A 144,179-nucleotide genomic window follows, 5' to 3' on the forward strand; every position below is an offset into this window, starting at 1 on the left:
ACCAACACATCTTCATAAGTGAAGACAATCATTATATAGTATCAACAATATGTAAGATCATCATATACATATTATTTACTATTATAAGCATATACATATATAAGAACATTCTCATAAGATTTTTTTCAAATCTTATTAGTGTAATGTTTAGGTAGAGTCCCATATCCCTACCTAGACTAAGGTAAAACACTTAGGTTATCGTAGTTAGATTTAATTCCTTTAGTTCATTTTATATTTTGGGAACATTTTGCCTTTACCGATGCAGACCATATGAGCTAATGTGGAATATCGTGTCATGGAACCCTACAGCGAATGAAGGTGGGCTATTTGCCAATGTAAGTACCAAAAAATGAACATATTTAATACGTGTATCAACTAGCAAGTATTCGTATGGGGGGAAAATATCTCAAGAACTATTAGATACAGTTGGGACCCTCTTTATGCTACATGCATTATAGTCTCAAATTTCAATCGTACATTAGTGATCCTACCTTCCCTATATGAGAAGGGAAACTTCTCACTCTTGTTAACTCGAAGCTAGAGTCCCTTTTCAAATGTCTTTAATCCCTTTATTACTCATCTTTTCATAGCTCAATAAGAATTAAATGAGTATAGTCCTTTCATTAGAATTGCATGAGTATAGTCCTTACAAGTGGATGACGAATTGACACATGAAATATGATAAGTAGTGATCTAATGTAAATTAATCACTCAATTAAATTCATTAGTAATTTAATTTATTTATTAGTATCAATAATCTTAAATGGAGAATTACATAAGTGTTTAACAGGGATTTTCAAAATATAAATAAAGGAGTTCAATTACTAATTTCTAGTTGAATGACTTGTAATTTATTATGTAAAGAATAATTAAAATTAATTATTTGGAATCATTCCATAATAGAATGAACTATTAGTCAATTAAGTGTTCCTTATAACATTCATATTTTAGTAGAACTCATAATCTTATTTCAAAGGTGAAAAAAGGAGACTAGCGTGAGTTATTTAATTAGAAGGAATATAGTTGTGTATTTTTATGATAGAAGAAAATAGGTTGTGTTTTGTTCTTATTTTTGGATTGGGAAGAAATCTCTATGAGTAGGGATTCTTGATAAGTCCATAAATTGGACTTATTTAGGGATTTATTTTGGTAGAAATAGTGTCCTCAAATGCTTATTTTATTTGAATATTTGATGAAAATACTTAAGTTTCAAGTATTAAGTGTTTTAGTGAATACATGGACACTTACGCTCAAAAAGGGACAAAAATGCTAAAAAGAACGTAAAAGCTGAAGTCTGAGCTTCAGAAATAACACTTGGAGAATCACCAAAGAGAAGCACTTCGACTTTTGTTCCAGTACGCGAAGCCCTGAAAGAAATAGACGAAGAGGTAATGAAAGGAGCAGTTGGTGTGTTGCCGATCATTTCAGAGAAATAGAGAATTACCGCCCAATGATCAAGAACACAAACATGATGAAGGAAAATTACAAAAGGCTATGAACCAGAAAAAGGGCGAATCGTTGAGTCAATCAGTTGTCGCGACTAACCTCACCAATGGTCCGACCAAGAACTTAATCTTTAAGCAATAAATATTAGTTGTAGGTCATATTTTGAGGGTCCGAATATCATTATTAACTTGAGAGGTTTTTGTAGGAAAATTGAAGAAAAAAGGGTTTTATCTTCCACATGTTCGAAGTTATGCTTTTTGTTCTTCTTCCTTTTCTCATATTAAGGTTTAATTTATTATACCCATCTCATTTAATAATCATTTTAGGTGTAATTTGTTATTGCTTTATGTGTAGTTAAAACCCTTATTCTTGGGGTCTGATTTAGCAAATATGTGTTGATATTATTGTTGGGTCTTGCTTCGTGATAGATTTGATGTATTTTACTGGTGATTGAACCAAGTGTTTGTTTTTTAATGGGTTTGTAGTTGCAAATACAAAGTCACCCATGTGTTTTCGGCTTGTCCAAGAGGGAGGTCGCGAAACCAACACCGCTAGAGTGACGGCCTAGGAAGTAGGTTGATATGAGGTTCATCCCAAGAGGGTGAGCACTACTCCTATATTCTAACACTCATCTTGAGAGAGTGAGAAAGGGAACGCATAGGCTATCCTTCATGCCAAAAATGGGTGTCCGAGATGAATACATTTGAAACGGTGTAAGTTGCCTGAAAGGAAACTTATTCTAATCTAAAGATTAGTCTAGTTACTATTATCTCACAAATTTTCTATTGAAATCATGTACCCAACTACCTATATCAACTTTTATTGCGGTAACACCTCAACAAATTTTCCTCATAATTGATTCCTTTTTGCATTTTTATTGTTTTTATTATACTTGTGACAAAACCCCCATTTTTTTATATTTTACACTTTCATGTCTCCCCCATGATTCGACAAGTTTTTATTCATAAATCTCTTTATCTATGAATAATAAGAATGCAATTCTAATTTAGCTACATTTTCTCAAAATCCCTCCATTTGGACATCAACCCAACCCTTGGTTGGGTTAATAAATTATCAACAATTGTACACACTCGTACAATAGGTTTGTGTGTTTTGTTATGACAAGCATCAAAATGGATCCATTACTAGGGATTGGTGTAACATCTCGTAACTTTAATTAACTTATAACAAGCCAAGAAAACAAGAATAATCATTTTTGGAAATAAGTATGGAAATCGGGAAAATATCCAGCTTACCTAAGTGAGTTTTGATCATTTTCAAACGGCCATAACATCTAAATATGGGGAAGTTTGGATTATTGGATTATTTTTTTAAGCCCTTCAAGTGATCTTTCCGACAACGCCAATTTGCAAAAAATCCTATGTCGTATGAGGTAGATATTCCTTTCGGAAGTTGGGTTGTTGAGCATAGGAAAATCCAATCCGGATTTTAGTAAAGGCAAAGTTTTCTTTTAACCCTAGCATTTTATAATTAATTTTAAAGGTTATTTATAGGTAAAAACCAACACCCAATTAATTTTATAATGAATAAGAACACTTAGGGATTGGGAGAAAAAGAGAAAAGGAGAGGATGATCAAGAATAATCCAAGAACGCCATGAGCGTGCATGGATTTTGTCGGAGGTGATCCCTATCAAGGGATGTGATACCTTTTTAGAGTTGGGTTAGTTCACCCACAAACTAATATGTTTAATTTATCAAGTTTTCCGTTGAGTCAATGATAAATATTAAAGTGCTGGCTGAACAATTATTGGATGTTTGTTGGTAAACTTGTGGTTCAAATTTAGTAGCTTTGATTCATGGTTCCAGACAGTTTTTGGGTCTATTCTATTTGGTAATAAGTATAATAATGATTCTAGGTGTTTAGGGGAAGATCCATGGAAGTTTGGGAGGTTTAGGACTAAAAATAGAAGAAGAAAAGTCGAACACCTGTTTGACAGGCCGTGGAGCATTGTGCCTACCAGAGCGCCTCACGACAGACTCTGTCCGTCAGGTCCTGGCACGTAGCGCCAGCAATAGATCCTGATGACAGTGTGTTTGTCACGACCCAAATCCGGGCCGCGACTGGCACCCACACTTACCCTCCTATGTGAGCGAACCAACCAATCTAAACCTTAATATTTCAAGGTAAAATCAACATAAAGTAATGCGGAAGACTTAAACTCATTAATAAAATCAATAACTATTATTATTCCCAAAACCTGGAAGTCATCATCACAAGAACATCTAATTTAAACTACTAATTCTAAGAGTTTCTAAAAAGCTAAAAATACATAAGAAGCTAGTCCATGCCGGAAGTTCAAGGCATCAAGACACGAAGGAGAAGATCCAATCCAAGCTAGAAGCGTTAGCTCACCCTGAAGATCCGGTGTAACGAAGACTGGCTTGAGTTACTGTTGAGTCGAAGATGACGGCACGTTTGCTGCACTCCACAAATAACAAGAAGAAAAACATAAAAGTAGGGGTCAGTACAAAACACGAGTACTGAGTAGATATCATCGGCCAACTCAAAATAGGGAACAGTATATATCAATATTATCGTAAATCAACTATAAAACTCAACATGTAGCAACAACAAGTATTATATCATTAACAATTACTGTCAAGTTCACACATGAGGACTCAAGCCCCAATACCATACTCATTTGGGAATCATGTTCGTTAGATTGAGTATATTAACATCTTTCAAAATTCATTATCTTTAATTCTCTTGTGTCGGTACGTGACACTCCGATCCCTCATATTCATTATTCCTCTTGTGTCGGTACGTGACACTCCGATCCCCTAAATCTACGTGTCGGTTCGTGACGCCCGATCCCCTAAATCTACGTGTCAGTTCGTGACACCCGATCCCCTAATTCTACGTGTCGGTTCGTGACACCCGATCCCCTAATTCTACGTGTCGGTTCGTGACACCCGATCCCCTAATTCTATGTGTCGGTTCGTGACACCCGATCCCCTAATTATACGTGTCAGTTCGTGACACCCGATCCCCTAATTCTACGTGTCGGTTCGTGACACCCGATCCCCTACATGTGTCGGTACGTGACACTCCGATCCACTAATATCATTCTGTAAATCATCAAGCCTTCTCTATACCAAGGCATCATCAATCCCATTACTTTAATTCATCAACCCTTCTTCTATACCAAGGCATCATCAATCCCATTACTTTAATTCATCAAGCCTTCTTCTATACCAAGGCATCATCCTTAATAATGTATATTAAAGTTTCTTTTCAAGATTTGGGATTCAATATTTTCATCATGCTTATCTTATCACAATCACATAATCATATTCATGAAAGCATACAAATAAGCATATAGCAGGGTTTACAATATTATCAATACATATCATTCTCTATTAAGAGTTTACTACGAATATCGTAAGAGAAACCATAACCTACCTCCACCGAAGAATTGGAATCAACAAGCAATTTCCCAAGCTTTGATATTCCCTCTGCCTCTTGATCGATCAATTTCTCTCTGTCCTTGTCCTCTCTATTTTCTTTATTCAAGCCCTCTTTCTTTTACCCTAGTTAACATATAATTAAGTGTAAAAGATGTCAACAATACCCCACTAATTAACTTAGGGTTACCTCTTTTAACCCCCAAGAATTTGAGTTATTAATATAAACCCACGAATTCTATAATTAAGGCAAGAATAGTCGAAAACGTCCCTTAAAACTTAACCAGAAATCCGATTCTGCCTGGGATTTGCGCAACCTGTGACGGGCCGTCGTGCCTGCAACGGTCCATCCTGCAGGTCGTCGCAAGAGTCAGAGAGTCAATTTCCACTGAACAATCTATGACGGTCCGTCACGCCTGTGACGGTCCGTCCTGCCATTCCGTCACGAAGTTCAGAGTGTCGATTTTCAGTACCCAATTTCAGATTTTCTAAGTGTTTTGAAACGAGACCCTGCGACGGTCCGTCGTGCCCATGACGGTCCGTCGTGGGTTCCGTCGCCTCAGCCTATTTTTCCAAAAATAAAATCTACTGCTCAAAACGACTAAACAGGTCGTTACAATAGATACCAATTTACCCATCGTTCATCCCCAAACGATCACAAGAAGGAAAACAAGGGCGAAAAGGAGTACCTGAATCTGTAAACAGGTTTGGGTATTTTTGTCGCATATCCGCCTCCTTCTCCCAAGTGGCTTCTTCAATGGGTCGATTCTTCCATTGCACCTTGATGGATGCAATCTCTCGTGACCTCAACTTGCGAACATCTCTATCTAAGATAGCAACAGGCTCCTCCTCATAAGTAAAGTTCTCATCAAGCAAAACGGAATCCCAACGGATAATGTAGTTTACATCCCCATGGTATCTTTTCAACATCGACACATGGAATACCGGATGTACTCCGGACAGCCCTGGAGGCAAGGCTAACTCATAAGCCACCTCTCCTACTCGCTTAAGTACTTCAAATGGTCCAATGTACCTTGGACTTAGTTTACCCCCTTTTCCAAACCGCATCACCCCTTTCATTGGTGAAACTTTCAACAAGACTTGTTCACCCTCCATGAACTCTAAGTCTCTAACCTTTCGATCTGCATATTCTTTTTGTCTACTTTGCGCCGCTAGAAAATTTTCTTGAATAGACTTCACTTTCTCTATCGAATCCCTCAAAAGGTCAGTACCCCAAGGCCTAACCTCAAATGCATCAAACCAACCAATGGGAGACCTACATCTCCTACCATACAATGCTTCAAATGGAGCCATATCAATGCTTGAGTGATAGCTATTATATGTATGAAAACTCCGCTAAGGGTAGGAAGCTATCCCAATAACCACCAAACTCTATCACACATGCACGAAGCATATCCTCCAACACTTGAATCGTTCGCTCAGACTGACCATCAGTCTGAGGATGGAACGCAGTACTAAGGTCCAACCTAGTACCCAATTCCGCATGCAATGTTTTCCAAAACATAGAAGTAAACTGCGTACCTCTATCTGATATGATGGATAGTGGAACCCCATGTAATCGAACGATTTTTGAGATATAGATCTTGGCTAACTTCTCGGCATTGTAAGTCACCTTAACCGGAATAAAATGAGCAGATTTAGTTAACCTATCAACAATCACCCAAATGGAGTCATACTTACCCATTGTCTTCGGAAGACCAACCACAAAATCCATTGCAATTCTTTCCCACTTGCATTCCGGAATGGGCATTCTCTGAAGTGTTCCTCCGGGCCTTTGGTATTCATACTTTACTTGTTGACAGTTTGGACATTTGGCAATAAAATCCACAATGTCACGCTTCATTCTACTCCACCAAAAGTGTTGCTTTAGGTCACGGTACATCTTGGTTGCACCCGGATGTATCGAATACTTTGAACTATGAGCGTGTGTCAGAATAGTGTTAATCAAATCATCAACTCGGGGTACACATACCCTTCCCTTGATTCTCAAAACACCTTCCTCATCGATTTGTGCTTCCTTAGCCTCTCCTTTCAACACTTTATCTCGGATCCGGATCAATTTTTCATCATTAAACTGTTCTCCCTTAATCTTGTCAAGAAAGGAAGATCTTGCCTCCACAGAAGCCAACAATCCTCCCCTCTCATTTACTTCTAATCTCATCAAGTCATTAGCTAGAGTTTGAACCTCTCTAGCCAGTGGGCGTCTAGAAGCTTGCAAGTGAGCTAGGCTTCCCATGCTTCCCGCCTTCCTACTTAAAGCATCCGCTACAACATTCGCCTTCCCCGGATGATACAAGATAGTGATATCGTAGTCCTTTAGTAACTCCATCCATCTCCTTTGTCTTAAGTTCAAATCTTTCTGAGTAAAGACATACTGAAGGCTACGATGATCCGTATAGATCTCACACTTAACCCCATATAAATAGTGTCTCCACTGTTTTAATGCAAACACTACCACGGCCAATTCCAAATCGTGGGTCGGATAGATACGTTCATGCACCTTTAGTTGCCTTGAAGCATAAGCAATCACACTCTTCTCTTGCATTAGTACTGCACCCAAACCAGAATAGGATGCATCACAATAAACAATGAAGTTCTTACCCTCTACTGGCAAGGTAAGGATAGGTGCGGTAGTCAACAAAGTCTTGAGCTTCTGAAAGCTTTCCTCACACTCATCCGACCATACAAATGGAACATTTTGCTTAGTCAAGTTCATCAGTTGGGAAGCAATAGAAGAGAATCCCTTGACAAATCGACGGTAGTAGCTATCTAATCCAACAAAGCTCCTTATTTCTGACACATTAGTAGTTCTTACCCAATTCTTCACTGTCTCAATCTTAGAAGGATCCACCATCACTCCATCCTTAGAAACCACATGCCCCAAGAAGGACACTGCATCTAGCCAAAACTCACACTTAGAGAACTTGGCATAAAGCTTTTTCTCCCTCAACATTTCCAATACCATTCTTAAATTCTCTTCATGTTCCTTCTTGCTCTTTGAGTATACCAATATATCATCGATAAATACGATCACGAAGAGGTCCAAATATGGCTTTAAAATCCCGTTCATCAAGCTCATGAACGCAGCAGGGGCATTCGTAAGACCAAAGGTCATCACTACAAATTCGTAATGCCCATACCTCGTTCGAAAAGCAGTCTTTGGCACATCCGTTGCCCGTATTTTCAATTGATGATAACCGGATCTCAAGTCAATCTTAGAGAAGACACAAGCACCTTGTAACTGATCAAACAAGTCATCAATGCGGGGAAGAGGATACTTGTTCTTTATGGTTACCTTGTTTAGTTGTCTGTACTCTATACACATTCGAAAACTCCCATCCTTCTTCTTCACAAACAAAACCGGACCACCCCAAGGAGATGCACTTGGTCTAATAAAGCCTTTGTTCAATAACTCTTGAAGTTGTGCCTTTAACTCTCTTAACTCCACGGGAGCCATTCTATAAGGGGGTATAGAAATGGGGCGTGTGCCCGGTTCGAGATCAATACAGAAGTCAATATCCCTATCCGGTGGCATACCAGGAAGATCTGCAGGGAACACATCCAGAAACTCACGAACTACTGAAACTGACTCAATCGAAGGTACTTGGGTAGTGTCATCCTTGAGATGTGCCAAGAAAGCTAAGCATCCTTTACTAACCATTTTCTTAGCACGAAGAAAGGAGATGATACGTACCGGATTGGAAGTGTAGTCACCCTCCCACACTAACGGGTCTGTCCCAGGCTTGGCTAACGTCACCGTTTTAGCATTACAATCCAAGATTGCAAATTGCGGAGAAAGCTAAGTCATACCCAGAATCACATCAAAATCATCCATTTCCAAGATAACCAAATCTACATAGGTGTTGCTCCCCACAAAGTTCACCAAACAAGACCTATACACCTTTTCAACTACCACAGACTCACCCACCGGAGTAGAAACACGAATAGGCATATCAAGTAATTCACAATGTAAATTTAGACCATTAGCAAATGAGGAAGATACGTAAGAAAATGTGGATCCTGGATCAAACAATACAGAAGCCATGCAATCACAAACCAGAAGATTACCTGTGATGACAGCATCAGATGCCTCCGCCTCAGACCGCCCAGGGAAAGCGTAACAATGGGCCCTATCGTTCGTCTGTCCGTTGCCCTTACCATGTTGTGATGTAGTGGCCCCAGTTTGCCCATTACCTCTGCCGTTTTGGTGACCACCATTACCTCGACCACCACGTCCTCCAGAATAACGGCCTCTACCATGACCACCTCTACCTCTAGCTATTGGGGGTCTATAACTTTGTCTGGGACAATTTTTCCTAATATGTCCAATCTCCCCACATCCATAACATTCTCTGGAGTCAATCCTAGGCCCCTCGGAGAAGTGTTGACCGGTCTGAGGTGGTCCCCCAACCACAGTCTGTAGTGAAGACTGAATTGGTCGGACTGAGTAACTTCCTGAACCCTGTTCTCTAGTGTAAGAACCATTAAACTCACCTCCCTTTCGAAGCCTTTTTGATGTCGATGTTGGGGTGAAGTCGTTTGGCTTCACTCCTTCCACTTCTATCACAAAGTCTACCACTTCTTGGAAAGATTTTGCCGTTGCCTCTATCTGTAAGGCCGAAATCCGCAATTCTGACCTCAACCCCTTCACAAACCGGCGAATCCACTCTTGAGGACTGAAACAAAGTTGGGTGGCATACCGGGATAATGCACGAAACTTATCCTCATAAGCATTAACCGACATCCTACCTTGCTCTAGGCTCAGGAACTCATCCCTTTTCCTATCCCTCAAAGTCCGGGGGATATACTTCTCCATAAATAAACCAGAGAATGAGGCCCAAGTCATAGGTGGTGCCTCTATTGGTTGACACTCGATATGTGACCGCCACCACATTTTGGCGTTCCCTTGAAACTGATAAGTCACAAACTCTACACCAAACCGTTCTACTATACCCATCTTGTGTAGTAGCTCCTGACAGTCAACCAGAAAATCATAAGCATCCTCCGATTCAGCACCCTTGAAGACCGGAGGTTTCAATTTCAAGAACTTACTGAAAAGTTCATGCTGATCACTTGTCATTATAGGCCCAGTAGTCAAACGTGTAAATGTGCCTATGTCCAATGGAACATCCATGCGGGGAGCCATAGTAGCCGCATGTTGTACTTCTGAAACCAGAGGTGTTGGCGCAGAAAACACTGGAGGTTCTTGACCTTGATCAGATAACCCGCTAAGATAAGCCAGAACCTGATTGATCATCTCTGGGGTAGGTTGGGGTGGCATTTCCTCATTTTGCACTTGTTCAGTTTCCCCATCCTCCCCTTCTCTTATTACTTCCTCAGTCGGTGGAGGTGTCACTGCCCTAGTATCAGATGGGCTAGGTGTTCGTCCTCTTCCCCTAGAGGACGTCCTCCCATGACCTCTTCCACGGCCCCTCGCCGTTGTTCTTCCTCGAGCCACAGCCCCAGTGGCTGGCTCAATTGTTTCTTGTCTGGCCGGTGTTGGTGTTGACGTAGTCGTTGCTCTAGTTCTAACCATCTGCGAAAGAGAGTGAAGATGGTCAGATACCAATTCGTATCGCCTAGATACCAATTGGACTCAAGTAGTAGCACGAAAGAAAGAATGAAAGAGTGAAATTTTCCTAAGGTCTTATAGCCTCTCAAGGAAAAGTAAAGGCGTCCCCCTACCATTCCTTAAGACTCTACTAGACCTGTTCTTGTGTGATGAGACCAACGAACCTAATACTCTGATACCAAGTTTTGTCACGACCCAAATCCGGGCCGCGACTGGCATTCACACTTACCCTCCTATGTGAGCGAACCAACCAATCTAAACCTTAATATTTCAAGGTAATATCAACATAAAGTAATGCGGAAGACTTAAACTCATTAATAAAATCAATAACTATTATTATTCCCAAAACCTGGAAGTCATCATCACAAGAACATCTACTTTAAACTACTAATTCTAAGAGTTTCTAAAAAGCTAAAAATACATAAGAAGCTAGTCCATGCCGGAAGTTCAAGGCATCAAGACACGAAGGAGAAGATCCAGTCCAAGCTAGAAGCGTTAGCTCACCCTGAAGATCCGGTGTAACGAAGACTGGTTTGAGTTACTGTTGAGTCGAAGATGACGGCACATTTGCTGCACTCCACAAATAACAAGAAGAAAAACATAAAAGTAGGGGTCAGTACAAAACACGGGTACTGAGTAGATATCATCGGCCAACTCAAAATAGGGAACAATATATATCGATATTATCGTAAATCAACTATAAAACTCAACATGTAGCAACAACAAGTATTATATCATTAACAATTACTGTCAAGTTCACACATGAGGACTCAAGCCCCAATACCATACTCATTTGGGAATCATGTTCGTTAGATTGAGTATATTAACATCTTTCAAGATTCATTATCTTTAATTCTCTTGTGTCGGTACGTGACACTCCGATCCCTCATATTCATTATTCCTCTTGTGTCGGTACGTGACACTCCGATCCCCTAAATCTACGTGTCGGTTCGTGACGCCCGATCCCCTAAATCTACGTGTCGGTTCGTGACACCTGATCCCCTAATTCTACGTGTCGGTTTGTGACACCCGATCCCCTAATTCTACGTGTCGGTTCGTGACACCCGATCCCCTAATTCTACGTGTCGGTTCGTGACACCCGATCCCCTAATTCTACGTGTCGGTTCGTGATACCCGATCCCCTAATTCTACGTGTCGGTTCGTGACACCCGATCCCCTACATGTGTCGTTACGTGACACTCCGATCCACTAATATCATTTTGTAAATCATCAAGCCTTCTCTATTCCAAGGCATCATCAATCCCATTACTTTAATTCATCAAGCCTTCTTCTATACCAAGGCATCATCAATCCCATTTCTTTAATTCATCAAGCCTTCTTCTATACCAAGGCATCATCCTTAATAATGTATATTAAAGTTTCTTTTCAAGATTTGGGATTCAATATTTTCGTCATGCTTATCTTATCACAATCACATAATCATATTCATGCAAGCATATAAATAAGCATATAGTAGGGTTTACAATATTATCAATACATATCATTCTCTATTAAGAGTTTACTACGAATATCGTAAGAGAAACCATAACCTACCTCCACCGAAGAATTGGAATCAACAAGCAATTTCCCAAGCTTTGATATTCCCTCTGCCTCTTGATCGATCAATTTCTCTCTCCTTGTCCTCTCTATTTTCTTTATTCAAGCCCTCTTTCTTTTACCCTAGTTAACATATAATTAAGTGTAAAAGATGTCAACAATACCCCACTAATTAACTTAGGGTTACCTCTTTTAACCCCCAAGAATTTTAGTTATTAATATAAACCCACGAATTCTATAATTAAGGCAAGAATAGTAAAAAACGTCACTTAAAACTTAACCAGAAATCCGATTCTGCCTGGGATTTGCGCAACCTGTGACGGGCCGTCGTGCCTGCGATGGTCCGTCCTGCAGGTCGTCGCAAGAGTCAGAGAGTCAATATCCACTGAACAATCTATGACGGTCTGTCACGCCTGTGACGGTCCATCCTGCCATTCCGTCACGAAGTTCAGAGAGTCGATTTTCAGTACCCAATTTCAGATTTTCTAAGTGTTTTGAAACGAGACCCTGCGACGGTCCGTCGTTCCCATGACGGTCCGTCATGGGGTCCGTCGCCTCAGCCTGTTTTTCCAGAAATAAAATCTGCTGCTCAAAACGACTAAACAGGTCGTTACAGTGTTCCATCAGGCTCTGGCATTCCGCGCCGCTCAAAGTGCCACGACTCCCTAGACACCCCCCTCTTTCACTATCTCTTTGTACTAATTCCTAAGTGATGTACCTTTCATTACTAGGTTATTTTATCACTCTAAAATACATATACACATCATCAAATAATTCATAAAACATGAGACATGATCCTTTAATCCATTATCAAATTCAAGAAAAATTAAGATCAAAGTCTAAGATGTTAGGATTCAAGTTTAGATGTTAAGAAGCAAGTCAAAGTTATTTCTCAATGTTTTCAAAGTGTCTTAAACAATCATTTTAACTTTGACTTACAGCTCAAGTTAGAATTCGAGCTATGAGAAAAGAGTTGAGTTAAAATTTCAAAAAGTATAAGGGAACTAATTACTCATAAAGAGTTAATGTTTAAAGTTATGTAAAGAGCAAGAGTTGAGTTCATTTTTCTAAATTTATATGGGAGACTAAATACTCCCTGATATTGATAATGTTTTATATTTAAGGTAAAAGTGGACTAAGAATTTGCGAAAAGGTTTTGAACTAATAAGTGGAATATTTATTTCAAGAGAAACTTTGAAATCTAGAGGGTTCAGTAAATTATCTCATGCCAAAGGAAGGAAGTTTTATTAAAAGTATAAGCTAAAGTAAGTCTTGAGAGTAGTATTGAACACCGATGTTGGTATGAGAGTTCAAATAACTCAAGTCCCCATGTAAACCATGTATCCATCATGGGAATTAACGTGTTATAGTTTTTAGACGACAACATGAGTTTAATAAGTGGATCCACTAGGTTGAGCATGTTCCATGCGATGACAAAATGTAGGATAGTTCTAGTACCGTGGATGAAACATTGTATCACCATTTAGGCTCATAGTGGTGGTTGTCATTTACAGAAATTCGCACATAAACTAAAAGACATTCATATATATGTAAAGTTGTGTTTTTTATAGTTCTATATTTGATGATTTAAGAGCTTACACTGTTTTATCCTATTATATATATATATATATATATATATATATATTTATATAGACTGTTCTTATTGCTTTATATTGAGTTGTTTTCTTATGAGTTGAGCAGAGCCAAGGTAAGATAATCCTTATTCCGTTTTAAGCTTTATAAATGTTTTTAGCATTCCAAATTATACCCATATGTTCAATGTACTGATTCCAGTTGGCCCGTATCATTTTGTAATGATGACGCAGTTAACTAAGATCAGCACACATCGCTTGGGTTATCCAGATCGAGCTACAGAGTCAATGGTGAATCTCCTTGCATTCTGGAGGACATACTTCTAATTTGCTTTACTATTTTAGTTATTTTTAGGATGTGGTGGGGTCTATCCAAACAGCCATCATAATCAATTTGGTGGCTTCGTAGACATTCAATAGTTAGTTTGGAGTTTATTTTCATGTTGAAACATAAGTTTCATTTTGTCTAGATTGTTATATAAAGGGTTTGCTTGGGGCCAGAAAATGGTCTTCGAGTGCTAGCAAAGCCCAAGGTGTAGGCTTCGGGCGTGATAAACTTTGTACTACATCTATAACTGTGTTGGAACAAAATTTAGGAATGTTTCACTCCTTTTATATTCTCTTTGTGCATGGAGTATATCTCTTAAAGTATCTCTCTAATTTGTGCTTACACATATTTCAAACCATCACGCCACCAAGAAGATAAGCAAGAGGTCGACCAGCCCAAGAAATGTTGATGAACAAGGGGTTCTTAATGCACTGGATGTGCAACCCCAAGGAGAGGTTACCACTGTCGAGTTCCGGGAAGCTATCTGGATATTAAGTCAAGTGGTTACCCACAATGTCAGGAAACAAAGAGAAGCTCGACAATAAGGGGATTATATCTCGAGGGCTCATGAGTTTCTAAGAATGAATCCTCCTAGTTTCACCGGATCAAGCACTACTAAGGTTCCGGAAATCATTGTAGAAGATTTGAAGAAAGTGTTTGATAAAATGCATGTCATTGATGTTTAGAGTGTTGAATTAGTTGCATATCAACTCAATAGTGTGGCTAGAACATGGTTTAATCAATGGAAGGATGGTAGATCTTTTGTTGCACTGCATCCAAGTTGGGCTTTTTTTAAAGAAGCCTTATTTGGGAGGTTCTTTCCTCGAGAACTAAAGGAATTAAAGGTTCATGAGTTCCTCACTTTGAAACATGACTGCATGAGTGTTCATGAGTATGGGTTGAACTTTACCAAGTTGTCTCCCTATGCTCCGAAAATGGTGAAGAATATGAGGAGCCAAATGAGCTTGTTTGTTGCTGGCTTAGGTTGTCCTTCAAGCATAAAAGGTAGGGCTGCAATATTGATTGGTGACATAGACATATCAAGGCTTATGGTCTATGTCAAACAAGATGAAGAGAAGAAGCTGAGGGACAGATAGGAATATAGAAGAAGGTATACGAATATCGGGAATGATTCTGAGCATCACAAAGGTGGTTTGAATCGGTCACAATTTCAGAAACAAATGGGCATCACAATCATCTGCTAGTGAACCTGTGCCCAAAAATCGAGGTGAGTATAATGGCCAGGATTCACAGAACTTCAAGCCAAGACCAGCTCAGTCTCAAGGCAGTGTGGCACAAAAAGGAAGCGGGGCTCCTACATGTAATAAATTGGTGGAAACAAACCAAGAGATGGTATTACTGGCTAGACAATCTATTTGAAGTGTGGTCAAGAGAGTCTTTTCATAAGGGAGTTCCCTAAGAATAACAAAGGTGGTGGAAATCCAGGATATGGAGCTCAATCTTCATCAGTTGTGCCACTAAACAAGGATGAACCTACAGGAGCCACTTCTGGTATAGGCGGAAGAGCAAACTTCCTCTATGCAATCACTAGCCACCAAGAACAAAAGAACTTTCCATATGTTGTCACGGGTATGATCGAAGTCTTTACTTATGATGTTTTTTGATTTATCACACCTAGGAAAAACTTTATCCTTTCTGACTTCTTATGTAGCAAATCAGTTCGAGATCCTTCCTTGAAAGCTTTATGAAGCCTTCTGTGTTTTTACACCTATTATGGATTCTATTCTAGTGAAAAAATTCTATCGTGCTTTTCCTTTTTCTATCAATCACAAGAGCACTACAACTAATCTTGTAGATTTAGAAATGGTATTTTTGATGTCAATCTAGGTATGCACTGGCTCCATTCCTTTTATGAATCAATACAATTCAGAATTTGAGTTGTCAAGTTTCAAATTCCTAATTATTAAATCATAGTGTGGGCTAGTAGTTCAGCATGGCAAAGGATTGTTTGATTTCGTTCATTAAGGCGAGGAAGTTAGTTTCTAAGGGGTATATCTATCACTTAGTTCTAGCTTATGACTAAAGTGTTAAGGTACCTTCCTCTCATTCAGTCCTATAGTCAACGAGTTTTCAGAAGTCCTTTCTAATGATCTACTCACTGTCCCTCCCTAAAGAGAGATATACTTTTGCATAGACATCATCCCAGATACTCGTCCTATCTCTATTAGGCCATAGAGAATGGCACCAGTAGAGTTAAAAGAGCTAAAAGAGAAATTGAAAGATATATTAGATAAAGGTTTCATTCAACAAAGTGTTTCACCTTGAGACTCTCTAGTCTTGTTTGTAAGGAAGAAGGATAGGTCCCTTAGGATTTGTATAGACTACCACCAATTAAATAAGGTTACCATCAAGAATTAATATCCTCTTCAAAGGACAGATGATTTTTTATTAACTTTAGGGTGCCTCATGCTTTTCCAATATTGACCTCAAATTAGGGAATAATCAGTTGGAAGTAAGGGAATGTGATATTCAACAAACAGCTTTTAGAACAATGTATGTGCATTATGAATTTTTGGTTATGTCCTTTGGTTTGACGAATGCACATGCAACTTTCATGGATGTTATTAACATAGTCTTCAAACATTTTTCAATCTTTTTTTGTCATCGTCCTCATTTAGGACATACCGGTTTATTCAAGGAATGAAGAAGATCATGATAGTCACCTCAAGATTGTTCTCCAGACATTGGAATATAAGGATCTAGGTATATTTAAAGTTATCCAAGTGTGAGTTTTGTCTTAAGTCTATGGCATTCATTGGAAATATTGTTTCTGGTGAAGCGATTAGAGTGTAAACTCAGAAGATTGAAGAGGTTCTGAGTTTGCCTAGACCTATATCTCCAAGAGATATAACGATTTTCTCGGGCTTGGTTGGAAAATATGGGAGATTTGTTGAAGGACTCTTATGTATCTCTTCTCCTTTAACCAAGCTAACTCAGAAGACTTTCAAGTTTCAATGGTATGAAGCTATTAAGAAAATCATTCAAGAGTTGAAAAAATGACTACAACTCTGATTTTTACCTTACCATAGGTATTCAAGGTTTAGTGGTGCATTGTGATGCATCAAGAGTTGGATTGGAATGCGTGTTAATGAAGAATGAAATTGATACAGCTTATGCCTTCAAAAAGTTGAAGTTTAATGAGAAGAGTTATAAAAAGCATGACTTAGAATTAGCTGATGTGGTTTCTGCTTTATAGATATGGCGTCACTACTTGTATATTGTTCATGTAGATATAGTCATTGATAAAATATGCCTCCAATATGTATTAACTCAGAACGAGTTAAATATTAGACAAAGCAGGTGGTTAGAATTACTCAAGGATTATGTCATGAGTATTCTTCACAACCCAGGTAAGGCTAATGTGGTTTATGATGACATAAGCAGGTTGTCTATCGGTAGATCACCCATGTTGAAGAAGAAAAGAGGGAGTTAGCTTAAGATATGCACATACACGCATATTTGGGAGTTAAATTTATGGATTCCACATTAGTAGGAATAGTGGAGACAAATGGGTATGAGTCATCCTTAGTGTCAGAGGTGAAAGAGTAGCAAGACCAACACCCTATTTTGCTTTATTTGAATGCAAGTATCGATAACCAAAGAGTATTGAGTTTTGAACTGGGGAGATGGGGTGCCTAAGTAGCAAGGCAGATTGTGTGTACCTATGGTGGATGGACTCCAGGAGAGGATCTTTGCATAGACGTCATCCTAGATACTTGTGCAATATCTATTCAGCCATACCGAATGGAACAAGCAGAGTTAAAAAGGCTAATATAGAAATTGAAAGATATGTTAAAATAAAGGCTTAATTCGACGAAGTGTCTCACCTTGGGGCTCTCCGGTCTTGTTTGTAAAGAAGAAAGATAGTTTCATATGATGTGTATAGACTACCACCAATTAAATAAGGTTATCATTAAGAATAAATATCCTCTTCAAGGATAGATTATCATTTTGATCAACTTCAGGGAGCTTCTTCCTTTTCCCAAATTAACCTCCACTAAGGCTATCATCATTTGAATGTAAGGGAATGTGATATTCCAAAAACAATTTCAGAACAATATATGGGCATCATGAATTTTTATTATGTCCTTTGGTTTGACAAATACACATGAAGCGTTCATGGATCTTATGAACATAGTCTTCAAACATTATTTAGAGTTTTTTGTTATCGTCTTCATTGATAACATACTGGTTTATTCAAGGAATGAAGAAGATCATGATAGTCATCACATGATTATTCTCTAGACATTAAGAGATAAGAAGCTAGATATATATCAAGTGTCCATGTTTGAGTTTTGGATTATGTCTATGGGATTCATATGCGGTATTATTTCTGTTCAAGCGATTAAAGTGTACACAAAATAGATTGAAGAGGTTCAGAGTTGGACTAGACCCACATCTCCAAAAGATATAACGAGTTTCTTGGGCATGGACGTCCATTATAAGAGATTTGTTGAAGGATTCTTATATATCTCTTCTCCTTTGACCAAGCTTACTCAGAAGTCTATCAAGTTTCAATGGTCTGAAATTTGTAAGAAAAGGTTTCAAGAGTTGGAAAAGAGAATGACTACCGGTGTGGTTTTGACATTACCATAGGGTATTCAAGGATTCATGGTGTATTCTGATTAATCAAGAGTTTTCTTGGGATGCGTGTTAATATAGAATGACAACGTTATAGCTTATGCCTCCAGAAAGTTGAACGTTCATGAGAATAATTATCAAAAGCATGATAATTGGCTGATATAGTTTTTGGTTGAATATATGGCGTCACTAGTTGTACGGTGTTATTGTGGATATATTCATTGATAGCAAGAGTCTCCAATATGTATTCACCTTGAAAGAGTTAAATCTCATACAGAGAAGGTGGCTAGAATTACTCAAGGATTATGTCATAAGTATTCTTTACCACCGAGATAAGGCTAATGTGGTTGATGAAGTGTTAAGCAGGCTGTCTAACGGTAGTATGAGTCATGTTGAAGAAGAAAAGATGGAGTTCGCTAAAGATATGCATACTTTTACATTTGGGAGTTGGACTTTGGATTCCAAGTAAGGAGGAATAGTTGTGACAAATGGGGCTGAGTCATAATTAGTGTCAGAGAAAGAGAAGCAAGACCAAGACCCTATTTTCCTTGATTTGAAGGAAAATGTCCATAAACAAAGAGTATTGACTTTTGAACAAGGGGGAGATGGGGTGTTGAAGTACCAAGGCAGATTGTGTGTTCCTAAGGTGGATGGACTCCAAGAGAGGATCTTGGAGGAGGCTTATAGATACATATATTCCATTCATTTGGGTTTTACAAAGATATACCACAATTTGAGAGAGGTATATTTGTTGGAAGGCATGAAGAAAGATATTGCTGAGTCTGTTGTCAAGTGTTAAATTGTCAGCAAGTTAAAGTGGATCACCAAAGTCCTGGAGGTTTGTCTCAGAATATAGAACATCAGAAATGGAAGTGTGAGGTGATTAATCTGGACTTCGTCACGAGATTGCCAATATCTCTAAGGCAACATGATTTTTTTTGGGTGATTGTTGACAGAATGTCAAAATCAGCCCATTTCTTACAGGTAAACACTACTTATTTGGCCGAGAATTTTGCTAAGTTGTAACTTCAAGAAGTGGTAAGACTTCATGGAGTTCCAGTATCCATTATTTCATATAGAGGTGCTCATTTATACACAGTTCTGGAAATTTTTCAAGAAAGAATTAGGTTCAAAGGTTAACGTAAGTAATCATTTTCATCCTCATACAGATGGACAAGAAGAGCATACTATGAAGACCTTAGAAAGATATGTTGAGATCTTCTGTGATCATCTTCAAAGGGAATTGGGATGATAACATACATCTCACTGAGTTCGCTTACATATACAGTTACCAGTCAAGCATCCGAATAGATCATTTTGAATATCTTCATAGAAGAAGATTCAGATTTCTTATTGGATGGTCAAAGTTTGTGAAGCAGGGTTTATAGAACAAGATCTAGTTCATCAAGCTCTAGAGAAGGTCAAAGTAAATCAAGAAATATCGAATAAGGCAAAAAGCCGCAAAAAGTCCTACACATATATTAGGAGAAAACCATTACAGTTTGATGTGGATGATTGGGTGTATCTATAATTTTCACCCCTGAAAAGAGATATGAGGTTTGGTAAAAAAAGGAAACTTACTTCCCGGTTCATCTGGTATTACAAATTTATATGTTGAAGAATTGCTTGTGTGATACTTCACTAATAGTTACAATAGAGAATGTTTGGATTAAAAAAACCTATTCTACGAAGAAGTTCTGGTTCATATTTTTTATCGTCAAGTTCAGAAGTTGAGTACAAAAGATGTTGCTTCAGTCAATGTCGTTTAGAGGAACCATCTTGTTAAAGAAGAGACCTGGTAAGCTGAGGAGGATATGAAAAAGAGATATCCAAATCTATTTGAATCCGGAGAAAATGAGGATCAAGGTACTAAGTTTTCTTCTTACCACTTTATAAGGCTAAGTATTTTATTACTTGCTTTTGTTTGTTGATTATTGAAATGATGTTACTACCATTAGCTTAGTTAAACAATCCTCATTCGAGGATGATTTTTCCATTTTTAACGGGGAGATATTGCAACATGTCGTAACTTGAATTAACTAATAATAAGAACCAAGAATAATCATTTTTTGTAATAAGTAAGGAAATCTAGAAAATTTCCAGCTTACAAAAGTGAGTTTTGGTCATTTTCAAATGACCATATTTCCAGCCTTTGAGGAGTTTGGATAAATTCTTTATATGTTTGGGAGTCCCTGGAGAAACCCTTTCCAACGAAGAAAAGTTTGGGAAAATCGAATGTCGTATGAGGGATATATGCCTTACAGAACTTGGGTTGTTGAGCTGAGGAAAATCTATTCTGGATTTTAGTAAGGGCAAAGTTGTATTTTCACCATAGTATTTCCTAATTCATTTTAAGGTTTGTTAGGGGTAAAAATAAAGTCCAAGTTAAGTTTAACAAGGGTAAGAATGCTTTGGGCTTGGGAGAAATAGCGAAAGGGAGAGGAAGATCAAGAATCGTCCAAAAACACCAAGATCTGCATGGATTTTGTCGGGGGTCATCCCTATCGAGGTATGTGAGACTTTTTTTTGTAGGTTAGTTCGCCCACATAAATCTTAAAGTTCTTGATGAACAATTTATGGATCTTTGTTGGTAAAGTTATGATTCATATCTAGTAGTTTAGATTCATGGTTCTAGACTGTTTTTGGGTCTAATATATTGGGTATTGAATATGTTAATCATTACAAGTATTTGGGGAAAGATCCATGGATGTTTGGGAGGTTTTGAATTGTAAATCGGAGAAGAAAAGTCTAAAAACCCATCAGATAGGCCCTGGGGTGCCGCACCTACCAAAGCGCCTCAGAACAGAATCGGTCTATCAGGCCCTGGTGCGCAGCGCCAGCAAGAATGCATGAGGACATGGTGTCTCCATCAGGCTCTGGCGCTCCTTTCCTTTAAGAGCAACATGAACTCCTAGAGACCTCGTTATTTCCCTATCTCTTGATACTAGTTTCTAAGTGATGTACCTATCATTCCTAGTTTATTCCATCACATTAAATTACATATAAACATCATGAAATAATCCATAAAAATTAGATCATGATCCTTCAATCAATAATCCAATTCAAGGAAAGTTAAGATCAGAGTCAATGAAGTTAAGAGTCGAGTTTAAAAATTAAAAAACAAGTCAAAGTGAGGTCTTAAAGTTTTAAACGAATATTAACAACCATTTTAACCTTTATTTAAGGCTCAAGTCAGAAGTCGAGCAAAGAGAAAAAAGTTGAGTTAAATTATTAAAATTTATAATGAAACTAAGTATTCCCTAAGAGTTAATGTTTCAAGTTAAGTCAAGAGAAAGAGTTGAATTCATTTATCTATAGTTAAAATGGTTACTAACTATTCACTAAAGATTGATAATTGTTTCAAATTTAAGGTTAAAGGAAACTAAGAATTTGCAAAAAATGTTTTGAACTAAAGAGGGAAGCATTGATTCCAAGAAGAGCTTTTAAATATAAAAGGTTCAGTAAATTATCTCATGCCAAAAGAAGGACGTTTTATTAAAGGTATAAGCAAAAGTAAGTTTTGAGAGTAGTACTGAGAGCTGATGTGGGGATGAGGCAGTCATTAGTTTAGTTTGTAGTTTATTTTCTTGTTGGAACATAATAGTCGTCTTGGCTAGACTCTTATATAAAGGGTTTCGTTGAATATAATTTACCTCTCGATTAATTTGAGTTGAGTCTTCCGGTTATTTAAATAACTCAGGCTAAGGGTTCCTTGGGGGCCATAAATGGTCTTCAAGTACCGTCCACGTCCAAAGTGTAGGCTCCGCGGGTGACAAGTGTTGTCACGTGATAATGTAGTTTAGTAGTATTTTTTTGTTAGTTGTTTTCTACTTACTTAATTCATTTATTTTGAAGTGTAGCAATCGTAAGCAGGAATTATGAGTATAAATGAAAATAATAGTAGCCAGGTGGGCCACTAAGATGTCATCGGTAATCTCAACGATGTGGAAGAGCCAAATGGGAGGTAGTTGGGCCATCCGCTCTTATAGGAGGTGTTTGGGCCATCTCTCACCCCAAGGCGAGGGGAAAGCAATGTTGCATATAACGAGCACTATGTTGCAGCTCTTGCAACTAAAATGGCTCTTTCGTAGATTGGCTCATCATGATACCCATGAGCATATATGAAAATTCTTAGATGTTTGTGGCCCATTCCACTCGCAAAAACATCTCTATTGAGTGAGTTACAATGCAATTACTCCATTTTTCCCCGGTGGGTGAAGCTTGCGAGTGGTTAAACTAATTACTAGAAAATTCAATAAGTTCATCAGAAGAACTCGTTACTATGTTCAATATGCTATTTTTCCCTTCATAGAAGATGATGACTATTCGAGATAACATTTAATGCTTAAGCACATAAATTGAGAGCCTCTACACGAAACTTCGCTATGGCTCAAAAATTTGTGCTACAATGACCAACCCTTCATTTGCCTGATAATGTGCTCCTTCCGTACTTTTACATAAGTTTGGACTTAGTAAAGAAAGGTGTCACTGACAAAGAGTTACTAGGAGGAGTAATGTATAAACAATAGGCATTAGCAACTCAACTTCTTCATGGAATGACAACCATCAATAGGGTGTGGTACACTCAGGAGGACCAGGTCTCTCCTATTACATTTAAACTATTGAAAGAGTAGATTGGAAAGGAATATGAGACAGAAAAAAAACATGACAAAAATTATTTAAAAACTTGATATTCTATCAAAGAACGTCATGGGGCCTGGTGGAGGTAGTGTGAATGTTGTGGGGGTCGTGAGCAGCCATTTTGAGGAAATTTCGTTTGAAGCTCTGTATAACGAGGAGGCGAACCCTCTAGCCAATGAAGGTGTTGTCTATTTTTCAATATGCCTGGTATATTAGATGATAATAATATATATTTGTGAAATAATAAGCTAGTTTATAGAATATATGGCTCGTTAAAAAGATCGATAGATAGGACTTTTTTGGAAGATTATAAGTTTTTATCTTGTGAAACTTTGCAATTTATGAAGCAGACATATGACTTTTCAAGTGTATTTATGAAGCAAACACATGAAATAAACTAGGTAATACCCCAAAGAAATTCAGCATTGAATCAAATTTATTAGTAATTTAATTTATTGATTAGTATATCAAATCTTAACATGAAGAATTACATAAATGTTTAGTAGAGAATTTCAAAATACCATAGAGGAATGCAATTAGTAATTTCTAGTGGAAAGATTTATAAATTATTATTTGATTATTTAAAATAATTCCCATAATAGGAACCCTCAATAGTAAATTTTGCGGTTTCAAGAGTTCCAATATTTAACTAGAACTCAATATAATTAAGAGGAGACTAGCGTGAGTTTTTCTTTTAAAAAGAAAAAAATTTTGTTTTTTTTTGTTGTAGATGTAAATAGAGTGCATTTTGTTCTCCTTTTTGGATTGGGAGAAATCACTATAAATAGAAATTTTCCTAACATATAAAAAGATTGTAGGTTTATATGAATACTTGCCCACCCAAATATTGATACAGTTTGAATGTGAATTTGGCATCATTGTATAAGATTATACAGCTGCTATCTATCTTGTGGATTAACTTGAAGATATGTGTAATTTCGAAACTAACTTGGAAGAAGATTTGTCACCTTATGGGTTTGCTTGAAGGTATATACTCCCGCATTAAGCGGTAATACTTGAATTAAATTTCAATAAGTTTAACTGTTCTAGCATAATTGTATATGTTCTGGTAGAAATTATTTGATTATATATTTTTCATGTAAGTATTAAGATTTTTGCATGCTTACCGTGTGCATATAATTTTCTAACAGTAGTAACATTAGAGCTTGTAAATTTTTTTCTTCCTGTTTGGTTGCATTTTTAGTTACATAATTTTTAACGAAATTTTATCAAAGGCATATATTGCATATGTTCTATAGGTCCAATTCAACCCAAGATCTTCAATGTGCTACACTAATATATACGTGAAAAACAGCTAAAACTATTAAAAGTGCAAACATAATATCTAATTGTGAACACAAATTTTCAAATGTACAATGAAATTAGCATCAAGAATCTTATGACTAATAACCAAATTGAAATAGAAATCAACTCCTAAATACTAGGTGTTTAACTTAATAGAGTTATTGCAACATGAATATTTGTAGTTCTAAATCAAAGGTTTAAAATATATACTAAGAATTCAAAAAGCCTTAAATCTTGAACCTCACATGTAAATCTTTTAAGCTTCTACATTATTATCTTGAACACACATCAAGAAATCTTAAAAAGTGTTCATATCAGCTTTCTGATTCTTTTGGGTAAACTCAAGATGAGCAGGACATCGTAAGTCAGGATATAGTCGAAGGATGTTTCCGGCAATTCAGTTGGTGGACTCACCACCTTATCTTTGTCTAGACAAAGAATGAAAGAAAGCGATTTTCTAGGAGTCTTGTTGTCAACCAGTACTCTATGTAAGATACTTTTGTATCTACCACTCGATAGGACCTGCAAAAGGAAAAACACCAAATATGTTATATTTAAGTCGACAGTCTAAGAACTCATGTTGTATATCATTGCCCACCGTATGGAAATATCTAATAATGTTTTACATCAAAAAATATATTATTTGTTTAATCGATTATGTTTGTATAATTTTATGTAATACATAATATATTAGCTTATTATATAGTATTAGTTATAAATTTTCATGCCATAAATGTGTCATTTGGACAAACGGAGTAGTAATTTTTGTCCACAAAAACCTGAAGTCATGAATTGAGTCATAACACAAAAAACATTTAATTCAATAAAATAGGATACATAATTTAATAAGATACAATATTTTGATATATTCATTTTTCTTTATCTATTGTAAATTATTATTTTTGTGCAAATTAAATAAATATTACACATAAATTATTACCATACAATAATTTTGATGTAATAAAAGTTAACATTTCTTTAATCTCAAGTCTCTTTAAATTAATAAATATTATTATATCTATTAAATTATACATCCACAAATTAATAATATTTTGTTGTCTCACTTACATAAATTTAGTGAGTTATACTATAGTTTCATTTTAAGAATAAACGTTATTAGTAGTTGTATAAGGAAATCATCTAAGGAAAATCAACGGGATAAATTCTTTAAATATCTCTACCTATACTTATGCTATATTATATGTTGATATGTTACTAAAAATATTATACCCCAAATTATAGCATAGTTAAACCAATGTTAGCAAATTGTTTGGACCCATTTTTGATATTTCAAAACTTTTTAAGAAAAATATTCCAACTCTGATTTCACATCGATGGTGAAACATAACTTTAACAATATTTCCTCTTTCAAAATTTGCTTCAAAATATATGAAATTAAAGCATTATTACGCCTTTCTCTACATACTGTTAGGACCCAATTTTGATACTTGTGAACCTTTTAAGGAAAATTTTTAAAAATCTATGGTCAAATATATCATTAAAAGTATTTCCTTTTAAAATATGATTCATACAACATGTGAACTTCTATAAAAAATATTAAGCATACTAAAACTTGAAGGGAAATCATGTTAAAGTGGGAAAACTTCGTCTGTTGTTTCATCGGAAGACGATGAAGAATGGAAATTTGTTGTCCCAATAATTCAACTATTTCTAGTTTTCCATTTTATGTTGAAGATCTTACACCTGAAGCGGTTTGGTTATGGAAGCTATGGAAGTACAAAATTACATAAACATATCCGTTTTCCTCTTGAACTAGTGATACGCCCTGAACTAGAAAAATGCACATGTTTATGCAATTTGGTACTTCCATAACATCAATAGAAAAACCTCTACAGGTGTAAAATGATCATCTTAGGAAGTATACTTATTTTGATAGATTTCCGACTAGTAGCCACTCCAACCATTCCTTTGGTAGTTATATTAAACTCAAGTGTCTTAGGGGTAGAAAATAGGTGGAGAACATCATAATTTTTTTTTAAAAATTCGTGTCGAATATGAAGAGGGAAAACCAAAAATTGTTGAACTATCACTCTGTCTTTATTTCGTCTATCTTTTAAAAATCTCTTCAACTTACCCCAGCGATGGCACTCAAGTTTGAAGGAACAAAGTCTTGAGTTCTTGTAACTTCAGACTTGCTCTTTGGCCTAAAAATTTCCCATTCTTCTCATCTTCAAAAGAAAAATTAAATGAAATTTTCCCACTTACACCTTATTGCCCTTAAAGCTTTAGTATGTTAAAAATTTGGATACAAGTTCATATCTTGTTTTGATCAGATTTTAAATAAAGGAAATACTTTCAAATATATGTTTGACCATAGGTTTTGAAAAAAATTCCTTAAAATGTTCTCGAGTATCAAAAATGAGTCTTAATAGTTTCATGAGAAGGGATTTATAGTGCTTAATTTTGTGGCCAAATAGTTTGAATATATTTTGAAGCAAATTTTAAAAAAGGAAATATTTTTAAAGATATATTTGACCATAGATTTTTGAAATAAGAGTTTGAATTTTTCCTTAATAAGCTTTGAAATATAAAAAATGTGTCTAAACAGTCTAAAATTGGGGTATAATTTTATTATATAATGTACACAGAAATATCTACACTTAATATAGCATAATCATAGGTAGAGATATTTAATGATTTTTTCCGATTGATTTTATTCTTAAATGAATTTCCTTATATAGCTACAAACACATTTTATTCTCAAAATAATAGTATACTAAAAATCACTAAAATTAACATAGGTGACACTACAAAATCTTATTAATTTGTAGTTGTATAATTTAATAGATAAATTAATTTGTATTAATTAAAGAGAAATTTTGAGATTTCGGAAATGTTAATTTTTAATATATCAAAATTATGATACATAAAGTAAAACAAATACATCAAACATTGTGCCTTATTAAAGAATGTAGCCTGTTTATTGAATTCAATGTTGTATGTATTATGCCTCAATACAAGTACAAATTTCAAGTTTTTGTGGACAGTGTATGGTATTCCATTCGCCAAAATTTTAATGCTTTTGTTGTTAACATATGTGACACATTTATGATAAGAATATTTACAAAAAAGTATGGTAAAATAAGCTAACGTATTATGTATTACATACAAATAATATAAACATAATCAATTAAACAAATAATACATTTTTTTTGTGAAATTTATAAGATCATTCCACATTAGGTGCAATACTCTAAATTTTTAGTTCTTAGACTTATAATAGATAAAAAAAATTTGGTGTTTGTCATTTTGAAGGCCCTAAGAATGGTAGATACAAAAGTTGCTTTAATAGAGCAGTGGTTAAAAACAAAACTCCTAGAAAATAACTTGCTTTCTTTCTTTGTCAAGATAATGATATGGAGATGAATCCACCAACTGAATTGGTGGGATATAACAAACTTCGATTGTATCCTAAATTCACATGACCCGCTCTCCTCGAATTTACTAAAAAGCATCGCAGAGCTTATACAAACACTCTTCAAGCTTACTCTATGTGTCTTCAAGACAATAATGTAGAATCTTAATAGCTATACAAATATGATTCAAGATTTAAGGCCTTTGAATCTTTTAAATATATTTTTGATCTTTGATTTAGAACTACAAATATTCATGTTGCAATAATTCTATTAAGTTTGACACCTAGTATTTTGGAGTTGATTTCTATTTAAGTTTGATTTTTGTTTTGTAAATACTTCTCTTTTGTTAGTCAATAATATGAATTTTTATAGAGTTATACATGATTTATCCTTCAACATTTCTTTCTCTATTATTTTCCTGCATTTCCTTACTTTCAAATACATATAGGTGGATTTAGTACTAATTTTTAAGGGACCTTTGAGTGAAGAAATGGATTTTAAAAGTTATTTATCATGAATAACACATGTTGTTTTATGTAATGAATTGTCAATTATGAGTTGTGAGAACATATAATTTCTTGAAGGTCCTTGATCTTTAGAATGATGAAGTGGAAGAGGATTATGAAATTAATTCGTTACAAAATAATATCACCAAAATGTAAATAACGAGTCACAATGAAAAGAAAATCCTGAAGTACACGACGAAAGCAACTTTGTTTCTTGTTGTCTCAAAAACTAATTTAAAGAGAATTATACTGCTCCAATCACCAAAAAAAATTGAAATTACCTTAAGAAAAAATATGTTGGAGGCAAAGGAATTCAAATTGCAAAGAATAAAATTCTTTAACAAAGTCAAACAATTCATCGATAGGTTGCTTGGTATTGATAGGAAACAACCAAATGTTGGTTCATCGAATAGTTTCACTTTAGAAAATAATCAATAATTTCATTATTCAGATGTGATATTAAAGACTCCCTTTATTTAGAAGAAATGGAGTGAATGTCAAAATCCTATGAAACAACCTCCCCAAAATATTATTGAAAAGATAAATAAGATATAGGTTGCACTATGTCTCAACATAGTGTGGATGTTGAAGATTTTGGAGCAACCTTTCTCCTTCTCTATATATGTTAGCTAGTCATTTGCCATTGAGACATCTTGTTGTGTTTAGGCTAATTGGACTTGCATTTGTTCACACTAGACATCGTTGTACTCATAACTTCAAGGTTATGGAATTGGTTCACATGTACATAATTCGAATTAGCAACGAATTTCATCATTAACCTTTCTTTAATCGTTTATAGGTACACTTTATTGTATTCTGTGACCATTAGGATTAGAAATGGATTTTTTTAGTTAGCTATAAAATGTATTAATTGGTTATTTCCATTTTTAGTCGGTTTTTATATGAACAAGACAGTGTATAAGAGTTTGAAGTGGCTGCAACAAAAGGTTGCCAAATAGACAACTACCTTTTTGAGGAATCTTGATGAGCATCTGCACTCTGATGAAACACAATGTAATTAAGAACATGTCAAACTCGTTCTCCCTTTTCCCATCAGTCCCTTTTCTAGATCTACTTTAGCTTAACTCTTTTTCCACATACATGGAGACCTTGCTTTCTTTTATTTCTTACAGTGTTATATATAAAATATCTCTTCTATGATATCGAGGGGAAGGTTGTGTATTAGGATTTAAGCATTAACTCTATTTCCTTTTTAAGGATTCTTTATTTTCACTTCGAAAGCATGGGTTTCTGAACCATTTGCTCAAGTCAAATATTTCAATAAATGATTCTCTTGTTGCTTCTTTTAATATATATCACTAACCTTTTCTTATCCCACAGTTTCATAAAACAATGGCCCAATTGGATTGTCATTATAACTTACATAATCTCTCCTACACATTTTAATTGTAGAACTATCCAATTCTATCTCACTTAAGTTCCTCATCTTGAAATTTTCTATACGTAAAAAATATGTCACATAGAGTTAAGAGGAATCCAAGGGTTTTATAAAGTTCAAATTATGATAGCTTGAGATATACCCCAATCATGATGTTTTTCAAGTGATTTTATCTTCTAATTTTTCTTACATATTTTCTTTTCTAAATTTGAGGTAATTGGCAGGCCCAACATTTGATGCCCATTTTTGTTAGTAGGAGAATTAGTAGTGTTTGGGATATATACTATTACTTATATTTTTAAATATATAATTAGTAATAGAATAAATATGCATTTATTTTTAATAGATCATATATTTGTTTATTGTTTGTGTTTAGTTATATAGTATATGATTTTGTTTGTAGAGTTTTAGCCTATACAGTGGATTATACAATTGGTTCTTTGAACCTTATGTTTATTGTTCACAATCTAGGATAGAATATAGTTCCATCTTCTTGTGGTAGCACATTTTATATATATTGATCGGCACCGAGTTAATCCTGATATATATTAATTGTCGTTTTTATTTATTAAAAAGTGAGATTCTGAGATAAGTAATTATGTCTGATAGATTGGATGATAATAATATATTTTTGTGAAATAATAAGTTTGTCCATGAAATTCATGGCTCTATATAGAGATTGATTGATATGTCTTTTTGAAAAGAGTGTATGTTTTCATTATGTCAAACATTGCATGTAGATTAATGAATCAGACACATGGAATAAGTTAAGTCGTGTTTTAAAGGAAATTGATGTTTTAATTATATTTGTCAGTAATTTAGTTTATTGATTAGTATATGCAATTTTAACGTGGAGAATTACATATATAGTTAATGGGGAATTTCAAAAGATGAATAGAAAATAACAATTACCAATTTCTAGTTGAATTCTTTGAATTTATTATTGAAGAATAATTCAAATTAATTATTTGGAATTTTTTCTAATATAGGAAGCCTCAAAAATCAATAATTTCCTACAGTCATCGTATTTAACTAGAACTCATAATCCAATTTGTTAGGAGAAAAAGGAGACTAGTGTGACTTTTTCTTTTAAAAAGAAAACAATCGTGTATTTTTATAGTTGAAGAAAATCGACTGTATTTTATTCTCCTTTTTATATCGGGAAGATACCTCTATAAGTAGGGATTCTCTTAACATTGAAAAAGATATAATCTTTTTTATATATATTTGCTCAACCAAGTATTGAGAGATTAAGAATATAAATTTGGGAACATTGTAAAAGACTATATAGCCATTGTATATCTTTTGCATTCAGTTGATGATCTATTTAACATTGGAATTTATTTGATGGATGATCTGTCAAACTTGTGGATTCACATGAATGGATATGGGTCATGCTTCTAGAGGTAATTCTTGAATGAAATTTCAATAAGTTTATGTGTTCTAGCATAATTTTATACAATGTAGCATAAACGATTTGTTTATCTATTAATCCTTTAGGCAGTGTCATTTTGTTAGGCTTAAACTGTGCATATAATTTCTCACAATTAGCATCAAGAACTAAGCTTGCGTCTAATTATATAGCCTATTTTCATAAGCCCACCAATTCATAATTTTAATGTGGTATAAAATAAGTGGTAAGGATCTAATTCTAGTGAGAGGTAACTCGAAGACTCTATAATCTCCTATATTTTTCCTCTGAAGCCCCTAGAATGCCTTGGAATTCTCAATACTAGAAGAATTTTTTAGAATAGGGACTAGACATTTTCTTAGAAATCCTTAGAATTATCTAGACTACTAAATAATCCTAGAACATGGACCATAGTCTAAATAAGTCGGGACTTCTAAAGTAAATACTATTAACTCTTAAGCCTTTAGTAAGTAGTTTAAATAGAAGGGACTCTCATTTGTAAATAAACACTCATCTTGTGAAGCCTACTTCCAAGCAATATAAAAATTTCTTCCAAACTTCTCAAATCTTTCTAATTCTTTCTTTGTATTATCTTAGCGATCTTCGTCTCAAAGACTTGCTTGAGCTTACAAGATTCTGTAAGAAGAGTAAGTTTTCAAGCGTTAAATAGAGCTTTAGTGAATACTCTAAGTCTGTGTCGACGTGTTATTAGAGAGAATGTTGTACTAAGGTAATGGCTACTAAACGTGATGTAATTGTCGCTAGCACCACTAATGTTAGGATGGATAATGGAAAGAAGGATCGTAAGGGATAAAAGCACTAAAAGTGCAATGAGGAAATACTACTCGACCCCACACCATGTGAGGCACTAACATTTCATCCACTTTCGACCATCGAAGCAAATGATGATAAATTTGTCCATCGATGTCACCGCTGGAGAGGAAAGGGTTACATGGATTGAAGTGGTGAGGCAGGCCCTGGAGATATTAAGCCGGCACATGAATGTGCCGAGGGAAAGTTCATGACTCTTAAATATTGTACCCATGAGGAGACCAAAAACATCCATTAGGAGTTGGAGTGACTCTAGCAGGCTGAGTTTGAGATGGAGGCCATCACTTCCTTTACGTGTTGTCTCAATGAGGTTGAGAACGATTGATACCTTGTAAGACGACATGAAAACACTCAAAGAGGGTGTAGAAGTTGGAGGATCGTCATTGTTCAATCGAGAAAGAGAGGCTACGGTTGAGGCTCCAAAACCACCTATGTTCAATGTCATTTGTGACGCACAAGAGTTGTAAAACTTCTTATGGCACTTTGAGAGTTATACCAATTGTAACTAAATGAAGAGAAATGAAAAAATTATCAACACCACTGTGGTGTATCATCAAAAAATTTCTATGTAGTCGAAAATAGGGAATTGAAGCATCAACACTTGTGAACGGTTCCGAGTGCAGTTAAAGAAGGCTTTATGGCCGAACAATGTCATCTATGAGGGAACTAAAGCAAACATTCAACATACACATATACACATACTTGAAGTAGTTTACCACCTTCACGCTTGAAAATCGTAACCTCAAAGATAAAGATATGTTGTTCCACATCATTGATGGGCTTCCAAATTCGGCCATACTGGAGTGAGAACGCTAAAATATAAGGACTCTCAATGAAACCATAACGCATGTTAAAGCTTTGAAAGAATTCATACATAAGAAGCCCGATAGAGAGAAAAGAGAAGAACGGAGAGGTAGTCATGACCATGGTGAGGGAGATCGCAGAAAAGTCATGAAGCAGCGACCACATCCCAAGAATTATAATTCCTATTAGTCAACAGAAAAGATGTTTAGACGTTAAAGTGATATAAAGAGGAAGACAAAACCTCTAAAGAAATATAGTTGCTACATATGAGGTGGGTCGCAAGACTACACCAGCTGCCCTGTTTTAAAATCATTGATGCTATCATGTGGTAAAAAAGGATAAGGATGCATAAGAGAAAGGAAAAGGTATCGAGATGATGCATTTGGGATTGATAGGACTACGCGGAGCTATAACGAAGAAATGAGGGAAGCTAGGGACCTCAAAATACAAGGCTCCTCCTCAAGGTCTTTTGTTTGTCCTTACAGAGTTGTGCCCGGATGTTTCGACTACGAATCAACTCTAATACGTGCTAAACACCCTTCCATCAATTTTCATCATTTTTCGACTCCTAAAAGCTAGTCAAATAGGCTAAGTTATGCTAGTACCTCATTGAACTAGTTTCCAGACGTAATGGATGTTGTTTGACATTTTGATTTCTAGGATTCCTAAATGACATATATTCATCGTATAGACCTTAATACAATGTTTAAACCTTTTGACACTTATGTTAGGATCTAGAACACGTCTTAGACATTTTAATTGTTATATTATCACCCCACCCCCAAGGAACATTTGTCCCCGAATGATACTAAAATCTTTTGAAAAGAAGGAATATACTCTAGACTAGTAGCCCTACCGATCAACAATGCATAACAACATGAGCTACAACATTAATAATGACATTTACACTTAGTAATTCAAATATTCACTTACCACTTATAAGGCTTAAAATCACATTATGAGGGATTTCCTTCTCACAACAACATTTGCTTAACATTGACAACTTTCAAGTCAAATAGGCATATTTTACTGTAACTTAACTATAATGACACCAAAAATTCACAATTTTTGCAAAACATCACGAAAAATCAAGAAACTGTTACTTTATTCATTACTTTTATTATTCAGAGGAATAAAAAACCTTAGATATCAAAATATATCAACGTAATGATATTTCGTGAAGGCTTTGGCCTCTTATGATAGGTGTTTTTTTCATAACACCTTTACGGAAACCACCACATTGTTCCTCAACTTCTTTACTTTACTATCAAGGATTTGAATCAGAACATCCTCATAGGAGAGGTTAATCTTCACAACAAGACGCTAAATAGGAATATTAGACTCGGGATAAGCAAAGAAACATGGAAAATAGGATGAACAACAACCAATTAAGTAGGAAACTTTAACTCATAGGCAACCTTACCAACCCTAAGCATGTTTATATAAGGACCCACATATCAAGGACTCAACTTTCCTTTCTTGGAAAATCTAACCACCCCTTTCATAGGAGAATGTTTTAAGTACACCTTATTACCTTCTTCAAACTCTAATTCCCTTCTCCTATGGTTGGCATAACACTTTTACCTACAATAGACTATTTACAATCGGTTCCATATGATATGAACCTTTTCCAAAGCCTTATAAATCAAATTGGAACCAAAAAGTTATGACTCACCAACTCTAAATCATCCAATAGGTAACCTACACTTCCTACCATACAAGGCTTCATACGGATCCATGGATATGGATTGTGAAATTATTATTCTAAGAGAACTCCACCTAAGGGAAATGTTTGTCCTAATTCCCCTTGTAATTGATGATACAATCTCTAAGCATATCCTCAAGGGTTTTAATAGTATTCTCTAGTTGACCATCCGTTAAGGGATGAAAAACGTTGGTTAACTTCACCTTGGTACCCAACCCTTTTTGGAATTACCTCGAAAATCTAGATTGGATTGTTCACCCAATCTGACATGATGGATAAAAAAATACGTTGAGACATACAATATCGTCTATGAAGTTCCTTGCATAATCCTCCTCCGAATAGGTAGACTTGATAGGAATAATAAGACCGTATTCGGTCAACCTATGCAAAATCACCCATATGGTGGCATATTGTTTTTGTGTCCGAGGAAAACCTACCACAAAATCCATATTGATGTTTTACCATTTCCAAGTAGAAACATGGATTTCTTGACGTAAACCACCCGCATTTTGATGTTCGGCCTTCACTTGATGGTAATTTGAATTTTTTTTACAAATTCCATTGTGTCCTTCTTCAAACCTTCTGTAACGACCTGTTTAGTCGTTTTGAGCAACAAACTTCTATTCTGGAAAAACAGGCTGAGGCGACGGACCAAAGGACGATCCGTCATGGGCACGACGGACCGTCTCAGGGTCTCGTTTCAAAACACTTAGAAAATATGAAATTGGGTACTGAAAATCGACTCTCTGAACTTCGTGACGGAATGGCAGGACGGATCGTCACAGGCGTGACGGACCGTCACAGAGACTTCAGTGAAAATCCATTCTCTGAACTTCGCGACGACCTGCAGGACGGACCGTCGTAGGCACGACGACCCATCACAAGTTGCGCAAATCCCAGGCAGAGTCGGATTTCTGGTGAAGTTTTAAGGGACGTTTTTGGACTATTCTTTCCTTAATTATAGATTTCGTGGAGTTATATTAATAACTAAAATTCTTGAGGGGTTAAAAGAGGTAACCCTAAGTTAATTAGTGGGGTATTATTGCCATCTTTTATTCTTAATTATATACTAATTAGGGTAAAAGAAAGAGGGTTGAATAAAGAAAATAGAAAGAACAAAAGAGAGAGAGAGAATCAAACGAGAAGGGAGAAACAAAGCTTTGGGAAAATTCTTGCTTGATTCAACTCTTCAGTGGAGGTAGGTTATGGTTTTCATGCTATTCGTAGTAAACTCTTAATAGCGAATGATATGTGTTAGTAGTATTGTAAACCTTCTATATGCTTAATTGTATGCTTGCATGAATGATGTGATTATGTAATTGTGAATAAATAAGCATGATGAAGCTATTGAATCCCAAATCTTGAAAAGAAACCCTAATCTACTTTGTTTATAATGATGCCTTGGTATAAAAGAAGGCTTGATGAACGAAAGCGGTGAGATTAGGGGATCGGGTGCCACGTTCCGGTACCAGGATAGAATATGGATTGGGTGTCACATTCCAACACCAGGATAGAATATGGATCGGGTGTCACGTTCCGACACAAGGATAGAATATGGATCGGGTGCCACGTTCCGATACCAGCATAGAATATGGATCGGGTGTCACGTTCCGACACCAGGATAGAATATGGATCGGGAGCCACGTTCCGGTACCAGGATAGTATATGAGGATCGGAGTGTCACGTTCCGACACCAGGATAGTATATTGAGGAGCGGAGTGTCACGTACCGACATGAGGGGAATAAAGATAATGAATCTTGAAATATGTTAATATATCCAATCTAATGAACTAAATTCCCAAATGAGTATGATGAGGAGGTGTGAGTCCTCATTGATGTGCTTGGTGTTGTAACCAAGGGTTATGGTAACTGTAAATGCTGCATGCTAAGGATATTAGTTGATTTTATGATATTGCTTAATACATACTGTTTTCTATTTTGAGTTGGCCGATGATATCTACTCAGTACCCGTGTTTTGTACTGACCCCTACTTTTATTATTTCTTCTTGTTTATTTGTGGAGTGCAGCAAACGTGCCGTCATCTTCGACTCAACAGTAACTCAAGCCAGTCTTACTACATCGGAAATTCAGGGTGAGCTAATGCTTCTAGCTTGGACTGGATCTTCTTCTTCGAGTCTCGATGCCTTGAACTTCCGGCATGGACTAGCTTCTTATGTATTTTTAGCTTCTTAGAATACTCTTAGTTTAATAATTTTATTATAGATGTTCTTGTGATGATGACTTCCAGATTTTGGGAACAATAATAGTTATTGATTTTATTAATGAGTTTAAGTCTTCCGCATCACTTTATGTTGATATTACCTTGAAATGTTAAGGTTTAGATTGGTTGGTTCGCTCAGATATGAGGGTAAGTGTGGGTGCCAGTCGCGGCCCGGATTTGGGTCGTGACAAACTTGGTATCAGAGCATTAGGTTCGTTGGTCTCATCCCACAAGAACAGGTCTAGTAGAGTCTTAAGGAACGGTAGTGGGACGCCTTCACTTTTCCTTGAGAGGCTATAAGACTTTAGGAAAAAAATTTCACTCTTTCATTCTTTCTTTCGTGCTACTACTTGAGTCCAATTGGTATCTAGGCGATACGAATTGGTATCTGACCATCTTCACTCTCTTTCGCAGATGGTTAGAACTAGCGCAACGACTACGTCAACACCAACACCGGCAAGACAAGAAACAACTGAGCCAGCCACTGGGGCTGTGGCTCGAGGAAGAACAGCGGCAAGGGGCCGTGGTAGAGGTCGTGGGAGGATGTCCTCTAGGGGAAGAGGACGAGCACCTAGCCAATCTGATACTAGGCAGTGACTCCTCCACCGACTGAGGAAGTAATAAGAGAAGGGGAGGATGGGGAAACCGAACAAGTGCAGAATGAGGGATTGCCACCCCAACCTACCCCAGAGATGATCAATCAGGTTCTGGCTTATCTTAGCGGGTTATCTGATCAAGGTCAGGCACCTCCAGTGTTTTCTGCGCCAACACCTCCGGTTTCAGAAGTACAACATGCGGCTACTATGGCTCCCCGCATGGATGTTCCATTGGACATAGGCACATTTCCACGTCTGACTACTGGGCCTATAATGACAAATGATCAGCATGAACTTTTCAGTAAGTTCTTGAAATTGAAACCTCCGGTCTTCAAGGGAGCTGAATCGGAGGATGCTTATGATTTTCTGGTTGACTGTCACGAGCTACTACACAAGATGGGTATAGTAGAACGGTTTGGTGTGAAGTTTGTGACATATCAGTTTCAAGGGAACGCCAAAATGTGGTGGCGGTCACATATCGAGTGTCAACAAATAGAGGCACCACCTATGACTTGGGCCTCATTCTCTAATTTGTTTATGGAGAAGTATATCCCCCGGACTTTGAGGGATAGGAAAAGGGATGACTTCTTGAGCCTAGAGCAAGGTAGGATGTCAGTTAATGCTTATGAGTCTAAGTTTCGTGCACTATCCAGATATGCCACTCAACTCTGTTTCAGTCCTCAAGAGCGGATTCGCCGGTTTGTGAAGGGGTTGAGGTCAGAATTGCGGATTTCGGCCTTACAGATAGCGGCAACGGCAAAATCCTTCCAAGAAGTGGTAGACTTTGTGATAGAAGTGGAACGAGTGAAGCCAGACGACTTCACCACAACATCGACATCAAATAGGTTTCGAAAGGGAGGTGATTTTAATGGTTCTTACACTAAAGGACAGGGTTCAGGAAGTTACGCAGTTCGACCCATTCAGTCTTCACTACAGACTGTAGTTGGGGGTCCACCTCCGACCGATCAACACTTCTCTGAGAGACCTATGCATGAACCCAGAGAGTGCTATGGATGTGGGGAGATTGGACATATTAAGAGATATTGTCCAAAAAAGAGTTACAGACCTCAAAATGTTAGAGGTAGAGGGGGTCATGGCAGAGGCCGTTATTCTGGAGGACGTGGTGGTCGAGGAAATTGTGGTCACCAAAACGGCCGAGGTGATGGGCAAACTGGAGCCACTAAATCACCACAAGGTAGGGGTAACGGACAGATGAACGATAGGGCCCATTGTTACGCTTTCCCTTGGCAGTCTGAAGCGGAGGCATGTGATGCTGTCATCACAGGTAATCTTTTGGTTTGTGATTGCATGGCTTCTGTATTGTTTGATCCTGGATCCACATTTTCTTATGTATCTTCCTCATTTGCTAATGGTCTAAATTTACATTGTGAATTACTTGATATGCCTACTCGTGTCTCTACTCCGGTGGGTGAGTCTGTGGTAGTTGAAAAGGTATATAGGTCTTGTTTGGTAAACTTTGTGGGGAGCAACACTTACGTAGATTTGGTTATCTTAGAAATGGATGATTTTGATGTGATTCTGGGTATAACTTGGCTTTCTCCGCAATTTGAAATCTTGGATTGTAATGCTAAAACGGTGACATTAGCCAAGCCTGGGACAGACCCGTTAGTGTGGGAGGGTGACTACACTTCCAATCCGGTACGTATCATCTCCTTTCTTCATGCTAAGAAAATGGTTAGTAAAGGGTGTTTAGCTTTCTCGGCACATCTCAAGGATGACACTACCCAAGTACCTTCGATTGAGTCGGTTTCAGTAGTTCGTGAGTTTCTGGATGTGTTCCCTGCAGATCTTCCTGGTATGCCACCAGATAGGGATATTGACTTCTGTATTGATCTTGAACCCGGTACTCGCCCCATTTCTATACCCCCTTATAGAATGGCTCCCGCGGAGTTAAGAGAGTTAAAGGCACAACTTCAAGAGTTATTGAACAAAGGCTTCATTAGACCAAGTGCATCCCCTTGGGGTGCTCCGGTTTTTTTTGTAAAGAAGAAGGATGGGAGTTTTCGAATGTGTATAGACTACAGACAACTAAACAAGGTAACCATAAAGAACAAGTATCCTCTTCCCCGCATTGATGACTTGTTCGATAAGTTACAAGGTGCTTGTGTCTTCTCTAAGATTGACTTGAGATCCGGTTATCATCAATTGAAAATACGGGCAACGGATGTGCCAAAGACTGCTTTTCGAATGAGGTATGGGCATTACGAATTTGTAGTGATGTCCTTTGTTCTTACGAATGCCCCTGCTGTGTTCATGAGCTTGATGAACGGGATTTTTAAGCCATATTTGGACCTCTTCGTGATTGTATTTATTGATGATATATTGGTATACTCAAATAGTAAGAAGGAACATGATGAGCATTTGAGAATGGTATTGGAAATGTTAAGGGAGAAAAAGATTTATGCCAAGTTCTCTTAGTGTGAGTTTTGGCTAGATGCAGTGTCCTTCTTGGGACACGTGGTTTCTAAGGATGGAGTGATGGTGGATCCTTCTAAGATTGAGACAGTGAAGAATTGGGTAAGACCTACTAATGTGTCAGAAATAAGGAGCTTTGTTGGGTTAGCTAGCTACTACCGCCGATTCGTCAAGGGATTCTCTTCTATCGCTTCCCAATTGACGAACTTGACTAAGCAGAATGTCCCATTTGTATGATCGGATGAATGTGAGGAAATCTTTCAGAAGCTCAAGACTTTGTTGACTACCGCACCTATCCTTACCTTGCCAGTAGAGGGTAAAAACTTCATTGTTTATTGTGATGCATCCTATTCTGGTTTGGGTGCAGTACTAATGCAAGAGAAGAGTGTGATTGCTTATGCTTCAAGGCAATTAAAGGTGCATGAACGTAACTATCTGACCCACGAATTGGAATTGGCTGCGGTAGTGTTTGCATTAAAGCAATGGAGACACTATTTATATGGGGTTAAGTGTGAGGTCTACACGGATCACCGTAGCCTTCAGTATGTCTTTACTCAGAAGGATTTGAACTTGAGACAGAGGAGATGGATGGAACTACTGAAGGACTACGACATCACTATTTTGTATCATCCGAGGAAGGCGAATGTTGTGGCGGATGCTTTAAGTAGAAAAGTGGGAAGCATGGGAAGTCTAGCTCACTTGCAAGTTTCTAGACGTCCATTGGCTAGAGAGGTTCAGACTCTGGCTAACGGCTTGATGAGGCTAGAAGTAAATGAGAAGGGAGGATTGTTGGCTAGTGTGGAGTCAAGATCTTCTTTTCTTGACAAAATTAAGGGAAAACAGTTTGATGATGAGAAACTAAGGCGAATCCAAGATAAGGTATTGCGAGGAGAGGCTAAGGAAGCACAAATTGATGAGGAAGGTGTTTTGAGGATCAAGGGAAGGGTATGTGTACCCCGCGTCGATGGTTTGATCAACACTATTCTGACAAAGGCTCATAGTTCAAGGTATTCTATACATCCGGGCGCAACCAAGATGTATCGTGACCTAAAGCAACACTTTTGGTGGAGTAGAATGAAGCGTGACATTGTGGATTTTATTGCCAAATGTCCAAATAGTCAACAAGTAAAGTATGAACACCAAAGGCCCGGAGGAACACTTCAGAGAATGCCCATTTCGGAATGGAAGTGGGAAAGAATTGCAATGGATTTTGTGGTTGGTCTTCCGAAGAAAATGGGTAAGTATGACTCCATTTGGGTGATTGTTGATAGGTTAACTAAATCTGCTCATTTCATTCCGGTCAAGGTGACTTACAATGCAGAAAAGTTAGCCAAACTTTACATCTCGGAAGTGGTGCGATTGCATGGGGTTCCATTATCCATCTTATCAGATAGAGGTACGCAGTTTACTTCTAAGTTTTGGAAAACATTGCAGGCGGAATTGGGTACTAGGTTGGACCTTAGTACTGCGTTCCATCCTCAGAACGATGGTCAGTCCGAGAGAACGATTCAAGTGTTGGAGGATATGCTTCGTGCGTGTGTGATAGAGTTTGGTGGTCATTGGGATAGCTTCCTACCCTTAGTGGAGTTTTCATACAATAATAGCTAGCACTCAAGCATTGATATGGCTCCATTCAAAGCATTGTATGGTAGGAGATGTAGGTCTCCCATTGGTTGGTTTGACGCATTTGAGGTTATGCCTTGGGGTACTGACCTTTTGAGGGATTCGATAGAGAAAGTGAAGTCTATTCAAGAAAAGCTTCTAGCGGCGCAAAGTAGATAAAAAGAATATGCAGATCGAAAGGTTAGAGACTTAGAGTTCACGGAGGGTGAACAAGTCTTGTTGAAAGTTTCACCACTGAAAGGGGTGATGCGGTTTGGTAAAAGGAGTAAACTAAGTCCAAGGTACATTGGACCATTTGAAGTACTTAAGCGAGTAGGAGAGGTGGCTTATGTGTTAGCCTTGCCTCCAGGGCTGTCCGGAGTGCATCCGGAATTCCATGTGTCGATGTTGAAAAGATACCATGGGGATGGAAACTACATCATCCGTTGGGATTCAATTTTGCTTGATGAGAACTTGTCTTATGAGGAGGAGCCTGTTGCTATTTTAGATAGAGAAGTTCGCAAGTTGAGGTCAAGAGAGATTGCATCCATCAAGATGCAATGGAAGAATCGACCCATTGAAGAAGCCACTTGGGAGAAGGAGGCGGATATGCGAGAAAAATACCCACATCTGTTTACAGATTCAGGTACTCCTTTTCGCCCTTGTTTTCCTTCTTTTGATCGTTCGGGGACGAACGATGGGTAAATTGGTATCTATTGTAACGACCTATTTAGTCGTTTTGAGCAACAAACTTCAATTCTGGAAAAACAGGCTGAGGCGACGGACCAAACGACGATCCGTCATGGGCACGACGTACCGTCGCAGGGTCTCGTTTCAAAACACTTAGAAAATCTGAAATTGGGTACTGAAAATCGACTCTCTGAACTTCGTGACGGAATGGCAGGACGGACCGTCACAGGCGTGATGGACCGTCACGGAGACTTCAGTGAAAATCCATTCTCTGAACTTTGCGACGACCTGCAGGACGGACCATCGCAGGCACGACGGCCCGTCAAAAGTTGCGCAAATCCCAGGCAGAGTCGGATTTCTGGTGAAGTTTTAAGGGACGTTTTTGGACTATTCTTTCCTTAATTATAGATTTCGTGGGGTTATATTAATAACTAAAATTCTTGAGGGGTTAAAAGAGGTAACCCTAAGTTAATTAGTGGGGTATTATTGCCATCTTTTATTCTTAATTATATACTAATTAGGGTAAAAGAAAGAGGGTTGAATAAAGAAAATAGAAAGAACAAGAGAGAGAGAGAGAATCGAACGAGAAGGGAGAAACAAAGCTTTGGGAAAATTCTTGCTTGATTCAACTCTTCGGTGGAGGTAGGTTATGGTTTTCATGCTATTCGTAGTAAACTCTTAATAGCGAATGATATGTGTTAGTAGTATTGAAAACCTTCTATATGCTTAATTGTATGCTTGCATGAATGATGTGAATATGTAATTGTGAATAAATAAGCATGATGAAGCTATTGAATCCCAAATCTTGAAAAGAAACCCTAATCTACTTTGTTAATAATGATGCCTTGGTATAAAAGAAGGCTTGATGAACGAAAGCGGTGAGATTAGGGGATCGGGTGCCACGTTCCGGTACGAGGATAGAATATGGATCGGGTGTCACGTTCCGACACCAGGATAGAATATGGATCGGGTGTCACGTTCCGACACCAGGATAGAATATGGATCGGGTGCCACGTTCCGGTACTAGCATAGAATATGGATCGGGTGTCACGTTTCGACACAAGGATAGAATATGGATCGGGTGCCACGTTTCGGTACCAGGATAGTATATGAGGATCGGAGTGTCACATTCCGACACCAGGATAGTATATTGAGGAGTGGAGTGTCACGTACCGACACGAGGGGAATAAAGATAATGAATCTTGAGATATGTTAATATATCCAATCTAATGAACTAAATTCCCAAATGAGTATGATGAGGAGGTGTGAGTCCTCATTGATGTGCTTGGTGTTGTAACCAAGGGTTATGGTAACTGTAAATGCTGCATGCTAAGGATATTAGTTGATTTTATGATATTTCTTAATACATACTGTTTTCTATTTTGAGTTGGCCGATGATATCTACTCAGTACCCGTGTTTTGTACTGACCCCTACTTTTATTGTTTCTTCTTGTTTATTTGTGGAGTGCAGCAAACGTGCCGTCATCTTCGACTCAACAGTAACTCAAGCCAGTCTTACTACATCAGAAATTCAGGGTGAGCTAATGCTTCTAGCTTGGACTGGATCTTCTTCTTCGAGTCTCGATGCCTTGAACTTCCGGCATGGACTAGCTTCTTATGTATTTTTAGCTTCTTAGAATACTCTTAGTTTAATAATTTGATTATAGATGTTCTTGTGATGATGACTTCCAGATTTTGGGAACAATAATAGTTATTGATTTTATTAATGAGTTTAAGTCTTCCGCATTACTTTATGTTGATATTACCTTGAAATGTTATGGTTTAGATTGGTTGGTTCGCTCACATAGGAGGGTAAGTGTGGGTGCCAGTCGCGGCCCGGATTTGGGTCGTGACACCTTCCCACAAAAACACTTCCCTAAGGTCATGTTAAATCTTTGTCGAACCCGAATGAATAGTGTAACGCGACCCATGAGCTTCCTCAAGGATAAATTTCCTTAAGCCATCTACATTAGGGATACACAACCTTTCTTGATAACTAAAGACACCATTCCTCCATATGTAGAGTGACCCATTAAGCTTGTTAAGAACAGATTCCTTAATCTCTATCAATGGTTGATAGAGGTTTTGTTTGGAATTCCCCTAAACAACCGATGATGAATCATAGTTATGGTGGACCATAAAATCACAATCCGGGGAATCATTAAACCTGACATCCAATCTAGCCAATCTATGAAAAGTTTTCACTAGGTCTTTCTTGTCTTCGTCTACATGAGACACACTACCCATGGTCATACGGATTAGAGCATTCCAAGCAACATTGGCCTTGCTGGGGTGATAGAGAACACTCATGTCGTAATTTTTCAACAATTCTAACTACCTTCTTTTTCGGAGATTCAACTCCTTTTGAGAAACACATATTGGAGTCTCTTTGGGTCGGTATACACATCAACATGAACACCATATAAGTAATCCCTCCATATTTTTCATGGAAAATACCACGGCCGCTAATTCAAGATCATGTGTTGGATAGTTCTTCTCATGCACCTTAAGTGTTGTAGAAGCATAAGATACTGGCTTTCCATATTGCATAAGAACACACCCTAATACCACTCCTCGGTATGCATCACAATACACAATGAACCGTTCGTACCCTTGGGTAAAGTCAACATTGGACTGGAAGTAACCCTATCTTTCATGATTTGGAAGCTTCTCTCACATGCCTCTGGCCACTCAATTTCTTACTCTTTTGGGACAAAGTACTGAAGGGAGATGCAATGGACACAAATCTATCCACAAACTTCCGATAATAACTCGCTAGACCCAAGAAACTCCTAATGTTGGTTTAGTAAATGCTCTAGGCCAATTTTTCACCCCCTCCGTTTCCCTTGGATTAACCTCAACTCCCTCACTGGAGATAAAATGACCAAGAAATGCCACCGAACTCAACCAAAACTCATAGTTCCTATACTTGGAAAATAATTGGTTCTCCTTAAGCACATGTAACACCACCCTTAAAAGGTCCATATGTTCACCGTCATTTTTCGAATATACCGATATTTCATCAATGAAGACAACGACAAATAAATCTAGGTGACTTTAAAACACCCTATTAATAAATCCATAAATGTCTTGGGGGCATTAGTAGGACTAAAGGACATTACTAAGAAATCATAGTTACCATATGTAGTCCGAAATGCCATTTTTGTAATATCCTCGCCTCTCACCCTAAGTTGGTGATACCCTAATCTCAAGTCAATCTTAGAAAAGTAGCTTGCCTGTTGGAATTTATAAAACAAGTCATCAATCTGAGGGAAAGGATAGTTGTTTTTAATAGTGGCTTTATTGAGTTGGCGATAATCGATGCAAATTCTTGCAGACCGATTGTTTTTCTCCCAAACAAAACTAAAGCACGCCATGGGAAATACTAGGTCTAATGAAGCCTTTTTCTAATAGATATTTATGTTGAGCCTTCAACTCTTTTAATTCGACAGAATCCATCCGAAAAGGAGGAATTGAAATGGGATTTGTATCCAAAACAAGTCGATTCCAATATCAAAATCCTGTTAGGGAGGAAAAATGGGAAGATCATAAGGAAAGACCTTTGGAAATTCAATCATTATGGGGCCGACTCAATGGGAGAAATTTCGGAGTTAATCTTGGACTCTTAGTATGTGGTATAAACACCTTTAAAAGATCATCCTACAATATTTAAAACTAGAAATGATACGACCTCTAGGAATAGAATTTTCCCCCTTCAACTCTTAAATAAGCTCATTTGGAAAATTAAACTTCACCACCCTCGTTCTACAATCTAGAGATACAAAACAAGCATGCAACCAATCCATATACAATATAACACCAAAATCAAGCATATAAAGTTCTACTATTTCAGCACAAGTAACTGGGCAACATTATAGGACAATTTCTATATACATTTTTTGCAACCACAGACTCACTCACCGGGGTAAACACCATAAAAGCTTTATTTAAGGTACCAGGTAAAATGTCAAACTTTTTAGCCAAAGATTAACAAAAGAAAAGGTAGCATCGCGTTCAAGTAAAACAAATACATCAATGGATAATACAATAAATATATCGTTCACCATATCAGGGGAAGTCTATTGCTTACCTCTAGAGCGGAGTGCACAAAAGTGATTCTTCTTTAGAGAATCATTAGAACCACTTGCTTGACCAATCTCCTTGTCTTGCTCTTTAATATTTGGGAAATCTCGAACTTTGTACTTACTTTTACCACAACAAAAACAATTATCCATTCTCTTAAGACAATCACAATAATGCTTCTAGGTATGCTCTGGCTCCATTCCTTTTATGAATCAATACATTGCAGAATTTGAGTTGTCAAGTTTCAAATTCCTAATGATTAAGTCATAGTGCGGGCTAGTAGTTCAGCATTTGCAAAGGATCATTTGATTTCGTTCATTCAGGCGAGGAAGTTAGTTTCTAAGGCGTATATCTATCACTTCGTTCTAGGTTATGACTAGAGTGTTAAGGTACCTTCCTTTCATTAAGTCCTATATTCAACGAGTTTTCAGAAATCCTTCCTAATGATCTACTCAGTGTCCCTCCCGAAAGAGAGATATACTTTTGCATAGACATCATCCCAGATACTCGTCCTATCTCTATTAAGCCATAGAGAATGGCACCAACAGAGTTAAAAGAGCTAAAAGAGAAATTGAAAGATATATTAGATAAAGTTTTCATTCAACCAAGTGTCTCACCTTGAGGCTCTCTAGTCTTGTTTGTAAGGAAGAAGGATAGGACCCTTAGGATTTGTATAGACTACCACCAATTAAATAAGGTTACCATCAAGAATTATTATCCTCTTCAAAGGACAGATAATTTTTGATTAACTTCAGGGTGCCTCATGTTTTTCCAATATTGACCTCAAATCAGGGAATCATCAGTTTGAAGTGAGGGAATGTAATATTCAAAAAACTGCTTTTAGAACAATGTGTGCATTATGAATTTTTGGTTATGTCCTTTGGTTTGACAAATGCACATGCAACTTTCATGGATGTTATTAACATAGTCTTCAAACGTTATTCAAGCTTTTTTGTCATCGTCTTCATTTAGGACATACCGGTTTATTCAAGGAATGAAGAAGATCATGCTAGTCACCTCAAGATTGTTCTCCAACATTATGATGTAAGGATCTAGGTATATTTAAAGTTATCCAAGTGTGACTTTTGTTTTAAGTCTATGGCATTCATTGGAAATATTGTTTCTAGTGAAGCGATTAGAGTGTACACTCAGAAGATTGAAGAGGTTCTGAGTTTTCCTAGACCTACATCTCCAAGAGATATAACGAGTTTCTTGGGCTTGGTTGGAAAATATTGGAGAGTTGTTGAAGGACTCTTATGTATCTCTTTTCTTTTAACCAAGCTAACTCAGAAGAGTTTCAAGTTTCAATGCTATGAAGCTATAAAGAAAATCATTCAAGAGTTGAAAAAAATGACTACAAATCTGATTTTACCTTACCATAGGGTATTCAAGTTTTTGTGGTACATTTTGATGCATCAAATGTCGGATTGGGATGCGTGTTAATGCAGAATGAAATTGATATAGCTTATGCCTTCAGAAAGTTGAAGTTTAATGAGAAGAGTTATAAAAAGCATGACTTAGAATTAGCTGATGTGGTTATTGCTTTATAAATATGGCGTCACGACTTGTATATTGTTCATTTAGATATAGTTATTGATAAAAAATGCCTCCAATATGTATTCACTCAGAATGAGTTAAATATCAGACAAAGTAGGTGGTTAGAATTACTCAAGGATTATGTCATGAGTATTCTTCACAACCCAGGTAAGGCTAATGTGGTTTATGATGACATAAGTATGTTGTCTATCGGTAGTATCACCCATGATGAAGAAGAAAAGAGGGAGTTAGCTAAAGATATGCACATACATGCATATTTGGGAGTAAGATTTATGGATTCCACATTAGTAGGAATAGTGGAGACAAATGGGTATGAGTCATCCTTAGTGTTAGAGGTGAAAGAGTAGCAAGACCAAGACCCTATTTTGCTTTATTTGAATGCAAGTGTCCATAACCAAAGAGTATTGAGTTTTGAGCAAGGGGGAGATGGGGTGCTGAATTAGCAAGGCAGATTGTGTGTACCTATGGTGGATGGACTCCAGGAGAGGATCTTTGCATAGACATCATCCTAGATACTTGTGCTATATCTATTCAGCCATACCGAATGGAACAAGTAGAGTTAACAGGGCTAATATAGAAATTGAAAGATATATTAGATAAAGGATTAATTCGACAAAGTGTCTCACCTTGTGGCTCTCCGGTCGTGTTTGTAAAGAAGAAAGATAGTTTCTTATGATATGTTTAGACTACCACCAATTAAATAAGGTTATCATTAAGAATAAATATCCTCTTCAAGGATAGATTGTCATTTTGATCAACTTCAGGGAGCTTCTTGCTTTTCCCATATTAACCTCCACTAAGGCTATCATCATTTGAAAGTAAGGGAATGTGATATTCCAAAAACAAATTTTACAACAATATATGGGCATCATGAATTTTTATTTATGTCCTTTGGTTTGACAAATACACATGCAGCGTTCATGGATATTATGAACATAGTCTTCAAACATTATTTAGACTTTTTTGTGATCGTCTTCATTGATAACATACTGGTTTATTCAAGGAATGAAGAAGATCATGATAGTCATCACATGATTATACTCCAAACATTAATAGATAAGAAGCTAGATATATATCAAGTGTCCAAGTTTGAGTTTTGGATTATGTCTATGGGATTCATATGCGGTATTATTTCTGTTCAAGCGATTGAAGTTTACACAAAAAAGATGAAGAGTTTCAGAGTTGGACTAGACCCACATCTCCAAAAGATATAAGGAGTTTCTTGGGCATGGACGTCCATTATAAGAGATTTGTTGAAGGATTCTTATATATCTCTTCTCCTTTGACCAAGCTTACTCAGAAGTCTATCAAGTTTCAATGGTCTGAAATTTGTAAGAAAAGCTTTCAAGAGTTGGAAAAGAGAATGACTACCGGTGTGGTTTTGACCTTACCATAGGGCATTCAAGGATTCATGGTGTTTTCTTATGAATCAAGAGTTGTCTTGGGATGCTTGTTAATATAGAATAACAACTTTAGAGCTTATGCCTCCAGAAAGTTGAAGGTTCATGAGAATAATTATCAAAGGCATGATAATTGGCTGATATAGTTTTTGCTTGAAGATATGGCGTCACTAGTTGTACGGTGTTATTGTGGATATATTCATTGATAGAAAGGGTCTCCAATATGTATTCACTTAGAAAGAGTTAAATCTCAGACAGAGAATTTGGCTAGAATTAATCAAGGATTATGTCATAAGTATTCTTTACCACCGAGATAAGGCTAATGTGGTTGATGAAGTCTTAAGCAGGCTGTCTAACGGTAGTATCAGCCATGTTGAAGAAGAAAAGATGGAGTTAGCTAAAGATATGCATATACTTTCACATTTGGGAGTCAGACTTATGGATTCCAAGTAAGGAGGAATAGTTGTGACAAATGGTGCTGAGTCATTATTAGTGTCAGAGAAAGAGAAGCAAGACCAAGACCCTATTTTCCTTGATTTGAAGGAAAATGTCCATAAACAATGAGTATTGACTTTTGAACAAGGGGAGATGGGGTGTTGAAGTACCAAGGCAGATTGTGTGTTCCTAAGGTGGATGGACTCAAAGAGAGGATCTTGGAGGAGGCTTATAGATACAGATATTCCATTCATTTGGGTTTTACAAAGATATACCATAATTTGAGAGAGGTATATTTGTGGGAAGGCATGAAGAACGATATTGCTGGGTTTGTTTTCAAGTGTTAAATTGTCAGCAAGTGAAAGTGGAGCACCAAAGTCCTGGAGGTTTGCCTCAGAATATAGAACTTCAGAAATGGAAGTGGGAGGTGATTAATGTGGACTTCATGACGAGATTGCAAATATCTCTAAGGCAACATGATTTTTTTTGGGTTATTGTTGACAGAATGTCAAAATCAGCACATTTCTTACAGGTAAACACTACTTATTTGGCCGAGAATTTTGTTAAGTTGTACCTTCAAGAAGTGGTAAGACATCATGGAGTTCCAGTATCCATTATTTCTTATAGAGGTGCTCATATATACACAATTCTAGAAATTTTTCAAGAAAGGATTGGGTTCAAAGGTTAACGTAAGTACTCATTTTCATCCTCATACAGATGGACAAGAAGAGCGTACTATGAAGACCTTAGAAAGATATGTTGAGATCTTCTATGATAATCTTCAAAGGGAATTGGGATGATAACTTACATCTCACTGAGTTCGCTTAAAACAACAATTACCAGTCAAGCATCCGAATGGATCCTTTTGAATATCTTTACAGAAGAAGATTCAGATTTCTTATTGGGTGGTCAAAGTTTGTGAAGCAGCGTTTATAGAACAAGATCTAGTTCATCAAGCTCTAGAGAAGGTCAAAGTAAATCAAGAAATACAGAATAAGGTAAAAAGCCACAAAAAGTCCTACACATATATTAGGAGAAAACCATTACAGTTTCATGTGGATGATTGGGTGTATCTATAGTTTTCACCCCTGAAAGGAGATATGAGGTTTGGTAAAAAAAGGAAACTTACTTCCAAGAGAGTGGGCAATGTGGCTTATGAGTTAGAGCTACCCCAAAATTTATCAGCGGCTCATCTGGTATTACAAATTTATAAATTGAAGAATTGCTTGGGTGATACTTCATTAATATTTCCAATAGAGAAGGTTGAGATTAAAAATAACCTATTCTACGAAGAATTTCTGGTTCATATTTTTTATCGTCAAGTTTAGAAGTTGAGTACAAAAGATGTTGCTTCCGTCAATGTCGTTTAGAGGAACCATCTTGTTAAAGAAGCGACCTGGTAAGCTGAGGAGGATATGAAAAAGAGATATCCAAATCTATTTGAATCCGGAGAAAATGAGGATCAAGGTTCTTACCACTTTATAAGGCTAAGTATTTTATTACTTTCTTTTGTTTGTTGATTATTGAAATGATGTTACTACCATTAGCTTAGTTAAACAATTCTTATTCGAGGATGATTTTTCCATTTTTAACGGGGAGATATTGCAGCATGTCGTAACTTGAATTAACTAATAATAAGAACCAAGAATAATCATTTTTGGTTATAGTTAAAGGAAATCTAGAAAATTTACAACTTATAAAAGTGAGTTTTGGTCATTTTCAAATGACCATAATTCCAGCTCTAGAGGAGTTTGGATGAATTCTTTATATGTTTGGGAGTCCCTGGAGAAACCCTTTCCAATGAAGAAAAGTTTGGGAAAATCGAATGTCGTATGAGGGATATATGCCTTACAAAACTTGGGTTGTTGAGCTGAGGAAAATATATTCCGGATTTTAGTAAGGGCAAAGTTGTATTTTCACCCTAGTATTTCCTAATTAATTTTAAGGTTTGTTACGGTAAAAAGAAAGTCCAAATTAAGTTTTACAAGGGTAAGAACGCTTTGGTCTTGGGAGAAATAGCGAAAGGGAGAGGAAGATCAAGAATCGTCCAAAAACACCAAGATCTGCATGGATTTTGTCACGGGTCATCCCTATCGAGGTATGTGAGAATTTTTTGTGTTAGGTTAGTTCGCCCACATAAATCTTAAAGTTCTTGATGAACAATTTATGGATCTTTGTAGTTAAAGTTATGATTCATAACTAGTAGTTTAGATTCATGGTTCCAGAATGTTTTTGGGTCTAATATATTGGGTATTGAATATGTTAATCATTACAAGTGTTTGGGGAAAGATCCATGGAATTTTGGGAGGTTTTGAATTGTAAATCGGAGAAGAAAAGTCTAAAAACCCATTAGATAGGCCCTGGGGTGCCGCACCTACTAGAGCGCCTCAGAACAAAATCGGTCTATCAGGCCCTGGGGCGCAGCGCCAGCAAGAATGCATGAGGACATGTTGTCTCCATCAGGCTCTGGCGCTCCTTGACTTTAAGAGCGGCATGAACCCCTAGAGACCTCGTTCTTTCCCTATCTCTTGCTACTAGTTTCTAAGTGATCTACCTATCATTCCTAGTTTATTCCATCACTTTAAATTACATATAACCATCATGAAATAATCCATAAAAATTAGATCATGATCCTTCAATCAAAAATCCAATTCAAGGAAAGTTAAGATCAGAGTCGATGAAGTTAAGAGTCGAGTTTAAAAATAAAGAAACAAGTCAAAGTGAGGTCTTAAAGTTTTAAACGAATATTAACAATCATTTTAACCTTTATTTAAGGCTCAAGTTAGAAGTCGAGCAAAGAGAAAAAAACTGAGTTAAATTATTAAAATTTATAATGGAACTAAGTATTCCCTAAGAGTTAATGTTTCAAGTTAAGTAAAGAGAAAGAGTTGAATTCATTTATCTATAGTTAAAAGGGTTTCTAACTATCCACTAAAGATTGATAATTGTTTCACATTTAAGGTTAAAGGAAACTAAGAATTTGCAAAAAAAGTTTTGAACTAAAGAGGGAAGCATTGATTCCAAGAAGAGCTTTAAAATATAAAAGGTTCAGTAAATTATCTCATGCCAAAGGAAGGACGTTTTATTAAAAGTATGAGCTAAAGTAAGTTTGAGAGTAATACTGAGCACTGATGTGGAGATGAGACAGTCATTAGTTTAGTTTGTAGTTTATTTTCTTGTTGGAACATAATAGTCGTCTTGGCTAGACTCTTATATAAAGGGTTTCGTTGAATTTAATTTACCTCTCGATTAATTTGAGTTGAGTCTTCCGGTTATTTAAGTAAGTCAGGCTAAGGGTTCGCTAGGGGCCCATAAATAGTCTTCAAGTACCGGCCACGTACAAGGTGTAGGATCCGTGGGTGACAAGTGTTGTCACATGATAATGTAGTTTAGTAGTATTTTTTTGTTAGTTGCAGTCTACTTACTTAATTTTCATTTTTTTTGAAGTATATCTATCGTAAGAAGGAATTATGAGTATAAATGAAAATAATAGTAGCAAGGTGGGCCACTGAGATGACATCGGTAATCTCAACGATGTGGAAGAGCCAAATGGGAGGTAGTTGGGCCATCCGCTCTTATAAGAGGTGTTTGGGACATCACTCACCCCAAGGCGAGGGGAAAGCAATGTTCCATATAACGAGCACTATGTTGCAGCTCTTGCAACTAAAATGGCTCTTTCGTAGATTGGCTCATCATGATACCCATGAGCATATACGAAAATTCTTAGATGTTTGTGGGCCATTCCACTCGCAAAAACATCTCTATTGAGTGAGTTACAATGCAATTACTCCCTTTTTCCCCGGTGGGTGAAGCTTGCGAGTGGTTAAACTAATTACCAGAAAATTCAATAAAGTTCATCAGAAGAACTAGTTACTATGTTCAATATGCTATTTTTTCCTTCATAGAAGATGATGACTATTCGCGATAACATTTAATGCTTAAGCACATAAATTGAGAGCCTCTACACGAAACTTCGCTATGGCTCAAAAATTTGTGCTACAATGACCAACCCTTCATTTGCCTGATAATGTGCTCCTTCCGTACTTTTACATAAGTTTGGACTTAGTAAAGAAAGGTGTCACTGACAAAGTGTTACTAGGAGGACTAATGTATAAACAATAGGCATTAGCAGCTCAATTTCTTCATGGCATGACAACCATCAATAGGGTGTGGCACACTCAGGAGGACCAGGTCTCTCCTATTACATTTCAACTATTGAAAGAGTAGATTGGAAAGGAATATGAGACAGAAAAAAAACATGACAAAAATTATGAAAAAACTTGATATTCTATCAAAGAACGTCATGGGGCCTGGTGGAGGTAGTGTGAATGTAGTGGGGTCGGGAGCAGCCATTTTGAGAAAATTTAGTTTGAAGCTCTGTATAACGAGAAGGCGAACCCTCTAGCCAATGAAGGTGGTGTCTATTTTTCAATATGCATGGCATATTAGATGATAATAATATATATTTGTGAAATAATAAGCTAGTTTATAGAATATATGGCTCGTTAAAAAGATCGATAGATAGGACTTTTTTGGAAGATTATAAGTTTTTATCTTGTGAAACATTGCAATTTATGAAGCAGACACATGACTTTTCAAGTGTATTTATGAAGCAGACACATGAAATAAACTAGGTAATGCCCCAAAGAAATTCAGTATTGAATCAAATTTATTAGTAATTTAATTTATTGATTAGTATATCAAATCTTAACATGAAGAATTACATAAATATTTAGTAGAGAATTTCAAAATACCATAGAGGATTTCAATTACTAATTTCTAGTGGAAAGATTCATAAATTATTATTTGATTGTTTCAAATAATTCCCATAATAGGAATCCTCAATAGTAAATTTTGTGGTTTCTAGAGTGCCAAAATTTAACTAGAACTCAATATAATTAGGAGGAGACTAGCGTAAGTTTTTCTTTTAAAAAGAAAAAAATTATGTTTTTTTGTGGTAGATGTAAATAGAGTGCATTTTGTTCTCCTTTTTGGATTGGGAGAAATCTCTATAAGTAGAAATTTTCCTAACATATAAAAAGATTGTAGGTTTATATGAATACTTGCCCACCCAAATATTGATACAGTTTGAATGTGAATTTGGCATCATTGTATAAGATTATACCGTTGCTATCTATCTTGTGGATTAACTTGAAGATATGTGTAATTTCGAAACTCACTTGAAAGAAGACTTGTCACCTTATTGGTTTGCTTGAAGGTATATACTCACGCTTTAAGAGGTAATACTTGAATTAAATTTCAATAAGTTTAACTGTTCTAGCATAATTGTATATGTTCTGGTAGAAATGATTTGATTATATATTTTTCATGTAAGTATTAAGATTTTAGCATGCTTACAGCGTGCATATAATTTTCTAACAATAGTAACATTAGAGCTTGTACATTTTTTTCTTCCTGTTTGGTTGCATTTTTAGATACATAATTTTTAACGACATTTTATCAAAGGCATATAGTGCATATGTTCTATAGGTCCAATTCAACCGATGATTTTCAATGTGCTACACTAATATATACGTGAAAAACAGCAAAAACTATTATAAGTGCAAACAGAATATCTAATTGTGAACACAAATTTTCAAATGTACAATGAAATTAGCATCAAGAATCTTATGACTAATAACCAAATTGAAATAGAAATCAACTCCTAAATACTAGGTGTCTAACTTAATAGAATTATTGCAACATGAATATTTGTAGTTCTAAATCATAGATTTAAAATATATACTAAGAATTCAAAAAGCCTTAAATCTTGAACCTCACATGTAAATCTTTTAAGCTTATACATTATTATCTTGAACACACATCAAGAAATCTTAAAAAGTGTTCATATCAGCTTTCTGATGCTTTTGAGTAAACTCAAGATGAGCAGGACATCTTAAGTCAAGATATAGTCGAAGGATGTTTCCAGCAATTCAGTTGGTGGACTCACCACCTTATCTTTGTCTAGACAAAGAATGAAAGAATGTAATTTTCTAGGAGTCTTGTTGTCAATCACTACTCTATGAAAGATACTTTTGTATCTACCACTCGATAGGACCTGCAAAAGGAAAAACACCAAATATGTTATACTTAAGTCGATAGTCTAAGAACTCATGTTGAATATCATTGCCCACCATATAGAAATATGTAATAATGTTTTACATCAAAAAATATGTTATTTCTTTAATCGATTAAGTTTGTATAAATTACATAATACATTAGCTTATTATATAGTATTAGTTATAAATTTTCATGTCATAAATGTGTCATTTGAACAAACGGAGTAGTAATTTTGTCACGACCCATATCGAGCCATGAGTGGCACCCACATTTATCCTCCTATGTGAGCGAACCAACCAATCTAAACCCCAACATTTCAATATAGTAGCAGAATGTAATGCGGAAGACTTAAACTCATTAATGAAAATCAATTAAATAATTTCAAAAAACTCAACAACTATTAGTATCCCTAAAATCTGGAAGTCATCATCACAAGAAAATCTATCCTCAAATTACTAATCTAAGAGTATCTAAGAAGCTAAAATAAGTAAAAAGCTAGTCCATGCTTGGAGTTTCAAGGCATCAAGACATGAAGAAGAAGATCCAGTCCAATCTAGAAGCGTTAGCTCACCCTGATATCCGGTGTAATGAAGACTGGCTAGAGTTGCAGTTGAGTTGAAGACGACGGCACATTTGCTGCACTCCACAAATAAATCAAGAAAACAAATTCAAGTAGGGGTCAGTACAAGGCACAAGTACTGAGTAGGTATCATAGGACAACTCAAAATAGAAAACAGTATATATCAGATAATAGCATAAAATCAACCATATTACTCAACAGGTGAAAGCAACAAGTTCACAAATCATGTGTAACCACATCAAACACACCTATGAGAACTCAAGTCTCCACGCCATACTCATTTGGGGATTAGGTTCATTAAATTGAGTATATCAACATAATTTCAAGATTCATTATCTTTATTCCTCTTGTATCGGTACGTGACACTCCGCTCCCCTACTACTATGTGTCAGAACCTGACACTCCGATCCCCTAATTCTACGTGTCGGTTCGTGACACCCGATCCCCTAATTCTATATGTCGGTTCGTGACACCCGATCCCCTAATTCTACGTGTCGGTTCGTGACACCTGATTCGCTAATTCTACGTGTCGGTTCGTGACACCCGATCCCTTAATTCTACGTGTCGGTTCGTGACACCCGCTCCACTAATCTCATTCTGTTAATTCATTAATCCTTCTTTTATACCAAGGCATCATCAATCTCATTAACTTAGTTCATCAAGCCTTCTCTTATACCAAGGCATCATCAACATCATTACTTTAGTTCATCAAGCCTTCTTTTATACCAAGGCATCATCATTAACAAGGTAAATTTAGGATTAGAGATTCAATAGCCTCATCATGCTTATTCATCACAATTATATAATCACATCATGTAAGCACACAATTAAGCATATAGAAGGTTTTATAATACTACCCAACACATATCATTCGCTATTGAGAGTCTATTACGAATAGCATAAAAACCATAACCTACCTCCACCGAAGATTAGTGATCAAGCAAGCAAATTCCCCAAAGCTTTGTTTTCCTCTACGTTTCTCCTCTCTCTCGATTATTCTTCTCCCTCTCTATGTTCTTTCTATTTTTCTTATTCAACCCTCTTTCTTTTACCCTAATTAGCATATAATTAAGTATAAAAGATGATAGAAATAACCCACTAATTATTCCAAGGTTACCTCCTTTAACCCCCAAGTAATTAAATTATTATCATTAACCCACTAAATTTATAATTATAGCAGGAATAGTCCAAAACGCCCCTTAAAACAATTAATAGAAATCCGACCCTGCCTGGGATTACGCAGTCTGTGAATGCCCGTCGTGCCTGCGACGGTCCGTCCTGCTGCTTCCGTCACAGAGTTCAGAGACTCAATTCCCTGAAGAGTCTGTGACGGTCCGTCGTACCCACGACGGTCCATCCTGCCATGTCGTCACAAAGTTCAGAGAGTCGATTTCAGTACCCAAATTTCAGAATTCTAAGTATTTTGGAACAAGACCCCCTCGACGGTCCGTCGTGCCCATGACGGTCTGTCATGGGATCCATCGACTCAGCAAGTTTTTCCAGAAATAAAATTTACTGCTTAAAACGACTAAATAGGTCATTACAATAGATACAAATTACCCATCGTTAGTCCTCGAACGATCACAAGAAAAGAAACAAGGGCGAAAAGGAGTACCTGAATCTGTAAACAGGTGTGGGTATCTTTCTTGCATATCAGCCTCTTTCTCCAACGTGGATTCTTCAACTGGCCGATTCTTCCATTGAACCTTATGGATGCAATCTCCCTCGACCTCAACTTGTGGACTTCTCTATCTAAAATAGCAACAGGCTCCTCCTCAGAAGACAAATTCTCATCAAGCAGAACCGAATCCCTACTAATAATGTAGTTTCCATCCCCATGGTTTCTTTTCAACATGGACACATGAAATACCGGATGCACTCCTGACAGTCCTGGGGGCAACGCTAATTCATAAGCTACCTCCCCCACGCACTTCAGAACTTCAAATGGACCAATATACCTCGTACTAAGCTTACCTCTTTTACCAAACCGCATCACCCCTTTCATGGGCGAAACCTTCAATAAAACTTGCTTACCCTCCATAAACTTCATGTCCCTAACCTTCCGATCCGCATATTCTTTCTGCCTACTTTGAGCCGCTAAAAGCTTTTCTTGAATGCATTTCACTTTGTCTAATGATTCCCTCAAAAGGTCAGTACCCCAAGGTCTAACCTCAAATGCATCAAACCAACCAATAGGAGACCTACATCTCCTCCCATACAGTGCCTCAAATGGGTCCATACCAATACTTGAGTGATAGCTATTGTTGTATGAGAACTCGTCTAAGGGTAAGAAGCTATCCCAATGACTACCAAATTCTATCACACATGCGCGAAGCATATCCTCCAACACTTGAATAGTTCGCTCAGACTGACCATCGGTCTGATGATGGAACGCAGTACTAAGGTCCAACCTAGTACCCAATTCTGCATGTAATGTTTTCCAAAACATAGAAGTAAATTGCGTACCTCTATCTGATATGATGGAGAGTGGAACCCCATGCAACCGAACAACTTCCGAAATGTAAAGTTTGGCTAACTTCTCTGCGTTGTAAGTCACCTTGACCGGAATGAAGTGAGCAGACTTAGTTAACTTATCAACAATTACCCAAATGGAGTCATACTTACTCATTGTCTTGGGAAGACCAACCACGAAGTCCATTGCAATTCTCTCCCACTTCCATTCCGGAATGGGCATTCTCTGAAGTGTTCCTCCGGGCCTCTGGTGTTCATATTTTACTTGTTGACAATTTAAACATTTGGCAACAAACTCCACAATGTCACGCTTCATTCTACTCCACCAAAAATGTTGCTTTAGGTCACGATACATCTTGGTTGCACCAGGATGTATAGAGTACCTTGAACTATGAGCCTCTGTCAGAATAATGTTGATAAAATCATCAACGCGGGGTACACATACCCTTCCCTTGATTCTCAAAACACCTTCCTCATCGATCGTTGCTTCCTTAGCCTCTCCTCGCAACACCTTATCTCGGATCCGGATCACTTTCTCATCAGTAAACTGTTTTCCTTTAATCTTGTCAAGAAAAGAAGATCTTGCCTCCACACTGGACAAAAATCCTTCCTTCTCATTTACTTCTAGCCTCATAAAGTTATTATCCAGAGTCTGAACTTCTCTAGCCAATGGGCGTCTAGAAACTTTCAAGTGAGCTAGACTTCCCATGCTCCCTGCCTTTCTATTTAAAGCATCTGCCACAACATTAGCTTTTCCCGGATGATACAAGATAGTGATGTCATAATCCTTCAGTAGTTCCATCCACCTCCTTTGTCTCAAGTTCAAATCTTTTTGGGTAAAAACATTCTGTAGGCTACGATGATCGGTGTATACTTCACACTTAACCCCATAGAGATAGTGCCTCCATTGCTTTAATGCAAACACTACCACAGCCAACTCCAAATCATGGGTCGGATAATAACGTTCGTGCACCTTTAATTGCCTAGAAGCATAAGCAATTACATTCTTCTCTTGCATTAGCACTGCACCCAAACCCGAATAGGATGCATCACAATAGACAATGAAATTCTTACCTTCCACTGACAGGGTAAGGATTGGTGCGGTAGTCAACAAAGTCTTGAGCTTCTGAAAGCTTTCTTCACACTCGTCCGACCATACAAATGGAACATTCGGTTTAGTCAAGATTGTCAATTGGGAAGCAATAGAAGAGAATCCCCTGACAAATCGACGGCAATAGCTAGCTAAACCAACAAAGCTCCTTATTTCTGACACATTAGTAGGTCTTACCCAATTCTTCACTGTCTCAATCTTAGAAGGATCCACCATCACCCCATCCTTAGAAACTACGTGCCCTAAGAAGGACACTGAATCTAGCCAAAACTCATACTTGGAGAATTTGGCATTAAGCTTTTTCTCCCTTAACATTTCTAATACAATTCTCAAGTGTTCCTCATGTTCTTTCTTGCTCTTTGAGTATACCAGTATATCATCAACGAATACAATGACAAAGAGATCCAAATATGGCTTAAAAATCCCATTCATCAAGCTCATGAAAGCAGCAGGGGCATTCGTAAGCCCAAAAGACATTACTAAGAACTCATAATGCACATACCTGGTCCGAAAAGCAGTCTTGGGCACATCTATTGCTCGTATTTTCAATTGATGATAACCAGATCTCAAATCGATTTTTGAGAAGGTAAAAGCACCTTGTAACTGATAGAACAAATCATCGATGCGAGGAAGAGGATACTTGTTCTTAACAGTTACCTTACTCAGTTGTATGTAGTCTATGCACATCCGAAAGCTTCCATCCTTCTTCTTCACAAACAACACCGGAGCACCCCAAGGAGATGCACTTGGTCTAATGAAGCCTTTGCTCAACAACTCTTGAAGTTGGGCCTTTAACTTTCTTAACTCCGCGGGAGCCATTCTATAAGGGGGTATAGAAATGGGGCGAGTACCCGGTTCCAGATCGATGCAAAAATCAATATCTCTATCCGGTGGCATACCAACAAGATTTGCAGGGAACACATCCAGAAACTCACAGACTACCGAAACTGACTCAATTGAAGGTACTTGGGTAGTGTCATCCCTGAGATGTGCCAAGAAAGCTAAACACCCCTAACTAACCATTCTCTTAGCACGAAGAAAGGAGATGATACGAACCAGAGTGGAAGTGTACTCGCCCTCCCACACTAACGGATCTGTCCCAGGCTTGGTAACGTCACAGTTTTAGCATTACAATCCAAGATCGCAATATTTGGAGAAAGCCAAGTCATACCCAGAATTACATCGAAGTCAACTATTTCTAATATAACACAGTCTACATGAGTATTGCTCCCCACAAAAGTCACAAGACAAGACCTATACACCTTTTCAACTATCACAGACTCACTCACCGGTGTAGAAACACGAATAGGCATGTCAAGCAATTCACAATGTAAATTAAGACCATTAGCAAATGAGGAAGATACATATAAAAATGTGGAGCCAGGATCAAATAATACAGAAGCCATGCAATCACAAACCAAAAGATTACCTGTGATAACAACATCAGATGTCTCTGCTTCAGATCTCCACGGGAAAGCATAACAATGGGCCCTATCTCCTGTCTGCCCGTTGCCCCTACCATGTTGTGCTGTAGTGGTCCCAGTTTTCCCGTTACCCCAGCCGTTTTGGTTACCACCATTACCTCGGCCGCCACGTTCTCCAGAATAACAGCCTCTACCACGACAACCTCTACCTCTAGCTATTGGGGGTCTATAACTCTGTTTTGGACAATTCCTCCTAATATGTCCAGTCTCCCCACATCCGTAACACTCCCTGGAGTCAAGCATAGGTCTCTAAGAGAAGTGTTGACCGGTCTGAGGTGGACCCCCAACTATAGTCTGTAGTGAAGACTGAATTGGTCGGATTGAGTAACCTCCTGAACCCTGTCCTCTAGAGTAAGAACAATTAAACTCACCTCCCTTTCGAAACCTTTTTGATGTCGATGCCATGCTGAAGTCATCTGGCTTCACTCCCTCTACCTCTATGACGAAGTGTACAACTTCTTGAAAGGATTTCGCTTTAGCCACTACCTGGAAGGTTGAAATCCGCATTTCTGACCTGAACCCCTTCACAAAACGGTGAATCCGCTCTTGTGGAATGAAACAAAGTTGGGTGGCATACCTGGATAATGCACGAAACTTAGCCTCATATGCAGTAACCGACATCCTACCTTGCTTTAGGCTTAGAAACTCATCTCTTTTCCTATCCGTCAAAGTTCGGGGGATATACTTCTCCATAAACAAGATAGAGAATGATATCCAAGTCATAGGTGGTGCCTCTGTTGGTTGACACTCAACATGTGACCGCCACCACATTTTGGCGTTCCCTTGAAACTGATAACTCACAAACTCAACACCAAACCGTTCTACTATACCCATCTTGTGTAGTAGCTCATGACAGTCAACCAGAAAATCGTAGGCATCCTCAGATTCAGCACCCTTGAAGACTGGAGGTTTCAATTTCAAGAACTTACTGAAAAGTTCATGCTGATCATTTGCCATTATAGGCCCTGTAGTCAGATGAGGAAACGTGCCTATTTCCAATGAGGCATCCATGCGGGGAGCCACAGTAGCTGCATGTTGTACCTCCGGATCCTGAGGTGCTGGTGAAGAAAACACTGGAGGTGTCCGGCCTTGATCAGATAACCCGCTAAGATAAGCAAGAACCTGACTGATCATCTCTGGGGTAGGTTGGGGTGGCAATTCCTCATTCTACACTTGTTCATTCTCCCCATCCTCACCCTCTCTTACCACTTCCTCAGTTGGTGGAGGAGTCACCGCCCTAGTACCAGATGGGCTAGGTGCTCATCCTCTTCCTCTAGAGGACGTCCTCCCACGACCTCTTCCACGGCCTCTTGTCACTACTCCTCTTTGAGCTACAGCCCAGTGGCTGGCTTAGACGCTTCTTGTCTTGCCGATGTTGGTGTTGGCGCAGTCGTTGCTCTAGTTCTAAACATCTGAGAAATAAAGTGAAGATGGTCAGATACCAATTTTTATCACCTAGATACCAATTGGATCCATGTAATAGCACGAAAGAAGGAAAGAAAGAATGGAATTTTCTTAAAGTCTTATAGCCTCCCAAAGAAAAGTAAAGGCGTCCCCCTACCGTTCCTTAAGACTCTACTAGACTCGTTCTTGTGTGATGAGACCAACGAACCTAAGGCTCTGATACAAAGTTTGTCACGACACATATCGAGCCGTGAGTGGCACCCACATTTATCCTTTTATGTGAGCGAACCAACCAATCTAAACCCCAATATTTCAATATAATAACAGAATATAATGCGGAAGACTTAAACTCATTAATGAAAATCAATTAAATAACTTCTAAAAACTCAACAACTATTATTATCCCCAAACTGTGGAAGTCATCATTACCAGAACACTATCCTCAAATTACTAATCTAAGTGTATCTAAGAAGCTAAAATAAGTAAAAAGCTAGTCAATGCCGGGAGTTTCAAGGCATCAAGACATGAAGAAGAAGATCCACTCCAAGCTAGAAGCCTTAGCTCACCCTGAAATCCGGTGTAATGAAGACTGGCTAGAGTTGCAGTTGAGTTGAAGACGACGGCACATTTGCTGCACTCCACAAATAAATCAAGAAAACAAATACAAGTAGGGGTCAGTACAATGCACAAGTACTAAGTAGGTAACATCGGCCAACTCAAAATAAAAAACAGTATATATCCGATAATAACATAAAATCAACCATATTACTCAAAAGGTGAAAGCAACAAGTTCACAAATCATGTGTAACCACATCAAACACACCTATGAGAACTCAAGTCTCCACACCATACTCATTTGGGGATTAGGTTCATTAAATTGATTTTATTAACATAGTTTCAAGATTCATAATCTTTATTCCTCTTGTGTCGGTACGTGACACTCCGCTCCCCTACTACTATGTGTCGGAACGTGACACTCCGATTCCCTAATTCTACGTGTTGGTTCGTGAAACCCAATCCCCTAATTCTACGTGTCGGTTCGTGACACCCGATTCCCTAATTCTCATTCTGTTAATTCATCAATCCTTCTTTTATACCAAGGCATCATCAATCTCATTAACTTAGTTCATCAAGCCTTCTCTTATACCAAGGCATCATCAACCTCATTACTTAAGTTCATCAAGCCTTCTTTTATACCAAGGCATCATCATTAACAAGGTAAATTTAGGATTAGAGATTCAATAGCCTCATCATGCTTATTCATCACAATTATATAATCACATCATGTAAGCACACAATCAAGCATATAGAAGGTTTTATAATACTACCTAACACACATCATTCGCTATTAAGAGTCTACTACAAATAGCATAAAAACCATAACCTACCTCCACCGAAGATTAGTGATCAAGCAAGCAAATTCCCCAAAGCTTTGTTTTCCTCTTCGTTTCTCCTCTCTCTCGATCGTTCTTCTCCCTCTCTCTGTTCTTTCTATTTTTCTTATTCAACCCTCTTTCTTTTACCCTAATTAGCATATAATGAAGTATAAAAGATGATAGAAATAACCCACTAATTATTCCAAGGTTACCTCCTTTAACCCCCAAGTAATTAAATTATTATCATTAACCCACTAAATTTATAATTATAGCAAGAATAGTCCAAAACGCCCCTTAAAACATTTAACAGAAATTCGACCCATCCTGGGATTACGCAGTCTGTGACGGCCCGTCGTGCCTGCGACGGTCCGTCCTGTTGTTTCCGTCACAGAGTTCAGAGACTCAATTCCCTGAAGAGTCTGTGACGGTCCGTCGTACCCACGACGGTCCGTCCTGCCATGTCGTCACGAAGTTCAGAGAGTCGATTTCAGTACCCAAATTTCAGAATTATAAGTATTTTGGAACAAGACCCCCTCGACGGTCCGTCGTGCCCATGACGGTCCTTCGTGGGATTCGTCGACTCAGCCAGTTTTTCCAGAAATAAAATCTGCTGCTCAAAACGACTAAACAGGTCATTACAAATTTTTGTCCAAAAAAACCTTAAGTCAGGAATTGAGGCATAACACAAAAAACATTTAATTCAATAAAATAGGATACAAAATTTAATAAGATACAATTTTTTGATATATGCATTTTTCTTTATCTATTGTAAATTATTATTTTTGTGCTAATTAAATAAATATTACACATAAATTATTACGATACAATAATTTTGATGTTATAAAAGTTAACATTTCTTTAATCTCAAGACTCTTTAAATTAATAAATATTAATATATCTATTAAATTATACATCCACAAATTAATGATATTTTGTTGTCTCACTTACATAAATTTAGTGAGTTTAGTATAGTTTCATATTAAGAATAAACGTTATTAGTAGTTATATAAGGAAATCATCTAAGGAAAATCAACCGGATAAATTCTTTAAATATCTCTACCTATACATATGCTATATTATATGTTGATATGTTACTAAAAATATTATACCCCAAATTAAAGCATAGTTAAGCCAATGTTAGCAAATTGTTTGGAGCCATTTTTGATATTTCAAAACTTCTTTAAGAAAATATTCAAACTCTGATTTCACATCGATGGTGAAACATAACTTTAACAATATTTCCTCTTTCAAAATTTACTCCAAAATATATGAAATTTAAGCATTATTGCGCCTTTCTCTTCATAATATTAGGACCCAATTTTGATACTTGAGAACCTTTTAAGGAAAAGTTTTAAAAATCTATGGTAAAATATATCATTAAAATAATTTCCTTTTAAAATATGATTCAAACAACATGTGAACTTCTATAAAAACATTTAAGCATACTAAAGCTTGAAGGGAAATCATGTTAAAGTGGGAAAACTTCGTCTGTTGTTTCATCGGAAGACGATGAAGAATGGAAATTTGTTGGCCCAATAATTCAACTATTTCTAGTTTTCCATGTTATGTTGAAGATCTTACACCTGAAGCGGTTTGGTTGTGGAAGCTATGGAAGTACAAAATTGCATAAACATATCCATTTTCCTCTTGAACTAGTGATAAGCCCTGAACTAGGAAAATGCACATGTTTATGCAATTTGGTACTTCCATAACTTCAATAGAAAAACCTCTATAGGTGTAAAATCATCATCTTAGGAGGTATATTTATTTTGATAGATTTCCGAGTAGTAGCCACTCCAACCATTCCTTTGGTAGTTATATAGAACTCGAGTGTCTTAGGGGTAAAAAATAGGTGGAGAACATCATAAATTTTTTTAACAAAATCGTGTCGAGTATGAAGAGGGAAAACCAAAAATTGTTGAACTATAACTATGTCTTTGTTCCGTCTATCTTTTAAAAATCTCTTCAACTTACCCCAGCGATGGCACTCAAGTTTGAAGGAACAAAGTCTTGAGTTCTTGTAACTTCAGACTTGTTCTTTGGCCTAAAAATTTCCCATTATTCTCATCTTCAAAAGAAAAAATAAACAAAATTTTCCCACTTACACCTTTTTGCCCTTCAAGCTTTCGTATGTTAAAAATTTGGATACAAGTTCATATCTTGTTTTGATCAGATTTTAAATAAAGAAAATATTTTCAAATATGTGTGTGACCTTAGGTTTTGAAAAAATTTCCATAAAATGTTCTCGAGTATCAAAAACGAGTCTTAATAGTTTAATGAGAAGGGATTTATAGTGCTTAATTTTGTGGCCAAATAGTTTGAATATATTTTGAAGCAAATTTTAAAAAAAGGAAATATTTTTAAGGATATATTTGACCATAGATTTTTGAAATAAGAGTTTGAATTTTTCCTAAATAAGCTTTGAAATATAAAAAATGGGTCTAAACAGTGTAAAATTACGGTATAATTTTATTATATAATGTACACAGAAATATCTACACTCAATATAGCATAATCATAGGTAGAGATATTTAAAGATTTTTTCCGATTGATTTTATTCTTAAATGAATTTCCTTATATATCTACAAACAAATTTTATTCTCAAAATAATAGTATACTAAAAATCACTAGAATTAATATAGGTGAAACTACAAAATCTAATTAATTTGTAGTTGTATAATTTAATAGATAAATTAATCTGTATTAATTAAAGAGAAATTTTGAGATTTCGGAAATGTTAATTTTTAATATATAAAAATTATGATACATAAAGTACAATAAATACATCAAACATTGTGCCTTATTAAATAATGTAGCATGTTTATTGAATTCAATGTTGTATGTATTATGCCTCAATACAAGTACAGATTTCACGTTTTTGTGGACAGTGTATGGTATTCCATTCGCCAAAATTTTAATGCTTTTGTTGTTAACATATGTAACACATTTATGGTAACAATATTTACAAAGAAGTATGGTAAAATAAGCTAACGTATTATGTATTACATACAAATGATATAAACATAATCAATTAAACAAATAATATAATTTTTTGTGAAATTTATAAGATCATTCCACATTAGGTGCAATACTCTAAATTCTGAGTTCTTAGACTTATAATTGATATAAAAAATTTGGTGTTTGTCATTTTGCAGGCCCTAAGAATTGTAGATACAAAAGTTGCTTTAATAGAGCAGTGGTTAAAAACAAAACTCCTAGAAAATAACTTGCTTTCTTTCTTTGTCAAGACACTGATATGGAGATGAATCCACCAACTGAATTGGTGGGATACAACAAACTTCGACTGTATCCTAAATTCACATGACCTGCTCTCCTCGAATTTACTCAAAAGCATCGCAGAGCTTATACAAACACTCTTCATGCTTTCTCTATGTGGCCTCAAGACAATAATGTAGAAGCTTAATAGCTATACAAATATGATTCAAGATTTAAGGCCTTTGAATCTTTTAAATATATTTTTGATCTTTGATTTAGAACTACAAATATTCATGTTTCAATAATTCTATTAAGTTTGACACCTAGTATTTTTGAGTGGATTTCTATTTAAGTTTAATTTTTGTTTTGTAAATACTTCTCTTTTGTTAGTCAATAATATGAATTTTTATAGAGCTATACATGATTTATCCTTCAACTTTTCTTTCTCTATTATTTTCCTGCATTTCTTTCCTTTCAAATACATATAGGTGGATTTAGTACTATTTTTTAAGGGACCTTTGAGTGAAGAAATCGATTTTAAATGTTTTTTTTCATGAATAACACATGTTGTTTTTTGTAATGAATTTGTCAATTATGAGTTGTGAGAACATATAATTTCTTGAAGGCCCTTGATCTTTGGAATGATGCAGTGGAAGAGGATTATGAAATTAATTTGTTAAAAAATTATCTCACCAAAATGTAAATAACGCGTCACAATGAAAAGAAAATCCTGAAGTACACGACGAAGGCAACTTTGTTTCTTGTTGTCTCAACAACTAATTTAAAGTGAATTATACTGCTCTAATCACCAAAAGAAATTTGAAATTACCTTAAGAAAAAATATGTTGGAGGCGAAGGAATTTAAATTGCAAAGAATAAAATTCTTTATCAAAGTCAAACAATTCATGGATAGGTTGCTTGGTATTGATAGGAAACAGCCAAATGTTGGTTCATCGAATAGTTTCAATTTAGAAAATAATCAATAAAGTCATTATTCAGATGTGATATTAAAGACTCCTTTTATTTAGAAGAAATGGAGTGAATGTCAAAATCCTATGAAACAACCTCTCCAAAATATTATTGAAAAATACATGTGATAAACATTATATTAAAGAGAGAAGACAAATGTTTCCAATTCCATCGGTAAAGACATTAGTACAAGAAGAACTAGTAAAAGGACTAATGGAAACGGTACATGTAAGAAGAGAGAATGAGATAAATAAGATATAGATTGCACTGTGTCTCAGCATAGTGTAGATGTTGAAGATTTTGGAGCAACCTTTCTCCTTCTCTATATATGTTAGCGAGTCATTTGCCATTGAGACGACTTGTTGTATTTAGGCTAATTGGACTTGCATTTGTTGACACTAGACATCGTTGTACTCATAACTTCCAGGTTATGGAATTGGTTCACTTGTACATAATTAGAATTAGCAACGAATTTCATCATTAACCTTTCTTTTATCGTTTAAAGGTACACTTTATTGTATTTTGTGACCATTAGGATTAGAAATGGATTTTGTTAGTTAGCTATAAAATGTATTAATCGTTTATTTCCATTTTTAGTCGGTTTTTATGTGAACACGACATTGTAGATGAGTTTGAAGTGGCTGCAACAAAAGGTTGCCAAATAGACAACTACCTTTTTGAGGAATCTTGATGAGCATCTGCACTATGATGAAACACAATGTAATTAAGAACATGTCAAACTAGTTCTCCCTTTTCCCATCACTTGCTTTTCTAGATATACTTTAGCTAAACTCTTTTTCCACATACATGGAGACCTTGCTTTCTTTTATTTATTACAGTGTTATATATAACATATCTCTTCTATAATATCGAGGGGAAGGTTGTGTATTAGGATTTAGGCATTAACTCTATTTCCTCTTTAAGGATTCTTTATTTTCTCTTCGAAAGAATGGGTTTCTGAACCATTTGCTCAAGTCAAATATTTCAATAAATGAATATCTTGGTGTTTCTATTAATATATATCACTAACCTTTTCTTATCCCACAGTTTCATAATACAGTGGCCAAATGGGATTGTCATCATAACTAACATAATCTCATCTACACATTTTAATTGTAGAACTATCCAATTCTATCTCACTTAAATTCCTCATCTTGGAATTTTCTATACGTAAAAAATATTTCACATAGAGTTAAGAGGAATCCAAGGGTTTTATAAAGTTCAAATCATGATAGCTTTAGATATACCCCAATCATGATGTTTTTCAAGTGATTTTATCTTCTAATTTTTCTTACACATTTTCTTCTCTAAATTTGAGGTACTTGGCAGGCCCAACATTTGATGCCCATTTTTGTTAGTAGGAGAATTAGTAGTGTTTGGGATATATACTATTAATTATATCTTTAAATATATAATTAGTAATAGAATAAATATGCATTCATTTTTATTATATCATATATTCATTTATTGTTTGTGTTTACTTATATAGTATATGATTTTGTGTGTAGAATTTTAGCCTATAAAGAGGATCAAACAATTGGTTCTTTGAACCGTATGTTTATTGTTCACAATCTAGGATAGAAATATAGATCCATCATCTTCTGCTAGCACATTTTAAATATATTGATCGGCACCGAGTTAATCCTGATATATATTAATTGTCGTTTTTATTTATTATGAAGTGAGATTCTGAGATAAGTAATTATGTCTGATGAAATTCATGGCTCGATTTAGAGATTGATTGATATGTCTTTTTGAGAAGAGTGTATGTTTTCATCATGTCAAACATTACATTTAGATTAATGAATCGGACACATGAAATAAGTTAAGTCGTGTTATAAAGGAAATTGATGTTTGAATTATATTTGTCAATAATTTAGTTTATTGATTAGTATATGCAATTTTAACGTGGAGAATTACATATGTAGTTAATGGGGAATTTCGAAAGATAAATAGAAAATAACAATTACCTATTTCTAGTTGAATTCTTTGAATTTATTATGGAAGAATAATTCAAATTAATTGTTTGGAATTTTTTCTAATATAGGAAGCCTCAAAAATCAATATTTCATATAGTCATCGTATTTAACTAGAACTCATAATCCAATTTATTAGGACAAAAGAGGAGACTAGTGTGACTTTTTCTTTTAAAAAGAAAACAATCGTGTATTTTTATGGTTGAAGAAAATTGACTATATTTTATTCTCCTTTTTGTATCGGGAAGATACCTCTATAAGTAGGGATTTTCTTAACCTTGAAAAACATATAATCTTTTTTAAATATATTTGCTCAACCAAGTATTGAGAGATTACGAAAATAAATTTGGGAACAGTGTAGAAGACTATATAGCCATAGTATATCTTTTGCATTCAGTTGATGATCAATTTAACATTGGAATTAAATTGATGGAAGATCTGTAAAACTTGTGGATTCACATAAATGGATATGGGTCATGCTTCTAGAGGTAATTCTTGAATGAAATTTCAAAAAGTTTATGTGTTCTAGCATAATTTTATACAATGTAGCATAAACGATTTGTTTATCTATTATTCCTTTAGGCAGTATGATTTTGTTAGGCTTCAACTGTGCATATAATTTCTCACAATTAGCATCAAGAACTAAGCTTGCATCTAAATATATAGCCTAATTGCATAAGCCAACCAATTCATAATTTTAATGCGGTATAAAATAAGTGGCAAGGATCTAATGCTAGTGAGAGGTTACTCGGAGACTCTATAATTTCCTATATCTTTCCTCTGAAGCCCCTAGAATGCCTTGGAATTCTCAATACTAGAAGAATTTTTTCGAATAGGGACTAGACATTTTCTTTGAAATCCTTAGAATTATCTAGACTACTAAATAATCCTAGAACATGGACCAAAGTCTAAATAACTGGGGACTTCTAAAGTATATACTATTAACTCTTAAGCCTTGATTAAGTAGTTTAAATAGAAGGGACTCTCATTTGTAAATAAACACTCATCTTGTAAAGCCTACTTTCAAGCAATATAAAGATTTCTTCCAAACTTCTCAAATCTTTCTAAGTCTTCCTTTGTATTAACTTAGCGATCTTTGTCTCAAAGACTTGCTTGAGCTTAAAAGATTCTGTAAGAAGAGTAAGTTTTCAAGCGTTGAATGGAGCTTTAGTGAATACTCTAAGTCTGTGTCGACGTGTTATTAGAGAGAATGTTTGTACTAAGGTAATGGCTACTAAACGAGATGTAATCGCCGCTAGCACCACTAATGTGAGGATGGATAATGGAAAGAAGGATCGTAAGGGAAAAAAGCACCAAAAGTGCAATGAGGTAATACTACTCGACCCCACACCATGTGAGGCACTAACATTTCATCCACTTTTGACCATCGAAGCAAATGATGATAAATTTGGCCATCGATGTCACCGACGGAGAGGAAAGGGTTACATGGATTGAAGTGGTGAGGCAGGCCCTGGAGATATTAAGCCGACACATGAATGTGCCGAGGGAAAGTTCAGGACTCTTAAATATTGTACCCATGAGGAGACCAAAAACATCCATTAGGAGTTGGAGTGACTCTAGCAGGCCGAGTTTGAGATGGAGGACATCACTTTTTTTTAGTGTTGTCTCAATGAGGTTGAGAACGATTGATACCATGTAAGATGACATGAAAACACTAAAAGAGGGTGTAGAAGTTGGAGGATCGTCGTTGTTCAATCGAGAAAGAGAGGCTACGGTTGAGGCTCCAAAACCACCTATGTGTAAATTCATTCGTGACACACAAGAGTTGTAAAACTTCTTATGGTACTTTGAGAGTTATACAAATCGTAACCAAATGAAGATAAATGAAAAAATTATCAACACCACTGTGGTGTATCATCCGAAAATTTCCATTTAGTCGAAAATAGGGAAATGCCTTTGAAACATCAATACTTGTGAGCGATTCCGAGTGCAGTTAAAGAAGGTTTTATGGCCGAACAACGTCATCTATGAGGGCACTAAAGCAAACATTCAACATACACACATACACATACTTGAAGTAGCTTACCACCTTCACGCTTCAAAATCGTAACCTCAATGATAAAGATATATTGTTCCACATCATTGATGGGCTTCCAAATTCGGCCATACTGGAGTGAGAACGCTAAAATATCAGGACTCTCAATGAAACCATAACGCATGTTAAAGCTTTGAAAGAATTCCAACATAAGAAGCCCGATAGAAAGAAAAGAGAAAAGCGGAGAGGTAGTCGTGACCATGGTGAGGGAGATCGCGGAAAAGTCATGAAGCAACGACCACATCCCAAGAATTTTAATGCCTATTAGTCAACATATAATATGTTTAGACGTTAAAGTAATGTAAAGAGGAAGACAAAACCTATAAAGAAATATAGTTGCTACATATGAGGTGGGTCGCAAGACTACACCATCTGCCCTGTTTTAAGATCATTGATGCTATCATGTGGGAAAAAAGGATAAGGATGCATAATAGAAAGGAAAAGGTATCGAGATGATGCATTTGGGATTGATAGGACTACGCGGAGCTATAACAAAGAAAGGAGGGAAGCTAGGGACCTCAAAATACAAGGGTCCTCCTCAAGGTCTTTTGTTGGTCCTTAGAGAGTTGTGCCCGGACGTTTCGACTACGAATCAACTCTAATACGTGCTAGACACCCTTCCATCAATTTTCATCATTTTCCGACTCCTAAAATCTAGTCAAATAGGCTAAGTTTTGCGAGTACCTCATTGAACTAGTTTCTAGACGTAATGGATGTTCTTTGATATTTTAATTTCTAGGCTTCTAAATGACATATATTCATCGTATAGACCTTAATACAATGTTTAAAACTTTTGACACTTATTTTACGATCTAGAACACGTCTTACACATTTGAATTGTTACATTATCACCCCACCCCCTAAGGAACATTCGTCCCCAAATGATACTAAAATCTTTTGAAAAGAAGGAATAGACTCTAGACTAGAAGCCCTACCGATCAACAATGCGTAACAACATGAGTTACAACATTAATAATAACATTTACACTTAGTAATTCAAATATTCACTTACCACTTATAAGGCTTAAAATCACATTATGAGGGATTTCCTTCTCACAACAACATTTGCTTAACATACCATATATGAGTAAATTACGGCAAAACTCAACTTTCAAACATGCTCGATATCATTTCATAATGACTCTACATATAAAAATTCACAAGATAACTCAAAACAAGCAAAATAGAAACATTGACAACTTTCAAGTCAAATAGGCATATTTTAATGTAACTTAACTGTAATGACACCAAAAATTCACAATTTTTGCAAAGCTTCACGAAAAATCAAGAAACTGTTATTTTATTCATTACTAAATGAATAACAAACCTTAGATATCAAAATAGATCAAGGTAATGATATTTCGTGTCGTCTTTGGCCTCCTATGATAGGTGTTTTTTTCATAACACCTTTACGGAAACCACCACTTTGTTCCTCAACTTCTTTACTTTACTATCATGGATTTGAATCGGAACATCCTCATAGGGGAGGTTAATATTAACAACAAGACGCTCAATAGGAATAATAGACTCGGGATAAGCAAAGAAACATGGAAAATAGGATGAACAACAACCAATTAACTAGGAAACTTTAACTCATAGGCAACCTTACAAACCCTAAGATGTTTATATAGGGACCCACATATCAAGGACTCAACTTTCCTTTCTTTGCAAATCTAACCACCCATTTCATAGGAGAAATTTTTAAGTACACCTTATTACCTTCTTCAAACTCTAATTCCCTTCTCCTATGGTTGGCATAAGACTTTTGCCTAGTATAGACTATTTACAATCGTTTCCATATGATATGAACCTTTTCCAAAGCCTTATAAATCAAATTGGAACCAAAAAGTTATGACTCACCAACTCTAAATAACCCAATAGGAGACCTACACTCCTACCATACAAGGCTTCATACGGAGCCATGGATATGGATTGTGAAATTATTATTCTAAGAGAACTCCACCAAAGGGAAATGTTTGTCCTAATTCCCCTTGTAATTGATGATACAATCTCTAAGCATATCCTCAAGGGTTTTAATAATATTCTCCACTTGACCATCCGTTAAGGGATAAAAAACAGTGGTTAACTTTACCTTGGTACCCAACCCATTTTTGAATTACCTCGAAAATCTATATTGGATTGTTCACCCAATCTTATATGATGGATAACAAAATACGCTGTGACATACAATATCATCTATGAAGATCCTTACATAATCCTCCTCGGAATAGGTAGACTTGATAGGAATAATATGACCGTATTCGGTCAACCTATGCAAAATCACCCATATAGTGTCATATTGTTTTTGTGTCCGAGGAAAACCTACCACAAAATCCATATTGATGTTTTACCATTTCCAAGTAGGAACATGAATTTCTTGACGTAAACCACCCGCCTTTTGATGTTCGGCCTTCACTTGAGTGTAATTTGAAAATTTTTCTACAAATTCCATTGTGTCCTTCTTCAAACATTCCCACAAAAGTACTTCCCTAAGGTCATGTTAAATCTTTGTTGAACCCGAATGAATAGTGTAACGGGACCCATGAGCTTCCTCAAGGATAAATTTCCTTTAACCATCTACATTAGGGATACACAACCTTTCTTGATACCTAAAGACACCATTCCCCCTTAAGTAGAATGACCCATTAAGCTTGTTAAGAACAGATTCCTTAATCTCTATCAATGGTTGATAGAGGTGTTGTTTGGAATTCCCCTAAACAACTGAGGATGAATCATAGTTATGGTGGACCATAAAATCACAATCCGGGGAATCTTTAAACCTAACATCCAGTCTAGACAACCAATGAAAAGCTTTAACTAGGTCTTTCATGTCTTCATCTACATGAGACACACTACCCATGGTCATACGGATTAGAGCATCCCGAACTACATTCGCCTTGTTGGGGTGATAGAGAACACTCATGTCGTAAGTTTTCAACAATTCTAACCACGTTCTTTGTCGGAGTTTGAACTCCTTTTGAGAAACACATATTGGAGTCTCTTTTGGTCGGTATACACATCAACATGAACACCATATAAGTAATCCCTCCATATTTTTCATGGAAAATACCACGGTCGCTAATTCAAGATCATGTATTGGATAGTTCTTCTCATGCACCTTAAGTGTTGTAGAAGCATAAGCTACTGGCTTTCCATATTCCATAAGAACACACCCTAATCCCACTCCTCAGTATGCATTACAATACACAATGAATCGTTCGTTCCATTGGGTAAAGTCAACATTGGACTGGAAGTAACCCTATCTTTCATTATTTGGAAGCTTCTCTCACATGCCCCTGGCTGCTCAAATTTCTTACTCTTTTGGGACAAAGTAGAAGGGAGATGCAATGGACACAAAACTATCCACAAACTTTCGATAATAACTCGCTAGACCCAAGAAACTCCTAATGATGGTTTAGTAAATGGTCTAGGCAAATTTTTCACCCCCTCCGTGTTCCTTGGATTAACCTCAACTCCCTCACTTGAGATAAAATGACCAAGAAATGCCACCAAACTCAACCAAAACTCATAGTTCCTATACTTGGAAAATAATTGTTTCTCCTTAAGCACATGTAACACCACCCTCAAATGGTCCATATGTTCACCATCATTTTTTGAATATACCAATATTTCATCAATGAAGGCAATGACAAATGAATCTAGGTGACTTTAAAACACCCTATTAATAAATCCATAAATGTCTTCGGGGAATTAGTAAGACTAAAGGACATTACTAAGAAATCATAGTTTCCATATCTAGTCCGAAATGCCATTTTTGTAATATCCTCTCCTCTCACCTTTAGTTGGTGATACCCTAATATCAAGTAAATCTTAGAAAAGTAGCTTGCCTGTTGGAGTTTATAAAACAAGTCATGAATCTGAGGGAAAGGATAGTTTTTCTTAATAGTGACTTTATTGAGTTGGCAATAATCGATGCAAATTCTTACAGACCGATTGTTTTTCTTCCAAACAAAACTAAAGCACGCCTTGGGAAATACTAGGTCTAATGAAGCCTTTTTCTAAAAGATATTTGTGTTAAGCCTTCAACTCTTTTAATTCGATAGAATCAATCCGAAAAGGAGGAATTGAAATGGGATTTGTATCAAAAACAAGTCGATTCCAATATCAAAATCCTGCTAGGGAGGATTAATGGGAAGATCAAAAGGAAAGATCTTTGGAAATTCAATCATTATGGGGGCCGACTCAATGGGAGGAATTTCGGAGTCAATCTTGGACTCTTAGTATGTGGTATAAACACCCTTAAAAGATCATCATACAATATTTGAAACAAGAAATGATACGACCTCTAGGAATATAATTTTCCCCCTTCCACTCTTAAATTTGCTCATTCGGAAAATTAAACTTCACCACCCTCGTTCTACAATATAAAGAGACAAAACAAGCATGCAACCAATCCATATACAATATAACACCAAAATCAAGCATATAACGTTCTACTATTTCAACAGAAGTAACAGGGCAACATTATAGGACAATTTCTATATACATTCTTTGCAACCACGGACTCACTCACCGGGGTAAACACCATAAAAGCTTCATTCAAGGTACCAGGTAAAATGTCAAACTTTTTAGCCAAAGATTAACAAAATAAAAGGTAGCATCGCGTTCAAGTAAAACATATACATCAATGGATAATACGATAAATATACCGTTCACCATATCGGGGAAAGTCTGTTGCTCACCTCTAGAGCGGAGTGCATAAAAGTGATTCTTCTTCGGAGAATCATTAGAACCACTTGCTTGACCAATCTCCTTGTATTGCTCTTTAATATTTGGGCAATATCGAACTTTGTACCCACTTTTACCACAACCAAAACAATTATCCATTCTCTTAAGACAATCACAATAATGCTTGTTTCTACACATACCACAAGTTGGCTTCTTGGTTGGTGAATAGTTTCCCTTAAATTTTTAGGTTTAAATACCCTATAATCCCTATCCTTTGGGAAATTGGGAGGAAAATGATTGGAAAACCTCTTTTTTAACTTAGGCTTGTCTAGGATATCAAGCCTACTCTTTGACGAACAACCGTCAAAAGACCGTTCCCTTTGGCATCTCTACCTTTACTCTTAGCCCTATCCTCTTCCACTTGTTGAGCATGAACTATGAGACAAGAAATGTTCATATTTTCATGTAGAATATATGAATGACATTCCTCTTGTAAGTCATCCGACACTCCCATCACAAAGCGGTTCATTTCATCCCTTGGATCGGAAACAAAAGATGGAGCATACTTTGACAATTTAGTAAATTTCAAGGAGTATTCAAGCACACTAATACCTCATTGATGAAGTTTGATGAACTCCACCTGTTTAGCTTCCCTCTTCTCCCTAGGAAAGAATTTATCAATAAAAGCCTTCATAAAAATCTCCAAAGTCAACCGTCCACCCCATAAAGGCCTATTGTCTCTCCATTGGACGTACCAAGTTTTGGCCACATCCTTGAGTTTGTAAGTTGCTAACTCGGCCTACTCACTAGTAATCAACCCCATAGCATAGAGGAACTTATATATTTCATCAATTAACTCTTCGGGGTCTTCGTCAACTTTGGACCCGTAGAAATTAGGGGGACTCATCAAAGTTAAATCCCTCAAACGGGAGGCCATAGTACCAACATGTTGGTTGGCTTGGGGTACAACCTCCCGATTAGCATGGCCCGTCATGGCTTTATCTTAGTATTGACGTTTTGTGCTTGAGTAGTAATGACTTGGTCCATGAGGAGAAGAGAATCTCTTATGTCACCATCCGTCAAAGGAGAAGGATTGAGTGGAGCTTTGTAATCATTAACATCTTCTTCAAGAAGAGGGACTTTATTTCCTAGGGGAGGAGATCCCAAATCGGCAATCTCTTATTCAAATATCCGTACCACGTTCCTTAGAGTATTTATTGCTGATAATCAAAATAAATGGATTAGATTCTAAATGCACGTAGAATAAAAACTCTAGAGGCACGATACTGGACTTCCAAGAAAGTGAGAGTTTCCAAAGCATCATATAGATTCCTTTCTATAGGTGTGGCGAACTTCACAATTATGAGTAAGAATCTATATAGACGTGGTGGAGAGAGACATCGACTTAAAGACATTTAACCTCATGATCTAATACCATGTTTGTCACATTCGGATAGCACCCTTTGTACATAACTTGCAAAAGCGTCCTCTTTGAAAACTAAGACTAGTCTCTTAGCTCACATCATTACATTCATAGGTAAAAACTATAGAAAAATTTAAAATTTTTCATTACTTCTACATTGACTTTTACATAGATCTCTCCATATATATAATATTAATCGAGTATAGATAGACCCTTCGTAGAGAAAGATTACACAGTGTTCTACTTTTATTGCATATACACATATAAAATATAACATAATCTCAAATGGATGTCTCATCTCATTATCATATAACATGAGTATACAAAATTGGTCCTAGCCTATACACCAGTGATATAGATTAATATATAGGCTTTACAATCTTTAGTATCCAAATGAAAAGAAAAGAGCATAATAGTCTTAAAACTAGAACAACTTCATAAACTAGATTGTGTCATTGCCCTCGGAAAGTGGGGAGCTACACAACATGGATAATTGCGTATTCCAAGTCTTCTTCAAAGTCGTCTCAAAGCACTTCGATTTCTGCAACCTAAAATGTAGGAGAAAAGGGAGAAAATGTAGTTTGTACACCACTTGTACTAAGTATGAGACCATATGCACACATATCATAATATCATGCTAAAAATGATATTTAATTAAAACATGCTATTTTACCTTCAGAAATTCTTAGGCACATTCAAGAAGACCATTGCAATTAATAAGAAATATTCATGAAGTCTAAATCATCTACATCGCAAGACCATCAATACTAAGTTTACTCAAGCCAACATGCAATCACATAATTGGACACATAGTAAAAGCAACTCTATCATAAAGTTATAATAACCACAAGCATGAATAAGAGTTCATTACAACATAACAAAAGTAAGACAATTACCCATGAACCACTATTGAGTCAACTAGTGCAATGACAAATAAAAGCCCCATAACCTTATTGAATAAAATAACCCAACAAGAATCATAACCAATATCCAACTTCTCAAAACATATAATTAAGGGTATATATCATCATACTCTAACAATGAATACCAACACATATTCATAAGTGAAACCAATCATCAAATAATATCAACAATATGAAAGTTCATCATATACATAACATTTACCACTATTAGCATATACATATATAAGAACATACTCTTAAGACTTTCTTCAAGTTTTATTAGTGCAGTGTTTAGGTAGAGTCCCATATCCCTACCCAGACTAAGCTAAACGCCTTAGGTTATCCTAGTGAGAGTTTATTCATATAGTTTATTTTATCTTTTGGGAACATCTTTCTTTAACCGATGTAGACCATATAAGCTAATGTGGAATAAATGTCATGGAACTCTACACCGAACGAAGGCGGACTACTTGCCAATGTAAGTACCAAAATATAAACATAGTAAATACGTGGATCCACAAGCTAGAATTCCTTTTGGGGTAACATAGTTTAAGAACTAGGACATATAGGTGGGACCCTCTTTATACTACATGCATTAATGTCTCAAATCTCAATAGTACATTAGAGAGCCTACCTTCCCTATGTGGGAAGGGACACTCCTCACTCTAGTTAAATCGAAGCTTGAGTCCCTTTTTAAATGTCTTTAATGTCTTTATTAATCATCATATTTCAATAAGAATTACATGAGTATAGAATTTTAATTAAAATTCATAGAAGTGAGGTAAGCATATTTACATGATCACATCATGATAAGCCATATTGGTAAGTTATCACTATCCTTACAACATTTACATCTTAGATAAAACCTCAGAAACCATAATCAAGACATTTCAATTCAACATCATACCAAACTAGTCAATCCTAATACAATGTATATTTCAATGCAATATCACCACTTAAATCACAATTAACCACAATTGGAGTAAAGAATAGGATCACAAGACCTACGAAATCTTATTCATGATGCATTATTAAGTCCTTACCATCAACCCTTAACTCAACCTAATAAGTATGTAATATCATCATACACAATAACCCATCATGATAACAAAACCAATCAAACCACTACATCATAATCCATTACTAGTTCATAGCTTAAGACAAGAGACTTAAGTCAAAGTCATAACTAGGTCAATGACTCAAGAACTATCATGATATGACTATAATTCATTCTAATCAATAAATAATTGATACAGTAACATAATCCAGTAGTAATTTACCCAATAACCAATTTAATTGAACCAACATTACATAATTCACATCAAGATCACAACTTAGGATTCAGGGGAATATGTCATCTTCTACAAACTAGAAGAATCCATACAGGAAAACCATCATTGAGTTATTTTACATGTAAATCTATCCGTACTTTCAAAAATAAATCATAAATAAAGCAATTGACAAGAACAATTTCGAGATTGGAAAAGACCCATTTGAATTTCATACTTTTGAAATCAATATGATAGAACTCTTTGGGGAAAGAAGTCCCAAAGGTGAATGGAATCCCATAACTTAATGTTTGATTTAACATTGATGGAGAAATTTTCATATTTTTCCGTCTCCTAAAAGCTAGTCAAATAGTATAAGGCATGTCAGTACCTCATTGAACTAGTTTCCAGACATCATGGACCTTCTTTTGACGTTTTGATATCAAGACTTCCTAAATGACTTATATTCATTAGAATAGACCTTAAAACAATGTCTAAACTCTTGAAACTTATGTTATGCTCTAGAACACGTCTAAGACTTATCAAACCGTTACATGAGGTTAGTGGAAGACTCTAAATTACCTATATCTTTCCTTAGAAGAACCAATAATGCTTTCGAATTCTCTAGACTAGAAGAGTGTTATAGAAGAGGGACTAGATATTTTCTTAGAAAGCCTTAGAATTATCTAGAGTAGTAGAGAATTCTAGAACGTGGGCCAATGTATAAATAAGTAGGGACTTCTAAAGTAGATAATATTTACTGTTATTCATTTAGGAAGTAGAATAAAAAGAAAGGCCTCTCATTTTTAAATCATCACTAGAGTTATAAAGCTTTCTTCCACGTAATATAAAGCCTTATTCAAAACTTCTCAAATATTTCTAACTCTTTCTTTGTATTCTCTTAGTGATATTAGTCTTAAAAGGCTTATTTAATCTTACAAGATCTTGAAAGAATATTGAGTAATTTGTCAAGCGCCGCACAAATCATTAGCGTATACTTTAAGTCCGTGAAGGTAATCAAGATATAAATATTTGTGATCAGGTATATGTGTACGTTCTTTTTGTGTCGGCGGCAGGTATGTTCAGACCAATTGTAATAATTTTTGGCAAAGTTAATATATAATGTGTTTCAAATATTTGATACAGTTGACCAACATTGGATTGTTCCTTTTCATTAGCCAAGAAAAAGTTATTTTTATATGAAAAATTATTTGTTTTGACGACAAAATTGGACGTTGAAAAATAGTTTTGACCAAATTATTCCTTCTTTTTTTAGTGCAAATTTTTGTACTATTTTGTTCACTTTGCAAAAATATCAAAAGAAAAGGAAAAATAAATATAATTCATGAAAAGATAGTAACAAAGACTTTTTCAATCTTTGTATTACGATATTTATCCTTTTTCTATTTTCTTCCTTTCTTTTTTTGATTATATGATCTTTGATTCCTGACATATGTATGAACAATTTAAGAAATAATGATTGATAAACAATTCTTATGAAATTAATTATTCATTTGATATCTGAAAAAATTACACACACACACACACACACGCACACGCACACGCACACGCACGTGCACGCACATGCACGCACACACACTTATTCTCCTGTGACAAAAATAGCGACTATTAGAACTCTTATTGATTTGGCTTGTATTCACGACATATTGTTATATATAATGGACGTCAAAACAGCATTTCGAAGTAGTGATTTAGAGGAAGAGATCTATATGACTCAACCTAAGGGTTTTGTGGTTGAAGGACAATAGGATAAAGTATGTAAACTGAGAAACTCCTTGTATGGACTAAAACAAGCACCTAAGAAATGGTCATAAAAATTTTATATTACATTAGTGGATAATGATTTTGTTAATAAATTCATATGATACACGTGTTTATTCTAAGATCAAAGGTTCGGATTGTGTCAATATACGTTTATATGTAGATGACATGTTAATCTTGTGTCCTAATGTGAATGTTACTTATGAGACCAAAAAATTTTTGTCATCTAAATTTTAAATGAATGACCTTGGTGAAGCCTATGTGATTTTGGGAGTTCAAATCAAAAGAGCTGCTAATGGTTTCTCTTTGTTTCAGTATTATTACATTGAAACGATGTTGAAAAAGCTTAATACTTTTGATGTAGTTCCTGTGAGAACTCCTTATGATCCTAGCATACCCTTTAGGAAGAACAATGAATCTAGTGTTTCATAAACTTAATATGCTAAAATAATTAGGAGTTTAATGTTTCTAATGAATTATACTTGGCCTTATATAGCTTATGCGGTTAGTAAATTTAGTATATATACGCATAATCCCTGTAGTGAACACTGGAATTCTCTTTTTCAATTGCAAAGGTATTTGACGGTTACTATGAATTGGTGTTTGAATTTTATCAAACTTCTTGCTGTTTTAGAACGTTATTGTGATGCAAATTGGGTAACTCGCAATGATGAAGTTAGTTCAACTAGTTGCTATGTGTTTACTTTTGATCCAGGTATTATTTCATTGAAGTCTTCCAAACAAACCTCTATAGAACGTTCTACCATGGAATCTAAATTAATTTTTGTTGAGTTGGCAGGGAAAGAAGCTAAGTGGCTGAGAAATCTTTTGACGAATATGACATTGAAGGGAAGAGAAGCATCACCAGTATATCTACACTCTACATTGTGATTGAAAAACACCAATTGGAATTGCCAAAAAACATGTGTAAAATGGAAAAAAGGGACATATTTGCATCGAATACAGTGAAGTTAAACAATTGTTGAAAAAGAGTGTTATTTCCTTAGAATATGTAAGGTCGGAAAGAAATTTAGCGGATCCTATGACATACGAACTAACAAGGAAATATTCCTTGAAACATCGAGAGGGATGGGGCTAAACTCCATTGACTGAGGTAATGTGGTGGACCTGTTTGTCCTTAATATAAAACACATTTTTCTATCCTATAGCGTGAGGAAGTATTTTATAAGGTTGAGCTTATATTGAGGTTAATTATTGTATATCCATAAGTTTGTCTATTTTATATAGACTTGATGTAGTAACATAGAGTATAAAGGTGTGATCTCCTTTTACTAAAGACATTGGTCGTCTTTCTAGAGCACCAATATGACAAAAGGTGTGTGTGCATGACCATAAATGCACTTAGTTTGTATTGCGGAGGTTGTTAATTTACAGGATATAGTATGTCATATGTGGGTTTCTGTTTATATCCATTAAGTTTAAGAGTAATTCACTTTGTGGATATTGTATCGTTGCCCCATTTTACTACGTGTTAATTCGAATCCAAAGATATTGACACTTAAGTACATGTTCCTCCCTTTTGCCCAAAATTTTATAATTCTCTTTATCTTTGCATTAGTGGGGGATTGTAATATTAATTTTACAATATAAATTAAGAGTAATTCAAAGTATATAAACATTACGTTACAAAAGGGTTAAATTACCTATCCGTTCCAAATTACATTTTTATTGAAGTGTCATGTAAGGACTTTTAATGTCAGTAAGATTTAACATACGTTTTAAGAATGTCACTTCTTCTATTTGAAGAACTTATTTGCAACTCCTATATAAAGATTTCTTTTGAGTGGGCTTAAGACAACACTCCAAAAACAAACGAAAAAGAAGAGAAAAACATTTCCCTCTTTTATTCTTAACTTATTCTTAGAATATTTTTTGGGAAATTGGTTTTAGGCTACCTCCAAACATTCAGCTACGAGTGCACGTGTTTGAGAATAACTGAGGATCCTTTGGAATACCAGCTACAACGATTTACAGCGGAGACGATCCAAAATGTAATTCAAGGCAGTTGCTTGCTACGACACACTGTTTGTGATAAGTTATTTACTAGTATTTTCCCTAAAAATGATTTGTTAATTTTCTTCAATATTTGTCGTTCAAGATAAATGAATATCTATGAGGTGTATTTTGAATTTTAATATTTAATGTATTCATAAATATGTTGATTTTTAGAAAATAATACTAAGATACTGTAAATAGTTTTTAAATTTTTTTTGTTTGATCAGTATATATATTTCACAAATGATAATATGTGATAGGAATAAGTGAATGAAAAATCTTACATTCTATTTTGGACAAATAATAATCTTCCAACAAATTGATTATAGTTTTGGAGTTTTAAAAAAGTGCACTCTGATTTATCTAAGTATTAAGAAATATTACTTCTTTGGATTCTTCTATGAGTTTTTAGTCATATTTTGTTATTTGGGCCCCTCCATTGATTACCATGATTGATAGCACTGAAGAATTAATTTTAAGTGGTGGCTTAGACTGTCTTCCCTGTCCGATGAAATTAATGCACGTCATATGTGCTTAGCCATCTTATTTTAATAATATCTATTAAATTTCCTAAAACGAATAATATATGTTTGGGTAAATTGAACTAGAGGATTTTTTTCACGATCCAAAAGTACCCCCTAGGAGTTAGAAGGAACCCTTGTTTCAGGAGAGGGCATAGTTGACTCTTTGGTGACTTGTACAAGCCCTTCAACTATCATTTATTACGTAATACATGAAAAGTAGTGCGAACTAGAACTTTTAACGAACAATTTAAATAAAAAAGGTAGTCTTTCATAAATATTTAAGACATCTCATCGTCACAAGCAAAACATAAAGACACGACATAAATAAATTAGGGACACGACCCTATACATTTGGAAGAAATACATAATAATTCTTTAGCAAAGAAATTAAGAAACGGACGATGCCCACGAATATGTGAGGACAATACTTTGTCTTGAGAGGAACTTTTCCAAGCTTCACCTTCTAGACATCAACCTTCAAAATGCTTCCAACCTACACACCTATTGTATATAAAAGTATGGGGTTGGTACAAAGAATGTACTATGTATGACATATGCAAAAACATGTGAAAAAAGGACATTGTAGTAAAATAACATTTCATGCCAAATTAAGTAAAACATTAATGAATTTAGAAGCAAATCAACTTGAGAACCATTATTTAACACGAAGACAAAAACTCAATAAATTTCAACCAAAAAGAGTCATTTATAGTAACTTCTCAAAATATACAGTGAATTAAAAATTCCATTACAGTTAACTATTATGAACCACCACAATGAATCATTTAAAGCATTTGCAATGAATTCCTATTCTAAATGAGTAGACTTCGAAGGCCAAGAGAAAGAGAAAGTGAACTTATTTTCCGTAAGAGTTTTCCTACCTCGGGATTATCCTAAGACTCACTAAGGTAAGCTATGAAGGAAGTATGCATATGCCTCCTTCGATACACACCAAAGCAATCCTCAAGACTACCCCTTACGGCTTACCCTACTCGGAAGAAACAATCCCCTCAATTAATCACATGGAATTAAAAGACACCTAACAAACCACCAAAGTCTTCCCTTTCAGACTGACAACTAAGTGCATGAGTAGATCTCATCCCATACCACCACCTACCCTATGTAGTGCACTGTATTAGAAGGTTTGGCACCAAGTCTTCCCTTTCGGAAGGTCCTACCTTATGAAATGAGTAAATAGGGTCCTATACCACCACCTACTAAGTAGTACGTTCCTTTAGAAGTCTTAGTTCAATCAATTCTTTTGTGGAGGGTTAGCTTAACCGACATATAACATGAGATCTAGAAATGGAATCTCGACATTAACACATGTCGGATGTGGGATCCTCACTTTACTAGAGCAAGGTCATTATTTTTAGCATTTACATGGATTTACCAATAGCTACACCTATGCGAACGCATAGTTAAGGGATAAGGAGATTGCTACTAAGTACTCATTGTCTACTCACGTGGAGTACTCATCTCAAGAGCTACATTGGAATACAACATCTCAACTCACGAAGTGTAACAACCTCTTCTTCATATAATCTTGGTACTAGACATAACCCCCACGGATTCTAAACATCTTAAACTATAGGTTAACGATGATTAGTGAACACAACATTTCAATTTACGAAGGGCATTCATCCTCTAGTCTCTCTTGGAAAGCTCATGGTATGTAGTGGGGTGTCTACTAAACACTTTATCTCAACTCACAAAGAGTGTTCACCCCATAACTCCCCTTTAGGATTTAACTTAGCTTCATTCATTCGTTGAAGTTTGAGTGTGTGTACATGTGAGCACACCTTGCACATAAGCTTCACTTCATTTACATTTAACTCCTATGCATGCTTAGACCTTCATTCATCACATCATACATCTTTAATTGTTCACATAATCATATAAGTCCTTTATACATAATTCATAACTACTTCTCATAACAAGTTTCATAAAACACTAAAGAAGAATAACATCATTCAAGCATACGCCCTAGTCTGCTTTACTTAATTACTTCATAAGGAAAATTTAAAAAGAATAGAATATTTTTCATCTTACATTACATAACAAGCCTTAATAACCTCATTCACAATAAACTAGTAACTTTACATTCATACATTTCGTATATACACCGACACCAAGAAGGTGGACCATACCATTCAAAAACATTTCGAAATTGAAACAAAACCACATAACAAACTTAGCGTTTATTCAAAGATTTCATCACCTACAACCTTTTTATCAATATTTCACCATAATAAATCCCTTTGGGCAGTAGCTAAACAACAATACCAACAATATGAAACCGAACCTCAAGACTACCAATTCATGCTCATTTAACCCATATCTTAAACAAACATTAGATTACAAGATTTAACATGATTTCATTGAAATTTTGAACTTAGAATCATAAACCAACATTATTAATACCATCATTGAGTCATTAGAAATGTTTTCATGCAAGATCCATACTTAGATTTGAACATAGAGAAACTGGGGTTGAAAACTCGTATTGAAAATTCATTAGAACAAACTCCTTCAATGGAAGAGAGTTCAATGATGGATGCCATACCTCACATTTAAAAAATACCAGTGATTTGTTTTATGAAGAAACAACCATCAACAGCACTCCTAGCATTTCTTGACTTCTAGCTTCCATGGAGACTTGAGAGAGTCTTCTTAGACAGAGGGGTTTTGGGTTTCAGGAAGAGGGGTCTAAACTGAGGTCTTAGGGTTTAGAATAATTTAATATATACATAAATTACCCTAAAATAAATGTCCAAGGTCCTTAAAAGACTTGGGTGAATTTACCAAACACCCCAAGCCAAAGCAGCCACTTAACAGCTTTTGCAGGCAGCCTTCACGAACCTCAAACGAATGGCCGTTTGTCAACCAACGCTCCGTCGATGGGGTGTCTTTGGTTGGTAATTAATATATAAAATTTAAAGGTTTTAATGCCCCAATCGACGGACCAGGTTGACGGGTTGTATCCTTGTCTACAGGCCGTCAATTGGCTCGACGAAGGGCACTGCTTTTTTGCAGTTTTGTCCAAGTCTTAGGCTCACAATGCAGGGCCTCTTGGGGGTCATATATGGGTTTAAACACGGACGTTAAACCCCCAAACTAATTCTTCTAGGTCTTAGACACATCTCATGCAAGTTTCAAGCAAAACGAACACCTAAAACTCACTCAAACACATCAACACAAACAAGCACTGTCTAAGGCACACCTTTCAATCGTTATGGACGTTCTCGGACGTTAGACCTCTAAACTTAACCAAACATCACACAAGAGTTCACCTTAGTTCGTTATGGGGCGTTACAATTTTCACTTGACTTAAGCAAACAGTAGACCCTCCATAAGAGTTATGTGTGTGTAACTGTATGAAGTGAATAATTGCTCTTGTACATCTCTATTGCATGAGTACTTCTCCAACCATACCGATTGACAATTCAACATGCATGAATGTATATGCATAACAAGTCAAAAATTTCATTATTTAGGATTTTTTAAATATTCTGATCTATTTAATGTATTATATCATAAACGACCCAACTCGTCGTGATTGATATCCACCCTAACCTTCTTGTCGAAGAACCACTACTACCATCAAATTAAATCGAATAATCTAAAAATGAATTCAAATTATGAAAGCAAGTTAAATAAGCTACAACATGCGTAAAATAAATTCAAATTCTGAAAGTCAATGTACCAAAACGAGAAAGTAGAACAAAATCTAACAATAATTCTATTGAACTATCTAACTAACTAAAACAAGGTCTAGATCCAAGAATTGTGGCAATAGTCTAAAGAGAATTTCATGGCAGCACGAACAATGTGTCTTATCCTTCAACTTGTAGCGATCACCGATCTCCTAAGGGAGTTCTTTGAATTGTCTTTTGAAAATGCAGTGCACTAAAAAAAATAAAGCCAAGTACAAAATCAGTACAGAACTATTGTGTACTAGTATGATCACGAGGCTATCCAATTTGTATAACATTAGCAAGCAATTCCAACATTATAACATATGTAGAAACATCAACATATTCAACACTATTATAGGAATCAACATCACAATTCACATGCTTCATAACATAGTTGGTAATCTCATTAAAACCAAAGTCAAACTGTAAGCATGCTGGAACGGGATAATCGAATCTAATTTTAATTTCTGATAGTGGCAACCGATCACATTTAGCATGTCGGAACACAACAATCCAATCCATGTTAGTGTGCAAGAAAGTGGCAACCGATCCCAATCACACATCACAATAACACTTCAACATCACCCATTCAATCACGATTTCATGCTTTTGATATTTCTATATTTTATTTAAACATCAAACAATCAATATTGTAACATTCATACATATACAAGTATTATAACGAAGCAAAATTAGTGTACATGACAATCATAGAATCACAACCTTCACCTACCTCAAAATATGATTGAAAACCAATACAACTTTATCCTTCCCTTTTCGAATTTGTTTCACATGTTTGTCGTCCAGAAACAACAATTTATCTACAAGAGTCCATAGAGAAACACTAAATTCCCTAAATACTAAAAACTATGAACCCTAGTTCAGCCTCATGACCCCAACTAGTCTATTTAAGGTTAATTCCACGACAGAATTCTTTAAGAAATCATTCCCCATTAATATTGACTCGTTCTATAACGTTCTATAGATCGAAAAACGAATTCGGTGGGTGAAAAACTTATCTCTAGCTTCAAGAATGGTGGAATACGAGTCGGAATATCCCAAAGGTTTTCTGTTAACTCAAAAAGTCAAGAAAAAAAATTAAGATCGTCTAACGGTTTTATTTACGATTTAAAAACCTGTCATCTCGCTATAGAAGCGCCTTTACCGCTCTAGAGGCATCACTGCAGCAGCACAAATCCCCTTTCAACGACACTTTTTGAACCAGTGAGCTCTATCGTGAAAATTCTAAAAAAACGTATAGTTTAATCTCGGCATCGTCCACTGCAGCTGTACCCATCCCGTTGTAGCGGCGTGACTGTTGCAGCAAGAGTAGTGATGCAAGAGCGAGGCATTGACCTTCTAAGGATTTTCAATTTCTTCCTTTCACAACATAATCTTAACCCACAATGCCTACCCTTCATGCTACGGTCGAATTCCGAAGGTCTAGTTATCAAAATTTATTTATTTAAAGTCATGTGGATCCTATATCGAGTATCCTAACAAAAATATGTAATGAAATTCCTATTTACTGACCTGATTGCTACAATATTTTCCTACACCTTGATGACTGATGTTTTCTCCAAATCTAGAAAAGGTTGAGAATATCCAAGTAGTACAAAATGTTTTTCCAGCCCCAATTTTTCCCCATTGACATTTCTATAGCCACGAAACCAAGTCGTTAAAATATCTCATATTCTCAATACACATTATGCACCCACTTACTAGCACTTTATTTTTTTTGGGTATAATACATATATGAATTGAAAGAATGCATTATAAATTTACCTTATGTTGTAAGGAATTTTTTCAATATCTAACTAGAGAAACGATGAGTATTTAATATATTCTCTTGTAACTCTTAAATCATTTAGTTTGATGAATATTTAATTTCTTGTTGTCTATTGATGAGTCTTTCTTAATTCTTTTTATATCTAATGAATTGAATTATAATAATTTGTCTAATAAGATAAAATAACTTTTAAATTAACGAAAACTTATATGTATATTAGCATCTAAATCATTTATGATTAATAAAATATTGAGGGTTGTTAATTGATGAAAATAAAGGTTAATTTAAAGTAAATTCACTACTAACATGCGATTTTATTTATAAGGAAAATGACAAAGAGACCTTTTCTCTTAAAAAGGAAAAAGAGGTAGCAATACGTTATAATTAATCTACTAGAATTTGTGCAATAAATGACCATTTGAGCAAGAGGTGAATTTGAGTATCATGAATATTCAAAATGATTGCTCATTAAATGATTTTTTTTTATGTTTTTTATGTCCTAATGCCTTTATAAACTCAAAATATTCAAGATACATGAAAATAACATCATGTTAATTATATAAAGTCACTGCAATCTTATTGTAGTTACGTAACCTATCTGTAAAGCTCATGAGTCACTTACCTTATAGAATAATTGTATTTTAATTGTCCGGATCAGACACTCTATAATAGATTGGTGTAGAAGATAAATGAAGCAGACTCTTATAAAATGAAAACATTAATTATTGACTTATTATTAGTTTTTTTGTTACATGTTCTAATAACTACATATCGCATCTTCAAATAAATTTATTTCAAATTAGTATCTTTATCAACTAAAGATTTGACACAAGTCTAATATGTGACTTGTTGAATAATCAGATTGTCCAACACGTGTGTTGAGTGGGAGATTAAGAGAATTTGAATTAAGAACAGAATGAGTATGCTAATTGGATATCCTAATGAATAAAAGAGGGTTTATTATAGTATCATAAAGTATAAGGCAATTGTTAATAGAACAATCAGAATTCTCGAAATGAATCATTTTATAAACAATATTCCTAGAAGTAAAGTAGTTTGATAAAAATTGAACAATGAAATAACAAATAAGTGAATATTAAATTACAACACTCAAGAACATCTAATTAGTATGTCATAACTCATGTTCCAGTGCATTTAAGTAGGGGTAGAAGCCTTGCATAACATAAGAAAACAACTACCTCAAATAGTGGGAGTGATGTTGGGCAAATGATAACTACATTAAAATTTGTTAATATTTCAATATCGAAAGATATAGAAGAAAATACTAAGACTCAATAACTTCAAAGAGTGAAAATGTAGTAGTACTTACTCGTAGTAGGAGGATTATAAAGAAGATTGATTTGTTTTTATGCTTGAGATAACTTTGATAATAGCACTCCTGAAATGACGTACACTCTTGGAGGGTTTCATCAAAAGGTCTCTCAACATTTAGTGAAAATAAATTTTAACAACGAAGAACTACTAGAAAAAATGCATGAGAAAATTGCTTGATAAATTTATTTCGATAAGACCTAGATGAATGCGTGTAAAAGTTGTAAATATATATTTTAGAGTCTAAGTGAGAGTTTTTTTGGGTACATACTATCAATAATGTATTTACACATAGTATACTAATAATTTTAAGCAGGAAATATCTTAGTGGAGATAGAAAGGGTATATTCTAATAAACATTATAATAGTTTGATGGTTAAAAGTCTAAGTGAGAGATTATTGGGATATATACTCTTACCCATATCTTAACTTATATATTCATTATATAATAAATATATATTCGATTTTAATAGATCATATAATTGTTAATGTTACTTGGTTACTTATAAAGTAGATGATTTAGTGTGTAGAGTTTTAGCTTTTATATAGATGATTAAATGACGGTTCTTAATTACAATATTTTTTGGTAACAATTACGATAGAAATTGAACATCAGTACGATCGTAGCACATGATCTATTGTAATTTATCTTGATTATCGGAACTATATAGTTGCAACTTCATGTTCTAGTGCATTTTATATATATTGCCTAAGACTGAATAGAAATTCTTCTTTTAGATTGAATGCGAAAAATCATATTCTCTAAACTATCAAATGTACCTATATTCTTAAACTTGTTATCACTATTATGACTTGTATTTATTAATTATCTTCTGATATAGTAAAATCGTAGATCGCGAGATTGGTCAACATGCTTGCTTGATTGGATTATAATAATATATATTGGTGAAATAATAAGTTAGTTGATGGAATCTATGTCTCTTCATAGAGATCGATTGATATGTCATTTTGAGAAGCTTTTATGTTTTCATCGTGTCAAATCTTGAAAGTGGATTTATGAAAGCGACACAATAAATAAGTTAAGTACTGCTCTAAAGGAAATTAATCACTAAACTAAATTTGTTAGTAATTTAATTTATTGATAAGTATCAATAATATTTACCTGGAGAAGTATAAAAGTGTTTAATAGGGAATTTTAAATATAAATAGAGGAGTTCAATTACGAATTTTTAGTGGAATAATTTTTAATTAATTATGGTAAGGAGTATTATAATAAATTCTTTGGAATCATTCCACAATAGGAAGCACCTAGTCAATTATGTGGTCCCTATAGTGTTCATATTTAAGCAGAACTCAAAATCTTATTTCAAAGGAGAAAAGAGGAGAGTAGTATGAGTTTTCTTTTCAAAAGAAAACAATTGTATATTTTTATGGTAGAAGAAAATAAATTGCGCTTTGTTCTTCTTTTTGGATTGTTAACAAATCTCTATAATTAGGTATTCTTAATCAGTCCAAATATTGCTCATTTTGGGCTTTATTTCAATGAAAATAGTGTCCACAAATGCTTATTTTGTTTGAATGTATCATGAAAACTCTTTAATTTTGAGATATTTGATGTTTTAGAAAAAGCATGGACACTTACATGCAAAAAGCAACAAAAAGGATGAAAAGAAGGTAAAAGCTGAACCTGAGCTTCCCTAGTGACACTTGGCGAATCGCTGAAGGGAAGTACTACGCCTTTTGTTCAAGTATGTTAATCCCTAAAGAAAGTGGATCAAGAGGTGATGAAAGGAGCAGTCAGCGTTATCCAGATCATTTACGAGAAGCAAATATTTACGAACCAATGATAAACAATATACACATGCTGAAGGCAAAGTATAAAAGGTAATGAACTAGAAGAAGGGCGAATCGCAGAATCACTCAGCAATCGCGACTTACCTCGCCGTATGGTCCGCCCCAGCACTTAATCTAAAAGATATAAATACAAGTTGTAGGTGTTATTTTTAGAGTCCAAACATTCCTATTATTTTTAACATTTAAGAACTTAAGTTTTTGTATTTTCTCTCAAGTTTGGAGAGGGTTTTGTTGGAGACTTGAAGAAAGAAGGCTTTCGTTTTCCTTAAGTATGAACTGGGTGTTATTTTTTTTCTTTGCTCATATTAAGGTTTAATTTCTTATAATTATCTGATTTCATTATCATTTAAGGTATATTTTGTTTATTGCTTGATGTGTGGCTAAGAATCCTCATTCTTGCAGTGTGATTTTGCAAATATGTGTTGAAATTATTGGTTGTTATTGCTTGAGGATAGGCTATATGTATTTTATTGGTGTTTCCATGTCACGCCCCGAGCTACGCCAGAGATGCGGATACGGAACCTAGAATAACAAGTGATCCCAAGCTAACCCTGCTGGCATGATCATCGGCATATAAAAGATAATAAATTGATGCAGAATCAAAATAATAATTAATAATGAATAGATGGGGAATAGCTATATGCTAAAATAATATAATATGAAGACTGATGAGTTAAATACAATGAAGATACCAACTCAACACAAAACTAAAACTAACTATGTCTTAAAATAGCCTCCAAAATGCACTAGAATTACTGGGACAAGCCCAGCTAAATCTAGCAAAAACTGAAACTAAATGACTAAAAGACAAAAATCAAACTCATGACAGTTCTCCTCGGATAATGAGGACTCACCACTGAATCTGATGAACTTGAGATCGAGAAATCGATCGATGCGTGATCTAGATGCTGAGAACCTGAAGCTACATCACGAGAAGATATAGCACACGTATATGTCAGTACTTGAAAGGTACTGAGCATGTAGGATATAATAATGTTGAAATAAAACATAACTCAACAAGAACAAAAACAAGTATAACAATTCGAAAATGATATACTTAATTATGAGCTGACTAGATGCAATGACCAATTTATAACATATTGAAACTGAATACTGAATATACTGATAAATGGTCAATGCAACGAATAACAGATACTAAAACCACATGAGCTAACTGTGATGTCCGATGTATACGCCATATCGAGAGGACCCAATACACCTTGCCATAGGTATAAAGACACGCTAGCATGATCACTAAACTGATGACCACATAGGGGACGTACAATCTACTTGGCTAGTAGTTCTGGGACTAATTACGTAGGCTGAACCCTAGTCCTACTCGGTATTATCCTACACCCATTGAGTTATGTATAAATTTCTGTAAATACTGGATAGCTTAAAACTGACGTACGAACTGAGAATGCAACATTTAATTTGATAATGATGCATTAAAAACTGAAGCATATATAACTGCATAACCAAAATATCAAACCTAGAATGTGTAATTCAAGAACTAAAGTAATACAAAGCTAGGGTTCTGAAATTCATGCGATAATCTGAGTAATAACATTATAATCTTATTTAGAACATATACTTAATAAATTCTATCAATGTTCTAGTAACCATAGGTTTAATCATTACAAGAGAATCAAGAACTGGAGGTAAACTAGGGACCCAATGGGTGAAAGGAACCCATTAGTAAAATCTCATATACATGGTGATGAAATTCACGGAAAGTCACTTATGTTTTGTGTTGGGATTGCTTGAAACTTGTTGTGTTATTAAAATAGGGTTCTTGAGCTTTTTCTACTCTCTTGCTTCTGTTTTTCTAACTTTTGATTTATGATTTTGACATCGGTAAGCTCTTATTATGTCTAAAGGCTTAAACTTACTAAAATATGATGATTTAGGGTCAAAGTGACGTATCTTAGGGTTTATAAAAAGTGTAAAAGGACCAAAAGACCCCTGGGTTAGTTGCTGTTGGACCAAACAATGACCAGACCGGCGGTCCGTTATTCAATCGACGATCCGTCATTTGGTCCGTAGGTTGGGTCTGTTCGACAGGCCTTTACTAATCCAAGAATAATATTTTACTCGGAGGTCTTATTTTAACACGGTAAATGGCTATGGAAAGATAATTCATTTAACTATCTGTGGGTAACTAATGAGACAACTAATTCATTTTGTGCTAAGAGTTATGACCATTTGAAGATGACCCAACTGCATTTCTGCCTTAATTGTCTGCTAATTCACAACTACGGACAAAACTATGGACCGAGCTGGTCATCCGAAGCTCTTGTCAGAAGGTGGTTGAATTGGGTGTCAATCGACAACCATGAACTACGGACCGTAGTCTGACCTACGTACCGTAGATCTGTCCGTCGATCATGACTTAACCAAATTTCCTTGGCTGAGATTTTTGGGGTTTTTGACCCCATTGACGGATGGAAGGACTTACCGTGGTGTCAGTTAACGATCTGTCGATGGCCTTGTTGGTTGCACCTCCAGATTTTTATGAAAAGTTGGTTTTTTGTCTGTTTTCTATTCAGGTGTTACATTATGTCCTCCATGGGAACATTCATCCTCGAATGAAGACTAAACTAGATGGAATAGAGGGAGAAAGATACAAACCCTACTACTAAACACTTAGAACTTAGTTTCTGACTAAATTGAGTTCCTAGAAGATGCAAAAACACTGAAAATGCAAGTATAAAATGAGAGAACATGCTTCTAAGACTGAATTCACCATGAATGACTTGAAAACTGAATAGAAACACCTTAACCTATAGTAGAATCGGAATGAAAGAGGTCAGGATACTTGGTTTTCCTTGCAACTTTTTCTTCCCAAGTAGCTCCCTCTACGGACTGAATCCTCCACAAAACCTTGAATTCTCAACCTTCTAATATGACAGTCAAGAATCTCAACTTGTACATCCTTATAAGAAATATTATCATTCACTGCCATACTCTTTAATAGCACTATAGAGGCTGGATCACCCACACATTTTTTCAAGTGTTAGATGTGGAAGACTGGATGGACTGCTGCTAATTCTTCTTGCTACTCTAACTCATATGCCACATTGCCAACCCTTTTCAAGATATTGTAAGGGCATACATGTCTATTACTGAGCATCGCTTTATTTCAAAATCTCATTACCCCTTCCATAAGTGAGAGTTTTAGAAAAACCCAATCATCAACTTGGAACTTTAGTTCCCTTCTCCTTACATCTGCATAAGATTTCTGACGACCTTTGGTTGTCTTAAGTCTATATCTAATGAGTTGCACTTTCTCCATAGCATAAAGGACTTATTATGGCCTTATCAGAGTTGTTTCACCTACGTTAAACCTACAAACAGGAGATAGACATCTACGCCAATATAAAGCTTGATAAGGGGACATCTTAATTTTCTAATGGTAGCTATTATTGTAGTTGAACTCAATAAGAGGAATGTGATCATCTCAAGTACCTTTGAAATCGATCACACAAGACCTTAACATATTCTCAAGGGTCTTAATGGTATGCTCTTCCTATCTATTTGTCTGCGGATGAAATGTTTTCCTAAGATTAACTTGGGTACCAAGACCCTTCTTAAAAGACTTCCACAAATGAGAGGTACACTGAGGACCTCTATATGAAATAATAGACAAATGAAACCCATGTAACCTCAGAATCTCATTAATGTAAAACATGTCATATTCTTCTGCCAAATCTGTAGTTTTGACCTCCAAAACGTGAGCAGATTTAGTCATCCTATCAACTATCACCCAAATGGAGTCATGGTGTCTGTGAGTACGCGGTAACCCTGTGATGAATTCCATATTGATCACTTCCCACTTCCAAGTAGGAATGTCGATCTCTTGAGTCATACCTCCTTGTTTCTGATGTTCTACCTTGACTTGCTGGCAATTAGGGCACTTACTAACAAAGTCTGATATATCCATTTTCATTCAATTCCACCAATAGACTTCTCGCACATCGCGGTACATCTTAGTGACATATGGATGAATAGAATACCCAGAGTTATGGGATTATGCAAGGATATGCTGTCTAAACTCTCCCACATCAGGAACACACAATCTACCCCGGTAGCGAAGTACACCATCACCCCCTTGGGAGAAAAACTTCACTTTCTGATTTTAGACTGCACCCTTAAGTTCAAGCAAGATTGGATCAGTGTCCTTCTTTTCCATAACCTCACTAACAAAGATGATTTTGTCTAATTCTGAACTGTTACACAACTGTCTGATATGCTCATAAGGTGATCTCCCAAGCGAGCAAGCCTGTGAACATCCTTCACTAGCTCCTTCCTTTTTTCCTCAACGTGGGATACACTACCCATAGATAAACTACAAAGATCATATGCAATTAAATTCGATTTACCAGGATTGTAATGCACACTCATATCATAATCCTAAAGGAACTCAAGTAATCTCCTCGGGCGAAGATTTAACTCCTTCTGGGTGAAGACATATTGAAGACACTTATGGTCAGTGAACACATCTACAGGAACAACATACAAGTAGTGTCTCAAGATTTTTAATGCAAACACCACTGTTGGAAGTTAGAGGTCTTGAATTGAATATTTCTTCTCAAGCACCTTAATTTGTCTAGAAGCATAACATATAACATTATCTCATTGCATCAACATACAACCAAGGCCATCTCTGGATACATCATAATTGATCACATAACAATTTGATCCCTCTGGTATAGTCAAGACAGAAGATGTAGTCAATCTAGTTTTCAATTCTGCGAAGCTTTTCTCACAATCATCTGAGTGTTGGAGAGGTAGGTCCGGGCCATTGTTTCATTCCTTTGTCTTCTGCGAATCCACTCGGATCCCTTTGCTAGATACAATATGACAAAGAAAAGAAAAAAATCGCAAGCAGAGCTCATGTTTATTAATCTTAGCGAATAACTGGCAATTTTTGAGAGTATTCATAACAACTCTCAAATGACTTGCATGTTCATCCTCACTTGTAGAGCAAATGTGGATATCATCAATAATGACGATAACAAACAAGTCCAAGTACTTTTTGAACAGTCCGTTTGTCAAATCAATAAAAGTTGCAGGAGCATTTGTTAGTCCAAATGACATATATCTACAAATTCATAATGACCATACCAAGTTCTGAAGGTTGTTTTCAAAATATTATTATTTGTGACTCTGAGTAGATGATAACCCGATCTAAGGTCTATATTTCAAAAATGGCTAGCACACTAAAGTTGGTCAAACAAGTCATCAATCCTGGGGATGGGATACTTATTGTTGACTGTGACCTTATTCAACTGTCTATAGTCAATGCACATTGTAAGAGAACCATCTTTCTTTTTTACGAACAACACTGGTGCACCCCATGGTGAAATACTGGGTTTTATGAAGCCCTTATATAGAAGGTCTTTCAACTGCTCTTTCAATTGATCAAGCTCTGTGGATCGACTCTATAAGGAGAAATAGAAATAGTCTAGGTATCTGGAAGGATATCAATTCCAAAGTAAATTTCCCTTTTGGGAGGGACTCTAGGAAGATCTTCTGGAAACACTTCTCGAGACTCACAAACTACTATTGCTGATTGAAGAGTCCTGTCTTCAGTGCTAGAATCCTTAACCCAAACAAGATGATATAGATAACCCTTAGAGATCATCTTTAAATCCTTAAGGTAAGAAATAAATTGACCCATAGGATATAAGATACTACCCTCCTATTCTAAGATTGGTTCGTCTGAAAACTGAAAATGAACAATCCTAGTTCTAAAATTGACTGAGGAATTACATGATTGTAACCAATCAATATCTATAATGAAATCAAAGTCTACCATTTTCTAACTCTACAAGATCTGTTGAGGTGACTTTCTAACAGACTACGACAGGGCAAATTTTGTATACCCATCTATCTATAACTGGGTCACCGACTGGAGTAGAGTCTGAGAAAGGTTCATAGAGAGCTTCTAAACTGACATTTAATTGAACAGCTACGTAAGGAGTTATTAAAGAAATAGTAGCCCCTAGATCTAACAATGCATAAACATCAATGTCAAATACTCGTAACGTACCAATGACTATATAAAGAGAACCTTCTTGATCATGGCGATCCTGAAGAACATACAACCTATTCTGGAGATGACCGTCACCTGTACCAAATGAGTTGCCCTGCTAAGTTGGGCGACTTGATGGTGTTGCTGACTTTGTAAACTGAGCATTTCCATTGTCACCTCCTTGACCCTGTCTAGAAGAAAAATCCCTCAAGTTGTGACCAGACTGACCATACCCAAAACACCCTTCCTTTCTTGCAAGGCACCCCCCTGGGTGGTTGTTACCACACTTAGGGTAAGTGAGGTAACTCATGGTGTCTGAAAGACTTCCTGAGACTAAGAGACTAGTGCTCTACCCTCCTCGTTGTAGCTATTCTTGGAGGACGGAACACTAGCTTATCAATAGGTTGGAGCTGAAAACTTCGGCCAACTCTACATGCAATTTCTACCACCCTTTTTTTGTTAAGAATAGTCATGCTTCCGAGTCCTAGCTTTTTTATTCTCCTTATCATGTTCCCTAAGATTATCACCCTCAACTGCTGAGCATGAGTCATAATCCTAGAGATATTCATATCTCAAAGTAACAAAGTATTTTTGCATTAAGTTTTCACCAAATCCGATACAACATACAAGAACTTATTCATCTGAACCCTGGATTTAGCAACCATGTAAGGAGCATACCTGGAGAGTTGGTTAAACTTCGGACCATACTCTACGACTGTCATGTTACCCTGACTCATGTTTATGAATTCGTGAGTATTTGCTTCTCTTAACTTTATTGGGAAAAACCTTGGAGAAAACTCTCACTAAAACAATCCCAAGTGATAAGAGCTGCATTTGCATCCCCATTCTCCTTCTACCGAGTGTACAAGATATGAGCCATATCTTTAAACTGGCATGATGCTAATTCAACCCGATCATTCCCATTGACATTGATTACCTCAAAGATCTTCTTGATAACATCTAAAAATTTCGAGGATCGTCATTAGTCTATAATCCTAAGAACTCAGGCAGATTAATCCTAACAGAGTCACGTACCCTTGCTGCTGCTGATCCTCAACTTTCATTCATATGAGTGTAAATGACACTAATAGTAGAAAGGCGGTCCACCAAGATGACATCAGTATCATCAAAATTCAATAACTTCACCGGAAGAGCTTGTTACTTTGTTCAATATGCTATTTCCCCCCCCCCCCCGGTGATGATGACTATTTGGGATATCATTCAATGCTTTAAACGCCTAAATGGAGAGCCTTTACAAGAAAATAGGCTAAGGTTAAAAAAGCTAGTGCTACAATGCCCAACCCATTGTTTTTGCCTGATTATGTGCTCATTCACTACATTTTTAGGAGTTTGTATTTTGTAAATAAATAAGTCACTGATAAATTCTTAGCTGGGGGATGAATGTAGTAGAAACTCATTATCTTGAGGACATGACAACCATCAGTAAGGTGTGGTATACTCACGAGGAATAGGTCCCTCCTGTAACATTTAAGGTATTGAAGGAGCACACTGAAAAAGAAAATGAGAGACCTAATCATGGTAAAAATTATGACACAAACTAATATTCTATCAAAGAACATCATAGGGGCTGGTGGTCGTAGTGTCAAACTTTTTGGGATGCAAACCACAACCCTTTAATTTTTTTTTATATCTTGATAAAATAATAGTTTGTTCTTTATACACATTTAATAAGGAGAGTATATGAAAAGATGTATGGTGGTAAGCAACATTTTTGCCCCATTTTTTGTTACTACTTCCCAAATGATGTACACACACTTCCTAGTTGTTCCAACACTTTAAAGTACATCTAACCGTTATGAAATCATCCACAAACATTAGATTATAGTCAAAGTCAAGGAAGTAAAGAAGTCAAGTCTAAAGCTATGAAGTAAGTGAAAATAAATTTTCCGAGAGTCTTATTTAAGTTTTTTAAGTTTGTTTTAAGGCTAATGTTTCAAGTTAGAGAGAGAGTGAAAAGTGAAGTCTTTCCTTCAAAGAGTTTTTGAATAAGAAAAAGGAACATTGATTCCTAGAGAGCTTTGAAAGCTTATTGTTGAGCAAATTATCTCAACCTAAAGAAAGGAAGCTATTTTAAAAGCATGAGATAAAGTATATTTTGGGCGTAGTATTGAGCCCCAACGTGGGAATAAGAGTTCATATTTACTAAAGTCATCATAAAAACTATCTAGATCTAATGGGTATTAACGTGTCATACCTTATAGATGATCACGTAACTTACGCTAGTGAATCCACTAAATTAAGAAATCCTATGCAACGACAAAGAATATAATAGTTCTGGCAGTGTGGGCAAGACGTTGTATCACCATTTAGGCTCATCGTGGTAGTTGTCGGTTACAGAATCTCCCTAAGAAACTATATTACTTTCATTCAAAGTAAAGTTGAGTTTGTTATTTTAATATCTTTAACGAAACTAAGTTGTTTCAATATATATATATATATATATATATATATATATATATATATATATATATATATATGGCATGTTCTTTACTACTTTATATTTAGTTAGTATTTTATGAATTAAACAGAGCGAAGGTAGGTTCTTAACTCTCAAACTTTAAAATTTATTAGCATACCAATACTCATACTCGTGCATTTAATGTACTGATGCTAGTTGGCCTGGATCGTCTTAGGATTAAGACCTTTGAGAATCCCTTTATATGTTTTTCAGTATTTTTCTTTATTAAATTGTTGTGGTGTCTGTCCCAACATTCATCATAGTGTTATAGAGTCTTCATCGATAGATAGTCAGTCAGATAGTCAGATTTTAGTCTCTCGTTATTTTGCATTTAGATAATCTATTTTGAGACTTAAGTGTCATTTCGGCCAAGACCTTAATGTAATTTATTTATGATAAAGACTACTTGTTTTACTGTTGAGTTAACTCATCCACTGAGTGAATTAAGGCATGTCAAGGCTTCGCTCAAGCCAACAATGGTCATTGGGTGCCGGACACATTCAGGGTGTAGGCTCGGGGCATGACAATTGAGCTTATGGCTACTTTATGTTTTTTATTGCAAAAAATATTGACTCTTCAGAATTTTTATTTTTTTGAAAAATTCATTCCACCTGTTGTTTTGAATGTAGCTATTCTCATTAAATTTATGTCTCTATTTCGATCAATACTGACGACTTGAATAGTTCTTTCAACTGAACAAAGACAAATGTACGACACAATGAGACCAAATGAATTTACATAGGCAATATGTGAACTCTTTGCATCTTGTTCTGATAAATCATGTATCAAGTGGATTTCTCATGTGATGATCATTGCACACTAGTGAATGTCTGTTGTCTTGTTTGGATTTAGTATTGATGTCTTGTGTGATGACTTTATTTTTATCCTTGCATGAATACACCTATAATTTTCCAAGTTAGTCTGATTGATTTAGAAAGGTGTCCTCTTTGAAATGATCGTATGCAATTTTAATGAGACCTTTATTCAATCACCACCTATAATTCTCATGGCATGTTTTTATTCGCAAATCTCTTCAGCTCCGGCTAATTGGAATAAAATGTTTGATTAACTATATTTTCTCAAAACAGCTCACTTCGGACATGACCCCGATCTTTGGTTGAGTTACTAACAATACACAATCGTAGACATTTATACTGTAGGTTAGTGTCAATGGTCAAGATGAGCATCAATTCTACTAACCTAGAAAATTTTTCAAAGTTTCTGTTCATACTTGCGCACCTAAATACTGATAGACTTTAGATGTGAATTTGGGATTATCGTACACTATATATATAGTTGTTATCTATCTTGTGGAGCATATCTTTCTGACATGGAAGCTGGTTGGACGGAAGATTAGTCTAACTTATAGATTTACTTGGATGTATCTGCTCGGGCCTCAATAGTTAATTTCTGAATTAAATTTCAGCAAGCTTTTCTGTAATTACATAATTGTATGTGTTCTAGCATAAACAATATACTTATCTATTAGTCGTGTTAGAATTAATATTCGGGCATGCATGCGTTGTGCATATAATTTTTGACAACAGTAACATTAGATGTTCTACTGATTTGCCTTTCCTGATGTTGGCATTGTTTGATGAGACTAGCTAAATCTTCTTGCTTTGTTGCAGTTTAAGATAAATAATTTTCAACGACATTTTATTAGAGGCATATAGTGCATATGTTTTATAGGTCCAGCTAAACCCTATATTTTTTATATGAAACATACATAAATGCGTGAAAATAAACTAAAACTATGAAAACTGTAAAAATAATATCTAATTATGAACACATAATTTCAAATATACAATGAAATTAGCATTAAGAATTTAAGATTTAACATATCTAGTTTAAATGTTAAATGTTAAATCTATCTCCACATGATGTCCTTATGCAAAATTTAAATATCTACAAAGCAATCATGAACAAATTATAATAAAAACTTCTATATCCCAATATAACACTACATTCAAAATTTTTAAAGACAACAAATTGATAACTTTCTATATATTTTGTATGATAAAATAACTTAGACGGATACAAGATTTTTATAAAAAAAATATCATTCTAATATCATAATCCACTAAATTTGCCTAACATGTAAGCTTATTTTGTGGAATAAGAGAGACTTATACATCATTATCAGATATTGTGCCTTTTAATGATTAACATGCACATGTTTATCTAAAGTTATCTGGTTTCAGACATAGGTATGCATATTGGTGTATTCACATAGAAAGCACACAAGTTTGAAAACCATATATTTATATAAAAAAAACCTTCTGCCCGCCTACGTGGTGCAACCACAAACCATAATTCTCGTTTAATATAATTATTTACATAATTATCATTCCCTTTTCATAAGAAGTTGTGAAATTTATGAAATTTGCAACTTATATGAAGAGTTGCGACTTTTATAAAATAAGAATTGTGACTTTTTTACAAAATTTAGGACTTTGTTGAAGAATTGCGACATTTATGAAAAGTTGTGACATTTGTGAAAGGTAGTAACCTCTTCGAAGCGTTGAAACCTTTCAAATAGTTGTAACCTTTCCGATGAGACATAATAAATATTTTTTCACATTTTCCTATGTTGACTATAAATAGAAGGATTTCCTCTCTTTTAAAAAAAAAATTTAACCTCTTGTTATTCACAATTAAATATTTGTTCATTTTTCTCCTTTGATTTACTCACTCACACCATTTCTTATATCATAGATCCTCGTATGTATTTTTATAGTCATTAATTTTTCTTATTTTATTAAGGATAAATGATAAGATGTTATAATTTCCATCTTCCTTTACATTATTAATGTTTATTACTACGTAATTTTATAATTAAGATAATATAATATTTTACTTTTAATGACAAATAGGTTTTTACGTATTATTTTATAAATTCAATGATACAAAATTCCTGCTCGAAGCACGTGTAATTTTACTAGTTAAAAAAAACAAATTTGAAACTTTATTACATCATAAATGAAGCATAATAAAAATTTCAGTGCATGTTGGTATGTTTTATTTTTTTGAGTACATATACAATTATGCTTTATTAATAGTACATGTATGGGCAAACTATCTAGTGCACAAATCATAGGAAATTGGGCTATATAGATCAGTAATTATGAAATAAATAATGAAGCTACAGTAAGAAGGGATTCAAAATCAAAACTAAATATCAATAAAAATCAAATATGTCATATATCATCAGATAAAACCATATGACATAAGTACTTTGTTATTTTTAGCTTTGAAAAAGTAAGAAAAACATGCAACTTACTCAATTGAAAAAACTAAAAGACTATTGTTTTACGATTTATAAAAATTTCTACTTTTTATTGTTTTTACAAAAATCAAGGAATGCCAGAATAATAATGTAAAATACAAAACAACAACCAATTTCCTCTTGTAGATGGGGAAGTGTTATGGATCTTGTATCACTCTTTAGGGAAATCAATCTGGTACATATGCCCACAACAGTTTCTTGCAAGGTCTTCCATATCAAAATGGACCCCTTAAGTCATAAAAACATAAAGTTAGGTATAAATTTCATTAATAATTGTTTTGAACTTATTATCTATAATAATTTGTTACTGGCTTTGTATATATTTATGGCTGTTCCCAAGAACATGGACACCTGTGATTTCCTTTCTTTCTTGAACTAGTTATCACATGTAACATAGAATAATATATCGGTAAGGTAGTTTTAGTCTCATTACAAGGCCGGCTCTACACTTTAAAAAATAGTGCATTTGCCTTTGGAGGCTTCAAATTCTTGATAACAATAAATTGTGTTAAAATTTTTATAGAAAAATTAATTATTTATAATAAAAGTATATTTTTTTAAGAAAATAAATTATTTTTTCCCATTTAATATCTTTTGTAGTTTGTTAAAAATAAGAATTAACAGTTTAACGTGTTGAACAAAGTGAATTACAAATTCTTTTTTTTTCTTTTAAATTTTAGTTTCAAGCATTACGCTAAGAATATTAAAATTAGGTATATCAAGTCATCAACTATTTAACTCAAATTCTATGGTTCTAACTCTTGTCTTTATTTAATATTTATCGACTTATTACATCTATCATTATGTTAACAAAACTTATAATAACTATCTCACTTAAATGATGTTTTTCAACGTTGAGTTTATAAAATCTTATGTAAAACTATTAACTGATAAAACAATATTAATCTAATATTTTTCATCCAAATAGTGTAATTCTTTTTTAAAAAGAAATATGTATATGAAGTTTATTTATATTTTAGACGGTAAATTAAAATTTCTCTTTAGACCCCCAATTACTTTTAACCGCCCTCGAGTCTAAAGATTTTTGCATTAACACATTCCACGTAAGGAAACCTTTAATATCACTTCCACAGAATGGTTTTCTGGATATTTTACTAAACCCAACTTTTCGATGAATTCAACATTTAGTTGCTTGTATTATAAATGTATGATCTACTGTTCGATAAATCATTTCCCAAATGAGATCATCATCATAATGTACATCATCTCTCTTGAAAATTTTATCTGTGGATCCATCCAAATCTCTCTCACTTATGTTCCTCATATTGAAGAATCTTGAGCATCTTCACTATGTTGTGAAACAGACCAATCTAGATCTTGTCCGACTCGCTCTCTCTTCTTACCTCTACCTTTTCCATCAGTACCTTTACTAGCTCCGCTTCTACTGATGTCTTTTCCTATGGAATTAAAAAACTTTACCTTCGTTTCCTCAATACGGTTGTTATCACATGTCTCTTCTATAATATCAAAGGGGGAGGTTGATTCTTCGGATCACATCCAAAGAATGAGTTTCTAGAGTTTTTGATAAAGTCAATTTATTTAATGAATCATCCTTTGGCAAATTGCGTTTAAATTTATTTCTTAACTTTTTTTTTATTTAGTGCATTGAAATCTTACTTTCTCATCAATACCAAAAAATCAATCCAAACATTCTTTGATATTCTTGGAATATTTTTTATTCTTTGAAACTTGAATTCATCACCTCCAATATATTCTTTTTAAAGATAATTTCAAATATATTTTAGTGATGGGAGAAATATAATTCTCTTTAAAAAATTTGTTAAGACTACAATAAACAGAGTTGCATTTGTTGTGGACTTCATGATTTTATTTTCTATGTTACTCTTGATTTGTGTTATGGTTGGATTATTTTGTAACAGATTAATTTCATAATCCTATTCAATGTCTTTCTTCCTAACGATCAAGGGACTCCAAGTGATTTTCCATTTTCACTACTCTATAAATGGTAATATTAGTTGCTAAAAACTGCATAAGTAATACATGAAAAACTATTTGTGAAATCCATATTTTCCCTAAAAGTTTCTTTAGAAAAATAGCTCTAGATCCCATCCATCAGTTTTTTAAAGAAAATAAATTTGGGAACATAACAGTGGAAGAAAATTTTAGGATAAATAATGTATTGCATTCCACAACTTTATATTATTAAGTATTAAAAGACATGTATTTGCAGACTAGAACGAAACTGAAATAGAAATTAAAATACATGGTGTCTAACTTAATAGAACTATTGCAACAGGAAATTTTGTAATTCTCAATCAAGGATTTCACATTTCTACAAAAGATTACCAAGCCTTCAATATTGGACCTAACAAACATAGCTCTTATGCTCCTATATTATTTTCTTGAAGCAACATCGAGAAAGCTTGAAGAGTGTTTGTATCACCTCTGGGATGCTTTTGAGTAAACTCAAGCTGAGTCATACATGTGATAAAATATAGTCAACGGTTGTTGTAGTCTACCAATTGAGTTTGTGGACTCACCACATTATCTTTGTTTTGGACAAAGAAATAAAGCAAGTGTTTTTCTAGTAGTCTCGTTGTTATCAACTACTCTATGCAAGGAACTTTATATCTACCATTTGATGAGCCCTGCAAAATGAAAAACACCAAAATATGTTATATTTAAGTTGTAAGTCTAAAAATACATGATTTATATCATTGTGCGTCATGTGGAAAGATCATATAATATTTTTCACTAAAAAATGCATTATTTCTTTAATTGCTTTTTTATATTGTTTGTATGTAATACATATGCATAATACATTAACTTATTATATATTTGTAGTATGTAAATTTGCTTACCATAAATATCTCACCTAGGTTAACTACAAAAGCATTAAAATATTACTGGAGGAGTACCATTCGTTTTCAGCAAAAACCTAAAGTCCGCTAACATAATCTTGATGGAGAATGGTTAATGATGTTGAATGATAGTGAGGACCTATTTATAAGGTGATCTCGAGTTTATGGTACTGGACATAATTGAGTCTCATTATGAATTCATTATCTTAAAAAAAACACTTTCAAGTGGCTCTTCGGTACACATAGGCTCATCCCAAGAAGTTTCATGATCCTAAGTGAAAGTTTTCTCATTGAATTTAAATAGTCTTGATAATCATTCATCTGTAATTAAAGGGAAAAAAAGGTCAATTCATTTACATAATAGAAAAATAGATATTCCTTTTTTTCAATTTTTTTTGTTAAATTTTGATTTGTCATAAAATTAAAGAAATTAAAGAAAGACTTTTGAATTAAATAATCTTAGGCATAATATATATATATACTTATGTATGTATGTATGTATGTACAAGAATATCATGCAATTTAGTGGTCTTAAACATGTCATGCTAAAAAAGGGGAAAAAATACATTTTTATGAAACATACCAAAAAGAAAAGTACAAGAAAAAATAGAAAAAGATAAGACAAAGATAGTCGCTTGTGCTTACCTGATTTTTAAAATATCCACCCAATGTCCTTTGGAATACTCCTGAACTATGTGAGATGAGATTTCTTTATCAGAGTAACGTAAAGAGTGTCTTTTTCCAAGGAAGTTTTAAAGAAAACCTTCTAGTGAAGCTCCTGGCATAACAAAAATGTTCACCGATTTTGTTTTGAGCATTTTTCTTTCATAGAAAGGGATGTTAAATAACTTGTCCATATTACGATGGGCACTAGAGAGGAGATTAGCATCAACTCCGTGGTTCATTACAAGAAATAAACCATGACTGCTGCACGCCTGACCAGCAAGCCTCGATGCTTGTTGGTCGGCGGTAGGGTCACTACAAAGAAACCACTTTAGTAAATCAGGAGAACATTAAATTATTGTGAAACATGTGACGCCCCAAGCTACTCTAGAGATGTGGACACGGAACGCAGGACAAAAAGTGATCCCAAGCTAACCCTGCTGGCACGATCATGAGCATACTAAAGATAATAAACTGTTGCAAAAGCTTATTCAAACTTAAAATGAAATGAGTTGAAAACAATGAGTTTAATACAAAAGAAATATAAACGCAATACTGAATCTAACTATTTCTGAAAATAGCTTCTAAACTAGACAAGAAATACTGGGACAAGCCCCTGCTGAATCTAGCATAAACTAAAACGAAATGACTGAAGACTGAAATGAAACTCATGACTGTTGTCCATGGAGAATGAGGACTCACCACTGAATCTGCTGAACTAGAGATCGAGAGATTGATCTATGCGTGATCTGGATGCTGAGAAACTGAACCTACATTACTCGAAGTTGTAGAGAACGTATGCGTCGGTACTTGAAAGGTACTAAGCATGTAGGATAGAGTACAACTGAAATAAAACATAACTGAACAACCACAAAAACAAGTATAATAATCTGAACATGATGTGCTGAGTTTTGAGCTAATTGGATGCAATGACAAATTTATAACATGCTCAAACTGAATACTGAATATACTGTTAAATGGTCAATGCAGAGAGTCTGACTAAACTGTGGGAGCTACTAGTAACCGATAATGAAACGACATGAGCTAAATGTGGAGTCCGATGTAAACTCTCCATCGAGAGGACCCAATATACCCTGTCAAAGGTATTAAAGGCATGCTGGAGTGATCACTAAATTGATTGCCCATAGAGGGGACTTACAACCTACTCGGCTAGTATTTCTGGGACTATTGGGTACGCTAAACCCTAGTCCAACTCGGTATTATGCTACTCCGAATGAATTTTGTAAATTAACTGATTATATCTGAATTTCTGTAAATACTTGATAGCTCAAAACTGAACATGCAAACAGAAAATGCACCAATTAATCAGGTAATTATCCATTTATAACTGAGGCATATATATATAAAGTGTCTGAAAAATATGACCTAGCATGTATTATTCAAGAACTAAATAAATACAAACCTAGAGTTCTAAAAATCATGTGATAAGCTGAGTAATAACATGATAATCTGATTTTTAACATATATTTAATAAATTCATGAAGTTATATCAATGTTCTAGAAACCCTAGATTTAATGATGATAAGAGAATAAGGAACTGACTGAAACTAAGGACGTAATGGGTGAAAGGAACCCACTAGTGAAATCCCACATACCAGGTGATGAAATACACAGAAAAATACTTAAGTTTCAGGACTGGAACTGTTGGAGCTTGTGGCTGTCTTGAACTAGGGATCTTGATTTTTTTTCTTCTCTCTTGCTTCTAATTTTGTATGTTTTCATTTAATTATTTTACTTGGATATTTTTTAATTATTTTTCTAGGCTTACACTAACAAAAATCTTATGATTTAGGTCATAACTATGTTACATAGTGTTTAAACGGGGTGGGAAAGGTCAATAGATCCCTAGGAAGGTTGTTGTCGGGTCCACCACAGCCAGGACTGACGGTCCATCGTGCGCCTGACGCACCGTTGTTGGGTCCCTCGTTAAGGCCTGTTTGACAGGCCATTACTTAAATGGGCAGAACTTTTTACTCAGAGGTCTGATTTTAGCAAGGTCAGTTTCAATGGACAGATAATTCGATTATATATTTGTGGGTTGGTTATGGGAGACCTAATTCATTTTGTGCTAAGATTTATGATCATTTTAAATTTACCCAACTGCATTTCCCCATAACTTGCTGCAAAGTTTCCATCTACAGTGAGACCTACGGACCGTAGGTCCACCTACGAACCATGCTGGTCATCCATAGTTCTTTTCAGAGAGTTGTAGAAGAGAGTCTTAATTGACGGTAACGGACTGTAGAAAGTCGTTTGACTTACGGACCGTAAGTCCGTCCGTCGTCCAAGACATAACCAATTTTTCGAGGCTAATATTTTTTGGAGTTTTTGATCCCACCGACGGTTGTGCAGGACGGATCGTCTGTCGATGCAAGCGTTGGTAGCACTTGGAGATTTTTCTGAAAAACTAATTTTGGGACTGTTTTGGCTACATGTTGTTACATTATCTCCCCCTTAGGAAAATTCTTCGTTGAATAAAGACTAAACTAGCCGAAATAAAGGGAGAGAGATACAAACCCCACTCCTAAACACTGATAACTGAGTTCTGAGTACATGGAAATACGCTAAGAATGAAAGTACAAACTGAGGGAACATGATTCTATAACTTAATTTACTTATGAATGACAGTAAAACTAAAGAGGAACTATTACCTTAAGCTTGAGTAGAATCGGAGGGAAAAAGATAAGGATACTTGGCTTTCATGGCTGTTTTTGCTTCCCAAGTAGCTCCCTCTACGGACTGACTCCTTGACAAAACCTTGACTGAAGAGACTTCTTTATTTCTCAACCATCTAACCTGACAGTCAAGAATCTCGACTGGTACATCCTCATTAGAAGAATAAGGAGAAGGAGAAGGTGAAGAAGAAGGCGGAGGTGAAGGAGAATTAGTAGGATAGAAGAAGGAGGATGAGGAAACGGAGAGGGAGAAGGTCAAGCTAGGACAAGAGGCTAATTAAAGAAGATGAAGAAGAACGAGGAGTATGAGGAGGAGGAGGAGGAGGAGGAGGAGTAGGAGGAGTAGGAGGTGGTGGTTAAGGAGGACCGAGGAGGAGGAGGAGGAGGAGGAGGTTGTGGAGGAGGAGGAGGACAAGAAGAAGAATAAGAAAGAGAATATGAAGAAGGTCAAGATGAAAAAAGAGATCTTTTTTATGAATAATTTTTCTAAATATATGGTAAAATATATCTTTGAAAATATTTCCTTTTTTAAATACAAATTCAAACAACATATAATCTTTAAGGGCAATCAATTTCAAATTGGAAAAACTTGTATGTTGTTTCATCAAAAGACGATGAAGAAAAGAAATTGTTGGCCCAAAGAACAAGTCTACAGTCAGAAGAACTCACGACTTCATTCCATCGAACTAGAATGCCATTATTGGGGGATAATTGAAGTGCCTTCTAAAAGTCAGAGGGAACAAAGACTCTACGATAGTTCAACAATTTTTGGTATTCCATCATGATATGTAACATGAAGTTGTTTATAATATTCAAGATGCTCTCCACCTATTTTCTGGTTCTCTGACACTCAAGGGATATAGTACTATAGAAGGAATGATTGTTAGGATTGGATACTACTAGGAAATCCATCCGCATATAGACACTTCCTAAGATGACGATTTTATACCAGAAGAGATTTGATTATGGAAGCTATGGAAGTACCAAATTGCATAAACGTGTGAATTTTCCTCATGAACTAGTGATAAGCCGTGGACTAGGAAAAGGCACAGGTTTATGAAATTTGGTACTTCCATAGATTCCATAACCATATCTCTACAAGTGTAAAATCATCATCTTAAAATATATATATAGTGATGAATTTCCTAGTAGTAGACACTCAAACCATTTCTACAATATTTTTATATCCCTCATGTGTCATAGGGGTACAAAAGAGGTTGAGAAAATATTGAATGTTATGAACAAATTCGTGTGAAATATAAAGATGGAATACCGAAAATTGTTTACCTATAAGAATGACTCTACTACCTCTCACTTTGACAAGGCTCATCAACAGCCCCCAACAATAGTATTCAAGTTTGAAGGAACTAAATCATGTGTTCTTTTTACGACGAACTTGTTCTTTGGGCCAACATTTTCCCATTTTTCATCATCTTCTAATCAAACTACTGGCGAATATTTCCTACTTGAACCGGATTGATATTCAAGGTTTAGTATGCTTAAAAATTTTGATGGAAGTTTTTATGTTGGTTGAAACATATTCTAAATATGGGAAAATACTTTCAATGATTAGTTTGACCATATATTTTGGAAAATGTTTCTTAAAATGTTTTTAAATATCTGAACAATTTGTTGAGAAGGGTTTAACACTGCTTGATCTCCTGAGCAACAAGTTTTATATATTTTTATGAAAATTTTAGAAAAGGAAATATTTTTAAAGATATGTTTGACCATAGATTTCAAAACATAGTTTTAAAATTTCTGCTTAAAAATCTTTGAAATATTAAAAAATAATCTAAATGCTAAGGATGGATCACTAATTCTTAATATTGGAGTATATATTTTTTTTATTAAATGTACATAGACATATCTGCACATAATATAGCATAATCATAGGTAGAGATATTTGAAATCTTTTTAAGGAGAAATTTTCCGTCTCTTATTTGAAATTTATGGTCCAACATATCTTTAAAAATAATTCCTTTTTAAAAATTTTCTTCAAAATATATAAAACTATAATTCTTAATATTGGGATATAACTTTGTTCTAGAATTTACACAGACAAATCTACACAGAATATAGCATAATCATAGGTAGAGATATTTAAAGATTTTTTCCAATTGATTTTCCTTAAATAGATTTCCTTATATAGCTACAAATAATTTTTATTCTTAAAATAATATTATACCAAAAATAACTAAATTAATATAGGTGATACTAAAAAAGTTTATTAATTTGAAGGTTTGTAATTTAATAGATAAATTAATATTTATTTATTTATAGAGTATCTTGGGATTTAGAAAATGTAAATTTTTTTGTATCAAAAATATTGTATCCGAATAATTTTACTATTATATTTATTCAAATAACATGAAATAAAATTTTGTTTTGCATAATGTGCAATAAATACATCAAACATTGTATTTTATTAAATTGTGTATACTATTTATTGAATTCAATGTTTTATGCCTTATGCCTCAATGCAAGTAAAATGTCAGATTTTTGTGAACAACGAATTGTACTCCATTCATAAAATTTTTAATGCTTTTGTGTTTAACATAGGAGACACATTTATGGTAAGAAAGTTTAGAAATTAGTATCATATAATAAGCTAATGTATTATGCATTACATACAAATAAAATAAACATAATCAATTAAATAAATAATACATTGTCTTGTTGAAAAACATTATAACATATTTCCACATGATGTGCAATTGTATACATCACGAGTTGTTAGACATACAAATTAAATATAACATATTTGTTGTTTGTCTTTTTGCAGACCCTATCGTATCGTAGATAGAAAAGTTGTTTGCATAGAGCAATGATTTACAACAAGAGTCCTAGAAAATCACTTTCAGACAAAGATAAATTGTTGAGTCAACCAACTGAATTGGTTTCAAAAAAAAAACCATAGACTATATCCTTACTTTACACAATCTGCTCTCCTTTAATTTAATCAGCAACACCACAAAGCTGATACGAACACTCATCAAGCATTCACGATGTTGCTTCAAGGCAACAATATAGAATCTTAAGAGTTATACATATAAGTTTCAAGATTAAAGACCTTGGAATCTTTTGTATGGATGTTGAATCTTTAACTAAAAACTATAAATATTCTTTTTGCACTATTTCAATTAAGTTAGACACCTAATATTTAGGAGGTGATATTTACTTCAGTTTATTTTTTAGTACACAATACATGTCTTTTGTTACTAAATAGTATAATATTTTGTAGTACAATACATAAGACATCCTTCATCTTCTCTTCAATTGTTATTTTCTTGCATCTTTTTCCTTTCAAAAATTTATAAATGGGATTTGGAACTATTTTTCTGAATGGACGTTTGAGTGAAGAGATAGATTTCAAAAAATATTTTTTCATGAATAACTTGTGTTATTTTTAGCAATGAAATTTAACAAGTATATGAGTGAACATTTATTTGCTTTGAGGCCCCTGATCTTTACGAAGCAAGAAGATCAAGAGGATTATGAAATTAATTAATTAATAGATTATCTCTTCAAAGCGAAAATCGAAAGTCACAAGGAAAAGAAAATTATGAAGTCCACAACGAAAGCGGCTTTGCTTGTTGTTGTCTCAACAATTACTTTAAAGAGAATTATATTTCTTCCATCACAAAAAGAAATTTGAAACTACCTTAATAAAAAATATATTGGAGGTGAAGAAATTGAAGTTGCAATGAATTAAAGACTCCAACAATATTAAAGAATGCTTAGATAGATATTTTGGTAATGATAGAAAGGTAATATTTCTAGGCACTAGATCATAAAAAGTTAGATATAAATATAAATACAAGAAGACGAAGGTTGATTCATTGAGTATTTTGACTTTAGCAAAAAATCAAGTAAGTCAAGCCAAAGGTTGATTCATGGGGTGAATGTCAGAAACCTAAGAAACAACCTCCCTCTAATTTTATAGAAGAGACATGTGATAACGCCCATATTAAAGAAAAAAAGGAAAAGTTTTCCAATTCCATGGGAAAAGTCCTCAGTAGAAGCAGAACTAGTGAAGGTACTGATGGAAAGGGTAGAGGTATGAAGAGAGAGAGAGAGTCGGACAATATATAGATTAAACTATGTATCAGATAGTGCAAATATTGAATATTTTGGATCAGCCTTTCTCCTTATCTATATATGTAATCTAGTCTTTTTTCCATTGAGACGTCTTGTTGTGCTTCACTAATTGGACTTGTATTTGTTCACAGTCCACACCTTTGTACTCATGAACTATTGTGTATGATATGGGCTCCATTGTTATAGTATGAACCAACAATACCATCTCATAACTCGAAGTAACCAATAATAAGATAAGAAACAAAGAATAATCAATTTTGGGAATAAGTAATCAAATTTGGAAATTTTTCCAGCTTTCAAAAGTATGTTTCGGTCCTTTTCAAATATCCATAACTTCCATATCATGAGTTTGAATGATTTATTTATATGGTTGGTAAGACCTTTGGAAGATCCTTCCAATGCCGCCAAGTTTGCAAAAATTCGTTTTTGTATAACAGAGATATGTCTTTCGCAAGTTGGGCTATTGATATGAGTAAAATCCAATCAAGATTTTAGTAAGGGTAAATTGTATTTTGAACCTAGTATTTCCTAATCCATTTTTAGTTTATATTCGGCGTAAAATCAAGTAGCTAATAAGTTTTAGAAAAACTAAGAACACTTGTTGATTGGGAGGAAAGAGAAGAAGAGGAACATCAAGAATTATCCAAGAACGCCATGATTGTTGCATGGATTTCGTCAGGGGTGATCCCTATCGAGTTATCTGAGACTATTCGGTGTTGGGTCCTTTAACCTAATCCAAATTTGTTTCAATTTACCAAGTTATATTATATGGAATGATGAATATGGGAGTTCTTCATGGAAATTTTTTAAAGTAGATTTTATTCATGATTCTGGACTTTTTTTTGGTTCCTATCTGTTGGGTCATGAAGTATTTACAGATACTAAGTGTTTGGGGTGGTATCTATTGAAGTTTGGGAGGTTTATATTTGAAAATTTCGAAAGCAAAGTCGGAAAACAATTATGACATGCCCTATGGCGCCCTTCCTACAAGAGTCCCTCAGGAAAGAGTCTTTTTGACAGGTGCTAGCGCGACGTGACATCCAGAGCGCTTAAGGATAGTTTCTAACCGTAAAGATCTATCGCTCCACGCCTCTCAGTCCGCCAAGACCCCATGGAGATCGTATTCTTTCCCTATTTTTTTCCTATTAGTTCATAAGTGATGTACTATCATTCCTAGTTAATTCCAATACTATAAATTACATCTAAACATCATGAAATCATCTTTAAACATGAGATCAAGATCATTGAGTCCATAATCTAATTAAAGGAAAGTTAAGATCAATGTCAGTCAAGTTTAAAAGAAAGATGCAAGTCAACACAAGTTCATAAAGTTTTCAAAGAGTCCCAAACTATCATCTTAAATTTGTTTTAGGGTTCAAGTTACAAGTTGAATAAAGAGTAAAGAGTTGAGTTAAATTCTCAAAACCTATGAGGGAACTGAGTATTCCTTATGAGTTAACATTTAAGTCAAGTAATGAGCAAGAGTTGACGTCATTTCTAAAAATCGATAAGGGAACCCAGTATTCCTTGAAGGTTTATAAATGTTTCACATTTAAATTAAAAGGAAACAAAGAGTTCTAAAAGACTTTTGAACTAAAAGGAAAAAATTGATTCCTCCAGGGGCTTTTTAAAGCTAAATATTTCAGTAAATTATCTTAATCAAAATGAAGGAAGTTTTACTAAATTTATGAGCTAAAGTATGTTTTGGGAGTAGTATTGAGCACCGATGTGGAGATGAGGGTTCATAATAACTAAAGTCTCCATGTAAACCACGAATCCATCGTGGGAATTGATGGGTCATACTTTTTAGATGATCAAGTCAGTTTATCTAGTGGATCCATCAAGCTAATAAAGGTATTGTACCGATGGCAAGGTATGGAAAGGTCCTTGGTTAACCCGAGTTAAAACATTGTATCATCACTTAACCTCAGACTGATGGTTTTAAGTTAGCGAATATCCCACAAAAGTCATATTACTTTCATATAAGTAATGTTGACTTTGGTATTGCATTTTTTTAAAGAACTAAGTTGTTTTATTGTTTTAGAAGATTTATATATATCACATGTTCTTTAATTTTCTTGATATACATACTTTGAGTTTTGCATATCCTTGAGTTAGTAGATCAAAGGTAAGTTCATCTTAATCCTCTCAAACTTAAGTCGTCATTTAGCTTTCTGCCTCGCATACTCGTACATAAAATGTACTTATGCCGGTTGCCCTGCACTGTTTAATGATGCAAATGCAGGTAACCGGGATTAGCACGCAGCTTACCGTTGATCTCGTTGAGCACTCCATAGTCACTTGCTGAGACTTTTTGCATTCCAGAGAACATCCTTTTATTGCCTATGTAGATTAGGTCATTAGGATGTTTTTGGGTCTTTCCCAACATCCATCTTAGTTATTACAGGCTTCACATACAAATAGATGGTTATTAGTTCAGTTTCAGAGTATAATTTATCTTATATTTCATATGTTTAAATGTTGAGACTTAGTTTCATTTTGGTCAAGACAATTATTTATGTTTTTTTGAAGAAAATTCTTTTAATTCTTTACATGAGATGCGCATTGTCTTTTTCTTAGTTAAGTAAGATAGACCAAGGGTTCGCTCAAGGACAACAATGATTTTTGAATGTCGGCTACGTCCCGGGTATAGGCTCCGAGCGTGACAAACTTGGTATCAAGCACAAAGTTCAAGATTCCTAGAGAGTCTATGAAGGCGTGTTTATAGAGTATTGGTTATCAGCCTAAAGCGCTCCACATCTATGATACGGAGGCTACAACTTTTATGAAAATCGCGTTTCTTCACAATATTTTTGTGCGTTAGAGTTTATCTATAAAAAAAGTCTCTCTCTAATTAATGCTTGTTTCAAATCATCATTCCTCCACGAAAAGCAGTTATAGGTCAATTGACCAGGAAAACTATTGAGCAACAAAAGTTATTCATTACACAGGATGTTCAAGCTCAAGGAGAGGGTACCAATATTGAGTTCCGCGAATCCATAACGATGCTAAGTCATGTTGTAACCAACCTACTCGTTCAATATAAAGGATATCGAGAAGAAGGGACTGATACCTCAAGGATTCATTAATTTTGGAGAGTGAATCCTTCTAGTTTCATTGGATCAAGTACTACTAAGGATCTGAAGAACTTTGTAGAAGAGTTGAAGAAAATATTTGAGGTGATGGATGTGGTTAATAGTGAGAGGATTGAATTACTTGCATATCAACTTAAGAGTCTATCTAGAACCTGTTTTGACCAATGGAAGGAGGGCATAATTGAGGACGCATCACCTCCAAGTTGGGAATTTATGAAGAAGACTTCTTGGGGTGATTCTTTCCTCGAGAATTGATGAAATCAAAGTAACGGGAGTTCCTCACTTTAAAACAAGACTCTATGAGTGTTTGTGAGTATGTGTCGACATTCACCCAATTTTCTTCCTATGCTTCGAAGATGGTTAGTGATATAAGGAGTAGGGTGTGTTTGTATGTCGCCGGTTTTGGTCGTGCTTCAAGCAAAGAAGGTAGTACTGCAATGTTGATTGGTGACATGGACTTATCCAAGCTTATGGTGTATGTTTGATAGGTTGAAAAGGAGAGGCTGAGGTACATAAAGGAATACACAAACAATAAATCTATGATTGGGGATGAGTCTGGGCGGTAGAAAGGTGGTGCACATCAACCACAATTTCAGAAATCAAAGGGGCATGCACCATCGTTTGCTAGTGCACTTGCACCCAGAAATAGGGGTGTGTATAATGGCCAGGCTTCACTGAATTTCAAGTCTAGACCTACCCAATCCCAAGGAACTGTTGAACAAGGAGTCAGTGGTACTTTTGCATGTGGTAAATGTGGTAGAATCTACTCAGGTAAATGTCGTAATGATGAGACAAGTTGTTTCAAGTGTGGTCAAGAGGGTCACTTTTGGAGACAGTTCCTTGAGAATAAGCTAGGTGGTGGAAATACAATAAATAAAGCTCAATCTTCATCAATTGCTCCACAGATATGGCTACACCTAGATGACTCAGTTCTGGTACTGGCAGAGGGGCAAATCGTCTTTATGCTTTCCTACGAGTATGATCAAAGTCTTTACTTTTAATATTTATGCTTTGTTAGACCCAGGAAAAAGTTTATCTTTACTAAATCATTATTTTTCAAATAAGTTTGAGATTCTCCCTAAAAAATTTTGTGAACCCTTCTATGTTTCTACACCGTTTGGAGAGTCTATTCTAGGGAAAAAGTCTATCGTGATTGTCCTATTTCCATAAAAAACAAGAGTACCATGGCAGATTTAATAGAGTTAAATGTAGTAAATTTTTATGTCATTCAAGGTATAGAATGGCTCCATGCCTGTGATGAATCAATAGACTGCAGATCTCAAGTTGTTAAGTTTCGAATTTTTAATGAGCTAGTCATAGAGTGGACTAGTATTTAAGTAGTTCCCAAGGGGCGTTTCATTTCATACCTTAAGGAGAGGAAGTTATTTTTAAAGGGGTGTATCTATAACTTAGTTTCAATTAATGACTCAAGTGTTCAGGTGACTTCCCTTCAGATAATGCCTATATTCAATGATTTTCCAAAAGTCTTTCCTTATGATCTACATGGAGACCCTCCCGAATGAGAGATAGACTTCAACATAGATATCATTGAAGATACTCGTCCTATCTCTATTCCTCCAAAAAAAATTGCACTAGCAATGTTGAGGGACTTATAAATGCAACTTAAAGAACTATTAAATAAATGTTTCATTAGACCAAGTATCTCATCTTGGGGCGCTCCAATTTTGTATGTGAGAAAGAAAGATCATTCCTTTAGGATGTATTTAGACTACCACCAATTGAATAAGGTGACCATCAAGAATAAATATCCTCTTCCACAGATAGATGATTTTTTTTTTTTATAAATTTTAAGGTGATTCTTGATTTTCCAAGATTTACCTTAGGTTAGAGTATCGTCAGTTGAAAGTAAGGGAATGTTATATTCCAAAGAAAACTTTTAGAACAAGGTTGGCCATTATGAATATTTTGTTATGTCTTTTTGTTTGGGAAATGTACCTACAACGTTCATGGATCTTATGAACAAAGTCTTCAAACCTTATTTTGATTTATTTTTCATTATCTTTATTGATGACATACTGGTTTATTCAAGTAATGAATAAGATCATGTTAGTCACCTAAGGATTGTTCTACAGACTTTGAAGGATAAGGAGATGTAATCCATGTTCTCCAAGTGTGAGTTTTGGCTTAAATCTGTGACATTCATAGGTCACATTTTTTCTGGTGTGAGATTAGAGTTGACACTCAGAAGATAGAAGAACTTTAGAGTTGGCCTAGACCCGCATCTCCAATTGATATAAGGAGTTTCTTGGGTTTGTCTAGTTATTATAGGAGATTTGTTGAAGGAGATTCATTTATCTCGTTTTATTTGACCAAGTTAACTGTAAATATAGTCAAATTTCAATGGTCAGAAGCTTGTGAGAAAAGCTTTTACGAGATGGAAAAGAGATAGACGTCCGCTCTGTCATGAGTTTGCCGAAACGAACTGTATGTTTCGTGATGTATTGTGATGCATCAAGAGTTTGTTTCAGAGTTCTTGATCGAAATTAATTAAATTCTTTTTGGTTGAATTGTATTGTATTCCAAGTAGATTTGATTTTCGGACTTTTTGTTGGTCTAATTTGTAGGATAATGATGTATTAAGAGATCTTAAGTGTTTGTCGTGGTATCCATTGAAGTTTTGGAGGTTTAGAATTTAAAATCGAAAAAGAAAAGTGGAAAACCTCGTATGAAAATACCTGAAGTGCCGTGCCTACTAGAGCCCCTCAGGACAGACTCTATCTATCAGGGTCTGGCATACCGCACCATCAAAAATTCCTCACGACAGTGTCTATCCATCACGCTCTAGCGCTCCGCGCCTCTCAGAGCGTCAAGACCCCCTAGAGGACCCATTCTTTCCCTATATTTCATACTAGTTATTTGGTGATGTACCTATAATTCCTAGTTTATTCCAACACTCTAAAGTACATCTAAATATCATGAAATCATCCATAAACAATAGATCATGATCCTTGAATCAATAATCCAAGTCAAGGAAAGTAAAAATCAAAGTCAAGGAAGTTAGATGCCAAGTTTAAAAGTAAGAAGCAAGTCAAAGTGTGTTTTTAAATTTTTCAAAGATTCTTAAACAATCATTTTAATTTTGTTTAAGGCTCATGTTACAAGGTGAGCAAAGAGTAAATAGTTGAGTTAAATTCTCAAAATCTATAAGGGAATTAAGTATTCCGTATGAGTTAAGTTTCTAGTCAAGTAAAGAGTGAGAGTTGAATTCATTCCTCAAATGCTATAATGAAATTATGTATTTCTTAAAGTTTTTTAAATGCTTCACATTTAAGTTAAAAAGAGAGTAACAGTTCTAAAAGAGTTTTGAATTAAAAGGGTAACATTTATTCCAAAAGGGGCTTTTTAAAGCTACAGGGTTTAGTAATATCTAAACCCAAAGGAAGGATGTTATATTAAAAGTATGAGCTATATTATGTTTAGGGAGTAATATTGTTCACTGATATGGATATGAGAGTTCGTATTAACTCAAGTCTCCATGAAGCCATCATGGGAATTGACAGGTCATACTTTTTATATGATCACATATGTTTATCTAGTGGATCCACTAAGATAATTAAGGTCCTATACCGATGTCAAGGTAAAGGATGGTCCTTGGTCAACGTGAGGTAAAACATCTTATCATCACATTGAATAAGAGTGATGGTTTTCTGCTAGAGAATCTCCCATAAAAGTTATATTATTCTTATATATAAATGAGGTTGAGTTTGTTATTTCATTTAATTAACTAACTAAGTTGTTTTATTGTTTTGTAAGATTTATTTATATACATCACATGTGTATTAAATTTCATTATATACATACTTTGAGTTAAGCATGTTCTTGAGTTTAGTAGACCCAAGATAAATTCATCTTAATCCCCTGAATCTGAAGTCATCGTATAGCTTTCAAAATTGCATAATCATACATTCAATGTACTCATGCCTGTTGGTCTGATTCATTTTATGATGTAGACGAAGGTAACCCAGATCATCACGCAACGCATCGTTGATCCCGTTGAGCACTTCAAAGTAACTTGATGAGCCTCCATGAATTTCAAGACCATCCCTTATATTATTTTTCTAGCTTAGTTCGTTGGGATATTGTGGGGTCTATCCCTACATCCATCTCATTTATTAGACGCTTCATAGACAAATACACAATTATTATTTATGTTTTGGAGTCTAATTTATCTTATATTTCATATGTTCAAGTGTTGAGACTTAGTGTAATTTTAGCCAAGATAATTGTTTATGTTATATGATGAGAATATTTTTAATTATTTTATTGAGATGATTATAATCTTATGCTGATCTAAGAAGGTCAGGCCAAGGGTTCTTTCAAGGCAAGCAATGTGCTAGGTGCTGACAACTTCTAGGGTGTACGTTTCGGGCGTGACAGCAACGAACATCGTCAATAACCTATGATAATGTGTGATTTTGTGTGCGTGTGTGCGCGCGTGTTTGTGTGTGTGTGTGTGTGTGCGCGCGCGCGCGTTTGTGTGTGTGTGTGTGTGTGTGCGCGTGCGTGTGTGTGTGTGTGTGTGTGCGTGTGTGTGTGCGGGTGTGTGTGTGTGTGTGTGTGTCTGTGTGTTTTCCCGTTTTCTATTCTTTTCGTTTCATTATTATATGAGCTTTTATTACTACATATGCATGTATAATTTAAGAATTAAGGATTGATAAATAATTTGTATGAAATGGCAATTTTTTTATATATATATATATATATATATATATATATATATATATATATATATATATATATATATATATATATATATATATATGGATCGAGAGTTATGATTGTTAGTAAGATACAATAGGGTGATTTATTTATTAGGGTCATTAGAAAATACTTTGTATAACATGTACAAATTGTCCTAAATAAATGTGTTATAGTAAAGGTAATTATTAAAGCAGAAGAAAATACTTTATTAGAGATAATTATTAAAGGAGAAGAAAGATTTGAATACAGTTGTGGGAATCTTTAACTATGCTCATAGAAAAAATTTCTTTCAAATTTTGTCATTTTTTACGTGATCATGAATTTTTTGATCTCTGATTGACTTGAAATTTTTATGTTCCCTTTAAAATAATTTTGATGAGTTTTTGTAGTTCGCAATATTAAAATTTAATTTTAATATGATTATATCATTCTTTGTATCAGTCATGTTTATGTTGAATTTGGAATATAATTGTACATAGTTATTTAACATGAATTGACGTGTGATAGGAATATAGACATATTATTTTATTTTTTAAAAATACTTAAATCACTTGAATTTAAATTTGTCATAGCTTTTGGAATAATTTTTCTTTAGAAACATAAATTTACCGTAAATTTTGTGTGTTCATTGATAACGGCCTAGTAAAAAGTAGTCATTGCTATGTGGTTATGATTTTAAATCGTTCATTGGAAATTAAATGTGATTTAGTATGAATGACATCCTTTGTAGTTATTTTATTCATGTTATATGTAGTATATTATTACACATGATGAGTTAACATTAAATGATATATAATATGCATATAGATCTGATTATTTTTTTAACTCATTTGAATATGAATTTGATCACAACTTTGGCTATAAAATTTGATTCAAGATACATGATTATTTAAGAGGTGTGTTTTGAATTCTAATTTTCAATATATACATAAACATTTTTAGTTTTAGAAAACAGTACTCAGATAATATAAATAATTTTTAGAATTTTGTCGTTTATTGTTGATTAGTATATATATTTTACAAATGATAATATGTGATAGGAATTATATAAAGAAAAATCATAAATTATATTTTGGACAAACAATATTTTTTTGACCTAATTAATCATAGTTTTGTAATTCAAAAAAAGGGAACTCTAATTGATCAGAAATTTGATAGATTTATAAGAACGACCTAATAAGAAATATTATATTTTTGAATTGTTATAGAAGTTCTTGGTCGTATTTGGTTATAGGGGCCCCTCCCTTCATTACAAAGATTGAAAAGTAGTTAAGTATTAATATTAGGTATTGGCTTTGACCTTCCTCCCCATCAAATGAAATCAATCACGTCACTATGGATTTAATCGTCTAGTTTTAATAATATGTACTAACTCTCCTAATCTAAGCAATATATGAATGGATATGTGTAACCACATGATTTTCACCTGACTTAAACTAACCGTAAACTCTCCAACTGAATAAGGTCTATATTATTGCACGGAGTGAATAATTGATCATTGTATATGTGTATTGCATGAGTACTTCTCCAATCCCATCGATTTGCTATTCGCGATTTATGGATGCATATGAATAAATGAACCCTAAATGTTGTTATTTAGTATAATTCAAAATATTATGATCTATTTAATGTATTATATCTTATTCTCAGTAGACATTACGCACCCACTTAGTGCTACTTAAGCTTTTCTTTAGGTAGAGATAAGATATTTATCCAACGAATGCAATATAAATGTACCTAATGTTCGAAGGAATTATTTTCAATTTCTATGTAGAGTATAAATGTACCTTAGTATTTAATATTTGTTTGTAACTCTCCTATCATTGAGTTTCATGAATTTTAATTTTTTTGTAGTATATTGATGTCTATTTTTTTAGTATTATTTCTCCTAAATTGAATTATATTAATCTATCTTTTAAATTTAATAAACCTTATTTGTACATTATATAGCGTCTAAGTCATTTATTCGGAATAGAATTTGGAGGTTGGTCAAAGGATGAACATAATGGTTCATAGAATGTTCAGTCACTACAAACATGTGAGTCGTGTTTTGAAGGAAAAAGATTAAGCTAACTTTTATCTTAAAAAGGAAAAACAGGTAGTAATAAGTTATAATTAATCAATTCTTAATTGCGTAATATATGTGCTTATGGGATAGAGGTGAATTTAAGTATTCTGAGTTTTAAAAAAGGTTCCTCATGATATGAATTTTTTTTTATGTTTCTTTCATGACCCGAACCTACACCCTCATACTGTCTTACTAAAGTAAACGACTAAACTTAACCATGCAAACTCTTAAAAACTAAAATAAAATTCGATAAACCAAACTTTTCAAGGTTTTAACTCAAATGAATAACTTTAAATAAATTTAATGTATTCAACTAGCCATAAAATAGACACCTTTAGTCTTTAAAACATTTATAAAATATAAGACTAATAATGACTCGTTAGGTATACTAATTATCTAATTAACCTCTAACTGATAATTATTGAAGTCGGGAAAAGAATCACGACATCCTAACTAAACTGAAAAGTAAGTCAAAATCCTTCGGAAATAACGAGGCCCACCATGAATAACTCGAACTCAGGGATGTATCCACAAATCTACTGTTGATGATCCTTAACACTTGTGTGTGCATGATAAAAAGATGTAGGCCAAATGGCTCTTAAAATTAAATGTATGACCATGCATTGTTATTTCTAAAGCATAACGAAATCTTGAAACATCAATAAACAGGAAACATACTTGCATCTTTTAAAATTCACTCAACTCAACTAAAAATTATGATGCTCAACTTAAGGATTAGATAGTGAACTTCAAAAATATGATATTCTAATTAATTAAGCGCATATTAACTCTAGAAACTCAACTTAAGTTACTTAACTCGTGATAACTAACTGAATCATTTCAATATAACGAAGTTTAAACAAGTGGAATATAAATAAAAGTTGTTTAAAAATATGATGTCAACTCTGTGTACATAACAGGGATACAACATAACCCCTAAGTTCATTGGAATACAATTAACCGATGCATACATATACTTATTTATACAATAAATTATGTGGGTGTTTTTCTAGCCAACAACAATCGCCTTAAGAGTTATAGGGATGATACAACACTACTCGGCCCAGGCTATCCGGTCATCCTAACCTTGCCAGGGTATAGGACCTGTATCTGCCTAATGGATCCACTAGTAAAGTGAGAAAATAATTCAAATAAAATGTATGACCCTTTAATACCCATTATGGAAATTGTTTTCATGGAGACCTGAGTTATTTGAAACTCGTACCCCCACATCGGTGCTCAATACTACTCCTAAAAATATACTTGCTCTTACATTTTTAAAATATACTGATTATGTGGCTTGAAATTAATGCTCAAAACGTAACTTTTCAAGCTTTGTTGCCTACTTGCTTTTTTATAAAGTTATTACTCATGTCTGAAAACTATCCACAAGGCTCTTGAATAATTTAAATGTGAAAACATTTGTAACTCTTAGGGATTACTTAGTCCCCTTATAATTTTTAACAATGAACTCAACTCTTTACTCTTGCTTAACTTTTAACTTGAGCCTTAAAGCAATGTTTAACATGTTTGGTAAAGACTCTCGTAAATCTTTAGGAACTTTACTTTAACTTGACCTAAACTTCTAGACTTTACTCTTAACTTTTCCAGAATTGATGTATGGATTCAAGGATCATGATCTCATGTTTATGGATTTTTTCATTATTTTAAACTTCGAGGATTCATGCAGAATTATGAGCATGAACCACTTAGCTCGAGAACTCAAAGGTACCTCTCATCTCTACATTTTTCTACACATATGGTTCATGCGAAATTATGGGCATGAACACTTCAAATCAAGGACTACATAATTGCACGGAATTCATGTAGATTACCCTTCTGGTTCTCTTTTTTCTTCCTTAATACTTAGTTCAATCAATGATTGATCTCAAAGAATTCACAATTTATCTTGAAGACTTTCTTGAAGTCTACTCTTAACTCCCTCTTGAATGTGAATTATAAATTCAAGAGTTATGTTTCATGATATGAATGATCTAGGTGATATTGTAGACACATGAATACATTCTCCTCACTCTCATGCTTACCTACTTGAGTCTTTAATAAAGTTTCCAGAAGTTGTAGAATACTCCTCCATAGGGATCGAAAGGACTCTCAAAAGGTAATATGAACTTTACAATGGATTTGAATCATTATTTTAAGGTTATGATTCATGAAATGATTTCATGATTTTTAGAAGTAGTTTAAAGTACATAGATTCAAAAGGAGTGAGGATACATTTTAAATGAGCTCAAACAGAGCGAACGGGGGCAAATTGGATAGGGCAGGCAACCCCAGGGCTATGAGTTGTGTGGGGAACCAACACCTGTAGTATAGAGATGGGTTTGAGGTTGTATTGAAGGCGCAGTGTGCCAGGACCCAACTCACAAATTCTTCCCAACGTGCTTGCTCGTTTTCTCACCCTAACTCGCGTAAAATCAAACAATTTTTTCCCAATCACTTTTATTAGATTACATAAATTAATTACACTCTAATATACTGAAAAAAACTCTCAAATTTCACAATTTCAAATAAATAATTCATCAAAAAACAAACAAAACAAGATTTATAATAAACCTCAAGAACACCTATCAAGAACTCATCGAGAATTCTAATCTTTGAACGTTAAGCATGATTTTTCACTGAAAAATAACAAGATTGACCCGTGGGTGAACTAAAACAACACTATAGAATCTTGAATACAACATAGGTATTAGATCCATGGCGAAAATTCACAGCTAAACTCAAGAACGTCGAGGAACGCCTTCATCCATTCCTCATTTCTCCTCTTTACTCTTCTTTTCACTTCTTACCAATTCTTTAAATCTCAACTAAAACCCTTGGGGTATATGATGATTAAAACATTAAAGGATTAGAACCCTAAAATATTACAGAAAGCGAGTCAAATTTCATTGGGTAAGGAAAGAACTAAAATAGCCCTCACTATGGTCGGCTAACATTCCTCAAGTGGACAATATAAGTTCAAAAGTTCATACCTCACTAATAAGAACTTGAAACATAAAAAACTGGGAGGGTTTGGAAAAATAATCAAAAGATATTTCCTACGATATCTTTTAGAACACTTAACACATCCTACATTAGGACTAATGAGCGTTTGAACTCAACCCCAACTCATACATATCTTAACTTGAAAAATTTCATATTTTTCTATTTCAGATTTAATTCTTTTTGGAACTCAATGTGCTAAATCTAGTGAACTAACATGAAGAATTAATAAATTTTAATTCTTTTGTAAAATCTCAATCACTACGATGAACGGTTTGATTTTTAGTTCGAAAAACTATGTTACAGTTTTGTAAGTTAGAACATCTTGATAAACCCAATATATTTAAGATACATGAAAATAGCATCATGAAAATCATATGAAGTCTCTACAATCAGATTAGTGATGTAAAATTCTCTGCAAAGCTCATGAGTCACTTATCTTATAAAATAATTGCATTTAAACTGTCTACACGAGACACTATATAATAGATTGGTATAGAAAATAAAACAAGTAGACTATTATGAAGATTGTAAGATTAATTGTTTACATATTGTTAGTTTTTTTTTCCTTTGGATACAAAAACATACCAAAAATCAGTGTTTCAAAAAATCTGCAGGTGCAACCGATGATGGCCATTGATGGAGCGTAGCCTGAGCCACAGTCATTCTGCACATTCGTAGATTGAATTAGAAATCTCAAAAAACCCAGCCCAGAAAAATTTGACGAAGTGTTGAACGACGGACGGATCTACGGTCCATAGGTCAGCCAATGGTCCGTAGTCTATGTCCATTGATCGACACCCCATTCACCCACTTTGTGAAATGAACCACGGTTGACCAACACAAAACGTCATTAGAGCTACGGTCTGTATGTTTGACAGTAGGTGGAAACTAACATACAGTTAGGGGGGAAATAAAGTTGGGTTAACTTCAATTGGTCATAACTCTTATCATAAAATTAATTAGGTGTCCAATGACTTTCCCACACATAAACAATTTAATTATCTTTCCATATACACAAATCATGCTAAAATTAGACCTCCGAGTAACTCTTATCATAAAATTAATTAGGTTTCCAATGACTTACCCACACATAAACAATTTAATTGGTCATAACTCTTATTATAAAATTAATTAGGTGTCCAATGACTTTCCCACACATAAACAATTTAATTATCTTTCCATATCCACAAATCATGCTAAAATTAGACCTCCGAGTAAATGGTAATGTCTTTTTTAGTAAAGTACCACGAAATAGACCCAACCTACGGACCCAAACAACGGATCATCTGTCCAGGTCATCATCTGGTCCGACAGATCTTAACTCAAGGGACTTTTAGACTTATTCCACTCTCATTAAACCCTAAAATACGTTGTTTTGACCATAAATCATCATATGTTTTTAACTTTAAGCCTAGAAACATAACTAAAACATAGATAAGTAAAATCATAACTTAGAAAATTAAAAGCAAGAAAGATGAAAAAAGGTCAAGAACCCTAATTCAACAACGCAATAACGGTTCTTCAGTTCCAGCCCCGAAATCAATATATTTCTCAATGGATTTCATCACCAGGTATATGGGATTTCAAAATTGGGTTATTTTAACACACCGTGTCCCTATTTTTCAAACAGTTCTGGATTCTCTTATCATGATTAAACCTAGGGTTTCTAGAACGTTGATAGACCTTCATGAATTTAATAAATATATGTTACAAATAAGATTGTAAAGTTATTATTAAGTTTATCGCATGTAATTCAGAAGCCATCTATGTATTTATTTAGTTCTTGAATTGCACATACTAGTTCAGATATTTTAGTTACTTCAAATATACATGCCTCTGTTATAAATTCATAATTAGCATATTAGATTTTGCATTCTAAATTTGCATGTCAAATTTTGAGATATCCAATAATGACATAAATTCAAACATTATAGTTAACTAGATAAATCAATGGGAGTAGCTAAATAACGAGTTCGACTATGGTTCAACGTACCCAATTAGTAATAGAACTACTAACCATGTAGGTTGTAAGTCTCCTCTGTGGGTAATCACTTTAGTGATCACGCCAGCATGTCATTATACTTCTGGAAGGGTATATTGGGTCCTCTCGATGGGGTATATATATCGAACTCCACATTTAGCTCATGTGTTTTTATTATCGGTTATTAGTAGCTCACATAGCTCCGTCATACTCTCTTGCATTAAACATTTATCTTTATATTCAGTATTTAGTTTCAGTATGTGATATATTGGTCACTGCATTCAGTTAGCTCAGAAATTTAGTATATCATGTTCAGATTATTATACTTGCTTTTATTCTTGTTCCTCAATACCTTAAAATACAGATGTATATATGCGCTACATCTTTTCATGATGTAGCTTTAGTTTCTTAGCATCCAAATCATGGATAGATCGATATTCGATTCCAATTCAGCAGATTCAATGGGGACTCTTCATTCTCTTAGGACAACAATAATGAGTTTCATTTCAGTCTTTTAGTGATTAAGTTTTAATTTTTGCTAGCTTTATCTTGGGCTTATTCCAGAATTTCTAGTCAGTTTAGAGACTATTTTAAGATATAGTTACTTTTAACTTAGTATTGACTTAATATTTCCTTTATATTAAACTAACCAATATTTCAAATATCTCAGTTATTGAATATGAGTATTCCCTATAATTTCAGTTTAAATTATGATTTAGCTTCCGCATTTAGTTTGTTATCCTTGGTATGCTCATTATCATGTCCGCAGGGTTACCTTGAGATGACTTGTCATCCTAATTTCCATATCAGCGTCTAAGGGGTAGCTCAGGGTTTAAAAAAATTTGATATCAAAGCACTAGGTTGATGTGTCATACTATGTTTGAAAAATCCGCACTAAGTAGAGTCCTTTCCATATATGTGAACTTAACCACATCTAATAACTGGGAGGCTATGAGGTGTTTTGAAGAAAAAACTTCATTTTCTTGTAACTCTTATTTTGCATAGGTATGATCTTATTCCATTTTTACTCGATGTTGTGCGCTTTAAATCATGCCTTCTTGTAGAGATTAGGCATGGATTGCTAATGCACCCAATACTAATGTAGTTCCTCTAGTACAAGATAACGAAAATCTAATGCACAGTTTCTGAACGCCAATTAAGCTTTTTGCTTAGAGTATGACCAACCAGAACAATCAGCAGGTTGTAGTTACTACTTTAGAAATGATCCATTAGTGGTAACCAGAGTTTTTATTTTGTTAGGATGAATCTTCCTATGTTTTTAGGTTCACAAGTTTGTAAGGACCCACGAAGTTCATTGATGAGGTCAAGAAAATATTCGGTGTGATGCAAGTAGTTGGTAGTGATATGTGAAATTGATATTCCTACCAGCTTAGGGATTTGATTGACATATGATTTACTAAGTGGAAAGGCAACAAAAATGACTTTATCTTCGGTAACTCAGTATGGCAGTCCAATTAAGTGTTAGTCCATAAACACTCTCAAAAACATTCTCAGTCTATACTCCAGTTGGTGACACAGTTATATCTTGATGGGTATAAAGAAATTCCCTGTCACAGTCTGTCAAAAAGTCACCTCTGTAGTTCTTGTAGAGTTACAAATGGTAGACTTTGATGTAATTCGAGGCATGGATCGGTAACATTTATGTTATGCCTCAGTCAATTGTAGAACTTTCATTTTAAGTATCCAGACGAACCAATTATAGAATAGAAGGGTAGTAGCTTAGTGCCTATGGGTCGATTCATTTCTTACCTTAATGCCAAAAAGATGATCTCGAAGGGTTATCTCTATCATTTAGTTCCGGTTGAGGATTCAAGCTCTGAAACCACAACTCTTGAGTCAGTTGTAGTAGTCCCTGAGTTTCCAGACATGTCTCTTGAAGAATATCCCAGAGTCCCTCCAGAAAGGGAAAAATGGACTTTCGAATTGATCTCCTTCTAGATACTTAACCTATTTCTATTCCTCCTTATTGAATGGCTCTAGAATATCTTAAGTAATTGGAAGATCTATTGAAAGACCTTCTAGATAAGGGTTTCACTAGACCTAGTATTTCACCATGGGGTGCACCAGTGTTTTTCGTAATGAATAAAGATTTGTCTCTCTGAATGTGCATTTACTATAGACAGCTAAAAAAGGTCACAATCAAAAATAAGTATCCGATCCCGAGGATTGATGACTTGTTTGACCAACTTCAGGGTGCAAGTCACTTCTCAAATAGAAACCTAAGATCGGGTTATCATCAATTTAGTGTCAGACATAGTGACGTTTTGAAATCAGCTTTTAGAACTTGGTATGGTCATTATGAATATGTAGTTTATGAATTTTTAGTTATGTCATTTGGACTAAAAAATGATCCTAAGGATTTCATGGATTTGATGAACAGATTGTTCAAATAGTTCGTGGACCTCTCTGTTATTATCTTCATTAATGATATCCTTATTCACCCTAGTAAGGAGTAACAACATGTAAGTCATTTGAGAATTGTTCTACAGTCTCTCAAGGATCGCCAATTATTCTCTATGTTTAGAATATATATGTTTTGGGTTCAATACGTTGCTTTCCTTGGTAACATTGTATCTAGAGAAACGATCCAAGTGGATTAATAGAAGTTAGAACAAGTGGAAAAATAGCCCAGACATACCTCTTTTACACATATAAGAAGTTTCTTACGTCTAGCAGTTTATTTTAGACGGTATGGAGTGATTTTCATCCATAGACTCACCATTGATTAGGTTAACTTTGATGATGGTCAAGTTTTAATGGTCATATGAATGTGAGAAAATCTTGGCAGAATTGAAAACTAGATTGACTACATCTCTTGCCTTGACACTACAAGAGGGTTTATATGGTTATGTGATCTATTGTGATGCATCCAACGGTGACCTAGGTTGTGTGTTGATGCAGCGAGACGAGGTTATTGATTATTCCACTAGACAAATTAAGGTTCATGAGATGAACTATCAAACTTATGACATTGAGCTTGCAACAATATTGTTTGCACTCTAGATTTTGAGACACTACTCGTATGGTGTTCACGTAGATGTGTTCACTAACCATAAGAGCCTTCCGTATGTGTTCACCTAGAAATAGTTGAAATTAAGACAAAGGAGATATATTGATTTCCTTAAGGATTATTATATGAGTGTGCATTATCATCCTGGTAAGAAGAATGTACTAGAAGATGCATTGAGAAAATTGTCTATGGGTAATGTATCCCATGTTGATGAAGAAAGTAAGGAGCTAGTTAGGGATGTTCACAGGCTTGCTCGCTTGGGAGTTCGCCTTATGACAATATCACCTAGTGGTTTAACAACTCATAATGAGGAAGAATCTTCTTTTATAGTGGACGGTAAGGAAAAGCAAGACAGTCATCCAATCTTGCTAGAACTTAAGGGTTTTATTCCAAGGGGAAGATGGTGTACTTTGCTACCACGTAAATTGGGTGTTCTTGAATCCTTGCAGTAGCTCAGAACAACAGGTATTCTATCTATCCAGGGGCCACTAAAATGTACCACGATCTGCGGGATGTCTATAGGTTGAATGGCATGAATAGGGATATAACAGAATTTGTGAGTAAGTGCCTAATTACTATCTAGTCAAGGTAGAATATCAGCAACCAGGAGGTATGACTCAAGAGCTCGATATTCCTACTTGGAAGTGGGATGTGATCAATATGGGTTTCATCACAGGGTTACCTCGTACATGTTAACATCATGACTCCATTTGGGTGTAGTTGATAGTATGACTAAGTCTTCTCGATTTTTAGCAATCAAGACTACAGATTCAACAGAAGTCTATGCCAATCTTTACATTAATGAAATTTTGAGGTTGCATGCGGTCCGTTTGTCTATCATCTAATGTAGAGTTCCTCAGTTACCCCCAAAAACTCTGCCCAAAAATACTTTACTAAGTGTCGAATGACGGACAGACCTACTATCTGTAGGTCAGACAATGGTCCGTAGTCTGTGTTCGTCGATTGATACACCATTCACCCACTCTATGATATGAACCACGCTTGACCAGAATGGATCATCATTAGATCTATGTTTCATAGGTCCGGCTGAAGGTGGAAACTAACAGAGAAATTAGAGGGGAATCCGGTTTGGTTAAATTCAATTGATCATAACTCTTAGAACAAAAAGAATTAGATGTCCAACAACATACACCAAGATAGACAATTGAATTAGCTTTTTGCAGCCACAAACCTTGCTAAAACCAGACCTTTCAGAAAAAAAGTTATGTCTATTTTAGTAAAGGTGTGTAGAATAGACCCAACCTACTGACAAAAACAATTGACTGTTGATTGAACGAAATACCATCAGTCCAGGTCGTCGTTTGGTCCGAAGACACTTAACTCAGGGTTTTTTTGGTTTTTCGCACTTTATTTAAACCTTAAAACATCGTCTTTAACCTAAATAATCATATTTTAGTCTTTTTAAGCCAACAAACATGACTAAAACTTAGCTAAGTCAAATCATTAAATAAAAAATTAGAAATTAGAAGCAAGAAACGAAAAAAAGGACAAGAACCCTAGTTCAAGAACTCAACAAGGTTCCTTCAGTTCAAGCCCCGAAACCTAGAAATTTCTATGTGGATTTCATCACAAGGTATGTGGGATTACAGTAGTGGGTTCCTTTAACACATTTGGTCTCTAGTTTCAGTCAATTCTGCATTCTTTTATCATGATTAAACCAGGAATTTATATAACTTTGATAGATATTCATGAATTTATTTATATGTTCCAAATAAGATTGTAAAGTTTTTAATTACTTTATCACATGAATTTCAGAAAACTAGCTATGTATTTCATTAATTCTTGAATTACACAAGCTAATTTAGATATTTCAGTTACTAGATTAAATGTTGCATTATTTATTTGCATTTTCCGTTTTGAGATATCCAATATTTAGAAAAAGTTTGACATATTTAGTTAACTACATAAATCTATGGGAGTACCGTAATACTGAGTAGGACTAGGGTTCAGTGTACCCAATTAGTCCAAGAACTACTAGCCATGTAGTTTTGTAATTCCCCTATGTGGGTAATCAGTTTAGTGATCACGCCACCATTCTTTTTAACCTCTAGCAAGTTATATTGGGTCCTCTGAATGGGGCGACATCGGACTCCATATTTAGCTCATGTGCATTTCTTATCGGTTATTAGTATCTCCCATAACTTAGTCAGACTCTCTTGCATTGACCATTTATTAGTATATTCAGTATTGAGTTTCAGCATGTTATAAATTTGTCATTTCATTCAGTTAGATAAGAAATTTAGTATATAATGTTCAAATTATTTTACTTGCTTTTATGCTTGTTTGGTTATGTTTTATTTCAGCTTTATTTTATCATAAATGCTTAGTACCTTCAAGTACTGACACATATGTGCGCTACAACCTCTTGTGATGTAGGTTCAGGTTCTCTGCATCCAGATCTCGCTTAGATCGATTTACGATCTCCATTTTAGAAGATTTAATGGTTAGTCCTTATTCTTCGTGGACAATAGTCATGAGTTTTATTTCAGTCTTTCACTCATTGAAATTAAGTTTTTGCTTGAATTAGATGAGGCTTGTCCTAGTATTTCTAGTCCAGTTTAGAGGATATTTTCACATATATTTAGTTTCAGCTTAGTATTGAGTTAATATTTCCTTTATATTAAACTCACCACTATGTAAAATATCTCAGTTATAGAATAGGGATATTTCCCCTCTTTTCAATTTAAATTATGATTTATCTTCCCTATTTAGTTTATTATCTTTAGTATGCACATGATAGTGCCAAAAGGGTTTGCTTGGTCTCAATTGTGGTCCTAAATTCTGTGTCCTCTTCTCGGAAGTAGCTCGGGGAATGACATAGGACCTAATAATTACTTATTAATTTTTAATTCAATTTCTTTCAAATAAGAACATTGAACAACTATATATTTGATATAAGTCTAATATGTGACATGTTAAAATATAAGATTGTCCAGCACGTTTGCTATGTGGGAGGATAAGAAAAATGGGATTAGGAATAGCATGTGGGTTAATTTGATATTCTATAAAATGTAAGAATGTTTATTATAATGCCTTGAAAAAATAAGGCAATTTTAATGCACCTGTCTTAATTTAAGAAATGGATCTTTTAGTAAACGATGTTCCTAGAAGTGAACTAGTTTTATAGAAATTGAATAAAGAAATAACAAATAAGTCAATTATAAATTTAGATGCTCAAGAACATTTAATCAGTATGTCAGAACTAATATTCCATTGCATCATAATAGTGGGATAATCCTCACTGGACATAAGAAAACTGCTACCTCAAGTAGTGGGAGTGATTTGAGCAAGTAAACACTACATAAAAAGTTGTTAATATTTCAATATTAACATATTTTAAGGAAAATATTAACACTTAATAACATGATGTAGTAGTACTTAATCCTAGTGGGAGAATAATAATAAATAATTATTTCTTTTGTATGCTTGAGAAAACCATCATGATAGCACTCATGAAAAGAAGTAGACTCATAGAGGGTTTTATTCTCACACCTGGATCCTACACCCTGGATGTGGCCTCTACTCAAAGATCATTATTTCTCATAAATGAAACCTTGTCTTAACTTACTAACTTATGGAATACTTACTCATGATAAATTTATTAAAATAAAAACTGAATTTTTCAACATATATACAATGATATTTTTGAGATCTACATTCAACTGGCCAAAATGCCAACTAGAGTCTTAAACATAAGATAATAAAAATATATAGAAAACTACACTATTTATCATCTATCTATGAAGACTTTAATAACTGATGGTTGTTGGAACAAGATCCCCGATCATCCTAACAATTTAAACACTAAAACTCAATGAAAATGAAAAAGGAGCTCTCTGAAAAAATTGTGGATCACCAACTAACAATGAGAGCTAAACCAAATCAATGATGTATCGAATATTGATCATGGTTAACTGCCTCTTCATCATAATATCATCTAGGAAAACTAGCATTTGATTGAATGTATAAGTATGCGAGTTGTAATGATAAACATAGCATAATCTTGACAAAAGTCCGACAAAAACACTTGCATGGGGTTTACACAATTAAACTAAACTAAAATGATTTCAATATTAATCAGTTTAATTAAATTCAATATAAATAAAAGCTTAAAAACATGGTTATCAATTCTATGTATTTAGAAATACAATAACTACTCTCTGTGCATGCAAAAATACAACATGAGCTCTATTTGTATATATAAATACAAATATTTATGATGTATAAATACACAAAATACTGTTGAAAGAGTTTGTCTTACATAGATAGATGCATTACAAGATGTAACCCATACAAATTTGGAGTTAGCACAAGATTATACCCCACAGACCCTGTCAATAATTTCAATGAAACCAATCTAGCGAGGAATCAACTTATCCTTCTTACCAAATGTCATTACCCTTTCATGGGTGAAATCTTGAGAAGGTCATTCTTGTCCGTCTGGAATTCCGTGTCTTTAACCTTGTAATCTACATACTTCATTTGTCTATTGTGCACGGCTAGAAGGATAGCTTGAATGCTCCTTACCTTATCTTGAGCATCATTCACTAAGTCTACCCCAAAAATGTTTACATCCGGTAATTCAAACCAATCTAGGAGCGATCTACATCCTTTTCCATGTAACAACTCAAACGGTACCATATACATTCTCGAGAAATAAATATTATTATAGGATAACTCACATAGAGTTAGGAACTTATCCCAATTTTCTCCATAGTCAATGGCACAAGCTCTCAGCGTGTCCCCTAACTCTTGTATAGTCTTCTCTGTTTGTCCATCCATATAGGGAATGAAGGTTTAACTAATAGTGAGATGCGTGCCTTATTTATCATTAAACTTCCTCCAAAACATGGAAGTGAAATTGTACCATGATATGAGAAGATGGAAAGGGGCACACCATGCATTTTTTCTATCTCTTTTAAATAAATCTTAGCCATTTGTTCAGAATTGTAATCCACCCTTTCCGAAATAAAGTTTTCTGATTTAGTCATTCTATAAACCACAACCTAAATAAAATCAAATTTCTCAAAAGTCCTTGGGAAGGCCAACCACAAAATCCATGGCTATCCTTTCCCACTTCTATTTCGGAATTGACAATTTTGGAGAAACCTCGCAGGTCTTTGATGTTCATAATTAAATATTTGACAATTCTGACACTTCATCAAGAACTTCTCAATGTCATGTATCATACCCAACCACCAATAAACTCGTTTCAGATCTCCATACATCTTGGTCACACCCAGAAGAATAGAATAGCTCGAGCCATGAGTCTCCACCAACGTCATTGGGATCAGTTCGTAAACTCTTGGAAGACATATTCTACAATTATTGTTTAGAACACCATCCACATCTAGAGTGGATTTTAGTGACTTCGCTATTGCAATCATTGTTCTAAGCTCCTCTTAATCTCCATCTTCCAATTATTTGGACTTGATTTAATCTATGAACATGGCAACCCACCTCGTTAAAGAATGCCCAACTACATGAACTTATAATCCAAGGTCTGAATTTACTTGGCCAAGAGTCTCTTCGTTCAAGTCACGTAAGGTAAACTACCAATACTTGTCTATTTTCAACTTAAAGTGCCTGCCCGAACATTTGTCATACCCGTATAGTATTGAATAATCACATCATAATCCTTGAGTAATTCCATCTATCTTGGATGTCTCAACTTTAAATCCTTTTGGGAAAAAACATGATGTAAACTACTATAATCTGTAAATACCTCACATTTAACTCCATACAAATAATGTCGCTAGATCTTAAGACAAAATACTACACCTGCAAACTACAAATCATGAATGTGATAATTTCACTAGTACACCTTTAATTGATCAAAGGCGTAATCTATGACATTCTTATCATGCATCAACACAACACCCAATCCAGAATGTGAGGAATCACAATAGACAATAACGTCTTTACCCTTAATCGGTAATGCTAGAATGGGCGCGATGGTAAAAAGAATCTTAAGATTTCGAAAGGTTTACTCACATTTTGCAGTCCACTAAAATTGTACCTCATTTTTTGTAAGATTAGTGAACTGAGTAGGAATTGAAGCAAATTTTTTTACAAAATGACGATAGTTACTAGAAAGTCACATAAAACTCTTAACCTCCGTCAATGATCTAGGTCGGACCCAATTGTGAACTGCATAAACCTTTTGGCGATCTATTACCACATATTTTGAAAACACATTCCCTTAAAATTCAACTGACATCAACCCGAATGCACACTTATAAATTTTTTCTTATAAGTTTTGCTTTGAATGAATAGCAAAATCAACACGAAGATGGTTAGCATGATCTTTTTCACTTTCCTAATATACCAAATTGTCATCGAAATACTATAAACAAAAAAGTCATGAAAGGAATTGAATACTATGTTGATCAAGCTGATGAAAGTTGCAGGCGTATTAGTCAACCAAAACTGCATAACAAAAAATTCATATTGTCTCACAAGTCCTAAATATCGTCTTGGATATATCTTCAGGCCTAATATTCAGTTTCATGTACGTATATCTTAAATCAATTTTTGAGAATCTCAATGTACAATTTAATTCTGCGATAAAATTATTTATATGTGGCAGGGGGTACTTATTTTTAATAGTGACCTTATTCAATTGCCGGCGATCTATGTACATCATCATGCTATCATTATTCTTCTTAAAAATTAAAATTGTAGAACCCCATGGGGAAGCACTAGGACTAAAAAAATTGTATCAAGAAGATCTTGGATATGAGCCTTAATTTCTTAAAACATCGCCTGAGCCATGCAATAATGAGGGATAGAAATGGGGCATGTACTACGCCAGAACCACATATAAGATCGTCAAGAATATCACATAACATCTCAAAATCAGAGGAAAATATCACACATATAAGAAATGGTGGAGCTCATATAAAATAGTACATAACACAATCACACATAAAAAATAAGTACCTCTAATGACTGCATCATATACCTTTGCCTCATTCTTCGTGGAAACACATAATATTTAGCTCTATCATCGACATGAGCTACTTCCTTTCCTGGTTGTGCTCTACCTCTACATGTGTTACCATTTCCTATACCACCACGACCTCTCTAATTTACCCCTCGCCCTACGTATGGAGATCCCTACAATTATTACCATTTTCAGTAGGTACAACTGGTCGAGAAAGTTGTTGCCTGTGCACAAGTGGAAACATTTGTTTGAAGTTCCTCATTATGTGTCCTAGTTCCCTACTACTAAATCAAGTGACGACGCCATATGGTTTGTGGACTACCACGTGCCCATCATTATGATCAGTTATATAACTTTTAGAAGGAGGACCTTGAAAAGTTACTAGTAGAGGAGGGAATGAGGGACTTAATTGGCTTGGACGCGAGGGTGATCGACCGAATCCTTTAGCATTGGAGCCATTAAAAATTCATGAACTCCTGGCCTCTAATTTACCGCCCTAGATTGACCGTCTCGCTTTACCCATACACCTTCTTGACATAATTGATCAATTTATTGAAGCTTTATCCCCAAGAAGTCATGTGGACAGATAACATTTGTATCTCAGAATCCATCCCTTTAATAAATAAAAAAATCCTCTCCTTTTCAGTGGCAACCAATTGTGTAGAATATAATGATAATGAATCAAACTTTGCTTCATAATAAGCCATATACATACTACCTTGTTCTAATGCCATAATCTAATCCTTGGTGCAATCTCTGAAAGTCCTAGGAACATATTTATGTAAGAACAAGGCATGAAATTGGGTCCAAATAAGTGGAGGTAATTTAGAGGCTCTACATTGCATATAAGTTTTCCACCGTTTCCTTCCATGACCTTGAAGTTCGAAAGACAAAAACACAAACCCATGTTGGTGATCTCCCTTTTATCTTCGTCAACTGGACAATGCTTCCATTGAACATTCAAGGACAAAATATTTTTGGTCCTCAACATTCAAACATCACGATCAAGAATAAAAATCGTGTCTTCCTAGTATTCTAGGTCCTTATCTAGCCCTATTTAGTACCAGTAAATTATATAGTCACCATCACAGTTATATATCTTCAACATAGCAACATGAAGTCTGATATGTACCCCTGAAAATTAGGAGGTAGCGCAAGTCTATACGCCACTGGCCCTACTCATTTAAGAATCTCAAAGGGACCAGTATAGCGAGAACTCAACTTACACCTCTTACCAAATCTCATCACCCCTTTCATGGGTGATACCATGAGAAGAACATGTTCCCCCGACATGATTTCAGGTCTCTCACCTTGTGATCAACATACTTCTTTAGTCCACTCTTGGTGGCAAAATGTTTAGCTTAAATGCTCCTGACCTTACCTTGAGCATCTTTCCCTAAGTCATCCCCCAAAAAATTTACATCATCGAATTCAAACAAACCTAATAGAGATCTACATCCTCTCCCATAAAATGCTAAAATTAGTTGCATATATATGTTCGAGTGGTAACTATTATTATTATAGAACTTACATAGGGGTAGGAACTTATCCCAATGTCGTTCAAAGTTAATTAAACAAGCTCTCAACTTCTCCTCTATAACTTGTACAATCCTTAATGGTTGCCCATTTTCGGGGATGGAAGGCTATAATAAAAGTGATTAGTTTGTCCAATTCATCATGTACATTTGTCCATAACATGAAAGTCAAAAGCGTACCAGGATCTGAGATGATTGACAGGGGAACACCAGGAAACATCACTATATCTTTTAATTATAAATCTTACCAATATGTTACGAATTGTATTCTACCCTTATCGCAATAAAGTGGGATGACTTAGTCAGCTTATCAACAACATCACAAATAGAGTTAAATTTGTCCAAAATAATGGGACGGCCAATCACAAAATACATGGCTATCATTTCCCACTTCAATTCATAAATTGATATATTTCTTAGAAAACTCATAGGTCATTGATGTTCATACATCACTTGTTAACGACTTTGACAATTTTCCACAAACTTCTCAATGTCTTATATAATATTGACTACCAGTAATATCATTTAAAATTTATATTCATCTTGTTCACACATAAATGAATACAAGAACGCGATCCATGAGCCTCCGCCCAAAACCTTGGGATGAATTCATCAACTTTTGGAACACATATTCTACCCTTATTGTTGAGCACACCATCTGCATCTAAAGTGGTTCATTGACACTTACCTATTGAATTCTTTTTTCTAAGCTCATGTAAATCTCCACCTTCTAATTTCTTAGCCTTGATTTCCTCTACGAATGTTGATTTAGTTTCAATACTAGCTAACAACCCACCTCTTTCTGAAATTACCAACTGCATGAACATTGACTCTAAGGTCTGAATTTCCTTTGCCATTAGTCCATTGGTTCCACTCAATTGAGCTAAACTAGCCACACTTTTTTTGTTTTGACTTAAAGCGACTGCTATAAGTTTTACCTTATCTAAATGGCATTGAACAATCACATCATAATCCTTGTGTAATTCAATCCTTCTTCGGTGAGTAAAATTTATTTCCTTTTGTATGAATACATGTTGTTAAATACATTGATGAGTAAATACCTCACATTTCACTCCAAATATATAATATCACCAAATCTTAAGAGCAAATACTACCGCTGCCGACTCTAAATCACGAGTAAGATAATTTCTCTCGTGCATCTTCAATTGAAGAGAGCCATAATCTATGATACTCATATGTTACCTCAAAACATCGCCCATCCAGAATGAGAGGACTCCTAATGGAAAATAAGGTGCTTACTCTGAATTGGTAATGCTAGAATGGGCGTAGCGATCAAAAGAGTATTAAGCTTTTGGAAGCTCTCCTCACATTTTTGAGTCCATTAAAACTATACCTCCTTTTTGGTCTTATAATTCAAGTGAGTAGAAATTCAAGCAAAATTCTATAAAAAACCACGATAGTAACTAGCAAGTCCCACAAAACTCCGAACCTCTTTCACCGAACTAGGTCAGACCAAGTTCTCAACCGCTTCAAACTTTTTGTGCTCTACCCTTACCTTTTATTTTTACACGACATGCCCTAAATATGTAACCGACATCAACCTAAATTCACACTTAGGAAATTGTGTATAACTTTTAATTTTCAAGAATACCAAAAATAATACGAAGATGGTTGTCATGCTCTTTTTTACTTATCTAATACACAACAATGTTATCGATAAAGACTACCAAGAAATAGTCAACAAAGGTTATGAATACTTTATTCAAAAGCAGATGAATGTGTCAGGCGCATTAATAAACACAAATGACATAAAAAAGAGTTCATAGTGTCCATAATGAGTCCTAAATGTCGTCATGGGTATATCTTCAGTCCTAATATTAAAATTATAATACCCGAATCTTTATTCAATCTTAGAGAAAAGCGATGCACCTTGTATATTCTAAAAATGTCATCGATCCTAGGCAAGGGGTACCGATTTCAAATAATTACCTCATTCAATTGCCGAAAATCTATGCACATCCTCATGGTACCATCTTTCTTCTTATAAATATAACTGATGCACCCCACGGGGAATCAATAGGAAAAATAATACCTATATCAGAACCTCTTTGATTTGATCCTTAAGCTCTCTAAACTCTTCCGGAGCAATGCAATATCGATACGTAGAAATAGGGCGCGCACTAGGCTCTAAGTCGATACAAAAATCTATGTCTCTATCC

General features: G+C 34.9%; 1 protein-coding gene and 1 pseudogene across 1 annotated transcript; one reads left to right on the top strand and one right to left on the bottom strand.

Moving 5' to 3' along the window:
• Window positions 1–24,789: 24,789 nt before the first annotated feature.
• Window positions 24,790–112,584, bottom strand: LOC101257221 (gibberellin 20 oxidase 1-like; annotated as a pseudogene).
• A 6,461-nt stretch (window positions 112,585–119,045) lies between these two features.
• On the top strand, window positions 119,046–119,690 carry LOC138338810 (uncharacterized). The gene is made up of 2 exons (XM_069289896.1): window positions 119,046–119,162; window positions 119,256–119,690. The coding sequence occupies exons 1-2, from the start codon at window positions 119,046–119,048 to the stop codon at window positions 119,688–119,690; spliced, it is 552 nt and encodes a 183-aa protein (XP_069145997.1).
• Window positions 119,691–144,179: the final 24,489 nt, after the last annotated feature.

The sequence above is a fragment of the Solanum lycopersicum genome, chromosome 10 (assembly GCF_036512215.1).
Source record: "Solanum lycopersicum chromosome 10, SLM_r2.1".
Lineage (NCBI taxonomy): Eukaryota > Viridiplantae > Streptophyta > Magnoliopsida > Solanales > Solanaceae > Solanum > Solanum lycopersicum.

Coding starts and splice junctions, on each gene's coding strand:
- LOC138338810 (XM_069289896.1), top strand. CDS start 119,046: ATGGTTAGTGATATAAGGAGTAGGGTGTGTTTGTATGTCGCCGGTTTT. Junction 119,163..119,255: donor TGGACTTATCCAAGCTTATG/GTGTATGTTTGA, acceptor TCTGGGCGGTAG/AAAGGTGGTGCACATCAACC.